Source organism: Pristis pectinata, chromosome 14 (assembly GCF_009764475.1).
Source record: "Pristis pectinata isolate sPriPec2 chromosome 14, sPriPec2.1.pri, whole genome shotgun sequence".
NCBI classification, from domain to species: Eukaryota; Metazoa; Chordata; class Chondrichthyes; order Rhinopristiformes; family Pristidae; genus Pristis; species Pristis pectinata.
This window is the reverse complement of record NC_067418.1, coordinates 25769502-25911797: the sequence shown is the minus strand read 5'-3', so window position 1 is coordinate 25911797 and position 142296 is coordinate 25769502. Positions and strand designations below refer to the sequence as shown.

Below are 142296 nucleotides of genomic sequence, written 5' to 3'. Positions count from 1 at the left end.
TTATCCTGGGCAAACAAAGTATCCAGTTGAGCTAGTCTCAGGGGGAGTCGTCTGTTCATGCCGCCATGAAAAGTATTCATTTTTCTTTGTATACATATGTGCTCGGCAAATCTCAGTATCATTCTGCCTGTATCAGGGCTGGACAAGCATGCTGGATGTCGTGGAGTTTGCAGTGGCAATTGACTGTTTGCAGCATGTTCAGAGACTGGAGAGTGGATTGGATAAGAGCTCAGCAGGAGGCAGGATTGAAGGGGCTGTTGGGACACAGATCAATGTATCAGAGGGTAGAGTGAGGACAGATGATCATAGGCGTGGGGAATGGGCAGGAGATTGGAGAGTGGAGGGGACTGTGAAGGGGAAAGGAATTTTTAGGCAGTGCATGGGAAAAGGGGAAGAACAGGGGACTGGAAGGGGAGAGAGAATGAGATCATGGAGGGAAAGATTTCCTGTGTGTAGAGAGAGGAAAGGTGATCAAAGGGGGGAGAAATTAGGGAATTGTGGTTGGGAGAAGAGATTGGAAGGCTGACAAGGAATCAGAGAGGAAGTAGGAGACCAGGAGTAAGAGAACAGGGGATCAGAGTGGAGAGAGAGGACTATAGGTGGAGAGCAGGGAACAGTGGTTTGAAGTAGAGAGAAGCCATTGCAAAGAGATGATGAAAAAATAGGAAGGCGGACAGGAGATTGGAGGACGGTGATGACAAGGGATCAGAGGAGAGAGAGGAGAGGGGATTAGAGAGGGGAGAGGCCAGAAGAACAAGGATTGGGGAGGAGGGTGAATTTGCAAAGGGGAGAGATTAAATTGAAGGGGAAGGTTTTCAAAGCAGGATGAAGATATCAGAGAAGATATCAAAGTATCGAGAATCAGAGGAAGGAGAGGACATGGGATTGTGTGGTGATTTGGACAGGCAATTGGATGATCAGAGTTGGGGAGACAAGATATAAGGTTCCTTAACTCACATGTCTGGCAAGCCCTCACACCATACATCCAGCACTCACTACGCAAGTGCACCCTGAAGGTTGTGCTCGTAATTCTGAACGGTGCAATTGTATTATTTATACTGTGTTGGTGCACTGCCATGTCATTACTTTTGCATTTGTAATGTATTGGTATTGGTTTATTATTGTCACTTGTACCAAGGTACAGCGAAAAACTTGTCTTGCATACTGTGCAATTCATTACACAGTGCATTGAGGTAGTACAGGGTAAAAACAATAACAGAATACAGAGTAAAATGTCACAGCTACAGGGAAGTGCATTGCAGGTAGACAATAAGGTGCAAGGTCAAACAAGGTAGATTGTGAGGTCAAGAGTCCATCTCATCATATAAGGGAACCGTTCAATAGTCTTATCACCAGGATAGAAGCTGTCCTTGAGCCTGGTGGTATGTGCCCTCAGGCCCCTGTATCATCTGCCTGGTGGGAGAGGAGAGAAGAGAGAATGACCTGTATGGGTGGGGTCTTTGATTATGCTGGCTGCTTCACCAAGGCAACAAGAGGTATAGACAGAGTCCATGGAGGGGAGGCTGGTTTCCATGATGCGCTGGGCTGTGTCCACAGCTCTCTGCAGTTTCTTGCAGTCCTGGGCAGAGCAGTTGCTGTACCATATATGTGAAGCTGTTGAAACAGAATTTACTGACAGTGGTTTCACAGTGTGATTCTGTTTTCCACCCTGGCTGTTCTACTCTATTCCCACTGTTAAATCCCTGGATTTGTTTTAGAAATTATGGTAATCTAAAGATCACTCGCCAGCGAGATTTCCCCTTACCATTCCTAATCCTGTTTCCCCTAGACAAAAAAATATTTCATTTCAATTACAATTGTATTTTCAAAATCTGACCTTTGGCACTGCATTTACAAGGACCTTCCTGGAGCCATTGATCTGCTCACTCTCATCTTGAGTCCCCATTAAAGCTATTATTCCCTTTCATCCTGACTGCTTCCCTAATATGATCACATCTCTGCTTCCTCGAGTCAAAGGAAAACAGACAACCGGTTGAGTAATTCACTTCCATATCAGGCTGTTTTATACTGAGCACAGTAGGGTCCTGTTCTCATCTGCCTAAGCTACTCACTATTCTAGGATTGGTTTTGAAATGCTCATCCTGGTTTACAAATCCCTCCATACCTCACTCACCTTTACATCTGTAATCTTCTCAAATATACAGCCAGGAAATTTGTGCCTCGGACACTCCAGCAGCAATTCCCAAACCTGCAATCTCCACTACCAAGTATGGCAAGGCCTTCAGCACATGCGAATACCACCTCTTAAATGTCCCCTTCCAAATAGTACGCCTCACTTGGAAATTTATTGCAGTCCATTCATGTTCACTGGGTGCAAATCTTGAAAATTCCCCGAACAGCATCATGAGAGCAACTTCTCCAGAACTGCAGTGGTTTCAGAAAGCAATACAAGAATGTAAGAAATAGAAGCAGGTACGGGCACTCAACTCTTTATTCCTGTTCTGCCATTCAATAAGTTCATGACTGATCTTTTATTTCAGCCCCTGTAATAACTTTATATCCCTTATTTTTCTTAGCATCTAAAAAGCAATTGATCAGCAACACTAATACCTTCTTTAAGGGCAATTATAAGTGGGTAATAATTGCTGGCCTTATCAGTGATGCTCAGATCCTGAAAAATGAATATATAAAAGTATAAGTTTGTGTACAGGGTTGTCTGACAGTTGTGTAAGAAGGTCTCAATGACTTGATGAGATTTGAAAGAAAGTTCACCAGAATCTCTGTTTGGAAATTGGGCAAGAATTAGTTAGCAGTAAAGTCCACCATAGAAAAGAGGTAGCTGATTCTGTGGACATCATTGTACTGCTCAAGAAGAGGAAGCTCATTCTTCCAGCACTTGGTTGGTTCAGACATTTTTATTTTTAATTTACCCTTGGGATCCGGGCATCAGTGTTTATTAACCATCTCAAATTGCCCTTTGTGGGGAGCCACCTTCTTGAACTGTTGCAATCCTTATGGAGAAGTTACTCCAAAATGCTATTGGGTCCAGTGTTCCAGGATTTAGACCTAATAATGGTGAAGTAATGGTATGAGTCTTGGAAGGGAACCTGCCTGCATGCAAAAGAACAGGCTGCCATGGTATCCAAGGTGTTCTACACTTTATGAGATATTTTCTGTAATTATTGCAAATGTGGGTTGTGAATTGCTCCCACTCCTCTGTTGTTTCAGTCAGGTGCACAAAAGCCATCTACACTAGATGCACATTAGATCTTGTGTTTTTTAAAACTTAGCATCTGAGATTTGGATCCTTCAGTTCATAAGGTCAGTTTTTCTGCTTTCTTGCCATCTTCCACTCACAATTCAGCATATGCAGTTAGACTTGGTTATTCATATGAACAGTTGGCGTCTAACTCCAAATCATTGCGTATGATTTCAAACAAGAACGTAAGAAGCAGTTACTGGAGTTGGCCAGCTGGTCTCTCGAGGCTAACTGGCCTGAAATCAAGATTGATCAGATCTTGGCTTCAACACTTATCCTCTCTCTCCTCCTAATCTTTACCTCTCTAATAGTTTACTCCACTGCTCCCTGGGACAGAGAATTCTAAAGATTCATGATACTCTGAGAGAAGAAATTCCTTTATTCTGAAACTATTCCTCCTTCTTCTTCTCAGCAATCATCCTGTCCTTCAAGTCCCTTCAGTCGAGTCATCAGTATGGATTATAAATACTTAAGGTCCCTGCACTAATCCCTGTGGAACTCTGCTATTTACTGATTGTCAATCCAAAAATGATCTATTTATCCCAACTCTGTTTTCTTCAAGTTAACCACTCCCAAAACCAAGCTAATATATTAACCTGAACCTCATGCACTTTTTGTGCGGTAATGTTTTATGACATGCCTTCTACAAATCCAAATACATTACATCTACTTTTTCCTTCTTCAGGATTGAGGGTGACTTGTTGCCATTCTAATTTTATAGGTTCTGAGGTGGCTGATGAATCAATGTCGGAACTATAGACTCTCCAGAGGTGGGTCAGGAGGTGCCTGACAGGGTGGGCAGGTGGGTAGTTTGTGAGGTGATGTTCACCTTCCGCTGTTTAGCTAGGATTTTTGTGTACTCCTGATGCATGGATTTGATATTCTCAATACTATCCTGAATGCTTCTTCTCCACAAGGAGCAGTCATAGGACAGAGATTCCTTGAATTCAGTGGAGATAAAATCATGGAGTCATAGAGTTGTACAACACAGAAATGGGGCCCAGATCCATGCCAACCATGATGCCTATCTACGCACATCCCATTTGCCCACATTTGGCTTGTATCACTCTACTCATTTCCTATCCAGGTACCTGTCCAAATACCTTTTAAACACTGTAATTATAATTGCCTCTACCACTTTCCCTGGCAGCTCATTCCACATAGTTATCACCCTCTGTGTGAAAAACTTGTCCTTGAATCTCTTTTAAATTTCTCCCCTCTTACCTTAAACCTGTGCTCTCTAGTTCTAGACTCCCTCACCCGAGGAAAAAGAACCCTATCTATGCCCCTCATAGTTTTATAAACCTCTATAAGGTCACTCCAAAGCCTCCTAAATTCTAATGAGAATAAATCCAGCCTATCCAGTTTCTCCTTATAAGTAAAGCCCTCCATTCCAGGCAACATCCTGGTGAATCTCTTCCGCATTCTTTCAAATACTACCACATCCTTCCTCTAATGTGGTGACCAGAACTGTACACAATACTTTAAGTGTGGTCTGGCCAATGTTTTGTACACTGCAACATGACATCCCAACACCTATACTCAATGCCTCAACCTATAAAGCAAACATGCTGAGTATCTTCTTTACTACTCTATCCAACTGTATCGTCATTTTCAGGAAGGTATGAACTTGCACCCCAAGGTCACTGTATACATCAACACTCCTGAGGTCCCTGCCATTTACTGTATATGTCCCATTTGCATTTGATGTCCCAAAATGCATTACCTCCACCCAACTTTCGGACAGATCCACGTCCCTCTGTATCCTTTCGCAACTCTCTTTGCTATCTACTACCATAGCAGTTTTTGGATTGTCAGCAAACTCCAATAAATTTGTCAAACATAATTTCCCTTTTATAAAACCAAGATGACTCAAGTTGATTGTCTTATGATTTTTAAAATGTTCTGCTATCACCACCTTAGTAACAGATTCCAACATTTTCCTGATAACAGATGGCCTGTGGCTTCCTCTATTCTGCCTCTCTCATTTCTTGAATTGTGACATTACATTTCATGGCTTTCCAGTCCTCTGGGACCTCTCCAGAATCCAGGGATTTTTGGTACAAACAATGCATTCATTAACTCTGCAGCCCGTTTCATTAAGACCCCAGGAAGCAAGCCATCAGTTCCAGGGGATTTATTGGACTTTAATCTCATTAATTTACCTGGTACTTTTCTTCTAGTAATAGAGATAATTTTAAATTAAACCCTCCAGATAGCCCCTTGTTTATTTATTATTATTGGGATGTTTTAATGTCTTCTACTGTGAATATCAATCCAAAATAATTATTTAGAATTTCTGCCATTTTTTTATTTCCCATTAATCCCCTAGTATCAGCCTCTAAGGCTGTGATTTTCATAGTGGGATTGCAAAACTCAGATAGATTATGGGATGTTAAAAAATGGGTTGCTGTCTCTGGTTCCTTAAATAAATGCTGGTCTGTATAATGGAGTACTTATTGTTATTATTGGGTCATTGGCTGACATGGGTCACCTGATAAAAAGTTTCAAAGCCATTACTCTAAGACAGTGGTTTTCAACCTTTTTCATGCTGCGGCCCCCCACAGAACATTTCCTTGTTAGATGGCGGACCTCCAAAACCCACAAAATCAAACAATCGATAATTCATGCATACAACACTTAAATTACTGCACATAGGCCCTATTGAAATAGTGACTATTTCAACCATCGATAATTACCAGTGGTGTCTTTCAGTGTTCGGTTCAATGTGAAGGTTGTGCCTGTTTTGCACTACAGAGTTTGTCCAAATGTGGAGGTATGTGCAACAAACATATGCGTATGTCATCCTCAATATTCAGTCTTGATCTGTATTTGGTATTCATGGCAGTGACTGCAGAAAATGCTATTTCGTACAAGTAGGTGGTTGCAAATGGTAACAGAACATTGATGGCTTTGCCAGACAGCAGTGGATACTCCTGGGAACATGCTATCCAGAACGACAACACTGACATTCGGTTGAACTGCAAGCGCAAAGTCCTGTCAGATGACAATTCAGCCAATTCTTCTTGTTCACGTCCAGTTAAATCAGTAAGCATGCATTCAAATGGATTTCGAATCCAATCAAACATGCTCATGTCATTGTTGCCGAAATTCTCTTTCGGTCACCCTTATCCCCTTCGTCATCAGAATCTTCCGGTTTCTGGTCAGCTTTTCTCTTCAGAAATTTCTCCACACCCAGCAATACACGCTGGGCAGTTTAATTATTATTACTGATAAAATTATCAAAACTAATCTAAAATTTACATGCTTGCGCACTTTTCATTTAACAGTGATGTCACTGTGGCGTAAATGCACGGTAAGTAAGCAATATTATTAAGGCACACCAACAACGTCGCTCAGTCTCGCTAACACTACACTGCACAACAGAATAGTAGTGAGTAGTGAACACTACTGACTACTCTGACTACACAAATCGAATATTAAGCGGCAGCTTACCAGAAGGGAACATCGTCTAGGTCTCTAAGATTATCGCCTATAACAGACAGAATAGATATGGCCGATTTTCTGAATAGTGGAAAACTGGAGCAAGCAAGTAAGCTACGTCTTTGTAACAGGTCGTTTTTCCATTTTTTTTCTTGGCTTGCTCGCGGACCCCCTGGCAACCCACCGAAAACCTCTGCTCTAAGAGACCAACAATTATTCCAGCTACTTTCTTCCTTCTTATACAATCATTGAAAATTTTCTTCAGTTATGCATGCATTTACATGACTTCTGAAAGAAGTAATAGTCGAGTAGATAGCCATTGATTTATTTTAACGATCTATGTAAAACTAAAGGGATAAGCAAGTCAGAGAACATTGGTGGAGGTCAGGCTGCACTTATGTTTCTTAAATGCATATGAAATAAGAGCAGGAGCAGTTTGTTCAGAAGATTCAAAATTCAGGGGGTATAGATTCAAAGTAATTGGTAGAAGGATTAGAGGAGAGATAGGAAATAATTTTTCACCCAGAAGGTGGTGGGGGTCTGAGACTCACTGTCTGAAAGCACGGTAGAGGCAGAAACCCTCATCATATCTAAACAGTGCAGGCATGTGTACTTGAAGAGCCTTGACTTGCAGAGCTGCAGTTCAAGTGCTGGGAAGTGAGGTTAGGTTGGGCAGTTCTTATTTGACTGGCAGAGGCACGGTAGATTGAATAGCCTCCTTCTGTGTAATAAATATAAACTGATTTGGAGACTCTTTTTGACCTCCTGAGGCTACGCTGTTAATCAAGGCATGGTGGCTGATCTAATGTCTGGCCTCAACTCCATTTCCCCACCTAATCCTCATTTGTTTAAAAATCTACCTATCTCAGGCCTGCATCTTCCCTGTCAAAGTCCCTGAGAATCTTAAATGTTTTAATAAGAACATCTCTCTCTCTTCTAACTTCCAGAGTCTAAAGGCCCACTCTTCTCAATTTTTCCTCATGATGACAACTGAATGGACAGAAAGAAATAATTTCGACTCACTGTAGTGCTGTAGATGAAGCAGCTTAATCTAAAAACCCAAGCAAGATCTTTCAGGGGTGCAGAGGAAATTACTCTTCAGCAAATGACTATTAATTCTAGGTCAGTTAGTAATTTTAAGATGAGATTAATTGGTTTTAGACTATTGCTGAGCAACATGATACAAAGACGAGTATATGGAGTTAGGTCAAGAGACAAAATGGACTGATTTTGTTCTTTTCTCACCAGGTCCCTAATTTCCTTCCTATTCTTGGAACAGGTTAATGAAGTGATTTGAGCAGCCAAGGAGTGATAACAGTGTTGAATTAGGAACCTAGAGATGGTTGGCTGGAAGTTGTGGAAAGTCTGGTGCAGGGTCTCAACTTGAAACGTTGAGTATCCCTTTGCCTCCATAGGTGCTGCCTGGCTTGCTGAGTTCCTCCAGAAGTTTGTCTTTTGCTCTGGATTCCAGTATCTGCAGTTTCTTGTGTCTCCCATGTATTATCCATCCTTACTTGCAATGCTATGCCATTTAACTACATGTGTAGGCCAGATCAGGATGTGTCCACAGTGGTATAGGCACCTGCCAGACATGCTAATGATAGGTATTACACTGATCCCACACACCATGGCAGGGTCAACATATCAATCTCAGCATTAACACAAGCTTCACAGTCTATACTCATGTACATTTGTCCAACTGTTCCTGAATTTGCTCTGCAATATATCTATGTGATTTATCTCTAGTGGCAGTTGTCATAACTCTGAGTAATTTCAAGTGCAAAACGGCTATTGGAATGAAGTGGCAGATGTCCATTACCAGATAATCATTGAAGTCAAGCAGCCCTTCCCTGTTCCAGTTATTTTTCAACTGAAAAGTTAGAATTTAAAGAAGTATGTTTTATACTGATGTTAATGAATTTAAAAAAAATAGCCAGAGTACTAACATCAGATTGCATAAGATCACTTGTGAAATAAATGTAGACTTCAGAATCTTTCAGCAACACCAGATGACAAGGCCACAACACAGAGGAATGTTGAGGCTTATAAAACATATTGGAAGTGAGAAACATAATTTGTTTAGTACAGTTAATAAACAGGAGGGAATTCATCATCATACAATGACTAAGCAGGCACCAGGGCGCCTCAGTAGATAGTGCTGCTACCTTACAACTCCAATGACCCAGGTTCGATCCTGACCTCCAGAAATGACCATGCCAAATTTGCTTGTTTTCCCTGTGAAAGCATGGGCTTTCCACAGGTGATCTGATTTCCTCCCATATCCCAAAGACAAACTGGTTGATAGCTTAATTAGTTACAGTAAATCACCTCTAGTATAGGTGGTGGTAGGAGAATCAGGGTAGAATCTATGGACACAGAGAGAGACTAGGTTATTGGGGAAATAAGTGGCGGAATGGGATAAATGGGATTGCTGCAAGTATCACCATGGACCCAATGGGCTGAATGGCCTCGTTGTATGTTGTAAAAAATATAAAAAATTAAAAATCTACTTCAGTATTCAAAGATGTTGAACAACAAATTGATTATTTATTTTAATTAATCATAATAGTCAATGGCACTATATGCAGAGCACCTTCTTAAGCAGATGAAGTAAACCAAAGACTGTGCTGCAGAATTCTACCTCATTCACCACTTGAGTAATACTGGAAGAAAATTTAAAGGGCTGATGAAGGCAGCGAAGGTGATTATGGTGCTGAACTCAGAACCTAGAAATGGTTAGCTGAAGGTTGCATAGAGGCTGGAGATGGAGGTCCAAACACAGAAAATCTCAGTGAAACCAGAAGTTTCAGGCCACTCATCCCTCAAGTAATGGCCTCTTTGTTTATTCAATTTTGGAGGATCTGAGCACAAGGCCAGCATGTATTGCCCATTCTTATTTGCTGTGCTATGCCATTTAAGATTTAACATTGGTAGTTCCAGAGTCACATATCAGCCAGACAAGCTGTGGGCAGAAAACTTCCTTCCCTGAAGGGCTTTAGTGAACCATTTGGGTTTTCCAATAATTCATTAGTTTGGTGGTCATCAAAAATCTGTAGGCAGATCTTTGAAATAGGTAAACCTTTCCAGCAGCAGTGATCTTTAAATAAGGTTCCTGTGACAAGTTTGTGTGCTGTTGTAAAAGCAGAAAATGCAGGAAACACTCAGTAGGTCAGGCAGCCTCTGTGAAAAGAGAAACAGCTAACATTTTCAGGACGAAGACCCTTCATCAGAAGAAATGTTAAATGTTAATTCTATTTCTCTCTCCACAAATGCTGCCTGACCCGCTGAGTGTTTCCAGAATCTTCTGTTTTCAGTTCAGCATTTTGTTCTGTTTGGTCACAAAATCCTCTAACATGCACTCTACCATTTTGGCTACATTATTAATTATATTATTAGCTTCATTGATTTTTGTTTTGTATTCATTGAAGACAGCAAGAATTGACTCCTTATTTTCTTCCACCTTCATGCTCAGCTATTTCAAGACTATCAACATAAATATTATTAAATCCTATTTGTTCTGGTGGTGCCCAATGACAGATGCATCTCAAAACAAAACCAGAAATACACATTTTCATTTGAATAGTGCTGATAAAACAGTTCAACGTGATTGAATATTTAGGCCAGGGTCTGAAGTTCCTCCTATCTGTTATATATGAAAACTGAATTATCCTGTTTCTAATCTACGGTATATCCCTAGTAGTCCAGTGACTCCATCATAATGAATAACAGTCCCTCACAAATCTACTCTTTTGTCTCTGACAACTGAGGAAAGTTATAATCTATTTGTTTATCTTGGATCCCTTTAACTTGACACTTGCTGTAAGTTGTGTGAAGACAAATCCAAAATTGCACTTATACTGCATTTGATGTATTTATACATTGTAAAATTTCTCAGAAGAATATTGACCATTTGAAGGAGGTATTATGTCGGTCAGTGTCTTAAGGACACAAGAAAAAATCAGCAGTGGAGCAAGGAAGATAAAAGCCCATGAGCTCATATAGTTTAAAAAATAAACCCACACAGTTTGAATTAAGTTGTTGGAAAGAAAGCTTATTAGTATCATCCTGATTTCTAGTGCTTAATTCGTAAAAGGGACTACCTTGTTAACACAGTTTAGTGACGCACAAGCTGTATTCTGCGTTTGATTTCCCTGTTAGCTATGCTGGATTTCTGATGCAATGGAAAACTGAAAGATAATATTCAGTGGCACAACCTCAGTCATGCCAGTACTATTTTGGAGGTGGCCAGATGGTAGATCAGCAAAAGTAGCTAAAGATAAAACGAATTGATTTACTAATGTAGACCTATAAATCCAGCCCATAGTGAACAGGCTGAATATGCCCCCAGTGCATTGGGGAGGAAGAATGTTCAGATCTCCACCTGGCTCTATGCCACCCACCATATTGGACCAGGGCATCACACTGCTTCTGCAGGCAGCATTCCAAGTGGAGAATAATTTATTTAAATTAAAGTCATGTGCTACTTGCAGGATCGGTTTTCTATCTTGGATTGTCCTGGAGCTTCAATCATACAACAAAATGTGCCATAACCAACAGGAAAGCCCTCCAAAGGTTTTCAGGTTCAATCACATTTCTAGACATCAGAATTTTCACTGCAATACGTTTGGTCTCAATCCTCAGTCATAATGTTACTGACCTTTGCATGAAAATGTGCCAACATTTCTGTAATTTGTGTTGTAGTTTATGCCTCTGTTAGAAATGAAATGAAGAATGTGGATCAAAACTATTTCTATAAATATGCACATTTCTATGTATGTGCATATTTATATTTTGTATGTATGGTTTGAATCCTTAAGTGCTAATGCTAGAAAAGAACCAGGTGAGCACTTTGCAGTCCAGCTGCCTTTTCAAACAATGCATTGAATTTTGTTTAATTTGACCTTTGGCATTGCCTTTATATTTTTGACAATATAAAGTGAAACAATTCATGATATGTGTAAAACAATAGACAATTAGTTATCCAGGATTTTGGACAAAGTTTGTGCTGTATTTATTGTTTATTTACAGAGTAATGAATAATCAGATATGAATTATAAGGTTTCCACTCATCAATGTTACAGGTGTTACTAATGTCACACAGGACCTGAATTTTTTGACATTCAAGGTTGAGTTGGATTCCACCAGACTGAGACAATGCTAGGAGTCATTGCCTGCAGTTCCCACATGTCCACATTCACCCAGTCCAGATATGGAAGACCAATCTCAATGTCCCTCCTTTCTACGGAGTTGGGTAATAAGATCTTGGGAGTGACTAGGCCTCCAGTCATATAGTGCATAGACCCCATCCCTGGAATACCACAACAAATTTTGATAGAATGCAAAGTTGGAGCCTTCTGTTGAAGCTCTATGGCTTCTGAACAGTTCTTAAACATCTCTGACTTCAACATTATTAAAGTTGAGGTAAAAGATTAAAAAAATTTAAAAGGTTAATGAAAAAGGCATTGAAATGTTTAGAAATAATTAAACATTGAACTAACATTTTTTTTTAAAGAATAATTACTTACTTTCCCATTTGCATCCTAGTTCACAGGCAAGAATCAGTGTGTCAGCAGGCACAGTTGTGTAACGTTTAGCGTAATACTACTACAGCGCCAGTGACCCGGGTTCAATTCCGGCCACTGTCTGTAAGGAGTTTCTACGTTCTCCCCATGACTGCATGGGTTTGCTCCGGTTTCCTCTCACATTCCAAAGACGTATGGGTTAGGAAGTTGTGGGCATGCTATGTTGGCACCGGAAGCGTAGCGACACTCGTGGGCTGCCCCCAGAACACTCTACGCAAAAGAAGCACTTCACTGTGTGTTTCGATGTACATGTGACTTATAAAGATATCTTTAAAAAAATCACTTTGTCCAAAATTCTGGATAACTAATTGTCTATTGTTTCACATATATCATGAATTGTTTCACTTTATATATACCAAAAATATAAAGGCAATGCCAAAGGTCAAATTAAACAACATTCAATGCATTGCTTGAAAAGTCAGCTGGACTGCAAGGTGCTCGCCTGTTTTTTTGATGGCTCTTGAGTGGAAAGAGGTATCCTATACAGAGCTGACTTCTGACTCAAATCAGGGTGTCAGGAACAAGAATGGATTACTCTTAGAAGTCATGCAGCAAAAGCAGATACAGTTTAAGGGCCATCACTAGGGTGCTGGACTGGTCTGGAGGTGCCCTCCAATATGTGCCAGAGACGGTCTCTCACTTCAGTGTGGCTTGCTGTGACCTGTAGAATTTGGTGATTATCGGAACACAGCCATTGCCCATAGCTGGACAGCAACAACAGGAGGAAGGATAAAACAATGGAGGAAGAAGGAGATGAAGAAAAGAAGAAGCTCTGGAAGAGACAATGATGAAAGACATTCTCTGGCCACTCTGCCCAGGACTGAGTAAATGCAAAGCAAATTCCCTTCAGTTCATTAAGGATCCTACTGGCATCACTGAGACTCAGGTAAAGTGAGAGTTTGGTTTTGCACACAGCAAGGTCTGGACAGCATTCAGGATTTGGCTGATAGGTTCATGATGCATTCGTGCAACACATGTGCCAGGCAATGATGATCTACATTAGTTGGAGTCTCACCATTTCCATTGTATTACCATTGCCGAATCCTCTGCCATCTATATCCTGGGGTTACATTTGACCAGAAACTTACCTGGACTGGCCACATATTAACTGTGGCAAGGGGCTCAATTTATTATTCCCAAAGCCCCTCCACAAGTTTCGAGTCAGGAGTGTAATGGAGTACTCTCTACTTGTCAATGAACACGGCTCCAATAACACTTAAGACCAAAGACAAAGCAAGCTGCTTGATTGGGATCCTATTCTCACCACAGAATACACACCACCTCCAGTATCAAACACTATGGTGGCAGTGAGTATCATCTGCAAATTCATCTACAGTAACTCACAACCCTTCTTCAATAGCCCTTTTCAGGCCAGCAATCTCTACCACCTAGAAGGACAATATAGCCATGGGAACAACCTGCAAGTAATACACTAACCTGGCATGAACATTTACTACCATTCCCTCATTGCTTTGGGGTCAAAATCCTGAAACCCTTTCACTTATACCTTGATGGGTAAGTCACCACCAACTTCTTAAGAGCAATTAAAGCGGAGCACTAAATGTTGGTTTTGCAGGCAATGTCCACACCCCAACAATAAACAAGCATTTTTTGGTATCGGGAATGTTCTATGAAGTGCCCCTTTTCAACTACACATCCTATTTCCTCCTTACTTCATGTTGAGGAATGGTAATCAATTTTATTCCAGAACATCATGTCCTTTTGTACTCATGCAAACTACAACATATTGAGCATTTTCATTTTTCTGCACAATGCAAGGTCCACAAACAGAATGATCTGGCATCAAACCTCAAGAATCTAACAAAAATACAGTAAATAAATATCTTTAAAATATTCTCTGAAGCCCTTGTACTTATGGTTAGGATGTGCCCCACCCTAGAGCGTCAGTTTACTTAACCAGCTGAGAGCAAACATTCAGCACCCAATGCAGGTACTCTGCCTATTTTACAAATTGGGTTTGTTGCAACATTATTGTTTGCAGCTCTTCAATTGTATAGAACACCACATTCATAGTAATTATTTTAAAAAGTAGAAAATAAACAACTAATGGCTTTTCAATTCCTTTCGAAAATCTGCATCTTTGATTCTGTGAAATAATCTCATGGTCACAATGACAGTGTGCTTACTACTTACTTACCCGACTAGAGTCAAGGTTCAACAAAGAAACATTTGTCACCTCCTTGGGTTTTTCAATTTTTTGGCCTTTTGTTCTCATATGCTGGTAACTCCCACCGCCTCTCACCAGCTACCCCATTCCTCCCATCTCTGAGTATAGGGATGGTCACGAAGCCTCCTCCTGCACTTAGCTGTTTAATTGTACACGATTATTCATGATTGGATATGGCAGACTGAAAAGCATTGACTAGATCAATCAATAGCTTTATCAATAGCTGCATCAGTAATATGATGCTTCCACTGTTTAACATGTATGCTGTAACTACACCAAGTTAATATCTCATTTTTAGGTACATGGCACTGTTTCTTCTTCTTCTGCACTCTGCATTCAAGCAGGGTTGGTTTCCTGCCACATATTTATGGAAGGCCATGTCATCATAAACCTGTTGCAGCTGGAGGCCCACAGGCCTCAAAAAATTCTCAGCTTTGAGCTGCTTAAAATCAAGAAAATTGCAGATGCTGGAAATCTGAAATAAAAACAAAGAAAACTGGAAATACTCAGCAGATTAGGCAGCTTCCATGGAAAGAGAAACAGAGTTAACATTTCAGGTTCTGATGAAGAACCATGAATCTGAAATATTAACGCTGTTTCTCTTTTCACAGATGTTGCCCAACCTGCAGTTTTGTCATGTCCCAGTTATATACTGTACGAGGACACTGTGCTGGGTATGACTGTCTAGCTTTTAATTAGAGTATCTTGGCTTCTGACCTGATACCATCAGTTGGTAATGTGACCAACAATACTTAATCTCCAATTAAACGATTACTGCACAACATAAAACATTGATTTCTTATAGCTGCCAGAACAAAAAAATAGAAGCAGCAATAACCTAAGTTAAATTACTGAAGTTAAAGTTTTGAATGAAATAACTTTTTCAGCTCATTGGAGATTACCGTGGTGAAAATACTTGTACCCTTCACCGACATCAGTGAAAGGAATGAGATTTCTGAGAATAGATCTTATTACAAAGTTACTTTAATGGAAAGAAAAATCATGAAGTATCAGAAAATGGTTTGGAAATGGCTTTATTTCATTAGAAGGATTTGTGTGTTGAAAGTAAATTTACTTCGTACCCCAAATATTAAGATTTATTGTTAACCACTTTTATCAGTTTATGAGCTCTTATTGTCTCCACTTGTTAAGTAACATGATTCAATTTCAGTAGCATGTGTGCACTGTTCTTTAAGACACACCCTGTGGGCATGAGCCAAAAGCCTTGTGATTTCATGGCTCATTGACATCAGAAGGGCCTTCTGTGCTACCTTCACCCGTTTTAAACATTGATTTAAGGCAGGTCTATCAGCTGTAGCTTTGTTATTTTTTCTCCAGCCCACTGGAATTATTTTTGTTTCTATTAATGTGTGTCACTGGAAGTAGGATTGTGGTTCTATAGTAGATCAGCATACCTCCCGGAGAAATGGCTTAAAGTACCTTAACATTGCACTTTACTCCTACTCACCATTTTTCCATCTATATGAAGTGAAAAGGTAGCCTTTTCTCTGGAAGGGGAAAACAGAAATACTTCTGCACACAGACAGTATTTAAAATCTAGAACTCTCAACTCTTGGAAAAATATATTGCAATTTAGAGTCAAAAGCCTTGATGCTACAAGTGAAAACAGAGAGAAAGTGCAGGTAGTAATTAACAGCTAGTAATCACATGATAAAACATAAAAGATCATAGGGAAAACTGCAACAGGAACAATAATTGAAATGTGCAACAACAAAAAGCTGCACAGACCATTCATTGCCAATGTAATATGGTCAAAATATTATCACATGTTAGTGATCTGCATTGTAATTGTGACTATTAGCTAACAAACTTTAAGTGAATGTAGGTAATCTTCAAAATCTTCAGTGCAAAAATCATTGCAGTAATGATATTCTGAATTCAAGTACGTTATATTCTTGGGACCACTGCCTCTTTACCCTCTGGCTCAAGTAGGTGAAGCAGGTAAAATTTAACTAAGTCTATAAATTTCTTAGGAGCTATTTCCACTCTGCTGCCATAACTTTGCCCCAAGTGCAGCAGAAATTCTATTTACATCAATAAAAATGCCTTTTGCCACACTACTACTAATCTTATAGTGACAATATATATCCAGCTCCATGGAAATTAGTACAGGAGATAGTACAGAGGACCCCAGAGGCTGTTCCCCTCAATAACAGGTTTTCCGCTTTGGAAGCCATTGAGGGGGATGACCTGCAGGGACCTAGCAGCAGTAGCCAGGTCTCTGGCACTGGGACCAGTCCTGCTGCTCAGAAGGGAAGGGAGGAGAAGAGGAAGGCAGTAGTGATAAGGGACTCGATAGTCAGGGAAACAGATAGGAGGTTCTGTGAAAGTGAGCATGAATCCCGGATGGTATGTTGCCTCCCAGGTGCCAGGGTCCGGGATGTCCACAGGATTCTTGAGCGGGAGGGAGAACAGCCAGAAGTCGTGGTTCATGTTGGTACCAACAACATAGATAGGAAGAGGGATGAGGTCCTGAAAAGTGAGTTTAGGGAGCTAGGCAGAAGGCTGAAGAACAGGACCTCAAGGGTAGCAATCTCGGGATTGCTGCCTGTGCCATGCGATAGTGAAGGTAGTGAAGGTAGATGGCAAATAAATGCGTGGCTGAGAAGTTGGTGAAGGAGGGAAGGTTTTAGATTTTTGGATCATTGGGATCTCTTCTGGGGAAGGTGGGACCTGTACAGAGAGGACAGGTTGCACCTGAACCCGAGGGGGACCAATATCCTTGCAGCCAGGTTTGCTAGGGTGATTCAGAAGGGTTTAAACTAGTTTGCCAGGGGGATGGGAACCAGAGGAGTAGGTCAGAGGAAGAAGGGGATGGGGAAAAGTCAGATCTACCAGGTAGAATGGCTTTGAGGAAGGAGAAGCAGAGTACAGCCTATAAAAGTAGTAAGATGGATGGGCTAAAGTGCATTTACTTGAATGTGAGAAGCATCAGGAATAAGGGAGATGAACTGAGAGCTTGGATAAGTACATGGGACTATGATATTGTGGCTATCACAGAGACATGGCTGACATCAGGGCAGGAATGGATATTGAATATTCCTGGTTTTCAGTGCTTTAAAAGGGATGGGGGGGGGAAGAAGAGGAGGAGGGGTGGCGATACTGGTCAGGGACACTATTACAGCTGCAGAAAGGGTGGATAATGTAGAAGGATCCTCTCTAGAGTCAATATGGGTGGAAGTTAGGAACAAGAAAGGGGCAGTTACTCTTAACAAACTCCGCTCCGTCTAAACCTTTGGCACTAAGCAGGTGCTTATAGGCCCCCCGGTAGTAGTAGGGATACTGAGGAGCAGATTGGGAGGCTGATTTTGGAAAGATGCAAAAATAACAGGGTTATTATAGTGGGAGACTTCAACTTCCCAAATATTGATTGGCACCTGCTTAGTGCCAAAGGTTTAGACGGGGCAGAGTTTGTTAAGTGTGTCCAGGACGGATTCCTGTCACAGTATGTTGACAGGCCGACTAGAGGGAATGCCATATTAGATCTAGTTTTGGGTAATGAACCGGGTCAGGTGACAGATCTATCGGTGGGTGAGCATTCGGGGGACAGCGACCACCGCTCCATAACCTTTAGCATTGTCATGGACAGGGATAGGGGCAAAGAGGATGGGAAGATATTTAATTGGGGAAAGGTGAATTATGAGGCTATAAGGCAAGAATTTGACAGTGTAAGTTAGGATGACATTTTTGAAGGGAAATGTACTATAGAGATGTGGTCGATGTTCAGGGATCTCTTGCAGGATGTTAGGGATAAATTTGTCCCGGTGAGGCAGAGAAGGAATGGCAGGGTGAAGGAACCATGGGTGACAAGAGAGGTGGAAAAACTAGTTAGGAAGAAGAAGGTAGCATACATAAGGTGTAAGCAGCAAGGACCAGACAGGGCTCGTGAGGAATATAGAGTAGCAAGGAAGGAACTTAAGAAGGGGCTGAGGAGAGCGAGAAGGGGACATGAAAAGGCTTTGGCGAGTAGGGTTAAGGAGAATCCCAAGGCTTTTTACTTGTATGTGAAGAACAGAAGGATGGCTAGAGTAAAGGTAGGTCCAATTAAAGACAAAGGTGGGAAGCTGTGTCTGGAAGCTGTGGAAGTGGGTAAGGTTCTCAATGAATACTTCTCTTCAGTATTCACCAAGGAGAGGGATCTTGATGATGCTGAGGACAGTGTTGGTAAGGTTAATGTTCTAGAGCATGTAGATATCAAGAGAGAGGATGTGTTGGAGCTTTTAGAAAATATTAGGACAGATAAGTCCCCGGGGCCTGACAGAATATTCCCCAGGCTGCTTCGTGAGGCGAGGGAGGAGATTGCTGAAACGTTGGCTAGGATCTTTGAGTCCTCGTTGTCAACGGGGATGGTACCGGAGGACAGGAGGGTGGCGAATGTTGTCCCCTTATTCAAAAAAGGTAGTAGGGATAGTCCAGGGAATTACAGACCGGTGAGCCTTACATCTGTGGTGGGTAAGCTGCAAGAAAGGATTATGAGATAGGATCTCTGATCATTTGGAGAATCATGGACTGTTTAGGGACAGCCAGTATGGATTTGTGAAGGGAAGATCTTGTCTCACAAGCCCAATAGGGTTCTTTGAGGAGGTGACCAGGAAGATTGATGAGGGTAGTGCAGTAGATGTGGTCTACATGGAATTTAGTAAGGCGTTTGACAAGGTTCCACATGGTAGCCTTCTTCAGAAGGTCAGAGGCCAAGGGATCCAGGGAGGCTTGGCCGTGTGGATTCAGAATTGGCTTGCCTGTAGAAAGCACAGGGTTGTGGTGGAGGGAGTGCATTCGGACTGGAGGGCTGTGACTAGTAGTGTTCCACAGTGATTGGTTCTGGGACCTCCACTTTTTGTGATATTTATTAATGATTTAGATGAGGGGGTGGAAGGGTGGGTTAGCAAGTTTGCAGATGACACAAAGATCGGTGGTGTTGTGGATAGTGTGGAGGGCTGTCGAAGTTTACAGAGGGATATTGATAGGATGCAGAGCTGGGCTGACAAGTGGCAGATGGAGTTCAATCCGGAGAAGTGTGAGGTGGTACACTTTGGAAAGACAAACTCCAAGGCGGAATACAAGGTAAATGGCAGGATTCTAGGCAGTGTAGAGGAGCAGAGGGATCTGGGGGTTCATATCCACAGATCACTGAAAGTTGCCACACAGGTGGGTAGGGTAGTTAAGAAAGCTTGTGGGATGTTAGCTTTCATAAGTCGTGGGATCAAGTTTAAGAGCTGCGAAGTAATGTTGCAGCTTTACAAAACTCTGGTTAGACCACAGTTAGAGTACTGTGTCCAGTTCTGGTTGCCTCATTATAGGAAGGATGTGGAGGCGTTGGAAAGGGTGCAGAGGAGATTTACCAGGATGCTGCCTGGATTAGAGAGTATGGATTATGAGGAGAGACTAAAGGAGCTACGGCTTTACGCATTGGAGAGAAGGAGGATGAGGGGAGACATGATAGAGGTATACAAAATATTAAGAGGAATAGATAGAGTGGACAGCCAGTGCCTCTTTCCCAGGGCACCAATGCTCAATACAAGAGGGCATGGCTTTAAGGTAATGGGTGGGAAGTTCAAGGGAGACGTCAGAGGGAGGTTTTTCACCCAGAGAGTGGTTGGTGCATTGAATGCACTGCCTGGGGTGGTGGTGGAGGCTGATACATTGTTCAAGTTCAAGAGATTGTTAGATAAGCATATGGAGGAATTTAAAATAGAAGGATATGTGGGAGGAAGGGGTTAGATAGTCTTAGGAGTGGTTTGATGGTTGGCACAACATGGTGGGCCGAAGGGCCTGTATTGTGCTGTATTGTTCTCTGGTTCTAAAACAAAATGATGTGATGACATAAGCTACAAATTAATGCATGGAGCACCAGCAGATAAATGGTTAAATATTTGTTGCATTTCTACTTTGGCTGACATGTATTTTATTTAATGACACACACTGGTGGCACTTTCTGTTAAGGTGATCAAATCAACAAAATGGTTTAAAGAGAGGGATCTGCAATTGTTATAGAATAAATTAGTGTGCAGTGATCAAATCTTTTAGCGTGAAAGGATTTACTTTTTTTCAGGTCAGCAGAATTCTACAGAAATTCCCTTCCTCTGCACTCCCCTCCCCAACTTCCCAGCCTCAAGTGTTCAAAACTAATTATTGCAGAAATTTGTTTTTCTCAGTTTAATAACAATGCAGTTTATGCTTTCATTTTCCATCTGATAAAGTTTAAAAGAGAATTTCCATGGAGCTGGATATATATTGTCACTATAAGATTAGTAGTAGTGTGGCAAAAGGCACTTTTATTTATGTAAATAGAATTTCTGCTGCACGTGGGGCAAAGTTATGGCAGCAGAGTGGAAATAGCTCCTAAGAAATTTATGGACTCAGTTAAATTTTACCTGCTTCACCTACTTGAGCCAGAGGGTAAGGAGGCTGTGGTCCCAAGAATATAACGTACTTGAATTCAGAATATCATTACTGCAATGATCTTTGCACTGAAGTGAATCACCCTATGTTTTATGTGGTGCTTTTAACCCCTTCCCTTTAACTCACCAAAATCTTTTGACAATTTCCTCAACAATTACTTCAATGTTAGGATAATTAATTTTTAATCACATGGATATTATCATAGACAATAATTGTTGTCCTCTGACTGAACAACTTTCTTCCAATGTGACATGTTCTACGTTCTGGTAAATGCTTTCGCATCATGTAATTCAGCAGCACTACTCCATAATTTTCTATCGCATACAGAGCAGAGCAGACTTACGCATATCATAATGGCCCAGGTAACTGCAGCAGTCCCTTTAAACTTTAACAAAATAATCCTGCTCTTTATTACTATAGAAACCTATGTATAAATCACACTGGTATTTCAGTCACTTCTCAGGGCTTCAATTTCAGAACAGCTTCATGGGTCTAAAATATACTTAACTTTTCCCATATAAGCTTTAGATAATGAAAGAAAAATTATATTCCATTAATATGTATTATTGTTCTGTTTTACAAATTCATTGCTTCAAATAACATTGAGTGAGTGTCAAATTATATCAATCTTAATTTTATTAGACAAACACCCTGGTGCACAAAGAGCAACAAATCCCTTCTTCCTCCTCTTTTTATCTTGATAGTCCCTCCCAAAAATATCCAGAAATTTGACTTGTATCGCAGTTTCCACTTGTATACCTGTGACATTCTGAATTATTTCACATTGAATCATGTTGTGCCCTTGTTGTACTAATTTATTCTTTAACAATTGCAGATCCATCTCTTTAAACCATTTTGCTGATCTGATCATCTTAACAGAAAGTGCCACCAGTCTGTGCCATTACATAAAATGTATGTTAGCCTAAGCAGAAATGTAGAAATGCAACAAATGTTTAACCATTTATCTGCTGGTGCTCCATGCATTAATTTGTAGCTTATGTCATCACACCATTTTGTTTTGAAGGAGGTTACCTATATTCACTAAAAGTTTGTCAGGTAATAGTCACAATTACAATGCAGATCACCAACATGTGATGATATTTTGATCATATTACATTGGCAATGAATGGTCTGTGCAGCTTTTTGTTGTTGCACATTTCAATTATTGTTCCTGTTACAGTTTTCCCTATGATGTTTTATGTTTTATCATGTGATTACTAGCTGTTAATTACCACCTGCACTATCTCTCTCTGTTTCCACTTGTAGCATCAAGGCTTTTGACTCTCAATTGCAATGTATTTTTCCCAGTTGGATACTGAAGCCCTGAACACAAGTAATTGTGTAAAATAGTTTTTATGGCAAATGTTTAGTTAAGCATAGTGGAATAAAAAGAAAACGGTACTAAAAATTTAGCCTTTACCTGTGAAAATTGCAGTGAAACCTGTAGGACAATCCAATTTGTTCCAGTGACTGGCCATTCCCACAGTTGCTCTACATCACTAAGCTGGAAATACAATTCGTTCTCAATCACTATTATGTCATTAAGTTCTCACCATTTTCACATTCAACTGTGAGCAAAAGAAGTAATGTAACTTTAATAGTTATCTGCTGATTAATAATGGATAGCTGTGCCTCAGACATAAAGATCTCTCAGTGGTAGCAGATATTTCATTTATAATTTTTTCATATGATTATTTTTCAATTGATGTCACCTCAGCATGCAACACGGTGATGCATTCGGTGAAAATTAATTGCTACAAAGGCTTCAAAAATGATATCAAATATTGTTTTATGTAAAATGAACAGTGTATTGCAGCAAACAAAATCTATCCCATCTCTTAAAAATGGAGAATTGTATTCTTTGGCAAAAACCTACTTATGTTAAGACCTCCAAGAGCATCATAAATAATCGAAAGTTCAATATCACCTGACTGTATGTGCTTTACAAAAACAAACTCTTTTTAATCTTCAAATATGAAGTCAATATCTAGATGCTGTTCCGAGGGAATACTGCCTTGCCTAAGGTGCTGTCTTTTGGAAGAAATATTAAACCCAGACTCAGTTTGCTCCCTGAAATTGATGGAATCCAGCTTTGGAAGTAAAGTGCATTGCACAACTGACAAATGACTGAGGATTATTTTTTTCTCCTCAAGACTATCTGGCGGCATCTTTTTAAAGCTAATGTATTTCACTTTGTTATTGATTTATTCTGGGATCCTTGAGGGGTCTAAAGGCATGTAAGTTTCCAGTGTAGAAAATCTTTGGCCCTTTGTCTCACTCCCTCCAACACCAAGACTCTTGTAAGACTTCACAGGAACTAAGTTCCTATCCCTGAAATGCATGCAGAGATTGTACTGAATGATTAACAAGTGCCCGTTGAGTGGAATACTATGATTGCATATGTCTGGTCATTGATAAACAAGCTTGTTATTAGCTGAATACATCAGCCTGGGGATAATAGCATGAAAGGTGAGTTAGAATTCATGCCAAGCAGTAAGCTCTGAGGAGCTGCATGAAGTGCTTCAAGAATTTCAGTGCCTTCACACAAGTGACTGCAGATGTCTTGTCTACCAACTGCATGCTCATTTCACCACACCCCCATCACTTACTTCCCAACAACCTCTCTGACCAGGATTTTTACCCAGCAATCAAATATCCTATGGCACCCTCACCCATTGAGCCCTGCTGCAAGCCTCACATCTCATGGCTCAAAAATACAATCTTCTTGAGCATGACAGTCGCAACATAAAACAAGTAGCTCAACACCTTATTAACAACCAGCTACTCTTGTAATTTAAAGTGGTATGCAACCTGGGGCAGCAGGAGCCAACCAGAGGCATGGCTGCATGTCTTAAATCTGCTGGGAAAATAGTCCAGCCCAGTATTGACGATGTGACCAGCACCAGGGCTGTAACAATGGAATTTGTCTCTCTCAATTGCTCTGCAGATTGCACTTCTACATTTATGCTGATTCTCCAATGGAAATGCCTGCTCCTCAGTGTCTCCTCCAGACTGAGGCCAGAATCATGTCCGTGTCTCATAAAGCAGCCAACATAATCAAAGACCTTACCCACGCCTTACATTGTCTCTTCTCCACCCTCCCATCGGGCAGAAGATACAAAAGCCTGAAAACACATACCACCAGGGTCAAGGACAGCTTCTATCCAGCTGTTAGTGAACAGTCCCCTAGTACGATAAGGTGGACTCTTGACTTCTACCTTGTTATGGCCTTGCACCTTATTGGTATTGGTTTATTATTGTCACTTGTACAGTGGTACAGTGAAAAGCTTGTCTTACAAACCGATCGTACAGGTCAATTCATTACATAGTGCAGTTACATTGAGTTAGTACAAAGTGCATTGATGTAGTACAGGTAAAAACAGTAACAGTAGAGTAAAGTGTCATAGTTACCGAGGAAGTGCAGTGCAATAAGGTGAAAGGTCACAACAAGGTAGATCGTGAGGTCATAGTCCATCTCATTGTAGAAGGGAACCGTTCAATAGTCTTATCACAGTGGGGTAGAAGCTGTCCGTAAATCTGGTGGTATGTGCCCTCAGGCTCCTGTATCTTCTACCCAATGGAAGAGGAGAGAAGAGAGAATGTCCTGGGTAGGTGGGGTCTTTGATTATGCTGGCTGCTTCACCAAGACAACGGGAGGTAAAGACAGAATCCAAGGAGGGGAGGCTGGTATCCATAATGCGCTGGGCTGTGTCCACAACTCTCTGCAGTTTCTTGCGGTCCTGGGCAGAGCAGTAGCCGTACCAAGCCGTGATACATCCAGGTAGGATGCTTTCTATGGTGCATCTGTAAAAGTTGGTGAGAGTCAAAGGGGACAAACCAAATTGTCTGCCTGCACTGCACTTTCTCTGTAACACTTTATTCCGTATTCTGTTATTGTTTTCCCTTGTACTACTTCAATGCACTGTTGTAATGAAATGATCTGTATGGATGGCAAGCAAAACAAGTTTTTATATTGTACCTCAGTACATGCAAAAATAATAAACCAATTTACCGATTTTAATTTTAGTTGGGCCTGGGACCAGCATCAATATAGAAGGGAGTGAGCATTCCCCTCATAATCTCGGGCGGCCATGTGCCCCAGGGCCTGACAGCGAGCAGCTAAATGGAAAGGGCAGCAGTGGAATTAAGCTATTGAAGGCTTTCAGTTGTGTTACTGAGCCAGGTGGTGCGGCAACAGTCTTGCACGCACTCCCCCCCCCCCTCACCTCACTCCCCCCCCCCCCTCACTCCCTTCACACAAAACCAATTCGCTGATCACTGGTCTCTCCTCACGCTTGCTCCACTTCCCACCCCCCATCATTTGCCTCCCTCCACATCGTTGCTGTGTATCCAGCTTCCTTAACGTGCTGCACTTTTCCCGGTAGCCGGTGACTGTTCTTAACTGTCCCCAGCTGTGAGCTCCTACCGGAAGCTTTCCCGCCCAGTGGCTGGCCAGCCCGTTGATCGAACCAGCACCCAGGCAGGAAAGACAGAAGGAAACCAGAACGAGGCCCTGTTATTAAATTCCGCAGGACTTTTCCGTCCTGGGGTTTCGGGTTTTTAATCCCGTCAACACGGCTCCTGCTCCTTCCGCACAACTCCACTGGTACTGAGGGTATTGAACTCCCAACATTCACCATATTCACATAAACAGCCAAATTCATTAAGAAAAGGCTTCAATCAAAAGCATTTGGGAAGAAGCTGCAAAGTTCTGTCTCCCCACAAACGTGACGGTAGGTCCCAGCGCTAATTATCGGAGTGGAAATTCTGGCTTTCACGAGCTGCTGCTTCTGGCTTCTCGGTCTCTGACCTTTGCGGCTTTGTTTAAGGATTCTGTAAACAGAAGTTGGTAATAATTACTTTGTTGGAAGCCAGTCTGTGGCCATTAAAATTAATCAAGCGTGTTTTAAAATTTGTGTAGTTTGTCTTCAAAATGAGATGATAAAATACAGTTTTGTATTTCCTGGGGGCTAAATTGTGCTCGTTTCCTGTGCCTTGACGGGTAGAAATAGACTTTAAATTATTATAATTATATTGTTTTATGGAGCAGAATCGAGTCCTGCGTTTTGTGTGTAAGTGGCAAAGGCGATTGGGTCTATATTCATTGGTAGATAAAGTTACACATACCTTATTTCAGAGATGTCATTTCTAAGCTACTTTGCTGCAAGCTATTGGCTGAGCAGTATCTGTAAACCCTGAGTCTAAACAGTAGGATTTGAATCCAACTCCAAACAATCCCAAGAATTGGAAAATCCAGATAATGAATCTTGTATTGGCAACTATTTGAATATTGGACCTAAAACCCATGGGTGAGTCCACCATCATGTGAACTTTGGCTGCCCATTGAAGTCCTTTTGGTTGGTAGAAAGATAGTTCTGCCCAGGGAATAAACATTAATGCCACATCTTGTGAAGCTGTTAATGGGCCTTCCAGTCCTTCACATTATTTTTGAAATGAAAATACATCAACTACAAATCCATACTTTTTGCTTTGGCACTAAAGGTATAGAAATCCGGTGGCTAAAGTATACAGCATTGCAACAAAATACACGTTTAGAACTCTGATCAAAACTTTCTTTGTAATGTGATTTTTATGTAGGTATATTATTTAGAGACCAATGTCAATATCAATTAACAACAAAACAGAAGAGATCCAAAAATAATGAACTGCATTATTTACTGGCATTTTAAACAATGCCAATGTATAACACACCAAACACTGATTAATAGATTAACAGTAACTAAGTAAAAATTCCATATTTAATGGTAGTTGTAACTCACACATATTTCTCATTTTAGATATGCATTTGAACTTCAGGATGGAAGATAAATATGAAGTGCTTAATTGCATTTTCTACAATACAATTTTAAAAATTAGAACTTCCAATTGATGTGAATTTCTTCCATTTAACATGCTTCTCATAATGCTTTAATATTATTAGACCTAATCAGTGTCTATAATTTACAGCTTGCAATACAGCAAGTCAGCAAGACTTTTTTGTCAGCACTTCCTAATCCTGAACTCTGCACAGAGAAGCACAAGCCTATTTGTTACATGGAAAAACTATCACTTCCAGGTTCCCTACCAAATCCTACACCATTTTGAATTAGACATTTATTACTTTTTGTTCATAGCCCTCTGATCAAAATCCTGAAGTTCTCTACTAAACAACATGATAGAAGAATATTTGCCATGCAGAATGCAGTGGTTCAAATTTTTTTATTTATGGTAGATGATTGTTGCTGGCAAGGCTAGCATTTATTCCTCATCTCTAATTCTTCTTAAGAAGGTGGTTTAGAGCCACTGCCTTGAATTGTTGCAATCCATCTGGTGAAGGTATTCCCAGAATGCTGTTAGATAGCAATTTCCAGGATTTTGACCCAGGGATGATGAAGGAATGATGACATATTTCCAAGTCCGGATAGTTTATCATTCTTATGCGTGTTCCTATGGCTCTACTGCCCTTGTCTTTCTAGGTAGCAGAGGTTACTGGTTGGGAGGTTGTGTTGTGCATTTTGTAGGAGGTACATGTGGCATCGGTGATGGAAGGAATAATATTTTATTGATGGATGGGGTATTTTTATTGTCTGCATTTTCCTGGATGGTGTCAAGCTTTTTGAGTGATGCTGAAGCAGCATTTTTCAAGACTAGTGGAGAGTTTCTATCATTCTCTTGACTTGTACCCTGTTGATGGTGGAATGATAGTCCATAAAGATACTAAGGATGGTGACACTTGGCACAGGATACCCAGCCTCTTACGGACACATGAATCACAATATTGGGGCTGATCCAGTTGAGTTTCTGGTAATTGCTGTCTCCCTGGATGTTAATGTAGAGACCAAGTGATGGTTGTGCTGTTGAAAATCAGGATTAAACCTGAGTCCCCAGAGCAGCAAAGAGGCAGCACTGACTGCTGCACCACTGTGCTGCAGATGAAGGTAGTGGAAAAAAGTGGTAGTTTCAGCCTTCTCCACTGCATTCATTTGGTGGGCCTGCCATCACTATGGATGAGGAAGCTCTTGGAGCCTACTCCACTTGTTTATTGCTTCCTTCCTTCCCCTTCTTTAGTGAAGAGGCCTTGCTTTCAGACTCTATTCTCCTCCTTCTGAATACTTGTTCTGGCTCAGCAGAACCATCACTAAAACAGCCACAATACAAAAAAGAATTATTAGCCTCAGTAATTCAAGTAAAGTTTTGCAATCCTTGCAGCTCCAAATTCCCATCTGGTGGATCTTCCCAACTCATTCACTAAAAAAAACCTGCAAGTAATTAAGGAAGACAGTTGTGGAGCCTCTCCTGATGGTAGACATAATCTTCTTACATGGTGTATATGGTATATTAGGTGAATGAATGTGACACATTGCAGAAGGGCAGGTAACCAAGTGAACATTGCATGATGATTGATGATACTGTTGTGTACTCTGTGTACTTTGAGAATGGGCATAATGTACAAGAACAAACAGGATGCTACAGCCGCATAGACAAATCACAAGGTTACTATCACCAATTGGAGTTGAAATTGTAAACAGATTGGGGATTAGAGTATTTTAAAAAAAAGCTCTATCTGATTAAATTCAAGGCCACAGTTCTGATGTGGTCCTAGAGGTGCTTTAGCTTTTTTGCTTAATGTGACTTTGTGTTTCAGTAGAGTAAAATGGTTGCTAAATTGGATCACCCTCAAAAACAAAATGAAACGGGGGATGATACTGTTCAACTCAATGCACAAGTATGGTGAGGTACAGGTACAACGAAAAACTTGCTTGCAGCAGCAGCACAGACACATAGATTCAGACAACACACGGAACATAAATTGTACAAGGTGAAGGGAAAATATAGACTGTGCAAAACAAGAGATGAATGCAAAACAAAAACAATCAGAAACAAGTCCATGGTAGTTCAAGAGGTGGCCCATAGTATTGTTGAGTTAGGATTAGGGTTGTGCAGGTAGGTTCACAAACCTGATGGTAGTAGGAAAGTAATTATTCCTGAAGTTGGTGGTGTGGGACTTCAGGCTTCTGTACCTCCTGTCCAACGGCAGAAGTGAGAAGAGGGCATGACCCAGATGGTGGAGATCATTGATGATAGATGCTGCTGCCTTGAGGCAGCGCCTTGTAGATGCTTTCAATGGTGGGGAGGACTGTGGCCATGGTGGACTGGGCTGTGTTCATTACTCTCATTTGCATCACAGGAAGCATGTTGCGTTTCTGGTACTGGCTACTTTAAATTTAATGCCCACTCTTCAATTGCTGTGCAAGTCAGCAGAGGCTCAATATCACCAATGATTATTGGTACTGAAATTAGCCTGCATCTCTGAGATGGGAGTCACAAGAATTGGTGGGTGTAGTGAGAATATTGAACTAATCATGGAATATTTTGACAAACGTTTGAATATGAAAGAGAGTATTCATCAAAGATTTTGACAATGCACTGGAGGCATTGGTGCAAAAGAGAATGCTGGCCCTTACTTCTGCAGGGGCTTTGAGACACTCCAGACACATACATAGGAGATAGTAAGATGAAGAGCAGCATGTTAATGGCATAAATCTAACTTGAAAAATGTGATTGCATGGTAGGAAGAAGTTCAACAAAGATATCTTGAGTGCATGTCTGCAGATCCCTGAAGGTAGCAGGACAAGCATGTAATGCAGTTAATAAGGCTTCTGGGATACTTGCTGTTATTTGGCATGGAACACAAGAATCGGGAGGTCATGCTGGAATTGGATCAGATGTTAGTTAGTCTACAGCTAGTGTACTGAGTACAGCTTTGGTCACCACATTGCAGGAAGGACATGATAGCACTAGAAAGGATGCAGAGGATATTTACGAAGATGTTTCCAAATTGGGGAATTATTGTTCTGAGAGAAGAGTAGCAAGGCTGGAATTGTTTTCTTTGGAACAAAAGTGACTGAGGGGAGATTTAAATAAAATGAATAAATCTGTGAGAGGCCTGGACAGGGTGAACAAATCTTTTTTCTTTAGTCAAGATGACAATAACCAGGAGGTATACATTTAAATTAATTGATAGATGGATTAGAAATGAGTTGAATTTTTTTTCAGTCAATGAGTAGAGGAAATCTGGAACAGACTGCCTGAACGGGTAGAGGAGTCAGAAACTTTTGTCCCATTTGAGACCTACTTGGATGGCCACTTGAAAAGCCATAACCTATAAGGTTGCAGGCCAAGAGATGAGAAGTGGTATTAATTTATGGTCCATTTTTATGTGGCATGGACTCAAGGGGCAGAAATAGCTGCCCTCTCCAATGCAAATTTCTATGATTCGACATTTGTTGCCTTGCCCTAATCTTTATATGCCTCATGTCCACACCCAATAGCTCCTATACACACCATTCAACAATGAATGTCATAATGCCATCCTTGCTGTGCTTTGGGTTGCAGTTGTGATCACAGCAATTGGCAGATTTCAGACCTGACCCATAGTGGAGGTGGTTTGCATGGCATTCAACTCCCTATCCTCCTCTTCCCTATTCCAGCAGCACACCATGCTCTGCCTGGCTTCTCTTCATTCTGTTTCAGTTATTTTTAATCTGGTTGTGATGTGGAGTTCAAGAATGGCAATTCTAGTATCAGATTAGCGTTGCACAACCATCTGTGGATCTCGTTCTACGTGCAAATGCTTCATGTGCATATTCCATTGCACCATATTTTCGATCCTTTATGGCTGTGTAGCTAACAAATTGGTGATATTCAGAGAAATTTAGCCTCCATGGAATTAGGAGGTGCACTTTCTGCTAGTATGAACACACTAACAGCAAATGTATGTGTGAATGGCTCTTTACCTTTACATAAATAAAACCTGCTGCATCATTTCTGTGGCGGTATTATAGATTGTCATTCACATGGAGTATAGCTAATGGAGGAATGCCAATGTAATCTGTAGTCAACTACTCTCCCATAATGTAAAGGTGCTTTAGAATTCAGATTGTGACAGTTAGAGGACAATACTACTTAAATCCTTTTTGTTTCTCTTCCCACAGTAAAGACCTGGAGATCAAGAAGCATTGATGGGCTATGTCATCACACCAAATTATCAGCTATTTTTATATTGGCAATAATGGTCTATTTATAATTTATTTGGCATCAAAGTGTGGAGCCCATAGATTTCCCCATAGTAGGAAATAAATATAGAAGACAAAGTTGTTCTCTGTCATTCTCATACTGTGTTGCCAGTCGTCTGGGAGTAAATTACCCAGAGGCTCAGATGGCTGAGTGAAACAGGAAGTGGAGAATAACTTGACGGCTTCTTAAAGATGTGGAAAATATGATTTCCATGATGCATGCTTTCACGTAAAACATTAATGTAGGAAAGGGGGTGGGGGGTGTTTCAACACACATCAAAGAGTGGCATGTAGTGTGAACAGGTGGAAGTTAAATACACAGTTTACACAACAACTTGCATTTATTTTGAGGGTTTAATGTAAGGCAACATTAAAAGACACTTCACAGGAACATTATCAAATAGAAGTTGCCAATGAGACTTCCTAACGAGGTTTTAGGACGGGTCATGAAAATATAGTCAAAGACCTAAGCTTAAGTGGGGGGTGGAGGGGGGAAGAGAGACAGAGAATGGATTTGGGCAGGGAATTGCAGAGTTTAGGATCTAGTGAGCTTGAAGGCATGGCTGCCAATTGGAGACAGATAAGATGTCAGAATTGAAGGGATACTGAGATTGCTAAAGGTTGAAAGGCTCAATGGGTCTGCAGAAATACAGAGAGATGAGCCTGAGGTGGGGTTTGAAAACAAGGAAGAGAATTTTAAAATCAGTATAGTTAGATTGGGAGTAAATGTAGCTCAACAACGAAAAAGTGATGAGTGAATGGAAGTTGCTGTGGGTTTGTATATGTACAATAAAGTTTTAGGCTGAGCTTGTATTTAAAGGCCAGGTGAGCATTGGAATAATCAAGTTAGAGATAACAAAGGTGTGATGAGAATTTCAATAGCAGATGAGTAGGGATAGGGGCGTATGGAGGTGGAGTTAGTAGAGGAATGGAGCAGAGATTTATTTCCTCTCATGGTCGAGTATCACTCTAAATTTTTGAACAGTCACTTTCTGGTTGAGACTATGACCAGGAAGAGACCTGAATTTTGACTGAATAACAGGAGTGAAACAGTTGGCATTCACTATTTTAATGGAGTAAATCAACAGCAACTTAAAATGTGAACACATATACAGTTAACTTTGGAAACTGAGAAGTTACTCTTCAAGTTACCTTGTGCTTCAGTAGGTTGCAGTGTAGTAAAGCCTTGATGACGCTTTCAACTTTGAAATGCGTGCAATGATGTGAAATTGTGACAGTTGCCAACCAACTCCCTACGAAACATACCAGAAAATGTTAGGCCTGATGCCTTCAGGAGTGAATTATTACTTTAAGACTGTCATTTCTTGAAGGAGGATGCTTTCACTGAGGACATCAGGAGAATCATGTTGTGTCACGGGTGTTCTTCCTAGCTTTCCAGAAATGGGTGATAGGCAAATGGAGTGTGAAAGAAACTTAGTGATGGGGGGCTGGGGGAGGGGGGTTCTGGGGTGGGTGTAGGGGGAACCGGATCTATCAGGAGGAGAGAGAAAAGGGACGGAGGGCAGGTTACCTGAAGTTGGAGAATCCAGTGTTCATTCAGATGGCATTCCACATGAGATTGTTAATAAAAGTGAGAGCAAATGAAATTGGAGACAGGCTATAGAATTAAGAATGAATTTGGAAGTAGGAAAGAGAAAATGAAGATCATGGAGGTTTGTACTCAAATTGGCATGCTAATGACAAGTGATATCCCCAGGAATAAAAACAATGTTCTGGAAATACTCTCCAGGTGAGGAAGCATCAGTAGAGAAATAAACAGTTAACATTTCAGGTTGATAACTTTTCACTGAGACTGGGAAAAGTTAGAAACAAGTTTTAAATTTGTTATGGACTCAGTGAAAGTCCCTTTAAGATAGAGAGTGTGTGTGTATGTGTGTGTGGGGCGTGCTTACGTCAATAGAAGATAAAGGACGTAATGACGTTGTTGAAGAAGTCAGAAGAAGAAGAAAGAGAGAGAGAGAAGGGAGAGAGACACCAGCCTGCTTGTTTTCTCTATCGATGGATGAGAAACAATAACTGTGTTTGCCATTGAAATCCATGTATGGAAGTTGGAAGTAATCCGGTGGAGTTCACTTTGTTGCTGACCTGTAGAAGGAAACAGGTATTTGTGTGTGGACGACCACGGTTCGGATGCTTTTCGGGGTGAGGAAGTCACTACCGAGTAAACACTGAAGTGTCGTTTGGGTTCCATCGTGGAACATTTGGATTTCGTATGTACTCTCTCTATGTTTTTCTACATCTACATCTTATCTTCAGACAACGGTGGTTGTTGAAGAAGCCCTTGCTCATGTTTCACCTTATGGCTTGCGGAACTGAACTTTAAGAACCATTCAGGAACTGGGAGTTTTGGACTTTGTCACACACACACACGAAGAGTTTAGTTTTGGGGTTAACGTTCGAGGTTTAACATTCTTGAATTCTAACATACTAACATTTTTACTTTTATTTTACGTATTATCAATAGTAGTGATTAATAAAATAGTTTTTAACACTAAATCATGCTCAGTGTGTTTCTTTTGTTGCTGGTTCGTGACAAAATTGGGGGCTCGTCCGGGATAGTTCCCAAGGTTAATGAGTGTCGTCTGGGATTGTACCCCAGATTGATGAGATTTGTTCGGGATTCAATCCAAAGATTTTTGAGGGAGCTCTGATAAATTCTTTTTTTAATTGGCTTGTGTGTGTGGAAACCAGCAGCAATGGATATTAAGGCATTTTTGGAGTCACCAACCCAAAAGGGATTGGAGGTGGCGAAAAAGGATGATTTGATAAAGATTGCTACAAGGCTAAACCTTACAGAAGTAAAGCAGTCTATGAGAAAGGCAGATATTCAGAGATTGATAGCTGGCCATTATGTGGAAAAGAAGGTGTTTGAGAAGGAAGTGTTAAAACAGTTTCCTGGCAGTGAAATAGCAATTTCTGAGGCACAGGTGCAGCTGGCAAAGATAGAAGCTGAACGACAGCAAACCCAGTTAAAGATAGAGGCCGAACAAAAGCTAACTCAGATGAAGATAGAGGCTGATCTAGCAATGAAGCGGATGGAGCTGGATAGTGAGGAGAAGGAGAAACAGAGGCAGCATGAGTTACAAATGAAGCGTAGGAGTTCGGAATCTGATTCTGATGATGGTTTTTCAGCCAGCAGGGAGGTTCGATTAGTCCCTCCGTTTGAAGAAGATCAGGTTGATCAGTATTTCCAACATTTTGAAAAGGTTGCTGTGAGTTCAAACTGGCCAAGGAAAGGATGGGCTCTTATGGTACAGAGTGTGATTAAAGGTAAAGCTCAAAAAGCTTATTCTGCTTTGTCTGTTGAGGATGCAGCTGATTATACCAAGGTAAAACAAGCTATTTTGAAGGCTTATGAATTGGTCCCTGAGGCTTATAGACAAAAATTCAGAGACTTGAGGAAATCTGCAGATCAAACTTATATGGAATTTGCCAATGGAAAGAGAATATGTTTTGAACGATGGTGCCTGGCTAAAAATGTAGATGGGGATTATGATAAATTGACAGAATTGATACTAGTGGAAGACTTTAAAAGATGTGTTCCAGCTGAATTAACAACATATTTAAATGAAAAGGCAGTGGAAACTTTACAAGAAACTGCTAGGTTGGCAGATGATTATACTTTAACCCATAAATCCAAATGGGGACAACCTAAAACCTTTCAAAGGAGTTACAAAGACAATCCAGGGAAACCAGAGATTAAATTGGGAGGTAATCAAAAAGGAAAAGATGAAAAGAAGCCAGGGCTGGAGAAACCTGTTGAGCGTACTTGTTATTACTGTAGGAAACCTGGCCACGTGATATCTAATTGTGCCCTTTTGAAGAAAAAGAAGGAAGCTGGGCCCAATGCTTGCTTTCAGGCAATTAAAAATCAAAAAGGTTTAGGAGATGCTGTTAAAGATCAGTCCTTGCAAGAGGGAAAAGCGGAAAAGTTGGAGGAGGTGAGAAAGGAATTCCGTTCGTATGTATCAGAGGGTTTTGTTTCACTGAATGATGAGTCACCCCAGGTGCCAGTGAAAATTCTTAGAGATACTGGGGCTAGTCAATCTCTCTTGCTGGACAGTGTTTTAAATTTTGGTGAAGAAAGTGACACTGGTGAAGTAAATCTAGTACGAGGCGTTACAGGTGAGACCATGTCTGTACCTTTTCACAGGGTGATTTTAAAGTCAAAGTTCGTAGAAGGACCAGTCGAGATAGGGATAAGACCTAGTTTGCCAGTGGAAGGAGTTTCTTTGTTATTGGGAAATGACCTTGCAAATGGAGAAAGTGATCCTGTGGTACGGTTAACAACCAAACCAAGGATTGATGAGTCTGAGGATGATTCAGATGTTTACCCATCATGTGCAGTGACTCGAGCTAGAGCTAAAGAATTAGCCAAGAAAGACAGTCCGGTGCAGTCTGATGTGGTTCCTTGTGACAGTCCTAAACAGGAAGAAAATTTTGATGCCTTATCTGAGACTTTTCTGTCTTCACTGGAGGATCAACATCCTTATAGTGAGCCTGAATTTAAAGATTTGTCTTTGTCAAGGAAGGATTTTATGGTGGAACAGACAAAGGACCCTGAGTTGACAGAATTGAAAGAAAAAGCTCTCTCATGTGAGGAGATTGAAAAAGTGCCAACTGGATACTATGTCAAAAATGGAGTGTTAATGAGGAAATGGAGACCTCCTCATGTTCCTGTTACTGAGGAATGGGAAGTTATTCATCAGGTTGTTGTTCCAAAAGTTTATAGGGATGAGATTTTAAACCTGGCCCATAGTATGCCTTTGGGTGGTCATTTTGGTGTGAATAAAACTGTAGGGAAGATCTTGAAACAATTCTATTGGCCTGGTTTGAGAAAAGATGTGGTGATGTTTTGTCGAACCTGCCACACATGTCAGATGGTAGGTAAACCAAATCAAAAACCCCCTGTGGCTCCTTTGAAGCCAATTCCTGCTTTTGGTGAACCCTTTTCGAAGGTGATTGTGGACTGTGTTGGCCCCTTACCAAAGTCTAAGACTGGAAATCAGTATTTGTTAACCATCATGTGTGCCACTTCTAGATTTCCAGAGGCAATACCCCTTAGAAATATTAAGGCCAAGACGGTGTCAAAGGCTCTTGTAAAATTTTTTACCTTGTTTGGTTTGCCAAAAGAAATCCAATCTGATCAAGGTAGTAATTTTATGTCAAAAATTTTTCAACAAATAGTCTATGAGCTGGGAGCAAAGCAGATTGTATCATCTGCATATCACCCAGAATCTCAAGGAGCTCTGGAGAGATTTCATTCTACTCTCAAAAATATGCTGAAGACTTATTGCTTTGAAAACACCAAGGATTGGGACGAAGGTATCCATTTACTTTTGTTTGCCGTTAGAGAATCGATCCAGGAGTCAATCGGATTTAGTCCGTTTGAGCTTGTGTTTGGACATAGGGTGAGAGGACCTTTGGAGTTGTTAAGAGAGCAATGGGTTAATGAGGAAGTTCACTTGAGTCTGTTGGACTATGTCCAAAAATTTAAAACTCGGTTGGAGAGAGTCTGCCAGCTAGCGAGAGAGAATCTGAAAACAAGCCAGATAAGAATGAAGACATATTTTGATAGACGTGCTCGGCCTAGGACATTCGCAGTGGGGCAAAAGGTGTTGGTATTTTTCCCTAGCCAAAATAATCCCTTGCAAGCTCGTTTTTCTGGACCCTATGTTATTGAATCTCGAGTGACTGATCTAACATATATAATCAAAACACCAGATAGACGCAAGAAAACACAACTCTGTCATGTAAACATGCTAAAACCTTATTATGAGAAGGATTCAGTTGTGGCCTTGGTGGATGGTGAAAAGGTTGTTTCTAGAATGCCTGATGTTGATGTTGAGGAAGGCCAATTTAGACCAAATATTGTTCCATCGAAACTGAAAAACCAAAATATCATGGAGAACCTTGAAACGAAGTTGGACCATTTACAAGTTTCACAAAAACAACAGATGAGAGAATTAATTTTAAAATTTAAAAATCTGTTCCCGGATGTTCCAAACAGAACATCGATAATTACCCATGATGTTGATGTTGGGGATGCAAAACCAATCAAACAACACCCATATCGAATGAATGTGGAAAAAAGTAAACTTGTTGATCAGGAACTAAAGTACATGTTGGAAAATGATATTATTAGACATTCTACTTCAAATTGGAGTTCGCCCTGTGTTATTGTACCTAAACCTGATGGAACTGTTAGATTTTGCACAGATTACAGGAAAGTGAATGCTGTAACAAAGTCAGATGCTTACCCTATTCCTAGGGTGGATGATTGCATAGACAGAGTGGGAAAGGCAAAATTTCTTACAAAGATTGACCTATTAAAAGGGTACTGGTGTGTTCCATTAACAGATAGAGGAAGGGAGATTTCAGCCTTTGTAACCCCTTCTGGATTGTATGAATACAATGTTTTGCCATTTGGAATGAAAAATGCTCCGGCAACATTTCAAAGAATGATTAATTCAGTGATTCATGGGTTAAAACATACAGATGCCTACATTGACGACTTAGTGACTGGGAATGATACTTGGGAAGATCACATCTCTGCGTTAGAAAGGTTGTTTGAAAGACTTTCCAAGGCTAACCTTACAGTTAACTTGGCTAAAAGTGAATTTGGCCATGCCACTGTGACGTATCTTGGTTATGTTGTAGGTCAAGGCAAGCAAGCTCCTGTTCAGGCAAAAGTTCAAGCAATATCTGAGTTCCCTATTCCCACAGGTACGAGGACTGTTAGAAGATTTTTGGGAATGGTTGGATATTATCGAAAATTTTGTAAAAATTTTGCTGATATTGCTCTTCCCCTAACTAATCTTCAGAAGAAGGGAGTAAAGTTTGTTTGGACAGATTCTTGTCAAGAAGCATTTGAGAAGCTGAAAGCCATTTTATGCTACCATCCTGTGCTCAGAACACCTGACTTTGAAAAGCCATTTTCATTAGCAGTAGATGCCAGTGATGAAGCTGCAGGAGCTGTGTTGTTGCAGAAGGGTGACCTTGATGATATTGACCATCCTGTAGCTTACTTTTCAAAGAAATTTAATGAGCATCAAAAGAATTATTCCACCATAGAGAAAGAATTACTGTCGCTTGTTTTAGCCTTGCAACATTTCAGTGTATATGTTTGCACTGCTCAGAAACCATTGACTGTGTATACAGATCATAACCCATTGGTGTTTCTGAGCCGAGTCAAAAACAAGAACAGAAGGCTGTTAAACTGGAGTTTAATTTTGCAAGAGTTTGATCTCATGATAACTCACATTAAAGGCAAAGATAATGTGATTGCTGACTGTCTTTCCCGATGTTAAATGGGAAACATGTATCTGTACTAATCTGATAGTCTGTAGTTGTGTAGAATGATAATTATTAACATTACTAACTGTATGCGCGGTTAAAATTTTCTTGGGAAAATTTTTTTTTTTAGGTGGGAGGTGTTATGGACTCAGTGAAAGTCCCTTTAAGATAGAGAGTGTGTGTGTATGTGTGTGTGGGGCGTGCTTACGTCAATAGAAGATAAAGGACGTAATGACGTTGTTGAAGAAGTCAGAAGAAGAAGAAAGAGAGAGAGAGAAGGGAGAGAGACACCAGCCTGCTTGTTTTCTCTATCGATGGATGAGAAACAATAACTGTGTTTGCCATTGAAATCCATGTATGGAAGTTGGAAGTAATCCGGTGGAGTTCACTTTGTTGCTGACCTGTAGAAGGAAACAGGTATTTGTGTGTGGACGACCACGGTTCGGATGCTTTTCGGGGTGAGGAAGTCACTACCGAGTAAACACTGAAGTGTCGTTTGGGTTCCATCGTGGAACATTTGGATTTCGTATGTACTCTCTCTATGTTTTTCTACATCTACATCTTATCTTCAGACAACGGTGGTTGTTGAAGAAGCCCTTGCTCATGTTTCACCTTATGGCTTGCGGAACTGAACTTTAAGAACCATTCAGGAACTGGGAGTTTTGGACTTTGTCACACACACACACGAAGAGTTTAGTTTTGGGGTTAACGTTCGAGGTTTAACATTTTTGAATTCTAACATACTAACATTTTTACTTTTATTTTACGTATTATCAATAGTAGTGATTAATAAAATAGTTTTTAACACTAAATCATGCTCAGTGTGTTTCTTTTGTTGCTGGTTCGTGACAAATTGCAGAGAAAGAAGAGAGAGGTAGAAAAAACTAAAGTGAAACTTTGTAAGTGAAAACCAGGAGAGATTTCATTCATTGAATTTATGCCAGCTCTTAGGCCATTCCCATCAGGCCCATTCCCTCACTTATTTCCCTGTAACTTGATCTTTAATGGCTTGTTGTGGTTGTACCAGTTATAAAAGAGCCATGAAAGTTAATAAATGACAAAAGGCATTTCTGGGGAAATGTAAATAGGAGGAGATGAATGAAATCTGAAAATATCAATAGGAGATTTTAAAAAATTGAATAACAAAAATGTTAGATACAAGGAGAGGATGGTTGATTATTTGAAAATGTCGAGTTCATTGTGGTGTCTGTAAGGCTATAAAGTGCATAGGGGTGGTGTTCCTCAAGCTTATGTTGAGTTTTGTTGGAACACTGCAGGAGTCCACAAAAACTGAAGTCCAGTTGGGAGTGTGCATAGAACACAGGTGTTCTGGTTTCCCAATATAGAGGAGACCACACTGTGGGTCCTGAATTCAGCATTCTAATTTGTTTAGATCCTTGGATGGCAGGAAGGGAGGAAGTAAAAGGTTCATTCTCCTGCAATCGCACAAGAAGGTGCCTACAGAAGGGAGTGAATATTGATGGATATTGAAGTGTGATCTGGGGTTTTTCCAAGGGAAGGATTGATTTGGAATACTAAAAGGAGTGGGTAAAGCAAAAATAATCTGGAGGTAGTATTACATTGGCAATGTCAGAATCTGCAGAGGATGGTCTGTTGAATGTGAAGGGTCCTGAGGTGGCAGATGACAATAAAGGAAACTCTGACTTGGCACTGGGTGGGAAGAGGGATGGTGAGAGCAGAAGTGAGGGAAATGGGACTGAGGTGGGTGAGAGCCTGTCAGCTTTGGTGGAGAGGAAACTATAGTTTGTGGAAAATGGCTTTGTCAGAACAGGTGTGACAAAGGGAGAAATGGAAGACTGGAATTGAGTCCTTACAGGAAGTAGGATTGGAGGAAGTGAAGTCAAGACAGCATAGAAAAGGTAGCTCCTCCAGGGCTGAAAAATCCATACTGGGGCTTCAGTTTTTCACTTTATTTATACATTTCTTGGATGAGGGAATCAAGGTCCGTGTATCCAGCTTTGCTAATGACACTGTTAGGTGGTACACTCAGTGTTGATGGGAACAGAAATTTGCAAAGGGATTTTGAAAGGTAAGTGATTGTTTAAAGCTGTAGCTGATAGATGTCAGTATGTATAGGCATGTGCAAGGTCATTTCATTTGGGCCTAAGAATGATAGATAATAGTACTTTCTAAATGGCTAGAAACTAAGAATTGTAAATGAATGGGATAATTTAAGGGCCTTCTTACATAAATAGGTGAAATCTAGTGGAGAGTTATTAGAAATAATTTGAGGCTAATAGAATATTTGTTTTTATTTCAAAGCCAGGGGAACAAAGAAGTGCTGTTATGTTATCAGCTCTACTATGTTCTAGTTGGACTCCTTATAAAGTTCTGAAATCGATTCTGAGCATCACACCTCCGGAAGAATGAAGTGAACTAGGAAGGGGTGCAGTGTGGATTCACTAGAATGTTTGTGGTTCTGTGAGGATTACATTACAAAGGCAGGTTGCATAGACTTGGCTCATTTTCATTTCAATAAATCAGATTAAGAATTGATAGAATTGAGGTGCAAATGAGTAAATGGTGTAACAAAAGAGAATCCAGATCTGGTGGGAATCCAGAATAAGGGGTTATAATTTTACAATTAAACCAGTAAAGTACAAGGGTAAAGTCAGACTGAACTTAGTTGCACAGAATGAAATCTGTAACTTTCTTTTTTTTCCCCCCAAAAATGTGGCTTCAAAACTGATATTACTGAATTTTTGTTAGTAAGGGTTATGGTACCAAAATGGATGCTGTTAAGAAAAAGATCATTTTGATCTAACTGAATGGTAGGACAAGGCTGAATGGTTACAATTTACTCTTGTTTTCCAATGACTCTCTAAGGTTAATATTGGCTTAGCCAGAAAAGTAGGTTAGAGTTTCCAAAAGTGGTCTTCTGTTTAATGAGACTTATTAAGAGGGAATGATACATTATTACAGAATTTCAAAATATACACCCAGGTAATGGACAGAAAAATGTATTCTGGATTGTAGGAGATGTGAGGCCTCTTCATGAAAGCAGCTGATGATGCTGATCTCAACAGACTGTTTCATGGAACTACCCTAAAACAGGAAAGATTGACATAAACAAGCTTTTTTTTCCAAAAAAAGATGTCAGACATGGACTTCCTAGTAAACATAAACAGAGTAGTTATATAAGAATGTTAACAGTCTTGCACTTTCCATTGAAAGGAAGCATTTATTTCATTATATATTGTAGTAAATCATGATATTTCATCAAATGGAAACTTTAAATACCTTGATCAAGCATCTAAAAGTCATAATTCTTTAACAATGTTGGATCTATAAAATGACTAAAACTATAAAAGAACAATATGATTTCTGTGTAAAATACAAAAAATTCCTATTATTAATTTAAGGAAACATGATCTAGTGTGATCCATGGTACAGGATGACAATTTATCTGCTCCCTTTCATATAATTTATTATGCTTCTGCAAAGCTTTCAGTTTTGCATCCTTGTCAGAAGCAGTATTCAGTGTAGATTTGGGTAGTCCTGCTGATTTTGGATAAATTCAGAGGATCATAATGGATTGGGAAAGTTATCTAAGTGATTGAGAAATTGAACTGAATTCTGTGTTTTCTGATTGAATTTGACCAATATAAAATGAATCTGAAGTAGTCATGGAGGCTGTATTTTATGTAGTAAATGGATTTTTTTAAATAAAATCACCCAGTTTCCTTACCAAAAATAATGAATGACATGTCCAAGACATTTTAATTCCATCCTGTAATTTAATATTTCAACAAGCATTCAGTTTCTTTCACAACCATTTTTACTGGTGGTATTTCAACAAGCTTTAATGACTGCTGGATGTCAGACCCCAAGGACTGTCCCTTAAATATCAATAAACCAATAGCCACTTTTAGCAAGCAAAAATCAGGTATTGCTGCAATAACTTATTCCCTCTGCCTTCCTATCAAATAGAATTTCAATTCAAAGGCTGCACCCAGAATCCATTACAGCAGAGACCAGAAGAGGCTGAGTCAGTTCTTTATCTTTAGTTTCCTCATGGACCAGAGGAGTAAGTGTGCTTCTGGATCTTGCATTGAAATCTTAAGCCTCCACTGCCTCAGGCTTCTCTCCACCAATCATGTTCTTTCAAGTTCTGTTGATGACAGGTTGTCCCCTGAAATCTCACAGCAATCCAGCAGCCAGTTAATACTACTTGTCATGTTTGGTGTGGGGAATCTCTTGAGATTAACTAATCCTTTCTGCCTTACTTATGTAAACTCTTACTCAAGAATTTAAAAATCAGTGCCGAAGTGCTGCTAGGTTTGTAACTCTGTATACTTAATATCTAGATGTATCCACATTTCAACTAGTACTGCTGAATTTAACCCAGACCAGTGTGAAGTGATGGATTTTGGGAAGTTAAATCTAGCCAGGACATACATACTGAATGGCAAGACCCTGAGAAGTGTTGTTGACCAGAGAGACCCAGGGGAATAAGTACATAGTTTCCCAGATATTGGGCACACAAAGGTAGAGTGGGGGTGGGTGCAGAAGGCATATGGTATGCTTGCCTTCATTGGTCTTGGCTTTGAGTACAGGAGTTGGGACAGCATGTTACAGTTGTACAAAACATTGGTTAAACCACATTTGAAGTATTGTGTGCAGTTAAGACAGTTCTGCCAATGCAGTACATTGGAAGAAGTGTAAGTTAATCACTGCTTCACCTGGAAAGACTGTTGGGGTCCCTGGATGGTGGGAAAGGAAGAGGTGAAAGAAAGGATGGCGTTGTACCCAACTCCTGTGGTTGGATGGGAAGGTGCCAGAAGATGAGTAGTGGGGGCGACTGGTAGCATTTTATATTTTCATTTCAGATTTCCAGCATCTACAGGTTTTATGATTTTCATGATTGAGATATTCTTTTATTAAAAGAAAATTACATGTTTACAAAAAAAAAGTGTCAAACTTGCTGCTTCCTAGTCTTGATTCACTTCCTTTCAAGATTAGTCTGGCGAGAAAGAGCTTTCTACTCGGAAGGAACATTTGCAGCCAAGTCCCAGTGAAATTCTGGCAGCAAGCTAAGATAGATCCTGCACTATTTGCACAACCCTGAGATTTTTGCCTCATTGTAACATCTAACTAGTACAGTTTTTGAGATATTTCCTCTATCATTTATTTCCTTATTTTCTTAGGTGCCTGTATTCTCTCTTATTTTTACTTTATCTGTAAGCTCCCTTTGTTTTTAAATTTAAATTTGTTTTTAATTATTTTATTTATCCACAGTATTAGGGGAAAAAGGTATTCATCTTTTTAATGATATTTATTTATTCTTTGATTGAACTTAAATAAAGTGTTGATTACAACCCCGTGTTACAACTTTTCTGATGTAAATGCAGATGAATCTCATTCTACGCATTTAGTAAACTGTTGAGTATTTTATGCCAACAATGACGTACAGAGGGGTGACAACGATGCTTACTGTGGCAAACATGAGGGGCTCCTGATCACTCAGTATCATGCATGAATGACAGCTGCATGTGATAGCAATGATGCTTTTCAGTCATCAGCAGATGCAACACTGAGAGACTAGCAACAAGTAAGATTAAAGATCTCCTCTGTTCCATGAGTTTTGTGATGCTGTTAATTTGCTAAAGTGTAGTAAAGTTATTTTTTTCCTGATGAAGGGTCTTGACCTGAAAGGTTGACTGTTTATTTCCCTCCATAGATACTGCCTGACCTGCTGAGTTCCTCCGGCATTTTGTGTGTGTTGCTCCATATTCCAGCATCTGCAAAATCTCTTGTGTCTAAAGTCATTTTTTTCTTCTTCTCCACTGAGTTGTTGATTTTGAGATCGTGGAAGTGGAACTAACTAGTTCAGCCACCACCTTCAACTCTGCTCTTACTGACACCCAAAATCATCTCTTTCCCATGTGCCAAAATCACACACATTTTGCCTTCTCTCCTTCTATCAAACTGATGAATGGAAGTTTGAAGGTACTCATGCCTGTAGGCCTATTTCCAGTCATAACTGTGAACCTCCTTAGGCAAAGATGTGCAGGTTGGTTGGCTAATTGGGCATTGTAAATTAGCCCTAGTATGCCCACAAGTGGTTGAATCTGGGTCGAGTTGATGAGAATGGTAGGAAAAGAAAACAAAATGTGATTAATGTAAATGGGTGGTTGATGTTTTGGCATGGACTCAGTGGGCCAAAGGGCCTGTTTTTGTGCTTTATATCCCTATGATTCCTAAGTTGTTATGGAATTTAAATCCAGTCAAAAGAACCTTAGCTTCTGCTTCTGCAGATAAATGACACAATTACAGGCAGGTCTTCAGAAGAAGCTTGCTAATAATTATTCAAATAACTTACCTGGGAAAATTTTCCAAAATGTTTAGTGGACTGAATGTGCAGACAAAATTACCTGTTCCTTGCTTGCTTTTGTATTTTCATTACATTAGAAAATCTAGTCCTTGGTCTGGATTCATTTGCTTTCATGATGCACCACAAATCAACTAATGAATTTTAAGTCAAAGCGAAGAAAGTCAGAGAACTTCATGTGTATAATCATATGGGTACAAAAACATAATAGCTGTACAAAAAGTTGCTGTGGTGAGTAGTACAAGTACGGGAATGCGAAGTCTCATTGCCGTGGGAAGTATTGCAAGAATCAGAGCGACAGCGAGGATGAGAGCAGGAAGCAGTTTACAAAGGTAGGCCCGTTGTTGTTCTTGTTGCTGCTGTGAATTGATAGGCCTGTTGATTAGCAAATTGGATAATCAGCCAGCAGCTGCCAATAAAAAGAAGTAGGGCTGAATCGGAGTGGCCATTGTGGAGTGGCCTTGGTGAGAGTGGGGAGCTGAGGCTTTGGCTTAAGAGGCTTTGGTGTGAAGAGGCAGAGTAGGTGAGCGGAGGCTTCTGACAGGTTCTCTTTCTTTGTTATTTGTAGTTTTCTTAGTATAGAACAATGGGAATGGCAGTCAGGGCAGAAGTATGCTCCTCCTGTAGGATGTGGGAAGTCAGGGAGACCACCAGTGTCCCTGATGACTACACCTGCAGGAAGTGTGTCCAGCTGCAGCTAACAGACTGCGTTAGGGAGCTGGAGCTGCAGCTGGATGAACTCCGGATCATTTGGGAAGCTGAGGAGATGATAGATATGAGTCACCAGGAGGCAGTTACACCTAGGGTGTGGGATGTAGGTAGTTGGGTGACTGTTAAGTGAGGGAAAAAGAATAGGCAGTTGGTACAGGATACCCCAGTGAGTGTTTACCTTGACAACAAATATCTCATTTTGGATGCTGTTGGGAGGGATGAATCACTAGTGGAGAGCTACAGCAACCAGGTCTCTGGCACTGAGTCTATCTCTGTGGCTCTGGAAGGAAGGGAGTGAAGAGGATTGCGATAGTGATTGGGGATTCATTGGTTGGGGGACAAACAGGAGATTCTGTGGAAAGAATGAGAGTCCCAGATGGTATGTTGTCTCCCAGGTGCCAGGGCCAAGGACATTTCGGATCAAGTTTACAGCATTCTTAGGGGGGATGAGCCAGAAGTCGTGGTGCACATTGGCACCAACAACATAGGTAAGATAAGGGATAAGGTCCTGAAGAGTGAGTACTGGGAGTTAGGAAGGAAGTTAAAAAGCAGGACCTCAAGGGTAGTAATCTCTAGATTGCTGCCTGTGCCACATGCCGGGGAGGGAAGGAATAGGAAGATACGGCAGACTAATGAGTGGCTGAATAGTTTGTGCAGGGGGCAGAGGTTCAGATTTGTGGATCTGGATCTCTTCTGGGGTAGGTATGACCTGTACAAAAAGGACAGGTTACACCTGAACTGGAGAGGGACCAAGGTCCTTGCAGGAAAGTGTGCTAGAGCTGTTGGGGTGGGCTTAAACTAGGTTGGTAGGGGGATGGGAACCAGAGTGGCTGCTTGAGGTTTCGGGGTTCAGATGTTTCAAAAGGGATAGGGAAGGGGGTAGAAGGGGTGGAGGGGTTGTCATTGCTAATCAGGGATGGTATCACAGCTGTAGGAAGGGAGGACATAGTAGAAGGATCGTCTGCTGAATCAGTATGGGTGGAAGTCAGAAACAGGAAGGTAGCGATCACTCTTTTGGGAGTATTGTAAAGGCCCCCAAATAACCATCGGGACACTGAGGAGCAGATAAGTAGGCAGAAAGGTGCAAAAATAACAGAGTTGTTGTCATGGGTGACTTCAACTTCCCTAGTATTGATTGGCACCTCCTTAGTGCAAAAGGTTTAGATGGGGCAGAATTTGTTGAGTGTGTACAGGAAGGATTCCTGACACGGTATGTAGACAGGCCAACTAGAGGAGAGGCCATTCTGGATCTAGTATTAGGCCATGAACCTGATCAGGTGAAAGACCTCTTGGTGGGCAAGCATTTCGGGGATAGTGACCACAACTCCCTGACCTTCAGCATAGCCATGGACAAAGATAAACAGACATTATGGGAAAGTATTTAATTGGGGGAGGGCAAATTACAATGGTATTAGGCAAGAACTTGGGAGCATAAACTGGGAACAGATGTTCTCTGGTAAATGCACCGCAGAAATGTGGAGGATGTTTAGGGACCACTTACATGGGGTTTTAGAAAGGTTTGCTCTGCTGAGACAAGGAAAGGATGGTAGGGGGAAGCAACCATGGTTAAGAGAGTTGGAAGGTTTAGTCAAGAAGAAGGAAGAATATTTAAGGTTTAGGAAGCAAAAATCAGACAGGGCTCTTGGGAGTTGTAAGGTAGCCAGGAAAGAGCTTAAGAAGGGACTTGGGAGAGCTAGAAGGGGACATGGAAGGCCTTGACACGTAGGATCAAGGAAAACCCTAAGGTGTTCATGTATGTGAGGAACAAGAGGATGACGAGGGTGAAGGTAGGACTGCTCAGGGATTGGGGGGTGGGGGGGGGGGGTGGTGGTGGAATGTGTCTGGAGGCAAAAGAGATTGGGGAGGTCCTAAATGAATATTTTGCTTCAGTGCTCACCAGGGAGAGGGACTTAAACAAATGTGAGGTTAATGTAGAACAGTCAAATGTGTTGGAGCATGTCAAAGTTGAGAAAGAAGCAGTGTTGGAGCTACTAAAAAGCATTAGGATAGATGTTCCTGGGGTTGGACAGGATCTACCCCAGGTTACTATGGGAAGCGAGGGAAGAGATTGCTGGAGTGTTAACGATGATCTTTGAGTCCTCCCTGACTACAGGAGTGGTATTGGAGGATGGCAAACGTTGTTCCATTCTCTAAGAAAGGTAAAAGGGATAATCCTGGGAATTATAGACCAGTGAGCCTTACATCAGTGGCAGACAAACTATTGGAGAGGATTCTGAGGGACAGGATTTATGAGCATTTGGAGAAACATATTCTTATTAGGGATAGTCAACATGGCTTTGTGAAGTGCAGGTCGTGCCTCATGAGCCTAATAGAGTTTTTTTGAGGAAGTGACAAGACAAATTGATGAAGGTGAGTGGTGGATGTGGTATATATGGATTTTAGCAAGGTGTTTGACAAGGTTCTTTATGGTAGGCTCATTTAGAAAGTCATGATGTATGTGATCCATGGAAAATTGGCTGTGTGGATTCGAAATTGGCTTGCCCACAGAAGGCAGAGGGTGGTTGTAGAAGGGGAGTATTCGACCTGGAGGTCGGTGACTACGCAGGGATCTGTTCTGGGACCCCTGCTCTTTGTGATGTTTATAAATGACTTGGATGAGGAAGTGGAAGGATGGGTTGGTATGTTTGCAGATGACACAAAGGTTGGTGGTATAGTAGATAGTGCAAAATGTTGTCGTAGGTTGCAACAGGATTTAGACAGGATGCAGAGCTGGGCATAGAAGTGGCAGATTGAGTTCAATCCAGAGAAGTGTGAAGTGATACACTTTGAAAGAATGAACTTGAAGGCAGAGTGCATGGCTAATAGCAGGATTCTTAGCAGTGTGGAGGAACAGAGAGATCTTGGGGTCCAAGTACATAGATCCCTCAGAGTGGATAGGGTGGTTAAGAAGGCATGTGGTGTGCTGGCCTTCATTAACCAGGGGATTGAGTTCAAGAGCCGAGAGGTAATGTTGCAGCTCTATAAGACTCTGGTTAGACCACACTTGGAATATTGTGTTCAGTTCTGGTTGCCACATTATGGGAAGGATGTGGAAGCTTTGGAGACGGTGCAGAGAAGATTGAAAAGGATGCTGCCTGGATTATAGAGCATGTCTTATGAGGCGAGGTTGAGAGAGTTCGGGCTCTTCTCTTTGGCGCAGTGGAGAATAAGAAGAGACATGATAGAGGTATATAGGATTATGAGAAGCATAGACAGAGTGGATAGCCAGCATCTTTTCCCCAGGGTGGCTACAGCCAATACTAGAGGTCACCCATTTAAGGTGCATGGAGAAAAGTTCAGGGGAGATGTCAGAGGTCGTTTTTTCACACACAGTGGTGGGTGCCTGGAATGCACTGCCAGGGGTGGTGGTAGGGGCTGATACGATAGGATCATTTAAGAGACTATTGGATAGGCACATGGATGAAAGAAAAATAGAGGGTTGTGGGGAGGGGGATAGATTGAATGTGGATAAGGTTAATATAGGTCGGCACAACATTGTGGGCTGAAGGGCCCATGCTGTGCTATACTGTTCTATGTTTAAAACACTGGTTAGACTGCACTTGGAGTACTGTGTGCAGTTCTGGTCACCACACAATAGGAAGGGTGTGATTAGACTGGAGAGATTGCAGAAGATGTTGCCCGGATTAGAGGACTTCAGTTATGGGGAGAGATTGGATAGGCTGGGCTTGTTTTCCCTGAGGGGTGACCTTGTAGAAGTATACAACATTAGATAGGGTGGACAGTTAAAATCTTTTTCCTTTTGCAGGGGTATCAAAAACGAGGGCATAAGTTTAATGGGATCTGAGGGTAAGTTTTTTTTAATGCAGCGAATGGATGATATCTGGAGCACTCTGCCAGCAGAGGTGGTAGAATCAGACACAACACTATATTTAAGAGGCATTTAGGCAGACACTTAAATAGGCAAGGTATGGAAGGATATGATCCAAATGTGGGCAAATGGGAATAGTTTAGATGGGCAATAATATTTGTTTGGATGTGGTGGGCTGAAGGGCCCCTCTCTGTGACTCTATTTACAAAGTTAATGAAAGTATTTTTAATGAGTGTTCCTTACTTGAATGTTATCCACAGATCTGAGCTGATCTTGACACTAAGAACTGTTACGAATGTGTCCTTAATAGTAAAAGGCCGTTTTGGATTGTTGTTACAGTGAGGGAATTATTATTGCTGTCAGAGGTGGATATTGAGGAGAGACATGTCAATGGTTGGTCATCAACCTAATTTGGCTGATACCTGGTGTAGCCTTGCATTCAGCTCCTTTATAGATTATAAAAAGAATTGGGTTTACTTGCATAAGCAATTATACCATAAAGGAAGAGCCCTTCTATACAAAAAGTTAATTTACTATACTGCAGTTCTTTGACTAGACCCGTTATGCACCCATTGGCAACTGGCAAACACCACTATTTATTCCCTTATTTAGCAGGCACTCTAAGTGCTTCATTTTACGACAGTCAAGGCATTATGATTACTTGAAGGCTGAGACAATTGCAGGAATTGCTTATGTGAGACCAATGATACAGTCTGCAATCATTGCTTATGATATTGAATGATGCAAAACAAATATCACGAGGGATATAATAGCCTACACTTTCTTCAGGGTTATCTTTACATATTCTTAAGCAGTGATATTACTGGGCCAGAACTTGCTGCTGGTGATGAGCCCATCTTGCTTGCCAATGATCAATGTGTTAAGTAGAAACTTACTCCGCACACCTGTCTTAATCCTAAATGGCAAGGCTGTCGGATCTTGTGTGGTGTTCGGATGGGTGAATTAGAATGAGTCTTGCTCATAAAATAATTGATAGCTCTTGAGTAAACTTGTCAAAACCTTTGGACGATTCTGAGTGTCATAAACAAAATTCATTGAAGCAATTGTAAACATATAAAAATAATTAAAATGCTGTAAACACCTTCAAACAATGAAAAGCTGTAATTTAAACTCAAAGAAGTATATTGCGTATTACTTGCCTTTTGTCTCTTGCATCCATTCCTCCCCATAGAAGTGAAAGGACTTTCTGTACCTAAGCCAGGTCTGCTGGGGCTGATTCAGCATGCACATTCCCCACAGTGAATACTGGGGAAATGGCAAGAAATTCATGCCGTACCACTGGACTCCATGAAGAGTTAAATCAGACTGCAGACAGCAAAACACAGGAGAGTAATTAGTAAATTTGTAATTTCTGCATTTAGTATGGGAATTTCAAATGTGGTGACACTACTGCAGAGCAGTGCTGACAATTCATTGCATAATTGGTACCCTATCCCAGTAAAATTAAGACACAATTTCAATATACTATCACTGAAATGTACTCACCTTGTACACTATCTCTGCAATTCATTGATTTATGCTAAATGTTACAAAAATTCACCCTAATGACCATTTAATATCAGTAAATGGCTGTGAACGCTCGATACAGCAAAGGTTATGACACAACAATATGACAACTGTTGTACTGAAAACTGTTTCTCCAGAACCAATTGTCCCTTTTATCCAAGCTGTTCCATTAGAGTTACAACACTGGCATCTATCTGATGACTAAGAAAATTGTTCCTATCCAGAGAAAACAAAACTAAGGTAATCCAGCTAAGCAATGGAAGGTGCGGTTGACAGTGATATTAAGAAAGATTTATTCTCCAATAACCTGCTGACTACATCCAGTTGGGTTTCACCAGGATTAGTCAGCTCATTAGTTCCTTGGTCCAAATATGGACAAAAGAACTGAATTTAGTGTAGTGACTACCCTTGACATCAAGGAAGATTTGACCAAATGTGGAATTAAATAGCCTTACTGAAACTGAAATCAATGGGAATAGAGGGGAAAGCTCTCCACTGGTTGGACTTGTACCCCAGCCAAAGGAAAATAGTAATGGTTGTTGGAGGTCAATGACCTCTGCCCTTGAGGGAAGTATCTAGCTGCTTCACCAATGGCATTCCCTCCATCATAAGATTAGAAATGGGATGTTTACTACTTATTGCATGATGTTCAATTTGATTTGAAACCCCTCAGAGAAAGAAACAGTCCATGCCTTCATACAGCAAGACCTAGAAAACATTCAGGCTAAGTAACATGAGTGTCATACTAGTGCCAGGCAGTGACCATTTCCAACAAGGAACAATCTAACCACTTATCCTTAACATGCATTGGCAAGTACCATTGTCAGGTCATCCACCCTTGTCATTCTGAGGATTGCCGGGCATCAGGTTAATTGGTAGATTAATTGATGACGATAAATTACTCAAGTGTAGTTGAATGGAAGAATCAAAGGGGAAATGATGGGTATTTTTGAGAGAGAATAAGTTGCAGGCATATAGGTGATTAAGGAGAGGGGGATTGGAAGTAATGGGATTGTCCTTGGAAGCTGTCATGATAATAAATGATGTCCTCCTGTAAATGTAGGAGAGTATGGTGGTGCAGCAGCTAGTACTACTGTCTCAGCTCTGATGCAGTCTGTGTAAAATTTGCATGTCCTCCCTGTGACCATGTGGGTTTCCCTAGGTGCTCCAGTTTTCTCCCATTTCCCAAATGTTGGTAGTTTAATTAGCTGTAAATTGTCCCTTGTGTAGGTGGGTAGAAGGAAAATTGGGAGGAGCTGATCACATGCTCATCAACAATGGGTTACAGGGAAATATACGAGGAATGGGATTGACAGCATTGTTCTGAGGCATAGGCTGAATGACCTTCTATGTTGTAAGAAAATACGAGAAATAAATAGTACATAAATAAGAAGCCCAAATAGATCAGCTATGTAAGTACCATGGTAAAGATCAGGTCAGAAATCGCATATCTTGTTGGGAACATGACACATGACTCCCTGAAGCATTACTATCATCTATTACAGCACATAAGTGTTGGAATACTTTCTGCTCCCATGGATAAGTGCAACTCCAAGAATGTTCAAGATGCTCAATACCACTGAGTCTACTTGGTTGGCACCCTATCCCTAAATATTCACTCTCTGCACCAACGGTGTACTGTGGTTGCAGACAAGCAACTGCAAGGCATTTGCTTGCCTCAGCTTCTTTGATAACTTGCATCAAAATTGTTATCTCTGCCCCTAAGGAGAGCAGACAGCAGAAACACTATCTCTTGTATATTCTCCAAGTGTCAAGCCATGCAAACATGGAAATATGTTGCCATTCCTTCATTTAAGTTGTGTCTAAATCCTGGAACTCCCAATCCAAAAACACCTGGTGTACCTTCAGAAGTACTGCAGCAGTTCAAGAAGCTGGTTTGCCATCTGCACCTTGTCGGTGCCAATAGGAATGGGCAATAAATAGTGAACAATACCCACATTCCACACATGTAAAAGTAAAATAATCTGCATAGTAGGCCTTCACAAATACTGTATTACAGTATATTTGCAGCATGGAAATTGCTGTATTCAAGGACACTCTTGTAACCTGATCGATATACTTTCCTTCTACTTTCTCCTTCATATGCTTATCTGGCTTCTTATTGAAGGCATCATTAACTCTCTGGGTAAAAACTCTCCTTACTCCCCCATTTGATTTATTCTTGACCTTGTCACGTTATTGGCTCCTGGTTCTGGTCCCGTCTGCAACTGGAATCATCTCCACAGCTTAAACCCTTTGATGAGAAGGCCACTATCAACTCGCCCCTCGGTCTTTTTTTTAGACAAAGAAACCTCAGCCTGTTGATCATTCTTGAGAGGCATAATCTCTGGTGTCATTCCAGTAAACTATTTTTGTACCCTCTTCAATGTCTTATCTTTTTGATAATAACAGAAATCACAACTATGCATAGTTTTCCATGTGGTCCAGTTTGATACAAATGCAAGATAACTTCATTCTTTTCAATTCCATCACTCAGTAACTCCAGTGCTTTGTTCTTTTACCACATAATATTTTAACCTGCATTTCCATTTTTAGAGATCTATTTTTCTCTGTACCCCAATCCCTCTTCCAATTTCCCACTTAAATGATTATTTTCCAGAGACCGTGACCTCCTTATTCATCGACTAAAAAATGTTGTATCTTGCATTTATCAGTATTGGTTTATTTTCCAATTATGTATCTGTTCCACAAATTTATTCATGTCAATCTTGCATTTTGTCACTGTATTTACTCCATTTGGTGTCATCTGCAATTTTTTTATATTTCTGATGCTTAAGTCTAAATCATGTATATAAGTGATGAACAAAAGTGCAAGCGGTAATTCTTGTGGAACACAACATCTCATCATTTGCTAATCTGAATAATTACCTTTAATTCCAAAGCTCTTCTTGCTTTGTAGATAACTTGTTATCCATTCTCGTATCAACTCTTCCCCCCCCCTTCCACTTGTTCTGACCATGCTTATGAATACATGGTGTGATACTTTATCAAAAACTTTTTTGGAAGTCCTGAAAAATGTAGTTATTCATCCTTTGGTCTGTTTAATTTATGTCATAGACTGGAAGAGCTGAAGTCCTAACAGTCTGACACTAAATGTCTAACTGGTGCAGGAATTAACAAGGCTTTTAGAATGTTGAACACCTATGCAAATAGAATGATACGTCAATGATAAAATACACCCTTTATTGTACTCCTGTGAAACCCTTTGATCAAGATCTGGTCACCAAAAAACAAGAACCACATTCTAGAGAGGATATTAAAAGTAATGATTCCAGATCTATTTCATATCCTTTCAGGAATGCTCAAGGACACCTAAGCTTGTTTTTGCATGTACTTAGCTTATAAGTAGCAATGAATTATACTTGGAAGCCTAACATCTAACTGCCATTTTGTCTTGTGAATGTTTTTCTAAAACAGAAAACATGTTTAAGAAATTATTTTGGTGCCTTAAATAATAACTTACTTTAAAAATATTTCCTGATGCTGAAGTCAGCACCTGAAAGTATAATACATTCAATATTTGGTCTTATTTCATTTTAAGTTAAAAATTTAATTCTTTATTAACACAAGGCATCAAGGATTATGGGGGAAGCACAAGAATATATTGAGATAGTAGATCAACCATGATCATATTGAATGGCAAAGCAGGCTCATGGGGAAAATGGTCTTTTCCTGCTCCTATTTTCTATGTCTCTAATCCCCGACAGTTATAATTTTAAAGCAATGTTTCTCATATCAGCATGTAATGAACACACCTCACCTAAGCCACCACATGTCTGCCTTAGCCAGATAAACCTTGGGTTCAATTTTCCAAAAATATTTTTATTTGTTGCTCATGGTCAACTTTTCCATCAATGTTGATTAAGTTCAGGACACCACCAGATCACTACATGGAAAATATAGCTGAGCTGTATTTTTGAAATGTGATAACAACTTAAATCCAAATGTAATCAAAATGTATATTTTAATAACGTCAAATAATCGTGAAGACTTAAACATTTCATTCCGTAAGATTGAGTAAACAGAGTAATGCCATCCTAAAACCCACCATAGTTCCCCTTATATGTGACAAGTAATTCTGATGACTATGTGTATAACCCACAGTAGTAGATTAAAAAGTGATTGTGAAATAGTTTATTTGAAATTTTCATACTTTTGATGGATACAGACACAGCTTGCCGTTTCTAATAGAATACAATATTTGTATTGCTTCGGTGACTGCTCTACATAATGCATCTTCCAAATGCTTAGGGGTTTAATTTACTTTGCAACAGTGCAAACCAGTAGTTGCTTCTGGGGAGGGGTGAAGAAGGAGGGGCAGGGTGGGGAATAAACCCACGAACAACCCTGAAAAAGAGATAATAATCGACACCTTATTGGCTTTCGGGCAGTGTGATGCAACTGAGAGAGGACGCTGCAAAGGTTTTTAAACGTTTCTAACTTGCTTTCAATTAATGCATCAGAGAAAAATTAAGAGGAGTTGGAGGGTGAAGCCCTGCTATCTTGTCATCGTCGGGCGATGTTAAAGGGAAATGAATTGTTTGCAGAGGTGGGGAGACGGAGGAACTTTTTTCTGTGTACATCCGCGGTTGGCAGAGGGGATTTAAACTAATCATCGTCTTTTGTGAAAAACGTGCCCTCGTTGAAAATATCAGCTGGTGAAAACCCTTTCCTATCCGGTGTTTTTGTCGAAGGGGAAGCGGGTTCTGGCGGGGAGCTGTGGCGTGGTTGTGGCGACGGGCCGGGCAGGCGGCGGCGGACTACTTGCCGTGTGCCGCGGGAGCCGCTGTCCGCCCGCCTGCCGCCATGTTGAATTTTAATTTTAATTTTCTAGAAATTGTCCCAGAAATTGGGACCGAGATCCCCGGCTCGCCCTGAGCAATCAAGCAAACAAACAAACAAAAAACAAGCGAGTTTAAATTAAAACAAAGGGAATAAAGGACGACTCTGCGTTTCTGTATTTATGATTCCACCCCTGCGGCCGCGGAAAGCAGAGAAGTTGGGTAAGGTGTGAGAAATGGTGGCCGGGCTCGTCTCTCTTTTATGGATAAAAGGCAATTGTTTTCGCTTCTTCGCGAACGAACGAGAATAGTTTCCACGGGCTGGCTGGACGGGTGGGAAGGAATGGAGAGCTGGCATCCAGTGTCACGGGGATGGGTTTGTGGCGAGGCTTTGCTTTCGGCCTGGAACATTTCTCTTTTTTTTCCTCTCTTAAGCGCACAAAATGGAACCGGCTTTAACTTCACTTTCTGTCGCCTGCCCCTACTGTAATTATTTTTACTCGGTAACTTCTTAAAAATCCGGTCTCTTTATTTTTTTGTTTGTTCCCTGGAAGGGTGTTTGATTACGTTTTGTTGACAGCTGTATGTTTGTATTTCTGCTATCTTTTTTATATATTGGTGATTTAAAGAGACGAGCCAGTTCTAAAATAATAGCCCGCGCCGCCAGGTGGAGGAGAAAGGAAACGTGTCTTTGGGGAGAATAGGATTAGTTAATACTAGCTGGCAACTCAGTGCTGCGAGCCTTTTCGCATTAAAATATCCCCCTTTTTTAATATTCGTTAGATATGTTGATTGCCTGTGAGCAGTGGTGATGCGGGTTTAATTCCCCCCTCCGTCCCAGTGTTTCTATCGACGAGCTGTGCGAAATCTAGCTTGTAGGTTTTGTGGCTGAGGTTTCCTTTCCGTTCAGTCGGAAGGGGGCAGTGAAAGATCGTAGGCGATAGAGAAAAAAGGCTGCAAACTCAGGCAGCCCTGACGTCTGCATTTCGTGGTTGAGGTCAAGGGTAAGAAATTATTCCAGTAACATGTAGCCAATTTGATTTGTTAATTTGTTTATTTATTCCAAAGGGTGATGTTTTACAAAGATTTTTTTCTTTGCAGTGGTTGGGCACATTTTTGTGAATGTAAGTGTTTTCTTAGAACTATTGCAATAACTGGATTTTGTTTGAGAAGTAGGATACGCTTTCCTATCCACAACTACAAGAGTTGGTATGTGGAAGATGTGACTAATTTTGAAGGAGAGTTTCCTTAATATTTACGCTTTAAATTTGTTTACCCTGTGTGATAGGTATTTAAGAGGTGTAACAGTATTACGTTGGCTTCACGTAATTGAGAGAGAATAATTTTTTGACAATGTAATTAAATTTTGTGTGTAGCATGTGTGTACTACTTCACTGTAATGTTTGCTATTTATGCCAATGAAACAAAACCTTTTCTTTTAAAAAAAACTTGTATATTTGAGCCCCGAGACCTATGCTCAAATCCAGTAATTGGTTAATTCATAATTTGGAAGTTGCCACTGGGAAAAACTCATCTTTATTCATTACTAATTTTCATTCTTAAAGGGTCGAGGGGTAGGGTTACTCCTTCAATCTAAACCCAAGCAGTACTACAGGTTACGAGGCATAAATTCACAGTGGTAAAATGGGAATTTTGGAATGCTGTAGGGAACAAATGTGACACTTTTTTGGATAGGGTTAAAATATGTTTTTAAAGAACACTGCTTATGATATATGGAGGAAATTATGATCTTTCTAGATCAATACTACTGTTATGGATCAAGTGACCTACTCGTCATCTTAGACCTGGGGAAAGATGTCAACTTGGTTTAATGGTAGCACACACTTTAGATTATCGAAGAAGCTTATAGATTGAAGACTCACTCCAGATGTTTGAACACTTGAACTGTGATGAAGCTGTAGTGCAGTCCAGAGGGACTGCTGTCTGTTGGTGGTTCCTTTTGGGTGAGATATCATGTCAAGTCTGCCCTGCACAGGTAAATGTCCTGTTCCTGTTTGAACAAAAGGAATTGGAGTGTCCTGGCTAGAACAATTTATTGGGTAATTGACTATCTTTCTGTGGTACTGTGAATACATTTCAGTGACCAGTTTTCCTCTGAGGGGTATTTTTCTGTTGGCTACAAAATTTGTGGAATATTTGCACAGTAATTGGCATCTTGGCTTGCCCTAATTTCTCAATTGCCAGCATTGAGATGGTTAATGATTCTGAACTGAAATCACTTCATATGAGAGTTCGATAGGGATGTACATCAGTCTGGTGGTTCAATTAGTATTCAAAATGATAGTTGTCCTAGCAAAGTAATGTATCAATTGAGCTAAATTCCCTGCACCTGCCAGTAAGTTTAAACTTGGTCATGCAATAGAGGATATTTGATGGAAGTATTAAAAGTGTGCTACATTATCTGTGTTGCTGACTTTAAAATAAAATGTTAAAATCAAGGGTTAAGATCTCTTCCTCTGCAGAAATGAATGACATTCAAAGTGCAAAATGATTCTCCCAGTGCCTTGGCAAACTTTTCTCCTTAATGCAGTGCCACAGAAATAGCATCTTGTTGGACCTTTGCACATTGATACATTTTGTACTATACACATCATTTAGTAAATTGGTATGTGAGATCAATTAGATTTTAGACGAGCAAGAACATGAAAGGGTAAAGAGTTAAGGCAAATGGATAGATTAAAGATACAGATCAACCATGGTCTGGTTAAATGGCAGACAATCCTGAGGGGTTGAATGGCCTTATCCTTTTATTGTTCATATTTTTAATAAGTTAAATGAGTTATGTAGCTTTGCCAGAACTAATGTTTATTCAGATTAATGTTTGTAAAATCTTGCCATTTGATTTTGCTTTACAATTTTGTTTAACAACAGAAACATCAACAGGTGTGTGTTTTTTAAAAAGTTTCTTTGAAAACTGATCAATTGTACAGTTAATCTTAAGATTTTTTCATGAATAGTGTGGAATAATTTTTCATAAACTCTTGAATAGGAAGATCTGCTTAATCAAATTGTTATCAAGGACCATTAACTGAAGAAATCGTGTTTGATTTGTTTTAAGAAACTGGTTCAGAACTTTACAGTAGCATAATGAAAATACACTAATCGAAGATTAATGACACGAAATTGTACACATTCAACTGCAGTATATTATGTTAAAGAAAATGCCCATTAATGACGGCTATTGATCTTAAAGATACCAGTGACATTTTTCACTTAAAATCTGTCACTTTGATCAATATGCTCTCCGAACTCCAAATCCTGACAAAATGTAAATTGTGTGTAACAACAAAAACAAAGGCACCAAACTTGCATGTAATAAGAAGTGTGTTCTTGCAACAAATGTATGATATATGGTTCTCTGGCTTGGCCAGCGCTGGCCATGACTCTGTTAGTACCACCCTTTTGCCTGAGTCAGATGGTTCTCATTCCATGTGTTGTTCCAGAAATGTGCAAACTAAAATCTCAATTAATACTTAAATGCAGTATTGTTGGAGTCCTTTGGATAAGACTTTAAACAAAGACCTGCTTGCTCTCCCCAGTGGGAATAAAAGATTCATAGAGAGCAGGGGAACTATTGAAAGTTTCCTGACCAATACTTCCCTCCGAAGTGGATCCCAAAACAGATACGGGGGCTCCCCAGGTTAGGAATGACCTGACTTGCAGAAATCCTGATTGTAGGCAAATTTTCCCATACATTTTTTAAAGCATTTTTAAGCAAATAATGTTTCATTGTATTCATTAATGACTATACAGTATCTATTCCATTTTGTTTAATTATGGGTAGTGTAAGAGTGCTTATTCAACGAAAGGAAATAATTATAGCAAGTGTGTACATATGTATGTGTATATGAGTATACAATATGCTTGCTATAGAAAATGAACTTTTCTGAATTATGGAGAAATATGCTTACAGATGGTTCCCAGGAATGGAACCCTTGTGTGAGCTGGGGACTACCTTATTCAGTAATTAGTATGACTGCATTTCATTGACCATAAAGCACTTCAGGGCTTTCTGAAATGATTGTGAAAAATGATATTGAAAACAATTATTTTGTGCATTCACTATTTATAGTTAGTGGGGAAAACATTAAAAAAAACATTCCCTTAGGTTTTTCATTCTTCTTTGGTCATCTGTGACTGCAGAGGGGAAAACATATTGTGACATCATAAGACTGCTCCCTGTCAAGATGTTTGGTATTATTAGATCGTTGAAATTTGGGCAGAGAAATGGCTGATGGAGTTTAATTCAGACAAGTGTGAAGTGTTGCATTTTGGGAGGTCAAATGCAAGAGGAAAGTATACAGTAAATGGCAGAACCCTTAGAAGCATTGGTCTACGGAGGGATTTTGGGGTGCAAGTCCATTGGTCCTTGAAAGTGGCTACACAATAGGGTGATAAAGAAAGGGTATGCCATACTTGCCTTCATCAGTTGGGGCTCTGAGTATAAAAGTTGGGAAGTCATGTTGCAGCTATATAAAACTTTTGGCCACATTTGGAGTATTATGCGCAGTTCTGGTTGCCACACTGCAGGAAGGATATGGAGGCTTTGGAGAGGGTGCAGAATAGGTTCACCAGGAAGTTGCCTGGATTGAAGAGTATTACCTACTAGGAGAGGTTGGACAAATTTGGATTGTTTCCTCTGGAGTGTCAGAGGCTCAGGGGCAACCTGATAGAAGTGTATAAAATTTATGAGAGGCATAGATTAGGGTAAACAGTCTTGTCTTTTTCCCAGGGTTTAAATGTCAAACACTAGAGGGCATAGCTTAAGGTGTGAAGGGGAAAGTTTAAAGGAAATTTGTGAGTCAAGTTTTTAAAACATTGTCATAAGTGTTTGGAACATGCTGCCAAGGGGAGGTGGTAGAAGCAGATACAATAGCAATGTTTAAGACATTTAGACAGCCACATGAACAGGCAGGTAATAGAGGGATGTGGACCATGTGCAAGCAGATGGGATTAGTTAGATTGGCATCGCGGTCAGCACAGACATGGTAGGCTGAAGGGCCTGTTCCTGTCCTGTACTATTCTATGTTGCAGTAAAGCAAAAAGAATGGTTGACAGAAAGAATATAGTCTCTGACAACAGATGAGTATATGATTTAACAAAACATTTTTGTTGAGGAATAATCAGGTTGATTAAGTTTTTCTAACCACCAGGGTACACTGGATTTTGCTTCATCACCCCAAGATTAATCGTCCTATTATCATTGTTTTCTCCTATAATGATTACAGTTGTTGTTTGCACATGTTTGCACAAGTTTATGTTTGCACAAGCAACAAATGTGCAGTTAATTACTTCAAATGTGATGATGTACTATATTGAAGTACATTTGTTCACTGTTCATAATAGTATAATAACTCCATTCAGGCTCCTTAACATCACTGTCAAGCGTGCTGCACGTTGATGAGCTGTGTGGAAAGTTTATTGGATGTTAGAAATATTGTTTGGGAGTATTGACTGGATATGTTGGTTCGGTCTTCATCTTTCACTCTTCATGCTAATCCTCTTGCCTTGCACATCAATCTCCTTTTTTTCAATTCCATGCACCCACTAATCTGTCTCCCAATTTCCCCCTTCAATCTTTCCTCATTAGGCTCTCTTCCATAGAGTCGCTTGGTATTTCTCTTCCTTCCCTCTTTATCCTTCTGATCTCACTTCACTCTATCCTTTGCCCTACTTCCCAAGTTTGCTTATATAAGAGTGGCTGCCAACAGGGAGCAAATTGCTTTGGGTGCAGGCTTCAGCAAGGATCCCATTCAAACATAACATTGGGTGCATCTTTCTGCCTGCAGTGATCTAGAATTCACTCTGGAATCCCTGTAATTTTTATAAGTTACTGAAGTGGACCCTGAAAAGCTTACTTTCACCTCTTTGCTGGCCTTCTGTCATCCATAGTTAACACATTGTACACAAGTCCTCTGTTCGAAATCTAATTTGTTTCCTCTTACGGACAGGCAATAACTTTTCTTCCCCGTGTCCCTCTAATTTATTACATTTAAAATCCATGTCCCACATCTGAATTGTGTGACTGTAATTGCTTTCCTTGACTTACAATAACTTGATTTCTTCCTCGATTATCCAACTAGATCCCCCTCCGTTCACCTGCCATTTGGTGATGTTTCTTACCTAGACTTTGTTCTTTCAAATTGCATCTCGACAACCATTCACCCCTTTTCTGTTGTGGAAATCTTTTCAAACCCAGGATTCCATTCTACCATCTATTCTGAAATACTTTGGGATGGTTTGTACATGAAATATACAAACCAGAGCTGTGGGCTTCAGTTAAGGTGGATATGCAACTAAAACATCAGTGGAAATGCTTGATCCTGTTGTTGCTGAAATTACAGCAGGAATTCTGTTAATTTTCATTATGGATTGTATGCTGAATATCCAGTACAAGGCAGTCCTAGCATTATGGGCATGATTGGGGGGCGCATCCCCCCCCCCCCCCCCCAAGTCTGAGGTGCAGAATTGATTGTTTACAGACAGACACTTCTAATGGGGTTCATAATTCCAAAATCATCTCTGAATACAAAGATAATTGTTGGCTTTCTCTAGTGCAAGCAATGTTCTTAACCCTTCCCCTGGATCTCCTCCACTTTCACTTTCTGTAATCAATGAAGGAGCTTTTGGGGCTACTTTTGTTTAAAACACTGATCATCTCATGAGCTGCATCTGCAGTCTCCCTTCCTCCTAGTCAGCTACATGCAAGAATACAAGTATTCGCAGCAGGCATCGCTGTCCTGATGTCCACTTGCAACATGATCCCGTGCCTCAGTGGTTTTGAGCAGGTATGACATGAAAATGCATGTATGGGAATGATTACAGAGGGGGGGAGAAGTGGGCTGAGGGGTGTAACCAGATAGTGTAAATATGTTTCTTCCCCCCCCCCCCCCACTGCCTCATACCTTTTGTATAGTTAATGCTGCTTTGGAGAGAATACTGAGAGCCACTTTCCATGTTTCTTAGTAACATTAAACCACTAAATGCAATTTCAGCAAGCAGCTGCCATTTGAAATTAAGCTAGTCACAGATGAACACACCAAAGTAGAAGAAAACTGCCCCAATGACTTCTTGAAGATAATCACTCATTTAGCAATTCATAGCAGGTTCCACTGCTCCCCCAGGTTGCCAAAGGATGTAGATCAGTTGCAGATGTGGGTGGAGAAATGGCATATGGAGTTTAATCTGGCCAAGTGTGAGGTATTGCACTTTGGGAGATCAAATGTAAAGGAACTGTACACTGTTAATGGTAAGACCCTTAACAGTGTTGATGTACAGAGGGATCTTAGGGTCCATGTCTATAGCTCCTTGAAAGTGGCTGTACAGGTTGATAGGGTGGTAAAGAAGGCATATGGCATGCTTGCCTTTATTAGTCGAGGCATTGAGTTCAAGAGTCAAAGTCAGTGTTGCAGCCTTATTAAACATTGGTTTGGCCACATCTGGAGTATTGCATTCAATTGTGGTCACCCCGTTATAAGGATGTTGAGGCTTTGGAGAGGGTGCAGAAGAGGTTTACTAGGATTTTGCCTGGAGTAGAGGGCATGTGCTTTAAGGAGAGGTTGGACAAACTTGGGTTGTTTTCTCTGGAGTGGCAGAGGTTGAGGGGAGACCTGATAAAAGTTTATAAGATTATGAGAAGCATAGATAGAATGGACAGCCGATGATGGCTGCTTGGAATGCACTGCCGGGGTGGTAGTGGAGGCAGAACAATAAAGGCATTTAAGAGTTTCTTAGGCACATGAATGTGCAGAGAATGGAGGGATATGGACATTGTGTAGGAAGAAGGGATTAGTTTAGTTTGGTGTTTAATTACTAGTGTAATTAGTTTGGCACATCATTGGCTGAAGGGCCTGTTCCTGTGCTGTGCTGTACTGTTCTATGTTCTAGGGATAGGCTCCCTGACCTCTTGAGCCTGCCACACCTTTCAGTATGATCGTGGCTGATGTACCCCAGGCCTCGATTCCCCTCCTGTGCCAATTCCATGCAACACTCAATTCCCAGATATATCAAAAATTTGTCCACCTCCTGTTTAAATACCTTCAAGGATCTAGCCTCCATAATTCACCAGAGTAGAGAATTTCAGTGATTTTTATCACACTAAGAAGAAATTCCTATGGTTCTCTATTTTAAAAGATTGTCCCCTCATTTGTGACTCTTCTACTGGTGGAAATGTTTTAACATTTAGCTTGTTATACCCCCTTTCAATAAGATCAGCACTCATTCTTCTAAATGTTAAAGATTAGATGTCCAGTGTTTTAGCTATTCATGCTAGGTCAACCCTCTCATCCCAGGAATTAGCTTAATGAATCTCTTAGACTAGTTCTAATACTAGTATATCCTTTCTTAAATGTAAGGGTACCATATGTGCAAACAGTACTCCAATTGCAGTCTCGCCCAGATCCTGAATATTTGTCGCAATACTTTATTGCTTAAGGATTGGGGTTTAAAAATAATGGCTAATCTGTCTTTCTTGCTGCATCTGCATGCTAACTATTTGTGCTTCATGCACAAAAACTCCGCAATCTATCTATAGTCCACTTATTCGTAGTCTCTCTCCATTGAGATAAGTCTGCCTCATAATTTCTCCTACTCATTGCAGCATGCTCTTCCACCTACTTTCATGTCATCACTTTCATTCTAACCCTCCACCAAGTAACTAATATAGATGTTAAATAATTGAGGCCAAGGGCTGTTTCTAGAGGTACTTGGTTAGGTATGACCTTATTTTGCAAAAGATTTAATACTTCTGACTCTATCTTCTATGTGATAACTGGTCTTTAATCCAAGTTAATAAAAACTGCAAATGCAGGAAATCAGAGTAGTTCAGGATAGCCAAATAGATTTTTGTTGTGGGATTTCACCATGTGTACACAGATAAAGACCAAAAAACAGGGACTATGTTGATACTTCAGGCAGTAGAATGAGATGTATTCCAAAGAATTGTAATGATGTCACTACAGGATAAGTTTGATAAGAAGGACAAATTTCCAATGAACATTGAAGATTCATGCAGCAGCAGCAAAGCTATTTCCAAAGATACTGGTAATCGTCAAATGTAATTGGAATCTCATGTAGCAGAGAATGGAAAGAAGTTGTATTGAATACTGTAGGGAAGTAAAGGATAAAAATTTGTGATTGGATTCAGAGAAGCTGGCATAGTATCAGGAATGACATTATCAAAATCTATGGGTATGATGCAGGTTGGCATGTAGGATTTTAAGATATAGATGTGGGAGAGACTGGAAAAAATGGAATGTCCTTTAAACAAGTAGTGTAGTTTTGAATTAGAGCAATGTGTTGGATATGGGTTTATAGATTACCAATAGAGAAGTGAATATGAAAAGAATAAACTAAAGTTAAAAGAATGAATTATTAACCATTGAGTTATTAGAAATTATTCAGGAGGGGTACTATAGGCACAAGAGGTAGGACAATACTGAGTTTATTTAAATAAAGTACTTTGGCTAGGTTTTGGGAGGTGCTGAAGTCATTAAAGAGTGACTTGCAGGCATTTTCTCTCTCAGGTTTTGGGGGTGGAGTGATAGAGTGTTGGATTTAGTTGGTGAAATCTTCAATGATGGAAAAGGTTATGGTATCTGGGGCAGTTTTCTTGAGGCTTTGTCTATGGATGTGCTGTAATGTTTTTGATAGGGTTTTGCATTATTCTTGGGAAAAGACTAAGTTGAAGTTACATGTGCTATAATCTTCCTTTGCAAAGTAGGACAATTGGATTTGTTTGTTATTGTGACTTGTACCGAGATACAGTGGAAAAACTTGTCTTGCATACCATTCATACAGATCAATTCATGACACAGTGCATTGAGGGAGTACAAGGAAGGTAAAACAATACAGAATGCAGAATAAAGTGTTACAGTTACAGAGAGAGTGCAGTGCGGGTAGACAGCAAGGTGCAAGGTCATAACGAGGTAGATTATGAGGTCAAGAGTCCATTTTATCGTTCTAGGAAACTGTTCAATAGTCTTATAACAGTGGGATGGAAGCTGTCCTTGAGCCTGGTGGTATGTGCTTTCAGGTTTTTGTATCTTCTGCCCAAAGGGAGAGGAAGAGAGAGAGAATGTCCCAGGTGGGTGGGGGTCTTTGATTATGCTGGCTGCTTAACTGAGGCAGTGAGGGGGGAAAAAAGGCCATGGAGGGGAGGCTGGTTTCTGTGATGTGCTGAGCTGTGTCCACAACTCTGTGCAGTTTCTTGCAGTCCCAGGCAGAGCAGTTGCCATACTAAGCTGTGGTGCATCCAGATAAGATGCTTTATATGGTGCATGGATTAAAAATTGGTGAGTGTCAAAGGGGACATGCCAAACTTTAGCCTTCGGAGGAAGTAGAGGTGCTGGTGAGCTTTCTTGGCCGTGGTGTCTACGTGGTTGGACCAGGACAGGCTATTAGTGATGTTCGCTCCTAGGAACTTGAAGCTCTCAACTCTCTCGACCTCCGCACTATTGATGAATACAGGAGCATGTACACTTCCCCCTTTCCTGAAGTCAATGACCAGCTCTTTTGTTTTGCTGACATTGAGGGAAAGGTTGTCATGACACCATGTTACTAAGCTCTCTATCTTAAAGAAAGGGATTGGTTATGAAGTACCAGAAAACCTTGGATGAGAAAGAATTTGTCAGCTAGCTAACCAACCTCAGATAACAATTTTGTGAAGGAGCGAGCCTACCCAGTAATAATCTTGCGTTGGGATTGAAACTTATTTCTACCTAACACTCTTAGGAGTGCCTTTATTGCAGTAATTTAGTCTGACTGGAAGAGTTTCAAACCGTAGTTCCTTGAAGTTGGACTAACAAAATGTAATGCTTGATGTTTGGAGCATTACTTCTAATTTAGTGTTTGCAGGTATTTAAGGGATATTTATATTTACCAACCTGTACTAATGCATTTTATAAAGTTGGAATATCTTCTTTGGTTATCCCTTAGTTGAGGATGACTTGCTTCCACCATAGTTTTGTGAATTTTGAGGTGACTGAGTACCATGTGGAATTTAGAGTCTGCTTCAGGTGGAACCTGAAGGGGCAGGTGTGAGTTGTTTGGATTATTATATGCTTCTTTGCTGTTGTGTTTTAGCTTTCATGTTATCACCTTGGAGAGAGTCTAAGTGCTTAATGCTTTTCTGGATGCTGTCTCACCAAGTTGTGCAGTCTTGGATCAGGGATTGCCATGTGTCTGTAGAGATGTTATTTTTTTTGAGGCTTTGCCCATAAGCCAATTTTGAGGGAATCCTTGGATTCATTTTCATTTCACTTCTCCTGCGAATTACTTGATGTAATTCTGAATGGAGTGTTAGAAACATAGAAAAACTATAGCACAATTCAGGTCCTTCGGCTCACAAAGCCGTGCCAAACATGTCCCTACCCTAGAAATTAGTAGGCTTACCCATAGCCCTCTATTTTACTCAGCTCCATATACCTGTCTAACAGTCTCTTGAAAGACCCTATCGTATCCTCCTCCACCACCGTTTCCGGCAGCCCATTCCACGCACTCACCACTCTCTGAGTAAGTTTGTTTCTGAAAGCCTGGAGTCAGACAAGCAGATGAAGTGGCCTGCCCTTTAGAGTTGATTGAGTGTGATCAAAACCTTGATGTTCAGCATGTTAGCCATTTGAAAATAGATTTGATGTTGGTTCACCTGTCCTGCCAGTAGATTTGAAGAACTTTGAAAAAGTGGTTTTATTGGTGCTTTTCCATTTCTTTGAGGTGAAGGATACAGAAGGGCAAGGATCACTGTTGCTGGGTGTTGTGTTTGTGCTGTTGTTCTTGAAACGCTCTCCCTTGAGTAGCTGAAGAATGTGCTCGGGTACTGGATGCCGTAATGGATTTCTTTGATGTCTGCCCTTGCTGAAAGATGATTCTGTAGATATGGGAAATGATTCATGTTGGCCAGGGTCTTGTCTTAGATCATAATTGATGATGTGTGGTGGGGACTGGTAGGTGAAGGAACTTTTTGTCTTCTGAATGTTTACTGCAAATCCTATCCTCTCTTGCGCTTCAGTGAAGGAGTCTAATGGTTTGGAACACTGCTTCTGAATATGCTCGCGTGCAAGCACCATTTGCATACTGTAGCTTGATGTCTTGAGTTTGGCGTGACCTTGATTTGGGAATGGAGGCAGTGAAGGTTGCAGAGTTTCACGTCAATCTTGTAGATTAACTCCACTCTATTTCCAACAAGTTCTCCATTAAGATGTAGTATTGAGATAGGGAAGATTTGAAAAGGTTGGTTTAGACTTTCTTGACCCAATCGGCACTGAGAAAGATCTTCCATTATCCTCATTTGATGGATTTGAAAGTTTTTGGGAGGTCAAAACAAAACGTTTCGTTCCTTATATTTTTCTTGGATTTGTTACACAATGAAGATCACATCCATTATGTCTCTTGATGGGTAGAATCTGCATTGCCACTCTAGGAAGTGCTCTTCTGCCATTGAGGCTGTAACTGAGGGATCTCTTGGATCATGACCCTTGAAGCAGACAGGGCATCTTCTCTACAGTTACTACAATCAGACTTCTCTTTTTGAAGATGGTATGGTGCTTCTGAGTTCCCCTGGCATTCTCTCTTCTTTCCATATGAAGTTGTGAATTTGCATCAAAAATACCTCTCCACTATGTTTTAATACTTAAAGGATTTTGTCTGCTCTAGTACCTAATTGGATAGACTTCCCAACCCTTGTCAAGCTGGGGTAGCTGTTGAGATTGTAGTGGAATGGTCAAAAGCTATGTCAAAGGTAAGATTTGATTGCGTTGAGGAGATCAAGGTGTTCTTTCCAGCAGGCACTGACCATCGTGCTGACCATGCTTGACTCTTGGGGTGACTCCTTCAGTGTTTGGGGCAGATGGTATTGATAGAGTTGGAGAATCTGTGCATATTGTGGTTGTCAGCTAACTTTGGGGTTTCCTGCACTTTTTCTTTTAAGTTGATAATGACCTTCAGATGGCTGTCGATCTATTCTTTTTCCTTGAGTCTTGATGGAGTCTTCAGTCCAAGAACACCTTTCATTTGTGATTTATACTCTTGGACCAATTGTTATCAAGCCAACCTAGCTGGATTCTTTTCATAGATGGTAATAATGGTGGACTTCAGGGAAGACCAGACATTAGAAACACTGCAGCTCTTGTTTGTTGGGAGTTGTCAGGTTGTTGACTGAGAGGAACTTTCTTAGCAGCGTCTTCAAATCCTTCAATGATTTTCCTGTGGCATTGTTACCTCCTTATTTTGGGCAAAGTTGCCAGCTTATCAATTGCTTTGTCTCCGTCAATTGGTCACCAGGTCCTGCCATGCAGCAGGCAGTGCTGTCATCCTTGCATTCCTAGCTTGGACACATGGCATTTCTTCTATCATTTGCCAATGCCTGGATCAAGACTATTGTCTCATGCCTTTGTACCCTTCACTCTGATTTTGACAAAGTAATGGTTTGTGTTTCACCACAAGGCATCATCCTTTGTGGTTAGCTTTCCCTATTCATTCCCTGCCATTTGTATCTTTTTCCAGAGGTTTATGTCCTTTCCAGTTCTGGCATTGAAATTACCAAGGAGGATCAGCTCATTTCCCCTTGGAACTTGGGTCATGGACTGCTCATGATTGGAGTCTCATTCCTCTTTGTCTTTATCTATTTCCTGAATGGTGCAGTGACTACTGTGCTGGTTCCCATGGTAGTTTGCTAGGGTGCCAGAGTAGTTCATTCCCATGAAAACACCTTATTTTAGTTTGGCCTATCAGAAGAAGGTGTAGCCACTTCCTTGATCTGGTTGCCTGCTGCCTGTCCCGTCTCGCATGGTGATGTCAATATTGAAGTATTAGTTGTCCAAGGTTATGATAGTGGTACAATATTCATGTCATTCACTGTTGGAGTTATCCAGAATGGCTTAATATCCAGCTCCTGAACGTCCTTCTGAAGAGTGGCATACGTGGCACTTGTACACTAATTGCTGCAAGTTGATGGAGTGAGGTAAAAGTCCAATGGCAAGCATGCCCACAACAATTGGAGACCAGCCTCTGTGGCATTGGCTTGACACATATGCAATACCTGCTCTCATAGATGCACTCCAACATGCACACTTTCCCACACCATCTTCAGCCCACACAACACTTCCCTTTTAAACAACCCCTTCATCAGTATCCTCCCTGCCCCTCTTCAACTGCTGGTTGCATCCACTCTCCTTGGGCTATGCCATCTCCTGACTTCTGCCACTTGGTCCAGGGCTGTTTCTTGTTTGCCGAATGTTGGGATGTAAGCTGCAGAAGCATGTTTAGTGGAATCATAGGCCAAAGTGAAACAGGTTATTGATCATCAGTCAGTGTAGTTTATGTTACAGGATCAGTGAAGTTGTCTTGGATGTTTGCAGTGGATTAGGTATTGCAGAAGAGAAGCAATTTAAAACCAGTGGAGCACTGTGGTTCAGGGAAAGTTTAAAATATGGGTACAGATCAGTAGTCCATTAATTTTGTGCCATATTGTCATGAAGCAGTTGAATACCATGATTCCCAACATCTACATCTGCCTTTTTGTTAACACAGTGTTTGCCATACTGCAACTTGCCTTGCTTCTGGAACGGCATTTACAACAAATTTGTGCTCGTGTACAGCTTATTTACATTGGTGAGAAAAAACTTGCACAACCCTCGTTCTATGCAACTATGTGATATCTTTTAAGTCTTTTCTTTGAAAAGCATGCATGTTGCACTTAATGTTCTCAATTTGCATTTTCAAGGTAGCAATGGTTAATAAGCAGATTTGCAGCCATTATTTATTTTACCATTGTTTTCATTCCTGATTATTAAGCTCTGCTCTCTTCCTATTGGTTCTTGACTCAATGACTGCTTGTTTAGGCTGAAATAGACTTTCTCAGATTTTGGCACCCTATTTAATATTCAGCCTGATTTCAAATTTTATCTTTTGTTTTTAATTTCTTCATTGCCCATTTGTTCTTTACAAAGGCAAATGTTCAAAACAAAATGGGAATCATTTGCAAGTACTTTACAGTAAATGTGGATTTGGCTGAACAATACAGCCCAAAGGGTATTGGTGTAGGGATTGTCATCATCTGGTAGAATATTACCAGTGGAATCTATTTTAATAACCTTTATTTAATATTTTAAATGATGTCAAACCAGGAGTCACAGCTTGGTGACTGAATTTGCAGGTAGCATAAAGCTGATTACATTAGACTCCGGAGTTTAACAGGGTGGACCACGTAGGATTTGAATAAACTTGGAATTGAGTAAGCTGACAACACAAAATTCTGGGTGGCATTTCTACTTAAAAGGGATACAACACATAGAAAATAAACAAGATCAGGGGTTCCTGATTGAAGATAAATTGGTGCTACCACTACAGTGCTTAGTGGAAGTGAGTAAAACAAGTCACGATTAAAAGGTTAATATTGTACTGAAATAGTGAGAACTTGTAAACTGTTTTTGCAACTCCCCTGAGATTTCTGACGTGGTTACCACATTTTGACATTACAATTATTGAAAGGGTAAAAAGAGTAATAAAAATTATAGGTGTTATGGAATATTTGGATGATGAGTGATTTATGTAAGTAAAGGTTATTCTCATTGGAAAGAACAAGGTACAGTGCTAATGGTATTGCTGTTTTTAGCATTCCAAATGAATGAGAAGGTTGACTAGGGCAAGCTATTTCACCTTGTCAAGGACAGTACCAGGAGAAATGGCCAGCAGCTGAACAGTATTTTGGTCCCTTAAGTTGATTACTAGGTCCCCTAACAGAGATACTGCAAGGAATTTGTTGATTAATTCAAAATTATGTTGGATGAATTTCTTTCATAAACATTTTGGGATGTACTTGGAACTAATTGAGATGTATTAAATGTGGCATACTTAACAGGACAGGTGACTCAAGTGATGTGTGCAAAGCCATCTCCACTTTGTGTCTTTATGATTTTTTTTGTTGCATTTGAATATGTTACGAAGTATCTCATGAAAACCAAATGCTGTAATTCATCAATAGCTTCATTATATTCTTCCAAGCTGCAGTCAGGAAGGCCAGAAACCAAATTAATTAGATGTACATTTTTTTTTGTCGATTCCTGGGGTTCTCTTTGATCAATTTTGTCTCTCTGCAGTTCCTTCTCGTCTTCTCCAACTGCCAATCCTATACAGTCTTGTTTTATCCCTGTAACACCATCCCCTGAGCCCTTGTTTTTCTGGTACTTAATAAAGCATTGCTACCTCAGCCCTGGAGAGGATATAAACCAGGTTTACCAGAGATAAAAGACCAGTTATGTGTAAAGGCTGGGAAAGCTAGGATTGTTCTAGTGGAGAAGCATAAGATTATATCTAATTTGGCTATTAAATGTCAATGATTAAACTCTGACATTATATCTGATCAATGTCATTGATGTGAAACATTTATCTCAGTTCTTCTCTCCAAAGAAGTTCCTAATCTGCTAATTATATTCAACTTTCTCTGCTTTCATTTCTGCTTTCCAGCATCTTTGGTATTTTGGTTTTATATGGAGGATCAAAATTGAAGCTTTAGTATACCAAATAGCGAGAAACTATTGTTCTTGGCAAATGGATTGATAATGAGAAATCACTGACATAAAATAATGTACAAAAAGTACTAGAGGGTAGTTGGGATATATAACTCACTGTATAAAAAGGTACTGGAATAAAGTTCTGTAGGATATGTATTTGTAAGAGTTTAATTTTGCAGAATTTATGGTTATGACAAAAGGAAGCTCTGGAACTGTACTGGACAGTTGTTTTTCAAAATGTTATCACAAGCATAGGTGTGGTGTGCATTTTTTTAGTCCAGAAACATTCACCCTTGAACTTTGAATGTGTCAAGGCCCTTTCTTTGGAGCTTGCTCCCTCCCTCCCTCTGTCTTGTTGAAGCAGCATGTTTTCACTGATCCACATCTTTTCCAATGATAGCATATCAACATTTTATTCCATTCATGAAGTTTTTAAAAAAGAAGGTACTGTGTAAATAAAAACAAGACTTGCATCTTTCACTACTTCGGAAAAAAAAAAAATCACTATGCTGTGGACAGTAAAATATTGGCATGATCACAAGGGAAAATTTTCCTATTTAAAATGCTTCAACTCTGGGACAAAATACAGGCCAGTATTTCCCAAAGTGATATTTAGCAGATGGTTCCCTGATCCTGGGAACAGGGCTGAAATTAGTTGGATCTGGCAGTAGAACTGCAGTAAGTTGGGTTGCTCAAGCTTTTTATCCCTCCTTTTTTGATAATATACGACTTCCATTCTGCTGATTGTGTTTTCCATACTGATTGTTTTCAATATTTTTTGCTGTCAGAGTTTGATGTAGCCCAGGTACTTGACCAAAAGGAAAGCCATCTTGAATTTACTATCATTATTTTCTAATGAGATGAATGGAACAAAGTCTAATTTGTCCATTTCTTAGTGGAGCTGAAACTTGCAATTCTTCAGAGTCTAGTCCTGTGCCATTGTTTTGAATGTGCCAATGTGCTGCTTTGATAGAAAAAGGGAGCTGGATGAGCATTAAATCTGGACATAGCTTTTTAAAAATAATTGTCTAATGAATATTCATAGACAAATTCTTCATTGCTCACGAATCTTTAGAGATTTCTGATCAGCTTTAATAAATTACTGCTTATCAAGCTAGTCTGGTTGATGTAGTAATCAATTATTTTCTTCGACAGGAAGAAGATCAGAATTTATTGTAAAGAAAGCTACCTTGTTCTGACATAGACTAAATGCAACTGCTTCAGGTTGTTTGTGGCTATGAAGTGGTTCGGAGAAACAAAGAATATGTTTGTAAATGGCAGCAGGAAAAATGGAGGAAGGTTGCCCAGTGAACATCATCAGAGTCAATCCAAGCTGCATCACTCTGGAAGGGGAAATACAAGGACCAACACAAGACTTGCACTTGGAAAACGCAGCACCCGTAAGTAACTTCTGTGACTGCTTTGGTTTTGTTGATTTTTGGAATTTAATCAGCCTCCATAATATGTATTTACAAATTGTTAGCTACATTATAAAAGTAGAATTTGAAGGTGAAACACCTTGGAAATGTTATTGAGACGTTATCAAGATACTCAGTTGTGGAAAACAAATTTCCTTTCTAATATACAATGAAATTTTGTAGGAATGACTTTAATATGTTTAATTCCATTTTTAACTTTGGTTCATAATTTACCTTTAAGTAAATTACCTCCCTGCCCAGACTATGTAACATTTACACCTACATGTGTAAAATTTGCCATTTGTTCAGTCTTTGTATGATCACATTGGCAATTATATATCTTAAAAAAACATTGCTGAGAGTGGATTCTAATCAGTAGGTACTGAAAGAACCTGAGACTGGGATAAATAGCAATTATTGCCCTTGTGTTATTGGTTCTTAGTTTTACAATGGTGTTATTGGGTACATTTTTACATCGAATTGTGGATACCACTCACTTAAAAATTGACCCAGAGAATAGGATTGATGATGAGAAATGACAATTATGTAATACTTTATTGTCTGATGACAAATCCTGATGACAAATGTAAATATTGCAAATAGCAGCAAGTTTGGCAGTATTTGATAAAGATTTTTGATCCAATGTAAATGTTTTTTTTCAATAAATGTGGAAAGAATTTAGACCTGGCATTAAGTGCTTACACTTCAACAATACTTCATTGGCTGTAGAACATCCTGAAGTCAAATAGTGTTTAAATAAATGCAAGTTCTTTTTCTTAATGCCATTTAAGGCCACAGCCAATATTATATTTTTGTTTTAGGCATGATGGGTTTTGAGGGTCACTGCTCTCGATATGTACCTTCCACTGGAATGACAGCGAAAGAGCTGTGTGAAAATGATGATCTAGCAACAAGCTTAGTCCTTGATCCTTACCTGGGGTTCCAGACACACAAAATGAACACCAGGTATGTCAGGCAAGTATCGACCACTCCAATTTTCAAATCTAAATAGATTGCTGAAGCATTAGAGGTAAACTATAATCTATTTGTGGATGCGATACAAAAATTATTTTTTTTTTTCTCCCATTTTTCTCCTGTTGTAGGTTGCTCACCACCTCACAACCTCCTCCAACCAGGAGGGTGAGATGGTCTGGGCCGCGGACTTCTCGATGACCGCCAACAGTAACGATCCGTGTTTGGCAGGCAGGTGTGACTGAAATGGGGTGAGCCTGACGCTGTCAGTTCCTCCTACCTCCCCCGAGATGGAACGCCTCGCTTCTGCGCGACGCTCTTGCAGCCTAGCCAAGAACTGACCAAACTGACCCGATTGAGGTAGGGGGATTCAAGTAGCAGGCAGTCCTGGGACTCGAACCCGCGACCTCCTAGTTTGGAGGCAAGCGCTGTATGGGGCTATGTGACTAAAAATGTTCACTATGTAGAATTGCTAAAAATGAGGTTCAGTCCACACTACTCCAAAATCCAAGTCATTCCCCCAACCCCCCCACCTTTTTGTTATTTTAAACATTTTTGCTTAATTTTTAAAGAAAAGCTGTTTAGAAAACGGCGGTTAATGGTACCTTTGGTATCAAAAGTCCAGTCCCACAATTTTTATTTTTTTTTATTCTTGCAATAGTTTTCTTAGTCTAAGTGTAATTTGTTCAAAATAGCAGAAAAATAAAATGTTGTGTCATGGTCAGGCATTTTTGACTAGTTTCTTACCGGTGCTTTTCAAAAAAAAAGTCTTTGAATAAGAAGTTATTGAGGTCTCTCTTCTATCAAATGTTTTACACTAATAAACGTCATAAAATTGGTACTGACAGAAAATTGGCAATTGACAACAACGTTATGGGAATAAAAAGCTGGTGAACACAAGAATAATCTGGCAACTTCAAATGTGTAGTTAACATCTGAAATATAAAAGTGTTTTTTTTAAAGAAAAAACAAGAAAATATTGAAGTCAAATATGCTTGACCATTTGATGCTAAAATGGGACACATTAGAATGAAGTGTCCCACAACATGGTGATGATCAGATAAGTAAAATGGAATGGTAAGTCAAAGATGTTATTGGACTGTACACCATCTTGATATCAAAATGTTGTGGTGTTTTCCATACGGTGAGTATATATTTTAAATGTGCAATTTGTATCCTTTGTGAAGACAAACAATTACGGTGAGTAATTGAAACTAGCACATATCTATTGAGATGTTATGGTTTCTTAGGAAGCTTATGGCTTCTGATGCTTGCCACCAGTTCATGTGAATGTCTAGTTGGATATTCTACTTCTCTCCAGACTTCATTTTCATTATTAGACACAGGTCTGTTTGTTTAAATTTTTTATTGTGTAATTGTACATCAAAGGTGGTTTTATTTCTACTGCTTCCAGATAATAGAAATTAGTCTTATCTAATTTTTAGGTCATCCATTTTAGAACTGAGATCAGTGTATCAGAATATCATTGAGATGATATTCTTGGAACTGGGTATTATCAAAAAGATTTGTTTATAGGTGGTGAAATGCTTGCGAATGAGTACAAAAAGAACTTAAAAGGCTAATGGAATGTTGATCTTGAGATCTGGGGCTGAAGGATAAAGGATGTCAGTTGTTGTACACTGAGAAAAACACTGGTCAGAGCCCATTGAAGTTCATTTCTAGGTACTGCACTTGAGGAAAGATTTATTGGTCTTGGATCAGGTTCCAAGTGATACCTGGACTAAAACAGATAAAATAGAATGACTAGTTGCATTGACCAGGCGTGTATTTTTCTTGCTGTGTATTCATTTACTGGATGTGGACATTATGGTCTATCCCTAATTACCCTAACTGTAGAAAACTGTGAATTGGTATGTGTTGTTGCCATTTGCTGGTATCTTTGTTCTTCCAGGTGGTAGGGAGTGATTTGTGAGATGTTCTGGAAGGAGCCATTGACAGTACAGTTCATACAGGATGTACACTGTAGTCATGGTGCTGATGAAGGGAGAAAATATTTAGAGAAATGGGTGCCAATTAAGCAGGCTCATTCAGCCTAGATGGGTTTGAACTTGTGTGCTATTGTAACAGAGCTCATACTGAAAAATGGGGAGCACCTCATCACACAGGAATCTTCTGGCTTGTAGGTGCTGGGAAGGTTGTGGGGATGAGGAATTGAGTCACATTGCAGAATACCTAACTAATCCCTATTTTTGTAGCCAGACTGTGGTTGCTCAGTTAAGTTTCTAGTTGATGTTGATGGAGGGTCTTGGTGATGGTAGTGCTGTTGAATGTTGGGGAAAGGTAGTTGGACTCTTGTGGGAGATGATCATTGCCTGTGGCCTGTCAACCTGTGCCTGAGCATTGCCCAAAATTTGCTGCACGTTGGTATGATGTTCTTCAATTTCTGAGGAGTTGAGAAGGAAATTGAACCTCGTGCAGTCATTGGCAAACATTGATACTTCTGACCTTAATGATGGCAGGCAGGATCATTGAACATGCTGAAGATGGTTGGGCCTTGGGCACTGTCCTGGGCAGCTCCTACAGTAATGGCTGATTGAACTAACAACCAATACCAGCCATCTTCTGCTACACAAAGCAGGTCTCTAATCAGTGGAGGAGTTAATTTTACAATGAATTCTTGATGCTTAGATGACTGCTGTCACTCTTATCTTGAGTTCAGCACTTTTGTCCAAGATTAGACCAAGGCTTTAATGAAGTATGGAGCTGAATTGTTCTGATTGTGACTTCTCTTTTCTACTTAACCCCAAGACTGGATGTTTGCTTCATCACAAAGGCAGTCTGTTCCACGAAATCATCTGACTCCACCCCTGCCTTGGCTCATCATCTTCTGAGAACTTTATATGCATCTTTGTTTCCTCCCTAAATCACTCTTCCAGTGCACTTCTGGCCAGTTTCCTTCATTCAACCTTTCACTTATCTGCCATTGAGAACTTTGCTATCTAACCCACTTACCATTATTCTTGTGCTTGGTGACTTCTGTTCCCAGTTTCTTGACATCTTGATTTTGAAACACTCATCCTTGATTTCCATGGCTTTACCTCCCCACCCCTTGCTCTCTCTTAATCCCTACCAGCTCTACGAGGTAGTTCGTTCTTCTGTTTTATCCTTTTATCACCAATTTTCATTCCTTCATTGTTGGTGGCCAAACCTTCGGCTGCCAAGGCCCTAAACTCTGGAAATCCCTCCCTAAACTCCTTTTCTAACATTCTAAGACTTCTTGTCCAACCTTTTGGTTATCTAACTAAATACCTCTTTGTGGCTTGGTGTCAACTTTTATTAATTCTCTTGTGAAGGGACTCTGAATTTGTTACGGCACTAGAAGAGCTCTGTAAATGTTGTTAAAAAGAGTGTGCATTGGAACAGTTATAAAAGGAGGACAAAGGCATGTTTTTGATCTTCCAACAGAGTTTCAGTGCTGTATGTACAACTTTAATAATATGAATGATAAAACTTACCATTCAATTTTCTTTTTTCTTTTCAGATTTCGACCTATAAAAGGAAGACAGGAAGACCTGAAAGAAGTAATAGAGGATTTCAAAAAGAGAGAAAATTTAGAAAAAGCTTTCAAAGCATTAACCACAGGAGAATGGGCACGACACTATTTCCTCAACAAAAACAAAAGCCAAGAGAAGTTATTTAAAGAACATGTATGTGGTGTTTTCTTTATTTAAAAACTATTTTTCTCTCTAACAGATTTTTCAGGAGTATGGTATTTGCTTAAGAGAATTAATGATCCCAGCAAAGTACTCCAGTTCTCCAAAACGTTTTGATACAGTTTGTTTAAAGTTTTTGATTAGAACATAAAAAAGCCTTTTAGATGCAAGGTTTTTACTTTGTTTCTTTTAATATATTCAACTGTTAAACTTCTCAAGGACACTTCTGTAAATCTAATGACTTCTGTGCAAAACATTTTAATGTGCTTTCATCTGTTATTGAATAATAAAACTCTGATTGTAAAGCATGCTGTTTTGCATTTTCCATATGGCCCTACTTATTCAAATTCCTCTAAATTTTTAGAGTAGAATTTTCTTCACTAAAGAGGAAGAAATTTTTTGGGCAAGTCAAATTGACTCAAAAGATTACTTTTAGAACAAACTTGTCACCGTCAGGGTAGTTTGTTGTCTTGAGTGTGTTTTGGGTGATAGGTACTCTGAAGGTATTACATGTAGACTGGGTGGCAAATTGGGTCACATCTTTTGCAGCAATAGATTTAGTAATGCAAGTGATTTCATTTTGTAGGTCACTTCACTTTCTCAGTTGCGGCTCTATGTATGCTCCTCCATTTACCTCTTTTAAGAAGTGCCCATCCTAGATTGGCAAAGTTTATGTTGTGGGTTTATATTTTTTACAACCAAGTGGAGTTCATAATCTTAGTTGGCTCCTCACCATCCTCTGAAATGAATCTTGCCTCATGACAATGTAGGTCAAAGAACATAAGAAATAGGAGCAGGAGAAGGCCATCTGGTGCTTTGAGCCTGCTTCACCTTAAGATCATAACCAAACTTCTACCTGTACTCATTTTCTACTACTATTTCCATACCCCTTGACTTCCTTAATGCCCAGAAATCTTTTGGTCATTTTTGAATGAATACAATGACTGAGCTACCAAAGGCCTCTGGGATAGGGAATTTCAAAGGTTCACTGCCCTTTAAGAGAAGAAATTTCTCATCCTCTGTCCTAAAAGCCTCATTCTGAAATAGTACCCTCAGTCCTCATCCAGGGAAATATCTTACTTGCCTCCAATCAGTCAAACCCTGGAAGAACTTTGTACGCTTAAATGAAATCTCTCATTTTTTCTAAACTCAAGAGAATACAGCCCCAGCTTAATTCCTCTCTGCTCATACACCAAACTTGCTATCCTTGGAGCCATTCTGGTGATTCTTTGTTGCACTCCTTTTATGGCAAGTATATTTTTTCCTAGAGTAAGGAGACCAAAACTGTACATGATGATAGTGCATGTGTGATCTTGCTAAGGCTGAATAAACTTGAAATACAACTCTTACTCCTGTATTCCAATCCTCTCAAAGGCTAACAGATGTATTGCCCTCTAAATTGCTTGCTGATCCTGAATGTTGGCTTTCAGTGAGTTGTGTGTAAGTGCACCTACGTCATTTTGAACATTAGCACTACCCAATCTCTCACCCAATTAACAAATATTCAGATTTTCTTTGTGAACCAGAATGGGTAACCTCATGTTTCCATTCTGCTACATTCTCACCCATTCAACTTGTCCACATTCCTTGAATTCTCATTATATCCTTCTTCACACTTTCAATCCCATGTATTATCAGCACACTTGGAAAAATGAGATTTGGTTCCCTCAACCATGAAAGGTGGGGCCCAAGCACCAATCCCATTTGTCACAGTCTGCTAACCAGAGAATGATCCACACATTTCTACTTGTTGCTTTATTTATAACTAATAATTTCATGTCAGTATATTACTTTCAGTTCTATGTGCTCTCATCTTGTTGAATAACTGCCCGTGTGGAATCTTACTGAATGCCTTCCAAAATTCCAAATGCAGCACATCCACTAGTTTTCTATTCTGTGTATCATATACACAAAGAATTCCAGTAGATTAGACAACTATGATTTTCTCTTCATAAATTCATTGAGGCTCTTCTCCATCCTATTATTTTCAAGATGTTCTGTTATTTTGTTCTTTATATTGATTCCAGTATTTTCCCTACCATTGATATTGGACCAGCAAGTCAAGTGTTTCCTCTTTCTCACCACCTACCCCCCCCACCCCCCCACCACCAACTGCCCCATCCCTGCCTTAAATAGTGAGATCACATTTTCTATCCTCCAATCCACAAGAACAATTCTGAATCCATCAAACCTTGGAAGATAATAACTAGCACATTCATTCTCTCTAAAACCACCTCTTTCAAAATTCTGTGATGCAAATCCTTAGGTAGTACTTTCAAAATAAGTCATAGTAGAAATTGTTGCATTTCCTACCATGACTACTTTTGTGGACTTTGGACATTGTGGCACTCATTAATTATGATTGGGGTGAGTTTGAGCAATGCTATCCTCCTGTTCTCCCTTGCGTTCCTAATCCCTAGATTGTACACGTTCCTTGATCACAAGATACATTGGGAATAACAAGGCAAAGGCTTCTGGATTCAACAAAAATATCATATGGGAGACGTAACCTGTGTTTTGCATGTGCAGTACTTTGCTGCAATTTGGGCCTGAGTCACATAGCTCAGAAGCAGGTCCTCTGTCTCACCATGCCTATGTTGACCATCAAGTACCTATCTATACTAATCTCTTTTACCAGCACTTGGTCTATAACCTAATATACCTTGGCGATTCGATTGCTCGTCAGTTGCTTCTTAAATGTTGTGAGAGTACCTGGCTCCACTATCTCCTCGGGTGTGTTCCAGATTGCAATTGCCCTCTGATCCCCTTTAAACCTTCCTACTCCTCACCTTTAACATGTACCCTTTAGTCTTAGACTCCGCTAGCATGGGAAAAATCTACTCTATGCCTCTCATAATTTTGTATACCTCTATCACATTGTCCCTTGGCATCCTCTGCAGCAAGGAAACAAACCCAACCTACTCCTTATTGAAACATTCCATCCCAGGCAACGCTGGTGAATCTCCTCTGCACCTCTCCAGCACAATCGCCGTCTTTCCTATATTATGGCAACCAGAACTGCACACAATATCCCAGCTGTGACTGAACCAATGTTTTGTAAGAGATCTTGTACCAAGACCTCCCAGCACTTGTATTCTATGCCCTAGCAAATGCAGGCAATAATTCTGTAAGGCACCTTTAGCACCCTATTTAGCATCACTTTTAGGGATCTTTGGACTTGTATGCCAAGATCCCTTTGTTCCTCAATACTTCCTAGGGCCCTACCATTCATTGTGTATGGCCTACACTTAGTTGACCCTCCAAATGCATCACCTCACATTTATTAGGATTAAGTTCCATCTGCCACTGCCATGTCCAATTTATCAGCTAATCAATTTCTTTCTGTAGCATAAGATTACCCACCATGCTATTGACAACACCACCAATTTTATGTCATCGGGTAATTATTAGGATATAGAGGCCAGTTATTTTTGGAGAATATATAATGAAATGGACAACTCCCTGTTGGGAGTGGGGGAATATAAATTTTTGATATACTCGTAAATCACTAAGTAAATTGTAGTGGTGGACGATAGGTCAAAAGATTTGTCAAATATTTGAGTTTATAGTTTATAGGATATTGTGATTCAGCGTAGTTAAAGTTTAGCTGTATAAAATTAACATACAAAAAGTTATACCCACAAAATGTTTAATATATTTTGGGCAGGTTTTTATTTATCTGAGAATGTTTGCAGCTGAGAGTGGATTTGAACTCTTGCCATGTAATCGGTATTCCTCAGAGAAAAATGGAGCCAAGATAGTTGCAACCAGGGAATGGTAAGACTTGAACTAATGTTAAATTATAGATTCACTTATGCATGTGGTTATTTCATTTTTAATGCTCATGATATTATGTTAGGTGTTACAGTTGTATTTTGTTTAATAACACCTGCAAAGCACTTTGGAACGTTTTACTGCACTGAAGATGATATTTAAAAATATTTTTAATGCTTCAAATACTGATTTATATTGTAAACAGATTGTCAACTTTATTACAAACAAAAGCAGGATATTGCTTCAAAATGGAAACAACTCTCTGGTAGAAAATTCAGGTCAATGGCCTTTCATCAGAACTGTGTTACGGATGAATGACATTTATTCAAGTTGAGTGCTAGAAAGGAGGATGGCTGATTGAAGAAAAGAGAAGAGTATAGGGCTGGAGGGTGACAGAAATGAGTGTGGCAATGGTAAAAGGAAGTGACAATGAGACCCATAGAACAAAATTTGGTCTAGAAGAGTCAGATGCATAGTTTCAACAGAGGACTTTTAAAATTTTCATTGACTTTCTGATTGACTCCCCAAAGCCTTACCATTATCTAAAAGGCTCAAGTGGAGAATGTGATGGAATGCTCTCCATTTGCTGTCCAGAACAATTTATCTGACTTCAACAGCAAAGCAGCCACCACTCTAAAATTCACTCCCTCCTTTTGACCTGTTGGTGATGGTTTGTACCTGTACAAGATGGATTGCATAACTGGCCATGGCTTCTTCAGCAATACTTCCTAAACTCTTGACTTTTACCACTTAGAAACCCAAGGACACCAAATGCATGAGAATTTCATTAACTGCAAGTTCTTTCAAAGCCACATAGCATCCTGCCTTGGAATTATCTCTTATTCTGTCATTATTGCCAGATTAAAATTCTGGAGATCCTTGCCCAACAGCGCTTGTAGAATGGCTCATTATCTTAAGGACAGTGAGAAACCTGTTTTAAATGCTGGCATGGCCACCAGTGCTCAAACCTTGTGGATAAATACCTAAAAAAAAAGGGGAAAAGGTATGGAAAGTCTGAAAGTGGTTTGAAGGTTTGATGCCAGGTGGCCATGCCATCTTTTCCCGGTAGATAGATCTAGCCTGTTTATAGATTGATTTCTCATATTTGTATCACAATTGATTAGTAAGTGTCCATAATTATGGAACATTGGTACACTTGAAATCTTCGAATTTGAAAGCTTTTTAAAAAAAACAAAACAAGCTTGAGTTCAGATAGTGCTTTTAAAGTCGGAAAATATCTTTAAGGCACTTAACGGGTGTAGCAAAAGAAGCTTTGTCATGGGCAGGTTTTAAAGGATGAGTGATTGGGGAATATAACTTGTGGATTTGAACTGCAACGTCCATTCATAAACTTGCAGAGCAAGGGTGTTGCTGAGTTATTGAAACATAAGTTTCAGAATAAGGTCTCAGAATAAGTAGGCCCATTTATGACTGAGATGGGGAAGAATTTCTGAGTGCAGTGACTCTTTGAATCTCCTTGCCACAGAGACCTGCAGTGGTGGAGACCTTGTATTTATTTAGGGCTGAGATGGATATGTTTCTAATCAGTAAGGAAATCATGGGTTATGGGAAAATGACAGGAAGGGAGAGGGTGGATAGACTTGGATTGTTTTCTCTGAAGCATCAAAGGCTGAGGGGCTACTTGATAGTATATAAAATCATGAGAGGCATAGATAGGATAGATAGTTGGCATGTTTTTCCCAGAATGGAAATGCCTAATACCAGAGGGAATAGATTTAAGGTGGGGTGGGGGGGGGGGGGGGTGGAGTTTAAAGGATATTTGTGAGACAACTTTTTTTTTACACAACGCACTACCACGGGAGGTAATGGAAGCAGATACACTGGTAACATTTAGGAGGCATTTAGATAGGCGCATGAACAGGTGGGGGATAGAAGGATAAAGACCAGTTTAAATTGGCATCATGGTTGGCACAGATGTCATGGTCCTAAGGGCCTATTTCTGTGCTGGACTGTTCTATGCTCCATGAAAATAGGCTTAGAATGTTAGATCAGGCATGATTCTATTGAACAACAAAGCAAGCTTGGGGCTGCATGGCTTACTCTTTTTCCTGTTGTTACAGGTACATCAAATCTGTATTTGTTCCTAAGCTCTTTTATAAACTGGGGATAATCTGAATATATACGAGGACCAGTAGGGGATAGGGAATCTATAATGTAATTGAAATGTGGTCATGGGATCTGGAAATAAGGCAGATGGGCAAGATAAGCTTGGAAGCAGAGCAAGATGGGGGTTCAGGTGGGAGCATGGTGAGCAAAGTAAAGGATGGAAGATCCAAAGGTAACTGAAGAGATGGTCAGAATGTGAGACAAGTTGTTGAACTCTGTGCATTTGGTGTAGCTTGGGCATGGAAGACACGGAAACCATGAATAAATGATCCATTTGTTGGTTAGTAGCCTGAAGTAACATTTTATCCATTCAAGAAGTTATGCTGGGTTTTAATTTTCAATGTAAATGAACTGCAAATATCTTACAGATCTTTCTTGTTAATTGACATGTTAGACAGGTCCTCATTCTCCATAATTTTTGTTTAGAGCCTTGAGTCCTTAATATTTTTTAGGAGGGTGTGCTCAAAATATGGTTTTGGTGTGAAATGGTTTTCATTTGGCTAAACCCAAAAGTTAAAAGCACCTTAACTCCAGTGAACCTTCCTTCAGGCAGTGTTCTCCTTGCATTACAGGCAACCCCCAGGTTATGGTGGGTTGCTTTCGTAGAAAACAGGTTGTATTGCAAACATGAAGCCATGTCATCTGTGCAGGCTACAAGAAACATGAGTTGAAAAAAATAAATTTTGTGTAGATTTACTTTTTCTTTACACAAATTCCGTGAGAGCAAATTTTATTCTGTATCTCAAATTTTTGGAAAGTGATTTGTGAATTCTGTAATGGCGAATTTCCATAACCTGAATGGCTCGAACATGGGGGTCGCCTGTACTTAAATACACTGTTTTAACTTTTTCATCTTTTGCGCATATGCCCCATATAATTTATGCTATATGTTAATGATGACTGCAGTAATTATCAATGCTCTTGTTCATGTTTGTCTCCCATCATTAGCACAAATAAACGAAACTGAACTACGTGTGTTAGCATTTTGCAATGAATGGTAACTTTGAGTGGAAGTGGAAAACACTTCCACTCAATTCAGAAGGAATTATGTCAGTAAATGATTATATTAGCATCATGTATTTCACAGACTAAAGATATTAATTGGATGCAATTTTTGACTTGTAAATAGGAAGAAGAATGACAAGATTGAATTATTGGTTGGCTGCATTGCAGAGCTGTCAGAAATGGAAGAAAACATGCTACTTCGGCATGGAGAAAATGATTTTAGTGTTATGTTTTCCACAAGAAAGAACTGTGCTCAGCTTTGGCTTGGACCTGCTGCATTTATCAACCATGGTATGGAACATTCTACGAGTTACTAAACATTACTCACATAATTGGATAGTTATTCATCATCTTATTTCATCAGCATCCTCCTGCCACAAATCTTTTTTTGCTTGAAAAGAATTCAAATACATCAAATTAGATTTTTATGAAACATCACACACAAATCTGAGAAGTTTTTTTAAGCACAGAAAAAGACTAAAATGCATAAAAGAAAGAACTGTATAAGTTACACAAGATACACTTCATGCCAAATAGTCAGTCGCTTGCTTCTTGTTGACATCATTTTCATTTATATGGCACCTTTTAATGAGGTAGAAGATCATATAAGAGGAGAAATTGTGAAAATTAAACAAAGGTACATGGGGCAGATAAACTGATGCTTGCTCAGATAGGTTTTAAGGAGTACTTTGGAGAAGAGAGATGTAGAGAAATGAAGTGAACACCGGTGTTCAGCAACTTAGGCAGCTGAATGTAGAGCTGCTTGTAGTGGACCAAAGAAATGTTGGGATAGATGTATGGCCAAAATTAGAGGATCATAGAAATCTTGGAAAGTTGTAGGAGGTTAGATATGGGCAAAGCCTTTAAGTTTGAAAACAAATGAAAATTTAAAAAGGCTTTACTGGAGTGGGAGGTAATATAGATCAACAAATATCAGTGAATGGTGTTTTGGTGTGAGTTGTGCCACATGCGGCAGATTAGCCCAGCTTTATGGATGTGTAAGGTGAGAGATTGTCCAGGAAAACTTTCAGAATATTCAGATCTGTGGGAACAATTGCATGGATAAAGTTTCATCAATAGATGTGCTTCACAGGGACAGATACTGGTAATTCACAAATATCACATTTTTCCATAACTATTAGCATGGAGTCAAGTTCAGTTGAGATATCCAGGAGGTGGTCAAGCACATCGTTGCAGTCATATAGAACTGGATGCTATTGGCTTTGTGAGGGCTGGTTCCTCTGTGTGCTCAATCCATTTGCTTGAGTCTACTCCCCATTCTTATAGGCAACGTCCCTTCCATAGGATCAAGTATTTTTCATTATAAGACTTCCTTCGCGTTGCTAACCTAGATGTAAATTCGGTGTCTATTTTCATTCATAATGGAAAATGTATTCAGGAAAACTGCTTCAGATTTATATTCTTTTTAGTATACTTAACTGCCAGATGCAGAGAGTTTCCTCTGGAGAGATGAATATGGAGTATGTTAATGGATTAATAATCAAGAGGTTTGGTATAATCAGTATTCATATTCCATCATGGCAGCTAGGAATGTTTAATTTCAGTTAATTTTGATGATCTATATAAACAGTGGTCACGAGACTGCTGGATTACTTGGGAAAAAGCCTTTTAATTCACTAATGTACTTCAAAGAAGAAAATGTGCTGCCCTGTGGTATGTTTGACAGTAATGTGGTTGAGTTTTAACTGAAAAGACTCAGTGAACTGCTTTGTTCAGGACAGTTGAAGGATGGCTGTAAATGTGGCCATGCCACTTGCTCCCACTTGTTGTGAATGCCAAATGAAGTTTATTGTACTGAGTAGCCAGCCAGAGACTCCAACTTCTGATGTTCCGCAGTTGTGAACCATTGAAGCAATTTTCCTTACTTAAAATACCAAAGTAGTATGACTATTCAGAAAAGTATAGCATTCTTGTCTTTGTTTCTGTATTTTGAGAAGTTCAAACACCATGAAAACATCAAGGGTTTTCATAGTTCTCAATCTGCAGAATGTTTTTCTTATTCCTGAATATTAACTTCTTAATACCTAACATTCACCATTTAACTTTTTTGACTGCTGAGTATTTTTCCATATTTCCTTATGGGAGAACAGCATTTTCAAGTCTGTGCTGGTCAGAGAGAAATCCTGTTCTCCAACTAACTTTCCTTGTAACCTATTCTCACCACATTTCCAACAATTCCCACCAGATTCTACCACTCACATATACCAGAGGCAGTAAATAATGGCATGTGTTTGAGATGTGGGAGGAAAATTGAGCAACTGGAGCAAACCCGCACAGTCACAGAGAGAATATGTGAACTCTACACAACATCAGATGGCAGCACTGAACACCGGTCACTGCAGTTGTGGTGCAGCATATCTTTTAGATGCATCACCATGCTAGTCAAGATGGATGGCCTTCTTCTTGGGTCTGGCAGGTTTTTATACAACAATGTAAATCCACAGGTAGTGTTTGTCCTGAGGTGTCAATTAATCAATTGGCATGCAGTTGTTATTGTCCTGAGGTGACTAATGAGGGAATTTTGGGAACCACAGACTCTTTTACAGATTAAGCAGGAAGAGTCTGACAAGGCAGGCAGATGTGTAGTTTGTTAAGGTGGTCTGCTGCTTACTGTGTGTTGTTGATGCATGGCTTCAACATTCTCAATACCATCCTGAATGTTCATTCTTCACTTTGAGTGGTCATCAGCCTGAGATTCCCAGGAGTCAGTGGGGATATTGCATTTTCTTTTAAGGGGGCTTTGAGCACATTCTTGGATTTTTTTCTGTGCCATTTGGTAATCTCTTCCCATGATAGAGGTTGGAAAAGATTGTTTCAGTGCCTGGTGTCAGGCATGCAGGCAACCTACCTGCCCAATGTAGGTAACTGAGTATACCTGGTGTACTAGGGCCTAAATGTTCAGGTTGTTGACCTGGGAGAGGACTCTGATATTGATCCTTTCTGTGAATTTGGAGGGCTTAGCAGAGATAGTATTGGTGGTAGTATCCTAATGCTTTGAGGTGCCTTGTGAGGTAATCCAGGTCTCAGAAACATACAGGGGGGCAGGGATCCTTGCTACCCATTAGACTGGGTTTTGTGCCAGGTCTGAGGTCTTGATCTTCAAACACTGGGCCATCATCATGTGTCCGCCTTCTCTGAGAGATGGGAACTGGTTAATGTTTTCCAGGGTCTCGCCATGAACTATTATTGTCAGTGGGCAGTGCAATACAGTGGAGGCATGTTGGTGGAGGATCCTTGACTTGTGGATGCTGGGTGTGAGGCCCATCCTCCCGCGTGCTCCATTGAATACATTGATAATGACTGAAGTTCAGCCTCTTAGTGCATGCAAATGCAAGTGTTATCTCCATAGTGCAGCTCAATAATTGAGGTTTGAGTGATGTTGGTTCTAGAGTGTACTCACCATAGTTTGGACAATTCCTATTAATTCTGAAGATTAGCCCAACTCCCATAAGAGGTTTGTTGGAGGTAATGTGCAATATTGCCATGAAAAAGATTAAGAAAAGTGTTGGGACAATGGCGCAGCTTTGTTTGTCACTGGTTTGTGCTGAGGTTGGCTCTGTTGTAGACCCATTCGTTTGTATCATGGCTTGTACGCCATTGTGGGTGCAAATATAAAATGGAGACAAATCTCTGCAGACAGCCGAATTAGAAGAGAGTGTTCCACAGTCTCTCCTGATTGATGGAGACAAAGCTTTATGGAGGTCAAGAAAAGCCATTTATAGCAGTGAGTGCTGCTCCCTGCATTTTTCTTGGAGTTTGATGAGAAGTGCAAATTACATCTACTGCCTCTAAACGGAAAGAATCCACACAATGATTTGAGAAGCAGCTGGTTGGCCACTGGGAAGTAGTAGTTCAGAAGGGCTCTTGTGATGACTTTCCCTGCAGATACAGCAGGGAGATCTCCCTGTATTTGCCACAGCAGGTCATGTGATCATCTTGAAGAAAGGAGATGACTACGGGATCTTTGAGATCTGTGGCATATTCTACTCTTCGAATCTATGGAAAATGAAATTGTGGATTTGTAACTAAAGCTCTTCACCATTTGAGTTTTAAGATTTTGACAAAGATAGTGTCAATTCCGGAGGCCTTATTATTTTTTAGTTGGACCTATTCAACAACATTTTTGGTCAGGCGGCAAGGTTGGCATGAACGTGTTGCTGTGTAGTGCTCACATCAAAGACAGAATCGTATTCCTTCCAGTGGCAGTTGACTGCCTCTCTGTATCTGATGAGTTCACCCCTGTGGTTGGCTCTCAGTGGGAGTACTCTGGGTGTTTGGGCAATAAAATGCTTTTACAGCATTGAAGAACGCTGCACATGTCATAGATGTTGGTGAGTTGCTGAGCCCACACTCTTTCTCCATCACCAGCTGTTCCTTAGGCCAAGGATTTTTTGTTGGACCAATGCATCCAAGTGCCTGTATAACTATCTCTTCCCCTGGAGAAGTGGTGCAGCTGCTGATCCAGGAATGCCTTAAGTGTGCAGTTAATTCACTGCTTGATCTCCCTAGTCATTTTCATCAATCCAGCCCAGGTTCTAATAGAGAAGCCAAGAGACTGTTCGCAGGTACCTTTTGTGACAGACTTCAGGGCATCCCATAAGCTGTGGATGCTTTGCAGACCTTGTGGAAATTTTCAGGTTTTCTGTGAGGGGCTGTCTGAGAAGAGCCACTATTATGAAGTTGTTGAGACCTTCGATGTTGATCCTGTGGTAACACTTCTGTTGATGCTCATTCTTTGGTGACAGGTTGGAGGATTAGGTGGTGGTCAATCCAGCAGTCATTGGTACCTGTCATGTCACAGGTGATGCAGACATTTTTCATCCCTTGCTTGGATGATGTATTTTTTAACAGTTACCGGCACTTGGACTGAGGGTGTTGCCATATTGTCTTGTACTTGTTCCTCTGATAAAAGTGTGTTCATTTTGACAAGCTGTGCTTCAGCCATTTGGTCAAAAATAGGAGTAAGCCTTTGCTGCTCCTTTCTTGTGTATCACGCCTTGCTTCTGGTCCCTTTCCACCCAGCGTTGAAGTTTGTCTTCCTTTGGATCCATCTGAAGCTTCCAAGTTTGGGGCATATGCACCGATGACCGTATTGTGTTGCTTCCATTTTGATGGCATCCGTTAGTCTTGTGAGACCATGGATCTGCGCATGGAGAGTCTTGCTTCAGTCGGTAGTGGTAGAGTAGCGTCTGATGTGACTGATGACAGTGGTGAGCTTGCTTGAGCTCGCTTCGAACCAGTCCTGTGTTTTGCCCCGTTTCTTCCTGAAAGCCTTGAGTGCAGTGCTGTGGATAGTGTCCCTGAGAGATTCCCATCTCTGCAGAGCATCCCCTTCTGGTGGGTCTGCAAAGAGAGCATCCTCCAGTGATTTGATGAACTCTGCCACTTTGTCTGGGTGTTGGGTCTTACTAGCACCAATGTGCTGCTTGCCTGGAGGCTTGGCGTAGTGCATCTTCTTTGGCTGAAGTCTGATCTTGCAGCAAACCAGAGAGTGGTCTGCGTCGCAGTTGGCACTCCAAAAGGAGCGAGTCATGAGCACGTTTCTCAGGTGGCAGCACCTTATGATTATCAGGTCTAGCTGATGCCAATGTTTCGAGCGGGTATGTCTCCAAGACAGTTTATGCTGAGCTTTGGTCTGGAAGTAGGTGTTAGTGATGCAATTCATGGAGCATGTAAAGCTCGAGCAGTCGTTGCCCATTATCGTTCATGTTGCCCAACCCACACCGCCCCAGGCAGCTTGGCCGGGAGTCGTGGTCAGTGCCTACTCTGGCATTGAAGTCGCCAAGTATCCTGACTTGGGATTTCCTGTATTGTCATTGAGAGCTGATCATAGAACTCGTCCTTCGTGTCTTGTGTAGAGGGTTGGGGCATAGACGCTGACAAGGTTGACAGGCCCGTCAGATGTGTGGAGTCGTAGTGAGAAAATCCGCTCTGTCCCTTTCTTGCTAGGCTCCACCATCTTCAGCAGCGAGTTCTTCACTGCAAAGCCGATACCATGCTTTCTGGTCTCATCTGAGCCCTTGCCCTGCCAGAAGAAGGTATAGTCTCTCTCACGTAGGGTTCCCGATCCTGCGAGACATGTCTCTTGGAGTGTTGCGATGTCCACTTGGAGTCTCAGCAGTTCATTGTTAATCACTGCTGTCTTGCGTGAGTCGCTGATCTCCCGAAGGTCATCTGATATACCAGTGGTCATGGTCCGTACATTCCAGCATCCTAGTCTGAATGCTGGCTTCTTTTTTTGTCTTCTTGTTGTGCCTGGTGCAGTGTTTGCAGTCTGCAGTTCGGGATACTTGTATTCCTAAGCCCCATGCACCCAGTGGAGTGGGCGGACTGTGGCAGGACAGCACCTAATTGGCTGGGGACTGCCTTGCTTAAGGTAGGCGGTAGCTGTCCAGTGAGACGCGATGGTCTCTCCCTCTGTCGAAAGCAACCCCTGGTGCCTTGCTCTACACCAATCGAGTGCAGGCTTATAACCGGTAGTCTGCTGCTTTCCGTGTTGTGCCGTCGCGGTGAGGCAACGCTGGAGTGTCCTCTCCAGGGTGCAGGCCTGGGCAAAGTTGTATGGAAGACCGGCAGTTGCCCATGCAGCAGGTCTCCCCTCTCCACGCCACCGATGTTGTCCAAGGGAAGGGCAAAAGCCAATACAGCTTGGCACCAGTGTCGTCGCAGGAGTTGCCAGAACGAGGTTGAAGACAATGTCGAACTGCCTTAGGGACTCCAGCTCCGGATTTGTCCTCCGGGTTTACTCCCATAGCCTTTCCTATGAGTGAGTATGACCGCAAGGCAGTGGAGGTTTGAAATCAGAGTTTTCCCTCTCTTAGATGGAGTGCCTTCCCAGGCTGACGAGTTTCATCTACCTGACAGGACATGTTTTCGCTCCGCGCCCATCCGCTGGAGTGAGAGCGCACCGACTGTCTCCCTGTAAGGTTTCTAGCCCTTGGGCTCCTGCATCTCTGTGGCTGTGGTGCGAGAGAGGCTGAGCCGGACCATCCCCGGGGCCAAGGCCAAGGCTCAGACCGCATCAGGACACCGGCCACACCGCCCCACCTGGACCTGGCGAACCGTGCCTGCGCATTGCTGGCCGGCCGGCTTCCATTTTAGAGTGAGCCAAAAGATCATAATGCAATTCACTACTACTGCAGGGTGAGTGACTGAAACCCTGGACTAGCTTATTCTTGATAGCAAAGCTCACTCTGTAAAAACAATATTCCCCTTCCAGTTTGAACCTTGAAAAGATGGTCTTTAGACTACCCTTTTCCTTCTCATAGTGTCTCACTCAGTGCAAAATCAAAGCGTCAGACAGTGTTCCTGAACTATGATAGCAGGATGGCATTCAGGTGTGCCATTGTTGCGAATAACCATGAGGGTCCTGAAATTCTAGGTCCCAAAGTTCATTTTGTTCAGTGGAAGTTGCCTGTGTGTTGCTGCTTTTAAGTTGGGAAAGTCATTGTATACCAGCTACTTTAGAGCTTCAATCAGCCAGCTCTTGATCCACTGGCAAAAGGGACCAAGATATTTGGAAATCAAACTCTGCTGCATGGGTATTAATGCTCACACATAGATGAGCAAACGCTAAGTGTCATTCTGCATATTCCAGTTTTCTCATGCGCACGTGTGAGTTTAAACAGGAGCCCTTGTCCCCTGCTTCCCCCTTCACTTCTCAACCTGCACACCTGACTACTCATCGACGCTTCGGTGTCCAGCTTCCCAGCCCAGCCCTGTAACCAACCCTCAGCTTCCTGATTTCTTCTTCTTCAGTTATACACATCATATTGTAGTCCATTTCTCTGACCACACAACCAACATCACCTCAGTTCCCCTGGCTCAGGCTGCGTACCTGACCACGTTCACACTCCTGAACCCCCAGCTCTGGCTGCCCACCCAACCACGTTCCCATTCCTCTGACTCTGACCGTGTCCCCAATTACATTCCCGTTCCCACAACTCTAGCCAGGGATCTGCTGTAACATAGGAAAGACTGCCAATTTTCATATCAACATGCTGGGAACAGAAGTAAGCCAGAAGTCCCCTAGTACTTGCACTGCCATTCAGTAAGATCATGTCCATAAGATCTTTGGCCTCAACTGTCTTTGTGCCTTGCCCTGTGACCTTCCGTTTCACCTATCGTCTCAGTCCTGTATACTTAAAGAACCAGCATCCAAAGCTGTTTGGAGCACAGAATTCCAATTATTCACAATCTTCTGAGAGAAAGAAAATGCTGCCTCCTCTCAATCTTAAGTGGTTGATCATTTTTCTTGATGATGACGCTGCCTAATTCTAGACTTGTCCAGATGAAGCATCTGACCTGTCAAGCCCCCATAGAATATTGCATGATTTGAGGATATCACCTTGTATTCTTCTAAATTCTAAAGTGTGTAGGCACAGTCTACTTAATCCTCATAAGACAATCCCAGGAATCCATTGAATGAACCTTTGCTGCACCGCCTCTAAGGCAACAATATCATTAAATGTGATCACAGTAACTATATTCTCAATGTGGTCTCAGGAAAAAATCCTGCATGGCAAGACCTTCTCTTGTAATTCATTCCCCTAGCTATAATGACCAAATTCCACTTGCCGTCTTAATTACTTGCTGACCTAAACAGTACTGTAATTAATACTCTGCTTTTCTATTCTCCTTGCCGAAGTGGATAATTTCACATTTCTCTTCCATGATCCTCTAATTGTCCACTCATTTAAACTGTTCATATCCCTCACTTAAGACAATATAAATCATAATGAGGTCCCAGCACTGATTCCTGATGCACCCCAGGCATGCAGCTGACTAATATGAAAATAATCCCAATAGGCAAATGGATAGGCAACATTCTTTTAAAACTATGTAAATACATATTATCTTCAAGCCCAGGAATCATCAGTCATTATTGGCAACATATTGAATGCTCTTTGGAAACTGCGAGCATTAGATCCATTGGCTCACCTTTGCTCCCTTAGTTGCAACATCCAAGAATTCTAGTGATTTTATTAAACAATCTCCCTGTCTTTCATTAAACCATATTGATTCTTAATTAAGTTATGCTTTTGTACATACTCTGTTATCACTTCCTTGATGATGGATTCCAACACTTTCCTAAAGACTGATATTAGGCTAGGCTAACAAGTTCTTTATCTCTCTCCCCTCTCCTCTACCCCCACCACACCCTTTTCTTAAATAGAAGTGTTATATTTACTTGTATCCGATCTACTTGAACCTTTCCAGAATATGAAGAACTTGGAATTTGGCAACCAATGCATGCTCCATCTTTGTAGCCACCTCTTTTTAGAGCCATCAGGTCAGGGGATTTGCTAGCCCTTTATTACATTTTTTTTTCCTCTAGTGATAATATCTGCTTTAGGCTCTGTTCCCTTCTCTTTTGCCCCTGGTTACCTACTATTTTCATTACTCTTTTTATTATTTTCTACTATGTAGAGAGAGATTAAAATATTTGTTCAACAATTCTGTCATTCCCTTACTTAAGTTATTCCCTTGTTTCAGCTTCTGAGGGATCAACAGTTACTTTTGCTACTGTGATCCTTTTCATGTATTTGTAGATTTTATAATCAATTTCTACATTAATTGCTAGTTTACCTTCATATTCTCTCTCATCTTTTTATCAACGTTTTTAGAAATTCTTTGTTGATTTCTAAAACTTCCCAGACCCCGGGGGTACTGTTATTTGCAATTTTAAGCCTTTTTGAATCTAATATCATCCTCAATTGGTTGTACAGAAGGATTGCATTGTCCCTGGAGTTCATTTATCATAGGAACTTATTTTTGTTAAGAATTGTGAAATACTTCTTAGATGTCTGGCACTGTCTTGTCCATCTTTTCACCTTATTTTTTAGATACCTTAGCCAATTCATTTCTCATACTAAGGCAATTACCTTTTCAAAGAATTGTAGAAAATTTGCAAGACAGGAGGTAGCTATTCAACCTACTGTGTCTGTATTCGTTGGAAAAGAGCTACCCAATCCTACCTCTTGGTTTTATGGCCATAACCCAACAGGACATTGTTTTCATGTCCCCATACTGTTTAAAGAAAATGACAGTTTCTGCTTTTACCAACCTTTGTGTCAGTGAGTTCCAGAACCTTACTTTTCTTAGGTTAAAAATTTTGTCCTAATCTCCTCTCTAATTCCTGGAGTGCCAAGGTAGATGTACAAAGAGAGATTGGGATGATTGAACTTATTTTTGCTAGAATATAGCAGAATAGAAGAAAACCTCATTGAAAGATAAAATCCTAATGGAACCACACAAACTGGATGCAAGAAAGATGGTAGGGAAGTCCAGAACTGAGGATCACAGCATAGGGATACCAGTAGGCCATTTAGGTCTGCGATGAGGGGAAACTTCTTGGCCTAAAGAGCAGTGAACTTGTGGAATTCTCTACCGTAGAAGGCAGGTGAGGGCAAATCATTAAAAAGCTCAAGGAGGGGGTTATTGGATTTATTACCAGTGGCTGAAGAGATCAAGGAATCTGGGAAGAAAACAGGTATAGGGTGTTAATTTGGATGATCAGCCATGATCATATTGAATGGCAAAATAGACTCAAAAGGCCAAATGGCCTACCGAGCTTCTGATTTCTATGTATGAGATCTGCAGTACACACCCAGCAGTGTGATTGTCCCTTCTTCTGATCTTCAACCCATGTAGCTTCATTTGATAATCCTTCTAACACATCATTCATTTTTACAGCTGTGATTATTTTTTCTTAGCCAGTATTGCCACCTCCCCAACCTCACTACCATCTGCCACATGTGAAACTCTGGAACTATTAACAGTGAGCTTTCAGTACTGCCCCTCTGTAAACTGTATTTCCTGAATAGCTATATTATCATAATCCATGTGTCTATCAGTGATCTTAAATACATCTACCTTTTACTTAAATACAAGGATTTTATTGAACATATCATTAAGTACCGCCAGACTTTTTCTATTTTCTAATTTTTGTTTGTTCTGTCATTACAACTAATTTTCTCTCTTCCATTTTCAAATCTGTTCTCCCTTCTGAATCTTTACTCAACTTTCTATCCCTTTGTCATACTAGTTTAAACCTTCCCTCTCAGCATCAGGAAACCATCTGACCTGCAACCTGTCTGGTCTGCACAAGTCCGACTTTCCCCAGAACTGTTTGCAAAGCCCTTCACCATCTCTTCAGGCATGCATTTATTGACACCATTCTACATTTTATTGAAGTTTAAGACTACTTTTGCACTTGTTTGTCACTCTCAAACTAAATATAATATCATGTCTCAAATTTGATTGTGAGTTTTTTGTGGAAGTGACCAAGAGGATTAACGAAGGCAGGATAGTTGATGTTGTCAACATGGACTTTAGGAAGGCCTTTGATAAGATCCAGCATGGTAGGCTGGTCCAGAAGGCCATAATTCGTGGGATCCAGGGTGAGCTAGCAAATTGAATGTAAAATTGGCTTGATGGAAGGAAGCAGAGCATGGTATTGGAGGGTTGCTTTTCAGATTGGAGACCTGTAAGCACTGATGTGCTGCAGGGATCTGTGCTGGGTCTTTGAGTGTTCATTATATACATTAATGATTTGGATCAGAATGTAGGTGGCACAATTAGTAAGTTTGCAGCTGGCACCAAAACTGGTGGCACAGTGAATAAGGTTGTCCTGGGATACAACAAGATCTAGATCAACTCGGAAAGTGGGCAAGGGAATGGCTGATGGAATTTAACTCAGGCAAGTGTGAAGTGATGCATTTTGGGAAGTTAAACCAGGCCTGGACATGCACAGTGAATGGCAAATCCCTGGAGAGTCTTTTTGAACAGTGAGATCTTAGGGTACAGTACATAGTTTCCTGAAAGCAGTGATATAAGTCAACAGAATGGTGAAGAAGGGTGTATGTTTCACCACCTGAGGCAGTGAGTGTAGGAGTTGGGATGTCACGTTACAGTTGGTTAGGCCACACTTAAAGTATTGTGTGCAGTTCTGGTCACCATAGTTTTGGAAAAATGTGATTTAGCTAGAGCGGGTAAAGAAAAGATTCATAGGAATGCTGCCTAGACTGGAGGTCTTAGTTATAAGGAGAGATAGGATAGGCTGGGACTAAAGTGAATAAGACTGAGGGGTGACCTTACAGAGGTTTATAAAATTATGAAGGGCATAGATAAGATGGATAATCAGTCTTTTTTTTCCCCCAGGGTAGGGTAGTCTCAAACTTGAAAGCATAGGCTTGTGAGAGGGAAAAGACTTAAAGCCAATCTGAGCTGAGAATTTTTCACATGGAAGGTACTGGGTATATAGAATGAGCTGCCAGAGGAAGTGGTAGAGGCAGATACAATTACAGCATTTAAAAGGCATTTAGACAGATACATGTATAGGAAAGGTTTAGAGGGATATGCGCCAAAGGCAGGCAAATGGAATTCATGTAGATAGGCATTTTGTTCGGCATGGACAAGTTGGGCAAAATGTCCTATTTCTGTGCTGTATAACTGTGAATCTATGAATGAATCCAAATTTCTGCATTTGATTTATGCCTCAGTTTAGCTCTCTAACATTCACAGAGCAAGACCCACAAACAGTATTGAGGTAATCAGCTGTCATGTTGCTGGCTTAGAACATAGAACAGTACAGCACAGAACAGGCCCTTCAGCCCACAATGTTGGCACAGCTATTCCCTCCTACCTACAGAATGCCTATTTACCTCTCATTCATATGCCCATCCAAGCCCCTCTTAAAACCCCCCAGTAAATTTGCCTCCACCACCACAGGCAACGCATTCCAGGCATCCACCACTCTCTCAGTAAAAAAAAGTACTCCTCACATCAGTTCTGAACCTACCCCCTCTCACCTTAAATGCATGCCCTCTGGTATTGGATCACTCAATAATGGGAAAAAGATATTGCTTGTCCATCCTATCTATGCCACTCAATTTTGTGCACTTCCAACAGATCACCCCTCAGCCTCTACAACTCCAGAGAAAAGAGCCCAAGTTTGTCCAGCCCCTCCTGATAACACATGCCCTCTAATCCAGGCAGCATCCTAGTAAGCCTCTTCTGCACCCTCTCCAAAGCCTCAACATCCTTCCTCTCGTGAGGTGCCCAGAATTGCACGCAATACTCAATGCGGCCCAACCAGAGTTCTGTAGAGATGCATCAAAACTTCTTGACTCTTGTACTCAATACCCCAATTAATAAATGCAAGCTTGGGGGATAAATATTAGCCAGGACACCACAAATACCGCTAAATGTGACTAAGAACAGTCATCTAACAAACAGATTACTTATCAGTGGGTTGGTGGGGCCATGGAGGCAAGGGAAAACAAAAAAAAATTAACTTTCTTTAGCCTCTTGCATGGAATACACATACAACATTGCTAACAAGATGCTAATTGTACACCGGGGCACAATACCAAACACAAACATTTGGAACTCTCACGTGCCTTTCCCATTTGCCAAGGTCATGGTTCCTGCTCTCCCTTCCCCCTTGCTGGAGCCTGGATGATGTACTACCTTCCAATTCGCTCCTCATCGGGGTCCAGTTCCCATAATTCCTTTAAACTTGGAGTTCACTGGGAAATTTATTATAATGTGCAACATCTTAAATAAATGAATTAAAAGTTGGGTTATTAATAGAATAACATCCAATAGTCTGGAATGTCTGCTTGTCCAGCTCCGCCATATTACTGAGCTTGCTGATTATCAGAGTTTTACTGTACCTGCATTTTCTAGCAAGGCTCACTAGATAACATTTGGCATTTAGAATTGGCTGACTTTATTTTCATCCCCTCTGACTTTTATATCCCAAATCCATACTAGTGAGTTGAACCACTCATTGGAACACTGAGTAATTCTAACAGAAATATTATTAGACTCTGGATGTTTTTGAACAGCAATGGGAATTTCATTCTGAGTGCTTCATAACCACATTAAACAAATGGGGAAAGCACAGCCTATTGGAAGGAAAGTATTTTAATCAACCCAGAAGTTTACTCAATATGCCTATGCATTTTACTCTGAATAAAGCTCTCACTTTTAAAATTTGTTTTAAATCTTATTTATGAAGTATTAATTGATTTTTTTCTTTCCCAATTTCATGTTCCTTTAAGACTGCAGGCCGAACTGTAAGGTAAGCTATGATTTTGCTTTTGTCAAATTAATTATTTTTATGAAAATCAAAATCTGATACTTTTTGAAAAAGGATTTATATTTTGTTATTTCTTTCTAATCTTAGTTTGTATCAACTGGTCGGGATACAGCTTGTGTAAAAGCGTTAAGAGACATTGAACCGGGTGAAGAAATTTCCTGTTACTATGGGGATGGTTTCTTTGGGGAAAACAATGAATTCTGTGAATGCTATACTTGTGAAAGGTAAGACTGATTCATAACTTAGTTATCAAGTATGAATCATTATCTCTTTGCAAATGAATAGGAGCTTTATATTTAAAAGTCCATATTTCAAAATTCCTTTCACAAATGTCCTCTTCATGTGGGTGACTTAATGGATTCTGCAGGCATCTATGACTTGCTTACATTTGCCAATGGCGTCTGGATGAAATTCTCACTTACTCGTACCACAGTTAGAACTTGCTGGGCAAAGACAATTTCGTCCTCAGAAACAAAGCCCTGTGCAAGGCAGTTTGCCCCCAAGTGTAAACCCTCCTCATGTTTATGAGGGGCAAGCCTCATCCACAAATCAAATGGAAGAAAAAATATTCTGACTTCTGGCCAAGATGCACCCCAATTTGGAGAGAGATCAAAGAATGAATGTTTCTGATGTTTAGAAACCCTGAAGACATTATGAAAAGTTTTAAAACAAAAAGCACTCAGGCCAACACAGTGGCACAGGAGTAAGTGCTGCTACCTCAGCTCCGGGAACCTGGATGGGTCCTGATCTTGGGTGCTTTAAGTGTGGAGTTTTCGTGTTTTCCCTGTGATCACATTGGTTTCTGCCAGGTGTTCTGGATTCCTCCCACATCCCAAAGATGTGCCGATAGGCTAATCGGCCACTGTGAATTACCCTTTTGTGCAGAGGAGTGGCAAAGAATCTAAGGGAAGTTGATGAGCACATGAGAGAAAGTTAAACTGCAGTAGTGCAGGAAAATAGAGGGAGGATGTGATTGATGAGACAGCTCTGCTGGGGGCTGGCATGGACCCAATGGGCTGAATTACTGCCTACGTTGCAACAAGTAATTAATTTAAAATAATTTTCTTTTAAAAATCATTAAAATATTTAAATGCAGACAATTGAACACCTAAAAATACTAATAATGCTTTAATGCCTCATTCTCCTTGTAATTGATGGAGTAGATTATTACTGCAGCTTCATGCTGCTGCTATTTATAACCACTACAGGGATGACATTACTTCTGTCTGCCACTGAAAGGAAGCAATTAGACTTTGGCCCAGCTAAATAGCAGTTACTGTTTCTGCATGAAATAGATTCAAAGTTTGATTTATCCAGACTGGCAGTATACAAAATAGAGTAGAGTACCTTGAGTTTTTATCTCTTTATATTTTAGATAAACTTGAAGGTTAAATTTTATTTTTCTCAATCTTTAAGATATTAGGTACTTCAGTAATATATCTAGTTAATATATACAATTGACTTTTGCTATAAGAAATCTTAAAGTGACTTGTTTGTATCCTAGGCGAGGCCAAGGTGCATTCAGATCAAAACCTGGACTTCCTGACCCTGTGCCAGTTATAAACAGCAAGTATGGACTCAGAGAAACAGATAAACGTTTAAACAGATTAAAAAAGTTGGGTGATAATGGAAAAAACTCTGATAACCAATCTGTGAGCTCAAACACTGATGCAGAGATTACTCAGGAAAAAGGTAGTGTGATATGTTTTGCTTTCATCCTCTACTGGTTTCTTTTAAGCTGACTTTACTGAAGTCATTGATTTCTGCTGACATTAATTTCTTTGGCCTACTCCCATTTCTATCTTCCTGCGCTGTTGTGTCTCTCAAGCTGGCCATTTTTCATATCTGGGAATGGGCCATATTAGGATCAGCTGCTAGAGGGAAAAACAAAATCTGATAGATGGGATGCGTTTAAGAGTGAAATAGTAAGAGTACAGAATCAGCATGTCCCTGTCAGGATAAGAGGCAAATATGGCATAGTTAGGGAACCTTGGTTAATAAAGGAAATTGAGGGTTTGATCAGAAAAAGGGAAGTGTATGTCAGGTGTAGGAAATTGTGATCAAGTGAGTCATTTGACTTTTATTGGGGAGATCTTAAAAAAAAAAAGCAATTAAGAAGGCAAAAACAGGACCTGAAATGACCCAGGTCAACTGTATTAAAAAGTATTCCAAAACCTTTTATAAATGTATAAATTTAAGAAATTCTTGTGCGGCACCAAAGGTAACATCAATGCAGTAAAAGTTATTGCAAGCAATTCTTCAGTGCTGACAGGATAGATATGACTGGAACTAGGCAAGCCTGGTCCCAACCAGTTGAAAAATAGTGGATTGTATTGAAGGAGGTCAGTGTGGTTAAGTGAATCAAAATCTACAGATATATCTGAATAGAGTGCAAGGTATAGGTGAAACTTGTCACACATATCGAATGTCATTCATGACTTCGAAAAGAACCTTTATAATACTTTGGGATGAAAGTTTTAGGATTCAACCAGGGAATCCTGAGGAAGATTGGGATATGCATTTGGGACACTGCAACATTTTAAAGAACCATATTACATATAAGAATTTTAAAAAATAGTAAATTGCTCATCTTCCCTTCCAAAGGTGTGATGAAATGGCACCAAAGAAACAGTATTTGGAATAGTGACATTTATTCAAAAAGAGACATCCCAATTCTGCTGTGGAAATAGACAAGCAGAAATTTCCAGGAAAAAAATCGAACAGAAGGAAACTAAAGTAAATCTACATTATCAATTTACTTGGCTTGTAGAAGAAAGAAAATAACAAATATTTGTGTTGAATAAAGTGCTAAATTAGCAGCTCAGAGAAGCAATTCTCATTACATTCTATTGTCATGAGTTGGTCAACTGGCTGGTAAATTGGTTTATTATTGTCACGTACTGAGGGACGGTGAAAGACTTGTCTTGCATATTGTTCAGACAGATTGAGGGGCATAGATAGGGTGGACAAGCAATATCTTTTTCCCATTATTGAGTGATCCAATACCAAAGGGCATGCATTTAAGGTGAGAGGGGTAGGTTCAGAACAGATGTGAGGGGTGTATTTTTTTTACTGAGAGAGTGGTGGATGCCTGGAATGCATTGCCTGATAGGGTGGTGGAGGCAAATTCATTGGGGGGTTTTAAGAGGGGCTTGGATGGGCACATGAATGAGAGGAAAATAGAGGGATACGGGCATCCTGTAGGTAGGAGGGAATAGCTATGCTGACACAACATTGTGGGCCGAAGGGCCTGTTCTGTGCTGTACTGATCTATGTTCTAGATCACTTCATTACACAGTGCATTGAGGTAGTACAAGGTACAGCAAAACAATGCAGAATAAAGTGTGACAGTTACAGACAAAGTGCAGTGAAGGTAGACAATAAGGTGCAAGATCATAACGAGGTAGATTGCGAGGTCAAGAGTCCATCTTATCATACTAGGGAACCATTCAATAGTCTTATAACAGCAGGATAGAAGCTGTCCTTGAGCTTGGTGGTACGTGCTTTCAGGCTTTTATATCTTCTATCGGATGGGAGAGAGCAGAAGAGAGAATGTCCAGGGTGGCTGGGGTCTTTGATTATGCTGACTGCTTTAGCAAGGCAGCGAGAAGTATGGACAGAGTACATGGAGGGGAGGCTGGTTTCCATGATGTGGACACAGCTCAGCACAACTCTCTGTAGTTCCTTGCAGTCACGGACTGTTGCCATACCAAGCTGTAATGCATCCAAATAGGATGCTTTCTATGCTGCATTGATAAAAATTGGTGAGGATCAAAGGGGAAGTGCCAAATTTCTTTAGCCTCCTGAGGAAGTAGAGGTGCTGGTGAACTTTCTCGGCATCTACGTGGTTGCACCAGGACAGACTATTGGTGATGTTCACTCCAAGGAACTTGAAGCTCTCAACCCTCTCGACCTCAGCACCATTGATGTAAACAGTAGCATGTGCACTGCCCCCCCCCCCCCACCCCCTTCCTGAAGTCAATGACAAGCTCTTTTGTTTTGCTGACATTAAGGGAAAGGTTGTTGTCATGACACCATGTTACTTGGCTCTCTATCTCCTTCCTGTACTCTGACATTGTTATTTGAGATGTGGCCCACTACAGTGGTATCATCTGCAAACTTGTAGGAGGAGTTAGAGCAAAATCTGGCCACGCAGTTGAGTGTACAGGGAGTAGAGTAGAGGGCTGAGGACGCAGCCTTGTGGGGCATCAGTGTTGAGAATAATCGTGGCAGAGGTGTTACTGTCCTTATTGATATCAGTTTGTTGGTCAGGAAGTCGAGGATCCAGTTGCAAAAGAGGGTGTTGAGTCCCAGATCTTGGAGTAGTGGCTCAGACTGAATGTGTGGCTTATGGAGTCTCTGACTTTAGTAACTGCACTTAATGCAATTATTGAACAAAACTAAAGCTTAAGTTTAGAATTTGTGTCTGAAGTGATAGATGGAGCAACACTGTCTGAAAGGGGCACAACAATATCTACTTTTTCAGTAATTTTGGCCCCCAATTCTCAATTGGGGGTACCTAAGTTAACATTTGGACAAAGCTAAAACTGTTTCACATCAAACCTATCCTTACAGCACAAAAGTGAGGGTGCTAAGTAAAGAAAATAATACTGGGGATATAAATAGACGTGTTAAAAAATTTAAGAGTCAGTGAGGAAGGATTTCTTTACTTGGCAACAATTGTTTGCAATAAACACCGGGATCTTTTAAGATATTGTTAGATGCTATAATGGGAGCACCAAGTGTTAGGCAGGTGTGAACTTCAATGGATTAAATGATCATCCAGTAAAGATGGACAATTACATTTAATTCATTTGTTTTCAACTTTATTTCACTCCTCTGATATTCCAGGAAATTGCAGTAAGGCAACACCTTATTTTGAAAAAGTGACCTCCCATTCTAGAATCTCCTATAAGTGGAAATCTCCACTTTGCATCCACCTTGTCGAGACCCTCAGGACTTCATATGTTTCAGTTACATCTCTGATCACTCTTCCAAGCTCCAGCAGATACCAACCATGCCTTCCAAATTTTTCTCATGAGACAACCCTTTCTCTCTGATGTGTTCCAATGCATTAACATCCATCTTTAAGTACAGAAACCAATGCTTTACACAGTACTGCAGATGTGGTCTCACCAATGGCCTTTTTAAACTGAAGTATAACCTCGCAACTTTTTCCTACAGCCCAATGGTATGAACATTGAATGTTTCCAGTTTCAGGTAACCCACACCCCATGTTCCTTCACTATTCCTACTACTCCATTTCAGTTCACTGTTGACCATTTCCATTGCCCCCCCCCCCCCCCCCCCCCCCCCATTTCCTAAATATGTCACCCTCCCCCACCTGGTTCCATCCACCCATTAGCCACACACTTAGAGTGGCATGCAAAAGTTAGGGCACCCCTGGTCAAAATTTCTGTTACTGTGAATAGTTAAGTGAGTAGAAGATGAACTGATCTCCAAAAGTCATAAAGTTAGAGATGAAACATTCTTTTCAACATTTTAAGCAAGATTAGTGTATTATTTTTGTTTTGTACAATTTTAGAGTGAAAAAGGAAAGGAGCACCATGCAAAAGTTTGGGTACCCCAAGAGATTTGAGCTCTCAGAGAACCTTTACCAAGGTCTCAGACCTTTATTAAGCTTGTTAGGGCTATGGCTTGTTCACAGTCATCGTTAGGAAAGGCCAGGTGATGCAAATTTCAAAGCTTTATAAATACCCTGACTCCTCAAACCTTGTCCCAACAATCAGCAGCCATGGGCTCCTCTAAGCAGCTGCCTAGCACTCTGAAAATTAAAATAAATGATGCCCACAAAGCAGGAGAAGGCTATAAGAAGATAGCAAAGTGTTTTCAGGTAGCCGTTTCCTCAGTTCGTAATGTAATTAAGAAATGGCAGTTAACAGGAACGGTTGAGGTCAGGAAGACCAAGAAAACTTTCCAAGAGAACTGCTCGTAGGATTGCTAGAAAGGCAAATCAAAACCCCCGTTTGACTGCAAAAGACCTTCAGGAAGGTTTAGCAGACTCTGGAGTGGTGGTGCACTGTTCTACTGTGCAGCAACACTGCACAAGTATGACCTTTGTGGAAGAGTCATCAGAAGAAAACCTTTTCCTGCATCCTCACCACAAAATTCTGTGTCAGAAGTTTGCAAAGGAACATCTAAACAAGCCTGATGCATTTCGGAGACAAGTCCTGTGGACTGATGAAGTTAAAATAGGACTTTTTGGCCGCAATGAGCAAAGGTAAGTTTGGAGAAAAAAGGGTGCAGAATTTCATGAAAAGAACACCTCTCCAGCTGTGAAGCACGGGGGTAGATCGATCATGCTTTGGGCTTGTGTTGCAGCCAGTGGCATGGGGAACATTTCACTGGTAGAGGGAAGAATGAATTCAATTAAATACCAGCAAATTCTGGAAGCAAACATCACACAGTCTGTAAAAAAAAAAGCTGAAGGTGAAAAGAGGATGGCTTCTACAACAGGATAATGATCCGAAACACACCTCAAAATCCACAATGGACTACCTCAAGAGGCACAAGCTGAAGGTTTTGCCATGGCCCTCAGTCCCCTGACCGAAACATCATCGAAAATCTGTGGATAGACCTCAAGAGCAGTGCATGCAAGACGGCCCAAGAATCTCACAGAACTAGAAGCCTTTTGCAAGGAAGAATGGGCGAAAATCCCCCAAACAAGAATTGAAAGATTCTTAGCTGGCTACAGAAAGTGTTTACAAGCTGTGATACTTGCCAAAGGGGGTGTTACTAAGTACTGACCATGCAGGGTGCCCAAACTTTTGCTTCGGGCCCTTTTCCTTTTTTGTTATTTTGAAACTGTAAAAGATGGAAATAAAAAAGTAATCTTGCTTAAAATATTAAAGAAATGTGTCATCTTTAACCTTATGCCTTTTGGAAATCAGGTCATCTTTTACTTGCTTAACTATTCACAGTAACAGAAATTTTGACCAGGGGTGCCCAAACTTTTGCATGCCATTGTACCCACTTGGGTTTCTTCTCCATTGGCTTACCCTTCCAATCCCCCTCCCATCTGATTTCATCTGCCCATTATACGTCCCTTCACTGTTTCCACCCATCCCCCACCAGCCTCTCTCTACAAACTCTCCCTTCCCCTCCCCCTCCTGGCTCTATCTGCCCATCATCGCCCACTTCACCCTGTTCCACCTGTCACCTACCAACCCTGTCTCACATCTCCTCACCTCTGTATACTGACTATTTTCCCTCTGCACTCTGTCCTTTTGCAGGGTCCCAACCCAAAATGTCAAGCATCCATTTGCCTCCACAGATTCTGCTTGACTTGTTGAGTTCCTTCAGCATTTTTATTTTGCTCCAGATTCCAGCATCTGCAGTCTTGTGTGCCTCCCAATTTTTGTATTGAATTCCTTTTGCAATTAGCTTTCTTAATTACCTGCTGCATTTGCATTCTGGCCTTTTGTGGGTAATGAATCAGGGCACCCAGATCCCTCTCCATCTTGGAATGTTGCAATCTATCATTTAGGTGATACATATTTATATTTTTCCTGCTAAGGTGAGCAATTACTCATTTCCCACATTATCCTCCAGATCCTGAAAAATGAATAATGAATCAAATTATAGTTTCTGCAGGCTCATCTTTTGTTTACTTCTCTTTACCTTCTTTTGTTGTCTTGCAGTATTGTCCTTTTAATAACTTAATCACTTTTATCTCAATACAATTACAGACCTTTCCTTTTCATATTTCTTTGTGAGTTAGCAGGCCATTCATCCCATCATGTCAAAGTAATCCCATAAATCCTATTCCCCACTCATTTCTCTAAACTATTTTCTCTTAAATGTTCATTAACAGCTCTCCGATTCTCCCTACACCAGGAGCAATTTACAATAACCAATTAAACTAACATCCAACACGTCTTTGGAATATGGGAAGAAATAAAAAGGGGGGAGGGGGGGATGGTTGAGCAGACCCATGTGGTTACAGTTTGTCTTTGGGTTACATAGGGATAAACTTTCCCCATTTAGAGCACTGAACTGGTGTCATGCTCTTCTGATTCCATAGTTCTTTTAAAAGTGTGGTGAGTGAATCTGTAATTCAATGCTTTGGTCACCAGGGATTGCTGGAGAACAAAGAATTCTAAACTTTCCATTGCCTCTGACCTGAAGATTTTTTTGTTGTTTTGGTAATTAAATTGTATTTTAACTTTGAATCTTAATGGACCAGTTCTTCCTGGAATGGAACTGGGAGCAATTTCCTATCTAAATAGGAGTGAGTCTGGGATAGCAGATCCATCTTACTGACAGATTTGGAATGTGGAATATGTCAGTTTGCACTTTTACTGGGTTCCATGGGCTTTTCTCTCCAACATTTGTGTTCAATTCTCCATTTATGCTGGGGAATTGCCACTCTGATCCTACGCTATTTTGGAGCAAAGCAGGATATGTGATCCTGTTGATTTTGATGGGGGTTGTGGGCATGCAGGTGTAAAGCAGAGGGGAGTTAAACTCCTTGTTAATTGGCTCGGTTTAATATTTTTGTGTTTTTGAGTTTTTATAAAGTCTCTAAGCTATTCTTTTTATATTTAAAAAGAATTACTTCATTTTAATCGTCTTTAAAAGTTCTTGGGTGTGAAGTGCATTTTAAAAACTGAATTGACTCTAGTAGTTTTGATATTTGGCAAAACTGGATGTAGGGCTTTGCTGGTTGCCAAAGCTATTGGAGACATTTTGGAGGTAGGTGTTCATCAGTGTACTACCAGAGGTCATGTCACTGTTCAGTCACTGCCCTTGGCCCCCAGAATACTTCTGGCCAACAAGGTAGGCCCTCTGCATCTGGATCTGTAAGTTCAGGCTTGGGGAGATGGCAGAGGGCATCTCTGGGCCTGTAAGATTGGTCCAATATCTTGCATGTTTGCACAAAGTGATACCCATGAGCTCACTAAAATTATCAGCTTCAGCAGAAATCTTGTTGTATTCGTAACTACTGAATGATTGCTCATGTCCTTTTGACTCATTCTAGACTACTGCTTTAATATTTCTTTTGCTCCTCTTTTGAGAAGAAGTTGCAATCCTAATGAAGAGTTGTCATCCATTTTGACCCTTTGAATACACCTATATGAATACCCTTTCAAAATCTACCTTGTGAATGATTTGTGATGCAAAATTTGTTGATTCTGATTAAGAGCTGATGGCCCAAGGTTAAAAGGAGCCAGTAAAAGTTAGAATAGATGGCTGACCTAGTAAACTGTTGAAGCAAACATTGTGAATTCTATAAAAGTATTCAAAAATGCTGATATGCATAACTACTTGACTTGGGGGTGGGGAAGGAGAGAGAAATGATACAAGCCCTAAGAGAGTCCTTTGTTTGTGCAAAATGAAAGCAAAATAATTTGTGCATAGTCACACTGTTGCAGGTTTATCTACGTTTCCTGCAATTGTAGCCTGTCAGTACTTGAATGATAAAATGCAAGTGTCATGAAGACATTGAATAAAGTTCTGTAGACGTCGGTGGTTCATTGTTGGCATAGATCTTCAGTATACATTTAGTGATCCAATATACTATATTATTGTGTTTCATCAGAAAATAAGCTTTGCAAATTATGGTATTTATTTCTCTTTTTCAGCTGCAACTAGAAAATCAATCAATATAAAAAAGGATAGTAAAAGCAGAACAAGGCAAACTTTGCCCAGAACATCAGCTGCCTCTAACTCTACCTCATCCTCTTCAAAAATGTGTTCTGTGGGTAATTCCAAGGTACCAAAGAAACTGAAAACCTCAAGGCCGGTAAGGTCTTTGCCCTCAAAATCTAGATTAAGAAACGAATCTAGAAGGTCAGAGCAAAAGACCACTTTTGGAAATCTTGAAATGGACAACTTAGTGCTGAAGGAGCCTAAAGTAGTTCTTTATAAGAATTTGCCGCTTGAGAAGGACAAAGATTTAGAGGGGCCAGCAAAAATTCAAGGTTCGGGTAGGTGCCTAACCAGACATGCTGTTGGAGAAGCAAACACCAGTTCTGTGAAAGAACTGCACAAAATTTCTCGCTTGCGTAATGGAACTATTCCTTGTGCCTACATGACCCGACGGGCAAAAAGAACAAGACTTGCCCTCAGAGAGTCCTGTGAGATTCCTTCACTGGATCTTGAACCAAATACAGTGGACAATGAAAATATTCATTGCACAGGAAAGAGTGAACTTGTGGACTCAATTCAACAGGCATGTGATGGCACCCGTGTAAATCCATTGATCCAAGAATCTGATGTAGGTACAAACTGCCAAAAGAGTGGGGTATGTTTGAGCAGGAGGAGGTCACAGGCAAAACTAGAAAAAATTGGTGCACAGTTGGATAAATGTGAGCGCACGTTGTCTTGCTCTGTAAAAGAGGATGTGAAGGGGGAATCTATACCAAAGTTGGTAAGTCCTCCAATTCGCAATCTTAATGGGGGTGAAAAAATTGATTTGGTGAACGTATCTGGTGTTTACAGAGACTGTGTTGGTTCATCAAAAGGTGGCACTTCAGATTCCTTCATGGTTTCTCACAAATCAAAAAGTTCACAATCTCATAAAATAAAGGGTGACTATTCCAGAGCAACAGGAGAAAGAAATAGAAAGAAACGACGAATCACAAGATATGATGCACAATTAATACTTGAAAACAGTACTGGGATTCCCAAGTTGACTCTGCGTAGAAGACGTGACAGCAGTAGCAGTAAGACTAATGACCAAGAAGTGGATGGAAAGAAATCCAAAATTAGTATCAAACTGAGCAAAGACTATGAAAATGACAAAAGTAACAATTATGTAGCAAAGCTCAGTAATGGGTTCACCACAGGCTCAGGAAGTAATTCTACAAAACTCAAGATACAGCTGAAACGTGAGGAACAGAATAAAGGAATTAAGCGATCACACTCCATCATGGAAGACCTCTGTGACAGTGGCATGTGTTGTGATAATGCTGTTTTTTTGAGGTCTAATGGGGAGTTGTGTGAGCGTAGACAACACAGAGATGACGAAGAGGAGGAGGATGATGATGATGATGACACTTCCTCGTCTCTGTCATCATCCTCCTCATCATCCTCATCTTCTTCCTCATCTGAGGATGATTATGATGATGAATTTGAAGATGACTTTATTCCACTTCCTCAGGCAAAAAGACTAAGACTGATTGTTGGTAAAGACTCCATAGATATTGACATCTCATCAAGGAGGAGAGAAGATCAGTCTTTAAGGCTTAATGCATAATTTTTGGTTCTATACTAACCACAATGTACAGTACTTTCCAATCAATTATTCCACATTTGAATGAATTTACTGTAAAATTTTGATGGCACTTCTGTATTCATTATCAACATAAATATTGTAGAAAGTGTACAGTATATTGACTCATTTGATTTGTTTTTTTGCAGATTTTTATTGTACTATTAATAGCCTTACCATGTGCAATTCTGAGTTTTGGAGGGAACTCGCTCTGTGGTAGAATTAAGGTATAAAGCAGAATTGTTGTACATAAAGACCAGGTTTCTTCTCATTTATTTCTCCTTTTGAGCCTCAATATTTTGAAACACAATTATGGTGGGTATTCTGTTTTTTTTAAACAAAGTTGAGCAGTAGCTTGCTGTGCTTTATGAATTAAGGTTGAAGAAAACAAAAACTAGAGGCAGCAAGTATAAACAAGCAACACATTTCTAATAGCTGTCCTTATCACCAGCAAAGGAATTGTAGCTTTTAGGCTCGTTTGCAAGGTGTTTTCCCCAGGTCTTGTCAGTTTTACACTGTATGCTGTCCCAGATGTACTGTCCGTGGCCTTTGTTAGTAGCCAGCTCTTGGTTGGAAGTTTAAATAAATGGAGTTGTTTCAATAAAATAAGTGTGAGCCATTTGCTGACCTTGGAATACAGAATGATATGTGCAGGGTATAGTTCTTTACAGCCTTAAGTATGGATATAGTTTGTATAGCACCAATATATGTAAATTATTTAGAATCCTTGTATTCATTTTTAACTGCTAATATAACTGCAAAACAATATTTGTAGGTTTCCTGGAAAACTGGTCCTGTGATAAGTTTTTAAAAAAAAATTCAACATCTTTTTATAATGATTTGGTATTAAACTCATAAAAATTGAATTTAAATTTGAACTTTTTATATGGACAAGAATTGTGTATATACCATAATGATAATGATCATCCAGCATCTTTTTCCATCTGCAGTTCCTGGCACTTCTCAAATTATTGGATGTCTGAATTAATATTTAAATTTCAGTATCAGGCTTATTCTGGCAATTGAATTTAGTCAATGATTGAAGAGTAATTCCCTGAAAATGATTCTTAGCTGAATTAATACCACTCATGACTTGTACATAATGTTTGTGCTTGCATTGAGCAACTGCTATTTTTTCATTTATTCTCATCAGGAAAACAGTGAGTTACTTTATAAGCCTCTTAACCTAATGTATAGCATTATATATTATCTGTCAAAATAATTTTGTCTAATATTTTTGTTCAGTTGAGTTTTGTTGTCAAAGCACACTGATGCCCAAATGAAAACCAATGTAAAACTAATCAAAATAAATGTAAATTGATTTTTAAATCCTCCATAAACTATAAATTTAATAAATAGGGACTCATTTGCACAACTTGTGTCCTGGTAACCAGCCAGCCCTCAAGATGCTCAAGAACTATACACTGGACAATTAGTTTATTCTGTAGAAGCTCTCAAGTTCTAAAACATGTTTTTTTTAAAAAATGCCTACCATATTATGGTGGGTAGAGATGGTACACTCACAAAATAGTTATCCTTCACTTACTTTGATCATGCAATCCATTCCCCAAATTTTATCTTGGTGTTCTGGTTGTCAGGTTTGTAATCCTGTTTGGAACCTAGTGTTTTTTATGATTCTCTTTATTGGATTTTTTTGCCCCTGTTGTGTGTTCTTCTATCACTGTTTCTCAAACATTATAATGTATAGATATTGTTCTGTGTGTGTGTCTCCCTTTGTAATTCTCCATTTCCATTTATTTGTGAATCCTTCAGTGTACTCTGTGGATAGTGTTTGTCATGCTTTACTTTTGCTATTACATTCTTCTCCATTTTCTTTCATTCATTTTTCAGTTACCTTTGTCTGTGTTCCTGATGTCCACTCCTAAGGCATCCCTCATTCAGTTGTTGGTTCTCTTCAGTTGTGTCTCTCATGTCTTACTTCTGCATTACCACTCCCTTGTTACCTCTTTGCGATTGTCCCATTTTTTCTCACTGTTCTATTATCTGTGGCCTTTTATTCTGTGTTATGTACGTCTCTTTTGTGCATAAACAATCAATCTGTTTTAACTTTTTTTTTCTTTCTCCAAAAACATTCTTCTTTGCAGACTCTTTCTCCATCATGTCTTTCTCCTTTTGAGCTTTCTGAACTGCTCCATCATTTTTAACAGGTTTGAACAAAAGAAAAATGAAAGCAGGAGAAGTATTTAGTCTCTGTATCTGCACTGCTATTCAATAAAATCAGTGCCATTTTCCTGTACTAACCTTATGTACCCTTTCTGCTTTGTGCAGGGACCACTCTCTCTGTAATATCCTGGTCTGCTCACCCCTCCCCATCTCCTCGCACCTTCCCCAACAATCATAGGAGGTATCACACCTGCCCCTACACCATCTCCCTCACCACCATCCAGGGACCTAACCAGCTCCTCCTGGTGAGGCAGAGATTGACATGCATCTCCTTCGACCTTGTCCATTGCATTAGGTGCTCTCATGATGCCTCCTCTACATTGGCGAGACCAAACATAGACTAGGCGACTGTTTTACAGAGCACCTGTGCTCTGTCCACAACGACCACCTTGAGCTTGCAGTCGCATGCCATTTCAACATTCCCACACCGACCTGTCTGTCCCTGGCCTTCTCCACTGACATTGTTAGGCTAAACACAAATGGCACCTCACGTTCTGCTTGGGTAGCCTACAACCCAATGGTATGAATGTTGAGTTTTCCAAATTCAGGTGACCCAGTCCACCTGTGTTTCTTTCCTAATCCTGGTCCACCTAGGTTCTCTCTGCCCTAGTTCACCATTCCCATTTCCATCTGCCCATCATCCACACACTTATCCACTTTGTTATCTTCTCCCTGGCTGATCCTACCTATTCCCTTCTATCTTCTGTCTTTTAACTACCCTTCCCCCACCCAGGTCCATCTGCCTATCATTCCCTATCTCACCTAGTTCCAGCACTCACTCTCAGCTCTTTGTACTGGTTTTCTTCCATCTACACTTCTGGTGTTGATGCAGGATCACAACCCAAAATGTCGACCATCCCTTTGCCTCCACAGATGCTGTTTGACCCACTGAGTTCCTCCAGCAATTTGTTTTTGCTCCAGATTCCAACATCTGCAGTCCCTTGTGTCTCCTGCTGTACCTTCTCTAAATATTTTTTAAACATCTTTTTCTGGAGTTTTGTTTGTTTCTTTTGGCCATCCTTTCATACTCTTGTTTTTGATGTTGATCCAGTCTTTTTATGCTGTAAGGTTGCGTTGGGTTTATAGACAGCTGAAATAACATTTTTGATTTTAAAAATTTCATTTGTTATCACTTTCTTCAGTCAAAGTTGGTGCTAATTATATTCTTTGCAGTTTGGAGGAGGAATTTGTTCATTAAGAACCCTTTTATTTGTGTGCATCTTTATGCATTTAAGGAAGCAGTCAGGGGACAGCAGGATAAGAGTAGTTTTGGGTAGAGTAGTTGCCTGAAGGAATGGGCAGGACTTTCAGATTGACTGTGATTTTATAGACTGTTGACCACTGAGGTTAAACTAGATGTGTTTGGTTTGGATCAGAGATGCAAAGAGAATGGGGTTGATGATGGATAAAATGGGATTAACTAAATGGGCTGAACTAGAACAAAGCTATAATCAATTAAGGAAGATGGATGCAAGATTGACACATTCAGGAATTTTGGCTAGGTGGGAAGAGTGGTCAACGGATGAAATAGAAGTGGCGTTTTCTAGTACTTCTGATCTTCATTTCTGTTATTTGGCTTGCTTTTGGACAGTGCTCGATATCTGAAATAAAAATAAAATTCTGGAAATGGTCTGGCCAGGCAATGTTTGTGATGAAAGCAACAACATTTCTGACCTTGTATCTGCACCACAAATTCTGCCTAACCTCCCAAGTATTTCCAAGTAATTTTTCTTTTCTATTTCAGTTATCCAATACCTGCTGTACTTTGCTTTTCAAGAAGATTTTTGTAGTCATCAACTTTCTCTCAAATAATATGCAATTAACCCACAGACAAATGATGTCAATGATATTCTCGTCATCTCTTGCTGTCTATGGAAGCAGCCAAATAAATTTTAATATGGATATTATTTTGCTGTCAGCCCTATAGAACATGAACACTAAGTCATAAACAGGAAGGTAAATAATACATTTTGCTGTCACCCTTTTGCTGTACTTTTATTTTGTCATTTATACTGGAGTAAAATATTTTTTGGCCAGTTAATTTAAATTGCTTATCATTTATTCAGTGTGGACTTTACTCTTAGTAACTTTTATTAAAATAGCCCATTTTAAATTGCTGAAGAGGATGCTCAGCCTGCGTTTTTAACCAACCAATTGAAGGTGATTGACACTCCTGTAACTTTTGAGTATCCTGCTGAGAAAATGTAAGTATAAAGAATGACTCAAAGGAAAATTATTGAAGAGCTCCTGTGGCTCATAGAGTTTGCTTCCAATAAAGATTGGCACTTTCAGAGGAAGGAAAGTCTTGGTGATTGCGATGTCACAAGATCAAAGTGATCCATGGTGTGCTCATTGAATCTATTTACAGAAATAGAAAATAGACTGGTAGAAAATTTTTTTAAAAAGCAGCCAAATGTCATGTGGATGAAATGTTTCCCAATGATTAACTTATACTGAAAAATATTAGTCCTGCACTTCTGACAGTTTTCTTAAAAGAACTTCTTGTTAAGTTTGTCAATGAAAGAAATTTTCATTCTAATTTATCATAGTTTTCTCAATTACGAGATATGCACACGTTAAACAGTGTGTGCAAACTCTGATAATTTCATTAATATTTTTCTTTACCACTCATCTATTAATGCAGATGTTTAAATGGTTTAAATTGATATCGTGTGGAATGGAATTAAATAAAATTCTAGTAGGGAGTTGCCTTGAAAATGGTGACGATTGAGTAAGCTCTATGATAATGTTACTGGAATTGAAATTAATTTAACAAAAATAAAATGAATTTTGTGTTGCTCGTTATATTAGCAGAGCACCTCAAAACTATTGAAAAGTACCATGAACATGGTTGGATAGAGTCATGGCGTTGTACAGGACATTTGGCCCACCATTTTCCTACTGACCGTTGTACTTAACTATACTAGTCCTGTTTACCCACATTCGGTCGGTAGCCTTCTATACCTTATCAATTCAAGCGCTTATCTAGATGCTTATTAAATGTTTTGAGAGTACCTACCTCCTCCACCACCACCTCAGGCGATTACAGCTACTCTGTGTGGGGTGGATAAAATCCTTCTCTGATCTCCTCTAAACCTCTTATCTCCCACCTATGCCCTTTTGTTTCAGACGAGAAACAAAGATTCTTATTATCTCCCCTACCCCATAATTTTGTGCTTCTCTGTCAGGTCACCCCACAACCTCCCCCACTTCAGGGAAAACAAACCCAGCTTATCTAATCTCCCTACATGTGAAATGCTCCAACCTAGGCAACATCCTCTGCACCCTCTCCAGTGTAATCACATCCTTCCTATAGTGTGGCGACTAGAACTACACACAATACTCCAGTGGGACCTAATCAGTGTTTTATAAAGTCGTAACATGATGTCCCAACTCTTATGGTCTCTTCCCTGCCTTCACCACCACTTTATCTACTTGTGCTGCCAATTTCAGGGATCCATAGACTTGTACCCCAAAGACCTTTTATTTATCAAAACTCCCCAGGCCCCTACTCTGTACTGTGTATGCTTTACCCTTATTTGACATTTCAAAATGTATCACTTCACACTTGCCAGGATTAAATCTCATCTACTATTCTCCACTGAACTTTTCTGCTGATCAATATCATGCTGTAACCAAAGATGAACATGCTCACTATTGACAAATTTTTAGTCAAATTTTTGTTTCATCTGCAAAACTACTAATCATACATTCACATCTAAGTCACTATATTGCAAACATTAAGTGTCCTACCACTGATCTTTGTGAAACACCATTAGTCACAGACTTCCAATCAGAAGAGCTGCCCTCCTTCGCCACTCTGCCTCCTATTACCAAGCCAATTTGGATTCAGTTTGCCAGCTTGCTTCAGTCCAAAGGTTCTAACATTATTTACATGTGTGTTTTTAAAAAATATCCAACAGCTCATTTTGTAATGAGAAATAATTTAGGGAATTTTTCCAATTTGTAATTTGCTGTGAAATTTTAAGCTCATTAATTTTTGAGAGGATGGTGAACTTAATATTCCTGACTACAAGGTTTTCAGGAAATATTGGGAAGGAGTAAAATGGTGTTTGGAAAAAATGATGGGAAATATTATTGCACGGGAAAGGAATACAGTGCTAAATCTTTCTGGCATTCCACCTGTCACATGGAAACATGTCCTGGATTTATGCTGGGTGCAGTTCCCTTGTTATGCTGGGGAATCAGAGACTCTTCATTTGAATGGTAGTTCTTGGCCATGGAATAGGAAAATTTATTTTTGGTTATTTTACTTAATGTTTTTAAATATCTGCGACTGTTTTTAAGGAAGTTTATTTTTAAATTCCAATGTTTAAATAAATTTTAATTTTTAATTTTCTGAATGTCAATCATTTAAAACTCTTTGTCAAAGAAATGAAGCTTTGTTAAACTGGAGACACAGCTCTGCCTCCAAATTTGTCTTCTGTCAGGAGCTGCCAGGGTGGTCTGGAAGTCACCTGAGGCCTCACCACCCAACTTCAGGGTGCAGAAGACTAGTAGGATCAGCCCTCATCCAGCCCAGGTAACTGTGGACAGATAGGGTTTGTGGGTAGTTATGCTGCTTGGTGGCCGTATCTAGTTAGATTCAGCACATTGGCTGCAGGGTCAAAGCCAAATTAAAATTTTGGACCAACAGAGAAACTTTTTCTCAACTGAGTTCATACTTCTGCTATCTTATAATGGAAACAAATAACAAATTTGCAGAAAATTACAAAGATTCAAGAATGACAGGATAGTGATGAAGGTAGGTAAATCTCTGGGCCCTGATCAGGTATATCCAAGAACACTATGGCAAGCTAGAGAAGAAATTGCATGAGCCCTAGCTAAGATGTGTGCATTGTCATTAGCCACAAATTAGGTGCCAGAGGACTGGAGAGTGGCTAATGTTGTGTCTTTATTTAAGAAGGCCTGCAAAGAAAAACCTGGGAACTATAAATCAATAAGCCTAGCATTGTGGTAGTTGTTACTGGAGGGAATTCTGAAGGATAAGGTATACGTGCACTTGGAAAGAAAGGGGTTGATTAGGGATAGTCAGCACAGCTTTGTGTGTGGGAGATTGTCTCATAAATTTGACTTTTTTTGAAGAAGTAACCAAGAAGGTCAATGAGGGTAGGGTGGTAGATGTAATATATATGGACTTCACGAAGGCTTTTGATAAGGTTTGGTACAGTAGGCTGCTATGGAAAGTTATGCATGGCATCCAGGCAGAACTAGCTAATTGGATACACAATTGGCTTGATGGTAAGAAGCAGAGAATGATGACGGAAAGTTTTTTGGACTTAGAGGCCTGTGACTAGTGGTGTGCTTCAGAGGTTGGTGCGAGGTCCATTGTTATTTGGATGAGAATGTACAAAGCAAGTTTAGAAAGTTTGCAGATGTCTCTAAAATTGGTGGTGGACAGTGAAGATGGTTATCAAAAACTACAGTGGGATCTTGATCATCTGGGTAACTGGGCTGAAGAATTTTGAGCTTAATCCAGTTACATGTGAGGTGTTACATTTTGGGAAGACAAATTAGGATAGGACTTTCACAGTGAAAGGTAGGGCCCTGGGGAGTGTTGTAGAACAGAGGGACCTAGGAGTACAAGTACATGGTTCCCTGAACATGGCATCACAGGTAGACAGGATACTGAAGAAGGCTTTTGGCACACTGGCCTTCAGGGCATTCAGTACAGAAGTTTGGATGTTATGTTTCAATTGTACAAAACATTGGTGAGGCCACATTTGGAATACTGTGTTCAGTTTTGGTTACCCTGCCATAGGAATGATGCCATTAAGCTGGAAAGAGTGCAAAAAAGATTTGCAAGGATGTTGCTAGACTCGAGAGGCAGAGTTACAGAGAGAGGTTGTGCAGGCTAGGACTCTATTTGGTGGAGCATAGGAGAATGAGGGGTGATCTTTTCAAGATGTATAAAATCGTGAGAGGCATAGATAGGGTGAATGCGCACAGTCTTCTCCAGGGCTGGGGAATAGAGAATTAAATGGCATAGGTTTAAGGTGAGAGGGGAGAGATTTAATAGAAACCTGAAGGGCAATATTTTCACTCAGAGGGTGGTTCCTTTTTGGAACGAGCTGTTAGAGGAAATCGTTGAGGCAGGTACGTTAACAAAATTTAAAAGGCACTTGGACATGAACATGGATCGGAAAGGTTTAGAGGGATATGGGCCAAACATAGGCAAATAGGACTATCTTAAATGGGCATCTTGGTTGGCGTGGACCAGTTGGACCTGTTTCCATGCTCTAAGATTCTATGATAATGGGAGAACAATTATCTGAGTACAGACAGTCCCCAGGTTATGACAGGGTTCTGTTCCTGAGAACCGTTTGTAACCCAAACTATTAGTAAGTTGGAAATGAACAAAACAGTTTGTGGCAGGAGGCTCACAGAAACAGCTGTGACAGGAGAGTGAGTAAGTGCAGTGACAGTGGCTGCTAGCTAGCCTCCCTGATTCAGTGCGTCTGCTCAGCTTGACCCCAGCCCCAATTGTTGCGGCTTGGGGTTAGTGGGAAGAAGGCATGCGCGAATGCCCCATTCCCTTTTTCAATCTTTTTATTAGTTTCCAAATTAATACAGATTAATATATAACATCGATGATTGTACATGTAATACAAAGATCAAGAGAACAATCATAGCATTGATAATCATAAAGAATATAAAATATTTTTAAAAACCTTTAGATCTCACGATCTCTTGGTAGATGAATGTAATATAAAAGAAAGGAAAGAAAAAGATTTATTGTGTATATAAAAGAAAAAAAATCCCCAAATCAATTTTTAAAAATTGTAAATAATATAAACCAAACTAAAAAAAAATTTCAAAAAAAGACAAAAAAAATGACTGAAATTTCTCAATAGAAACAGAGCAATATTATGTCATCAATTCCATTCCTCTAAATTGAAAAGTTATTGAAAAGGGATCTATATCATATGAAAGTATTGAATAAATGGACTCCAAATATCTTCAAATTTAAGCGAAGGATCAACAGTACCACTCCTAATTTTTTCCAAGTTTAGACATGATATAGTTTGAGCGAACCATTGAAAAGTAGTAGGGGGTATTGGATCCTTCCATTTAAGCAGAATGGATTGTTTGGCCATTAATGTGACAAAGGCAATCATACGGTAAACAGAAGCAGATAAATGGCCAGACTCTATCCTTGGTAATCCAAAAATTGCAGTGATAGGGTGAGGTTGTAAATCAATATTCAATGCAGTTGAGATAATGTTAAAAATGTCTTTCCAATATTTTTCCAGGACAGGACCAAAACATATGTGTCAGAGAAGCCACATTTGATTTACGTCTGTCATATATAGGATTTATATGGTGATTAAAAACGGGCTAACTTATCTTTTGACATGTGGGTCCTGTGAACTACCTTAAACTGTATCAAAGAGTGTCTGGCACACAATTAAGATGTATTAACTAAATGAAGAATTTTCTTCCATGTCTCTAGGTAAAGGTGTCTGGAGAATGCCCCATTCCCACCCAGCTGATTATGCTTGCAGCCCTGCAGCAGCTGGCATATCCATCACCATCCATCCTGTTGGTCTCCCAAACCCTCATTCATATGTACTGGGTGTCATAATTTGGGCATTTGTAACCTGGGGAGGGCCTCTGAAGGCAAGCATGTTAACAGTATGAAGGAGCATAGATTCCTCTTGATCAGTATTTCCAACTCGGAGGAAGGAGGTTTTTATTAGATGAGGTGAGGTGGGGAGTGGAGAGGCAACTTCATTGAGTTGAAAAGGAATGCAGCCCAGAGGGACTCAAATTTTGTTTGAACAATGCAGGCCCTCGGAGAATATTTTGGGTAAAAAAAGGGTACATTTTCCTCAGGGGGGTCGTGGAGGAATAAGGAACCTAAAACAATGTTAAATATGTACAGCAAAAGGGTGGTTAAAGGACTGAAACCAGCCAAGAACCTAGAAGACATTTTGTTGAGGTAGCAGGCATGGATAAGGTCTGAGAATCATTAGGTTATGGCACAGAACCAGTCCATTGAGCCGAGGCACACTTTGTCCGTGACCCTGCAAACTCCTCATCGCTGCAATTGTTCAATCTTCCCTCCTTTTATGTTCCCAGATATTAAGAACTGTATCTAAATATTTCTTTCTGTTCTGCTAACATTTTCAAATCTTCAATCTCCGTTTATCAATCCATTCCACAGAGAGATTTTTCAGTCCACTCTACCATAAACTTTCATTCAGTTACCTTTGATCTTCCACTGCTCCGAAAAGAACAGCAGGCACAGTAGTGTAGCAGTTAGCGTAACACTATTACAGCGCCAGTAACCCAGGTTCAATTCCAGCCACTGTTGGGAGTTTGTACATTTTCCCCATGATTGCGTGGGTTTCCTCCCACATTCCAAAGACGTACAGGTTAGGAAGTTGTGGGCATTCTATGTTGGCACCAGAAGCATAGCGACACTTGCGGGCTGTTCCCAGAACACTACGCAAAGATGCATTTCACTGTGTATTTCAATGTACATGTGACTTATAAAGATATCTTGTATCTTAGAGTCCTAATTCCAAACTCTGCTATCTCTGATAATGTCCTAGGAAATCTAAGGCCTTTTAAGGTTCCTGGATATGGTGCCCAGAATTGTTCCAATACTCAAACTGAAGACTAACTTGCGATTTATTAAAGCAGAAATGCTAAAAATTTATGTCCTATGGCTCTCTTTGTAAACTGAACTAAACTATGTCTAAAAAGGCTTTCTACTCCAATTAAGGACGTATATATGGACACTGAGATATCCTCATCTAAACTTGTCATAATTGTGACTATTATAGCGTAGTAAAATAGTGACCATCCCATACCAATCCTTCCCAAGTGTATCATGTCACACTTTTATATTGAACTCCATCTTCCATGCCTCCCATTTAACCTCCATGTTATATTGATATCTGCAGCTTCCCTCAAGTTTTGTTACTGAGTTTTTCAGCCTCTGCAAAGTTTAAAATGCTACTGGAAATGTCTGAGTGTAGCTATTTTATGGAAGAAAAAAATTAAATAGAAACCGGTCTAAAATTAACTGGACTTGGGCCTGTTGCACTGGAGACCCATTGATTTTGGTAATTCTCTGTGAATCAGAAATCTCTGTTCTTCCCTTGATTTTCCCATTTCAAAATTGGGTAACTCAACTGTCTTCTCATTAATCTGTACCAAAATTTCCTCATATACAACTCACTGTTGAAATGGCTGTAAATAGTCCAGGTTCTCAGAACTACATAGGAGGGTGGGAATGCTGCCAGCTGGTAGACCATGAGGTTTGTGCAAGGTCTGAGGTGTTGATTTTCAATACCATTTTTCTTAATCAACCAAAGTGTACACAGAGCTTGTAGAGTTGTACTGCATGGAAACAGGACCTTCAACTCACTGAATTCATACTGACCATCTTTTCATATATATGTATAATGCTATAATAACCCCTTTTGGCACCAATTCCATCAGCACTCTCATTCCAAGAAATGAATCTTGAGCTCTGTGAGGTACAGAAGAATCTAGGTATGTAAATAATAAAAGATGAGTGAAGGCAAATGAGGGCCCAAAGGAGAGTTTATAAACAGGGATTAAGGGAATAGCAGAGGGATTTAAAAAAATACATTGTGTCTGTCCTTGCATAAAATTTAAAAAACAGAAATGCTGAATAACCAAGGGTCCATTGCAAAAGTGGAAGTTTAAAAAAAACAAAGAAATAAGAGCAGAGAAATTAATGAACCTGGAAACAGTTAAATCTCAAGGACCTGATGTTCTCCATTCTTGAGCTTTGAAACAGGAGTTTATGGAAATAGCATGTGCTCTGATTATCATCTTCCACATAGGAGGTTGCTGAACAAAGTTGGAGTAGATAAACAAAAACAAAATGCTGGAAGCACTCAACGGGTCAAGCAGCATCTTCTGGGAGAGAAACAGTTGACGTTCTAGATCAAGAATCCTTCATCAGAATGGCAGAAGTAAGAAAACAAGCATGGTTTTAGTTGTGGAGTGAGGGAATAGTAAAGATAACAGGGAATGTCCATGAGGGGTGCAGACTAAGGTGGTTGAGGTAACAACTACTCAAATCTCATAGTTGGAGACAAATAATAAACCAACACCAATACAACCCCATCTGTGGAGAGAAACAAAGAGTAAGATTCCCCAAAATAGTTGAATCAATTGTTAGGTCCCAAGAGCTGCAATGTACCCAGGTGGAAGATGATCTTGCATCAGGAATCATTGGAACAATGGAGGAAACAGCTATGCCCTCTACAGGAGATCCGAAGTGTGTGTGAGCATTAAAACAATAGGTTTGTTTCATCATGAAGTGAGATTTAAAAAAACAGCATTATGACACACAAAGATTTAACCTGAAAATGCAAGTTAGATTTATTGTACCATTAAATACAACTACAGGAATAATAATAGAGGAAAAGAAAAGTTAGAAATTTAAGAGAAATTGTAAAATCGTATTTCTTTTTGCATTTCCAATACTAAAATTGTGTAGGAACAGATTCTACTTTTATGAAGTTAATTTTCAGGGACAAAAGTAGTTTGGTAGTGATTCTGATATTTTTTTGAAGTTTCACATTTCTGGATAAACCTCCCTGACTAATTCTGCTGTTTTTAATGGACAATTCACAGCTATTTTTGAGTTTATTGATGAAGCACCAACAGAGCATGGTCCATGGAAGATGAGGATGACTTAGAAATCAAGAATTGGAACAAAAGAAACTGCAGCTAGTGGAAATCCAAAAGAAAACTAAATGCTGGAAGCACTACAGGCAACATTAGTAAAGAGTGAAACAAAGTCGAGGTATTGTGGATATTCATAAGAACTGGGAAAAAAATGAGGAAACAAATGTGTTTCAAGTTGCAGAGAGGAGGGTGGTGAGAACAGAGTGTGTGTGATAGGGCGTGGCCCAAAGTTGGTAAGGTAACAATTGCTTTCAAAATTAAGAGTTAGGTAGAAGAAAACAAAACAGAAACAAATCCAAATAGAGACACCGTCACATCTGCAACCTGAAATTGTTAAATTCAGTATTAAGTCCCAAAGGTAGCAATGTATGTCCCTCTCAGTCATCTCTTGAACTTTCCTTGGGGTTTGTCAGAACAACATAGGAGGCCAAAGACAGAGTGCGAGTTGGATGGAAACTCAGAGACATGCAACTGGAAGCTGAGGGTTGCTCTTACAAACTAAACAAAGATGTTCTTCAAAGAGGTTATCCAATCTGCCTGTGGTTTCCCCTCTATAGAGGAGACCACATTGTGAACACTGAATGCATTACACCTCATAGGTAGAAGTTAAGTGGATCACCGCTTCAACTGGGGAGGGCTGTTTGAGTCCCTGGATGGTGGGAAGGAAAGAACGGTTGTTGCATCTCCTGTGGTTGCATGGGAAAGTGTTGTGAGAAGGGGAGTGTAGTAAGATGAAAAACTATCATTGATTTCCTTGTTGCAACAGCTACCAATGGCTGGATGTAACAAAAGGGTTAAAAGAAGCATCTTTCTCTGTTAGGACTATTTGCTTTTCCCAGGAATTACTGAAACCCTGTGAAACAGCAAGACATCAATGTGGAAGGTAGCCCCAAGCATTAAATTGGGTGCAGTTAAATGGACAGCTTTGCAAAACAATCAGGGTATACTTCAGCTAAGCGAGACAAAGGGATGTGTTAATTTGCCCCATCAGACAAGATCCCAGGGTTTTGAGTTTGTCACAAACCTTTCTCGGCTACAGACTCATGGAGCCACCTGCCCTCTAGAAGATCGGAATTTTCATCTGTTCATTAACAGTGGAATTTTTCTGCACTAATGACTGATGAGACTCGAAAACAACGGGAAGGTTTAGGGAAGGTTTAGCAAAGGTATGGAATCCTTTGTTATGCTAGGACCTTGCGGGCACAAAGCCCTCCATGACTATAAAGATGTGCCCTCCCCCGAGAGTCCTTCAGAGCTTCTCCACAGGTTGGTTCGTGGCCAATGCCTGGCGACTGTCAAGCCCCTTCACATCTTGCTGGGGCTCCCCTCCAGCGATAGACTGAGAGGCAGAGAACACAACGTTGCTAAGTACTGAATGCCAATAAGTATCACTGAGAACTGCATGCAAACGTGAGCTCGATTTAACCAGGGAAGTGTTAAGTGAGAGAGTTTGGGTTTTTGGTCTTGTTTCTTTAAATTTGGGTTAGATTAGATTTGTGGTTAGAGCTGTAGCTTCCTTTGCATTTAGTTGTGTTAAATAAAGTTACTCAAACTTTTTGTGAAATTGTGGTGCCTTTCATTACCAATTCTGTCGTTTGAAAAGAACCTGAGTCCTGTTTTAATACAGGGAGTGGTTGGCAGAGATAGTAAAATGGATCCAGAAGTTGCGGAAGGAATGGTCCCTTCAGAATCTGGAAGGGAAGGGAGGAGAAGATGAGTCTGGTTGTGGAATCCTGTTGGAGGTGGTGAAAATTATAGAGGATGCTCTGCTGAATTGTAATGGTTGGTGGGCTGGAAGGTGAGGACAAGAGGAACTCTAGTCTTGTTCTGGCAGGGTGAAGAGGGGTGGGAGCAGAAGTACAGGAAACCAATGTGATTGACATTCCTATCATCTATGGTGACGGACGGTAAAGGAAAAAGAAAGACATCTTAGAGGCACTGATATGGAAAGCTCTGTGATTGGAAGAGCAACAACAGAGATGGAGAAACTAGGAAAATGGAGTGTTTACAAGAAGCAGGGTGGAAGAAGGTGTAGTCAAGGTTGTTGTGGGATTTGGTGGTCTGATAATGTATATTGGTCACCAACCTGTCCCTTCAAATGGAGATGAGGATCTCAAGAAAGGAAAGGAAGTGTCATAAAAAGTCATACAGCACAAACATAGGCCTTTCAACCCTCCACATCCATGCCAATCATTGTACCCACCCATAATAATCCCATTTCCCAGCACTTTGTTCACAGCCTCCTATGCCTTGGCAATTCAAGTGCTGATCCGGATACCTTTTAAATGTTATGACAATACCTGCCGCTGCCTCCTTCAAGCAGTGCATTCCAGATTGCAACCATCCACTAGATGAAAATGGGGAAAAGAGGCAGGGTAAGTGATCAAAGTGTCAGTGGGGGAACATTTTGGAACCAGTGATCTTAATTCCATTGGTTTTAAATTAGTTATGGAAAAAGATGGGACTGGTCCCCAAGTTAAAGTCCTAACTTGAGGAAAGGCAGATTTTGAAGGCATTTGACAGGGACTTGCAAAAGTTGATTAAGAGAGGCTGTTTGAAAGTAAAGGGATGTTTGGCAAGTGGAGGCTTTTAAAAGTGAGATAGGGAGAGTTCAGGGACAGTGTGTTCCTGTTCGAATGAAGGGCAAGGCTGGCAGGAGTAGGGAACCCTGGGTGACAAGGGATATTGAGGCTCCAGTCAGGGAAAGGAAGGTGCTGTATGTCATTTACAGGCAGCTGAGAATATAAGAGATGTGGCAGTACACTCAAAGGGGAAATCAGGAGAGCAAAAAGAGGACATGAAATAGCCCTGGCGGAAAAAGTAAAGGAGAATCCTAAGAGATTCCACAGATAGATTAAGAACAAAGGGTAACTATGGAGAGGATAGTTCCCCTTAAAGGATCAATGTTGTCATCTGTGTGTGTGAGGAAGTGAAGGGTTAAGAATTGCAACCATACCTATAACTGGCAAACAAAATATATATATATATATGTGTGTGTGTGTGTATGTATATATATATGCATTTATATTTCTTTAGCAAGGACTAGCAAGCTGCTGACCCACTAGTTAGGTTGGAATGTTAAGTATGTTAACTGCCTTTGTTTCGGGTAACGAACCATTCCAATATGTCAGACAGTGGCGATACTGAGTGTAATTAACATCGAGGTGAAGACTTGGTCTGAACAATGAAGGGTGATACCTGCCTTTGAAAGCCTTGATTATAACTCAATTATACTAAGACAAAAGGTGTGATAGCTGTCTCGGGATCTCTATAGCTTGACCGAAACTCGCGGCGCCGTTTGCATGGGATGTGCGTGACAATTCCTGTATAAATGTCTATCTGCCCTTTGTTCGAGGAGGACTCGGGAAGCGACTCTTAGTGAGTGCTGAAGAGAATTCTCCTAGCGGTGCACTGCTAATAAAGGTAATTGTTCAGAACTTGAAGTGGGTGAAGGAAAGAGACCGATCTTATGGGTAATCGCAGCGATTCGTACTGTCCGATCGGGCAGAATACAAAAATGGGACAAACTCTCGATAAGTCTGGGTCCAATACCCCACTATCTAAGTTATGTAAAGACAATCCGAAGAACGAGAGTAACTTCCGTAAATTATCAGCATGCCTCAGTAAGAAATTGGGAAACGAAATATGGCCATTGGGGGGAACTTGGGACGTAGATAAATGCCTAAAGGCAGAAAAGGCAATTTGGGAGCGGAATACAGGGGAAAAATGGAAATTATTAATGTCCACTTGGAGAAAAACAGCCAAAGACCTAACAAATAAATCTAAGCAGGCTAGCTGGGAACATAATGCGCGCAGAAGGGGAATTAGTGTGTGTGATGAACAGGGAAATCCTAAGAGTTGGGAAGTCCTTAAGTCTCAGTGCGGAGACCACGATGCTGAAAAGAGCAGAAGGGAGAGAGAAGAGGTAAATGAGGTGTATAAGGAGAAGAGCAGAAATAAAAATAAAAGTAGTAAGGATAAAGTGGAGGTACCTCCCGACATGTCTGGTGTGCCCCTGTTGCTCCAAAGTAATGATACAGACTAAGAGGAGGAGGATTGGATGGTCCGACCCACAGCCCCTACCTACACCAACCCCCCCCCCCCCGGTTTCATTGCTGCCCCCATATAATGCGGCTAGCCCGCCAGCTGTTCCGCCCTTACCACCAGCGACTGCTAGCCAAGTCCCGCCCACAGGACAAGTCCATGGCCCTATTGCATCCCGAACCAGGATGCGGTTTAGTCAAAGGGAAAGCCCACAGAAAAGTGGCTCAAAGGCCACAGACAAACGACGAAGCTTTTTGGCAAGGGACGGTCCTTCAATAGATTCTCAGACGGACACCGACTCTGATTCTACCACTGATTATGGCGACCCTACAAATCCCAGCCTACCAACCATGTTGAACGGGGTTAAGGGAGCCAAGGTTAAGAAACAATTCCCCAACAGGAGTGTTCCCAATCCTGATCCAGCCCAAGCCAGCGCTAATCCTACAATCCAAATTTACACCCCTTGGAAGCCTCAGGAGATGTGCTTAATCATGAGTCAGGCACCCAACCGTAAAACCAACCTGGAGGATTTCATAGATTATGTGATTGGAACAATTCAGATGTATCAGGCCGCCCCACAAGACCTTTTCAGTCTTTGTTGCATGACCCTTACGACTAATGAAGTGGCACAGTGGAAAGAACACCTGGGGAACTATGCTGACTGGACAGCCTTTCAGGTGGCCGTTTGGTCTCAGGACCAGGTGGCCACTATTAGAACTGCCCTTCGTAAAACCCTCCAACAGCCTATTGACATAACTAAAGTTTTAGAATGCCGACCGAAACAAGGTGAGGACGGCCCAGACTTTTGGGACCGTTTCTGTTCACTTTACGGTACCTATGCAGGGGACGATGCCTACAACAGAGGCAATGCCTCCCCCCAGTTTAACGCCCTCCTATTACAATGCATCCCTGCGGGAGTGGCCTCAGCTATCCGCACTAATGACATGAACTGGCCTGACCACACACGACAAGCCATGAGGAGGGCGCTAGTCCACTTCTGGAGTAACGGGCGCGAGTCGAAAGCCACAAAGACAAAACAGGAAATGGTGCAGAGACCCCCTCGGCCCCAACCTTCCTACTCCGACAATACAGGCTATCAAATGGAGCGGCAATTTTGCGTTCCAGAAGGGGTTGACTGGTCCGGTAAAGGATACCCACTGTACCCCAATAACTTAAGAGCCCCAGTGTACGGGCCCCCTTGTGGGCCACCACCACCACCCTCAGGAAATTACCTAGGACGCAGGGGACCCCAACAACCCACACCGGCGAGCGCCAGGCCGACGGGATGCTACCTTTGTGGGTTACCTGACCATTGGCGGAGGGACTGCCCCCACTACCGTCATCGGCAGACCAGACCCCCTGGTAGACAACAACCTTGTTCAACCAACAACCCATTTTCTGCCTGACTAGATGTGGAGAGTAGCCTCTCCATGTACCCTGCCCTCACCGATAACCCGGACGTCAATTTCTTAGTTGAAGGAAAGCCGATTCCCTTTATGATAGACACGGGAGCAAATACTTTGACCCTTGAAGCCCCTTGTATTACCCAGCATGATTTTAAACTGTCCACTGCTTCAGTTCCATTGAGCGGACTGGAGGGACAGGAAAGATCCTACCCCTTAACTGAACCCTTACAAGTTAAATTTGAAGATCGGGAATGCCTGATCCAGTTTGCAGTAACCACAAGCCTGGGGGTTAACCTAGCCGGGAGGGACCTGCTCTGCTCCTTCCAACTCAAAATACAATGCCTGGATGACAGTATTACCATTACTGGTCCTAAAAACCATAGGATCCTCTGGATTCACTAGCCTCCTCAGTGGTGGACGGTGAACCTCACAAGCAGCGATTTTGACCCACCCTTGGAAACCACTGACCCGCATGTGACGCTAGCTTACGACCCCACTGGGGCCTCAAGGGAACTAGAAGGGTTGTATGCTCCTCTCCTGGGTAGCATGGTGACCGTCACTATTTTAGGGGAAGTAGTGGGAAAGGAAGGGGCAGCACTTCTAGTCCAAGTGCCTAATGAATTGTGGAATCAGTCAGGCTTGATGTCCCCTCACATTACCCTGTCAGTTAACGAGGGACATAGACCAAAGGAACTGGGATTCCTAGCCCACCGGCTTGAGGTACAGACAGACAAAGGCCTTTTCGGGGTTCCTCAGGCTCTGCCGGGGGGACCCTGACTTATTACCTCGTCCCTTTCTCGGTGACAGGCTGTTTACACCATCACTGGCCCCATCAACTCCCTTCGGATGAACCCACCCCCGATTAATGGGCCGCATCGAAGTCCGAGGTAGGATACACCCCAGTGACCCCAGTCCAGATCCGTGTAAGACCGGGAGCACAACTGCCTTCCGTCCCACAGTATCCCCTTCGGAGAGAGGCAGTCGATGAAATAACTCAGTTAATAGATTCGTTCTGCAAACAGGGCATCCTGGTTTGTTGCCAATCACCTTGTAACACCCCCATTTTACCCGTCCCCAAACCCAGACGAACAGAGTGGCGCCTTGTACAAGACCTACGTAAGGTCAACGAGGTGGTGGAGCCACTGCATCCCGTGGTCCCGAATCCAGCTACCATTCTCAGCAGTATCCCTGCCGACTCTTGCATTTTTACCATTGTGGATTTGCAGCATGCATTTTTCGCAATTGCTCTCTCTCCCGACTCGCAGTACCTGTTTGCTTTCACCTTCCAAGGTCAGCAATACACTTGGACGCGCCTCCCGCAAGGTTTTATACACTCCCCGACTATTTTTTCCCAAGTTTTACATAATCAACTCCAAGGGTTGCACCTTTCTGATAAATCCACCATTGTCCAGTATGTAGATGACCTTTTACTAGCAAGCCCCTTGGAGCCCGTCAACACCGCGGACACGAATAGACTACTTAACGCACTCCACTCTTGGGGATACATAATACCTCCACAGAAAGTAAAACGAACCCAGCACCAGGTAAAATTTCTGGGCACCCTCTTAAGTGCTACCGAGCGGCGGCTCACTCCCGAACGTATTACGCCCATCATTGCCACCCCATCGCCCACTACCCCAAAGGGTATGCGCGCCTTCTTAGGGTTAGTAAATTTCTGCAGACAGTGGCTACCTAACGTGGCGCTCCTTACTAAGCACCTCACACCCTTGGCCTCAAGCCAGTCTGTGGGACCCTTTGAACTTACCAAGGAACAAAGGGAGGCCTTTGATAGCCTCAAACAGGCCCTTGCCAGGGCCCCGGCCCTGGAACGCCCTTTGTATGATCGCCCATTTCAGCTCTTCGTGAATGTCCTAGAGGACTGCGCTACAGCCATCCTTACTCAAACCCATGGGGATAGGAAAAGACCAGTGGCATACTACTCCACTCGGCTGGACCCAGTTGCAAGGGGACTTCCACCATGCTCACAAATGCTTCCAGCCATTTATTCCCTAGTAACAGCAGCCTCCAATATAACCCTGCAACAGGCAGTGATGGTTTATTCTTCCCATACCATAACGGCACTCTTAACTTCTCACCAGACGCAACATCTTACCCAGGCCCGCTTAAACAGATACGAGGTAGCACTCCTGAATAACCCACTCCTCACTTTTGCCTACTGTACGACCGTTAATCCTGCCACCTTCCTTGAGGCCCCACCTGAGGATCTTGCGGACCCACCTCACGACTGTCTAATGCGTAACCACTTTTTAACTGCACCCCGCCCGGACCTTTGAGATAAGGCCATCCAGTCAGCCAACTTAAACCTGTACGTCGACGGTAGTTCCATTTCTGAACAGGGCATCCGCCTTAGCGGCTATGCGGTGGTTAATGACTCCCAGAGTGTGGAATCTGCATCTCTGCAGCCCCCAGTCTCTGCCCAAAAAGCAGAACTCTTTGCCATGACCCGAGCTTGCATTTTAGCCAAGGACAAAGTAGCTAATGTCTTCACTGACTCCCGCTATGCTTTTGGAGTTGCCCATGATTTTGGCCAACTCTGGGCACACGGGATTTCTGACCTCTACAGGTAGCCCCATACAGAATGCGGTTTATGTAAAGAACCTCCTCCAAGCCATCCTCCTCCCAAACAAATTGGCCATGATTAAATGCTCCGCTCACCTTTCAGATGCCTCCCTAATAACCCACAGCAATAACAGGGCAGATACAGAAGTGAAATTGGCAGCACGCCAGGGGTCTAAAACCGTTTCCACTATGGAAAAACAAGCAGTTGTTTGCAAGTCAAAGATAGCAACACCGGGCACCCCAGACATTGTCACTGTGCAGCACTTACAGGGGGACACCCCTGACTCAGAAAAACAAATGTGGAAGGCGCGCGGGTGTACACACTCTGCGCTACACGGCCTCTGGGTTACTCCAGTCGGTCAAGTATGTATACCTGATTCTTTGTTACCAATGCTTATTGACTGCCTACATTCTGACACCCACCTTGGCAAGGAGGGAATGAGTAACATTTTACGACGTACCTGGTGGCACCCCAGATTGGAGGAAGCAGCACAAGGCAAAATACGGTCGTGCTTGATATGCCAACAAACCAATGCTGGGAAAGGGGTGAAGTGCACCCCAGGCAAAACCCCCTTGCCAGGTGGTCCTTTTGAATGCATACAACTTGACTTTATTGAATTACCGCATGTACATTGTTACAAGTACTCTCTTATTATTGTTGATGTATTTAGTAGATGGATTGAAGCTTTTCCAACCACCAACAATAAGGCCTCAACAGTGGTAAAGTTATTGCTCACAGAGGTTATACCAAGGTTTGGGGTACCCCAACGGATAAGTTCTGACAATGGCCCCCACTTCATAGGGAAAATAAATAAGGAATTGTGCGAGGCATTGCATATCAAACAGCAGTTCCACTGCACCTACCACCCTCAGTCAGCAGGTGTAGTAGAGAGAGCTAACAGCACCCTTAAGAATAAACTAACCAAATTAGTGTCAGAGACAGGTCTAAACTGGTTGAAGGTTCTCCCCTTAGCATTATACCATATGAGAATCACCCCCCCCCCCCCCCCCCACTCAGCCACCGGGGTATCGGCTGCTGAAATCGTCTATGGGCGTCCAGGAAGAACCCCATGGGACGCCGCCACCCAATCCCCCACACAGGTTGACAATATCATGGGGGATGAACTGCAAAGGTATTTCAGACAACTTACGTCCTCTTTAAAGTTTCTTCATTTGCAGGTGGAGAGTGCCTTTAAACCACCTGAAGGGCAGAACACGGAATTGCCTGACCTGGAAATCGGAGACTCGGTACCGATACGGGATTGGGAGCGCCCTAAACTGGGACCTCGGTGGAAAGGCCCCTTCCAGATACTACTCCAAACACCGACAGCCGTGAAAGTAAAAGGCCAGGAACGTTGGATTCATCTGAGCGACTGCAAACAATGGCCACCGGAGGAAAGCTAATACCTTTTAAATTCGGACTCCTCACCATTACTAGTACTCTTGTGTGGGCGTTAGAGGATAATTTGTTTTACAAAATACATATGCAGCTACATGGGAATCGCACCGTTTGTTACCCCTTGGCAGAGTCAGTGGAAGGCCTTTTTATAGCCACACCAAGCTGGAGCCCCAGGGCCCTCTTAAAGTATGAATTTTCAAAAACAAAGTGTGTTGGACAGACAGGAACTTACAGGAGGGAGCTGCTGGGTAAATGCTTGCAAGGAACAGTAACAGGACCTAGTAGTACAGCCCACCACCAGTCCTCCCACTGTTTCACCGGCAGAGGGTGGGGTTGTGGGCCAGCAATTGTACAGCATACGATAGCATGTGCCGCCACTACCTGTACAGAGAGGAATTGCGGGTTTAAAGGGGATGGTTTAGCTGTGAGTGCGCTGCTACTAGGTGTGCTACGTTACTTGCAGGAGAGCGATGGGTTTGTGGAGAAGGGAACGGGACCAACGTGAGATTGTCTAATGTCTCTTTAGAATGGCTAACCAGGGAAAATTACCTGAGGGAGCATGGGAGAAATGTTGCTGGGATCTCTTGGTATTCTCAAATGCCCAGTCCACGGCAATCGGGTAATGTAACCTGCTACCGGGCTAAGGAAGGGTATGTGTTCCCCTTTAATGGCACTTACACCACAGCCACCCCCACTCTGCCAGTCTGGTTTGCAATAGGAATGATTGGGCCGGTCACGGTCCCCTGCCCCCAGAAGGCTCATGTCCGACAAAGACTTGTGGTGCGGTCAGTTAGTGAGGAGTTCTGTGAGGATTGGAGGGATCCTATGTCATTGGGATCTCCCTTAGCATCGTTAGGCTATGGATTCCTGTGTACTCTCTCTCTGGGGGGTTCTGCAGGAACTATAGCCGCAAAAAACCAGAACTACTTTATTTGTGGACTGGCTGCACTGGGAAACAGTACTATGGAGGGCCTGAAGGCAGTGAACCGGGAACTGGCAGAGCTTCGACTTTATGCCCAGCAGACCCGGTATGCTGTGGACTACCAGTTGGCTCAGCAAGGAGGAGTATGTACTATAGTTGGGGACAAATGTATCACCAACGTGAGAGACGAGTCCTACAACATCTCCCATGCCATTCAGGACATTCAGACGCAAGTAGATAGCTTTAGACAGGGATTTACAGGAGGGACAAGTTGGTTGGGGTGGCTGCTAGGAGGGTCGTGGGCATCATACCTGCTGCATGGAGCTGTGGGACTAATCGTGATTATAATAGTATGCTGTGTGGCGCTGGCCTGTCTAAATACCTGTTGCAAGGTCCTTATTAATAAGCTCTCGGCCCCGTTCTCAGTGCCGCTCTAGTTTATCATGAAATGATAAAAAGGGAGGGAATGAGGAAGTGAAGGGTTAAGAATTGCAACCATACCTATAACTGGCAAACAAAATATATATATATATGCATTTATATTTCTTTAGCAAGGACTAGCAAGCTGCTGACCCACTAGTTAGGTTGGAATGTTAAGTATGTTAACTGCCTTTGTTTCGGGTAACGAACCATTCCGATATGTCAGACAGTGGCGATACTGAGTGTAATTAACATCGAGGTGAAGACTTGGTCTGAACAATGAAGGGTGATACATGCCTTTGAAAGCCTTGATTATAACTCAATTATACTAAGACAAAAGGTGTGATAGCTGTCTCGGGATCTCTATAGCTTGACCGAAACTCGGGCACCATTTGCATAGGATGTGCGTGACAATTCCTGTATAAATGTCTATCTGCCCTTTGTTCAGGGAGAACTCGGGAAGCGACTCTTAGTGAGTGCTGAAGAGAATTCTCCTAGCGGTGCACTGCTAATAAAGGTATTTGTTCGAATCGACCTCGTGGCACTGTGTTATTTACAACGGACGGAAAGGGAAATTGATTTCGGGACGACATGTGGAGCCACAGGAGATGGGCTTGGTCTTAAATGAATATTTCTCATCTGTATTTACTGTGGAGAAGGTCATGGAAGCTAAGGAATTAAGGGAAATGAATAGTGATATCTTGGAACATATCCACATTACGAAAGAGGAGGCGCTGGCAATCTTAAAGCGCATAAAGGTGGATAAATCCCTGGGGCCTGACCAAGTGTAACCTAGGATGTTGTGGGAAGCCAGGGAAGAAATTGTGTGGACCCTGGCAGAGATATTTGCACAACCATTGGCCACAGGTAGGATACTGGAAAGTGGCAAATATTGTGCCTTTATTTAAGAAGGACAAGCCAAGGAACTACAAGCTGGTGAGCCTAACATTAGGGGTGGGAGAGTTACAGGAGGGGATTCTGAGGGACTGGATCTACCAGCATTTGGAAAGGCAAGGACTGATCGTCCCCAGGTATCCTTGAGGATAGTCAGCGTGGCTTTTTGTGTGGGAAATCATGTATCATGAATTTGTTTTTTGAAGTGGTGACGAAGTGAATTGATGAGGGCAGGATGGTGGATGTTGATTATGACAAGGTCCTGCATGGTAGGCTAGTCTAGAAGATTAGACTACATGGGATCTAGGGTGAGCCAACTGACTGCAAAATTGGCTTGTTGGAAGGAGTCAGAGGGTAGTCATGGAGGATTGGAGGCCTGTGACCAGTGGTGTGCCACAGGGATCAGTGCTGGGTCCACTGTTATTTGTCATCTATATTAACGATTTGGATGAGAATGTAGTTGGCATGGTTGATAAGTTTGTGGGTGACACCAAAGTTGGTGATACAGTGGACAGTGAAGAGGGTTATCTAAGATTCCAGTGGGATCTAGATCAACTGGGGAGGTGGGCCAAAAAGATGGCAGATGGAACTTAATTTGGACAAGTGTGAGAAGTTGCATTTTGGTATGTTAAACCAGGGCTGGACTTGCATGGTGAATGGTAGGGCCCTGGAGAGTGTTGCAGAACAGGGAGACCTAGGGGTACAGGTACAGAGTTCCCTGAAAGTGGAGGCATAGGTAGACAAGGTGGTGGAAAAAGTATTTGGTACGCTTGCTTTCATCGGTCAGGGCACTGAGTACAGGGGTTGGGATGTCGTGTTACAACTGTACAAGTCATTGGTGACACCACACTTGGAGTATTGTGTGCAGTTCTGGTTACCCAGCTATAGGAAAAGTGTCATTAAGCTGGAAAGGGTGCAGAAATGATTCACAAGGATGTTACTGGGACTGGAGGGCTTGAGTTATAAGGAGAGGTTGGATTGGCTGGGACTCTTTTATCCCCTGGAGCATAAGAGAATGATGGATGACCTTATTGAGGTATATAAAATCGTGAGGGGCATAGATAAGGTGAATGGTCACAGTCTTTTTCCCAGGATAGGAGAGTCTAAAACTAGAGGGCATGGGTTTAAGGTGAGAGGGGAAAGATTTGAAAGGGATTTGAGGGGCAGGTTTTTCCCCACAGAGAGGGTGGTAGATGTATGGAGCAAGCTGCCAGATGAAGCTGTAGAAGTGGATACAATTAGAACATTTTAAAAAAAACATTGAGACAGGTACATAAATAGGAAAAGGGTTAGAGGGTTGTGGGTCAAATGCGGTCAAATAGGACTAGCTCAGGTAGGCAATTTGGTCAGCACGGACAAGTTGGGTTGAACATTCCATGCTGTATAACTCTATGACACTATGACCCCCCCCCCAAAAAATTTCTTCAGATCCCTTCTAACCCTCTTACTCCTCACCTTAAACCTATCATAGAAATGTACAGCACAGAAATGGGTCTTTTGTATTTGTAGACAATACTTGCTATTTTGGAAAGTGATTCTATTAGTAAACGAAATTATTTGCTTTAAGAATATAATAGAATGGAGTTTTTTTTAAAAAAATGCAAGTTTAAATTACTGCCAGATATGGCCACATTTTTGTTGACAACTTCGTTGTAGTCCCTTCACTTTGGCTTATTCTTTGCTGACTGAACCTTAATATTGAACTGTTAGTGGCCAATGTTACCCTGTTCTAATTTTGCATTTTGTGCCATTAATGCAACATTTGTGGTATTCCTGCTCACTGTTGCTATGGGTCGTGGTCATGACCTTTTGATTATTGGTATTGGTATTACCACCTCGGTCTCAATATTTTACTGAACTCCTATTTAGAAGATATTTTACAACTTGACTTGAAAAAATCACCAGTTTATTAAATGGCATGTTATGATATCGTGCATTCTGGGTCTGTGTTTGTCAAGGGCATTGTATGATGGGAAAAATGTTGAATGAATTCTTGATTGCAGTTAAATAAAGTCCTGCCTGTTCAACTGGGTGAAATTCACTACTTTAAAAGTAGAGTTAATTTTGCAGTACCTGCAAATTTGATAATTAAAGTCTTTTCAAGACATACGAATACAACATTTTTATTTAATTTTTGGCTTATTGGAATGTGGGATAATGTACAGTGATCTTGTTTCTCTAAATGGAAGCCAAAATACTTCAGCTCTCAAAACAAATTTTTTATTTTTCCCATTTGTTTGGGTTATATTTAATACATATCATAGATTAAACACAAGAGTTGGATTGAAGTTAAAAACAACAAACCAGCCTTTAATTAGATGTGAATTATGATTTATTCTTTTTATTCACTGGTTTATGCAAACCAACTCCAATTGACAATGTACACGGACTGGTTCTTTAACTTCTTTAACCCAGTACAGTTTGCTAGATGAAGGTTTTGCAGGATTAACAATTAAACTTGTGAGCATTGAGGAAGATTAAAATGTCAGTAATATCCATTCCCAAGCTCCATGAGTAATCTGGTATCACTCTGAATTTACCTTTGCTGTAGAGGTGGTTCAATGGTGGGATTTTTCCACAATAGGAAAGTTGCAATTGGATGTCAAGCCATCCATTCAGTTGCTAAATGGAAAAAAGAGATAGCTCTGTATGTTAAAAGTAAGTCACAAGATCACAAGATCACAAGATAAGGGAGCAGAAGCAGGCCATTCGGCCCATCGAGTCTGCTCCAAGGAAAAGGGAAAAAGAAATGGGGTGGGAAAAAAAGAGAGAGAAAAAAAAAACTATTCTAATCCCATTTGCCAGCCTTATCCCCATATCCCTTGATACCCTGACTATTTAGATATCTGTCTATCTCCTCCTTGAACACCCCCACTGATCTGGCCTCCACTGCTGTGCGTGGCAAGGAGTTCCACAATTTCACCACCCTCTGGGTAAAGAAACTTCTCCTCATCTCTGTCTTGAAACTGTACCCTCTAATTCTAAGATTGTGCCCTCTGGTCCTGGACACGCCCACCAAGGGAAACAGCCTAGCCACATCTACTCTATCCTTACCTGTCAACATTTTAAATGTCGCTACGAGGTCCCCTCTCATCCTTCTGTACTCCAGCGAGTACAGTCCAAGAGCCGACAAACGCTCATCATACTTAAGCCCTTTCATTCCTGGAATCATTCTCGTAAATCTCCTCTGAACCCTCTCCAACGTCAGCACATCCTTCCTAAGATGCGGGGCCCAAAACTGCGCACAGTATTCCAAATGAGGCCTCACTAGCGCCCCGTAGAGCCTCATCAACACTTCCTTACTTTTATACACTATACCTCTCGAGATGAATGCCAACATAGCATTCGCTTTCTTAACCACCGATCCAACCTGGTGGTTAACTTTTAAGGTATCTTGTATAAGTACCCCCAAGTCCCTTTGTACTACCGCACTATCAATCTTCTCTCCTTCTAGATAATAATCTACCCGCTTATTTCTACTTCCAAAGTGTACAACTGCACATTTCTCAACATTGAATCTCATCTGCCATTTTCTTGCCCATTCTCCTAAACTGTCTAGGTCCCTCTGCATTCTTTCTATTTCCTCTATGCTCCCTACTCCTCCACCATAATCTCACTCAAGCTTGTTCCTCATCTTTCATTTGTGAAGCAGATGGCCAAAATGTCCATGCCCACTGGATTTGATTAAATACAGTGTACTGTGTTCATGGGAGGATCATGGACCGTTGCTATTGGGTGCATGAGGCACTGGTTTTTTGTGCCATGCAAAACTCAGGAGTGTCCATCCAGCTAGTGAGTTGACAGCAGTATAGTGAATATTGACAACTGATTCCCAGAGTTGGTGATATGATTTTTCTAAGCCTTCCAGAATGGGAAGTGTAGTGTTTCTTTGCCTATTTTTTTGCTACAAAGCCTTGTCAGACTCCAGCAAGTGGGCTTTTAATTCTTGGTAAATCAAAGCAGACTAAAAATTGACCAAAATCTATACCTCAACATGCTGTGAGGAATCAAGGAACTTTTAAAATAGGCTATGAGCTGAGAGAAAACACAGAACAAGCTGTTCGTACAACAGCAATCCAGATACAATTGGAATTTAACTATCTGTGTTCTTAGAACCCTAGAGTGTGGCTGTAAACAAGATTCACAAGTCACCACAAAAGTAACAATAATGGCCCTGGCAAATCTGGATCTGTCCCCAACAGCCTTTGAAAGTGGTGAATGTGAGGGTGATCCCCAAATAAAAACCCATCCACCAACTTTTCAAAATGCTGATATACTCGGATCTTTCCCATCAAGACATTTTTGTTGTGCTAATGGTTGACATGAAACATTTATTGTGTTTGCTCAATTCTAATAAACTTTTAAAATAGTTGTGGATTAGGCTGCTGGTGATCCTTGACTAGTTTTGTCCTATTTGGATAACATCACACCAAGCTCAGAAGATATGTGCATGAGACAACAATTTCTTATCAACACCCTTCCAGGGGTTGGAAAAAGTGCTTGTTCCATTGTGATTTGTTCCATTATGGGTTGCTTCCTAAAGTCAGAGTTATGAGGATATGTGCTAATGTTCTGAAATAAGGGTGCTGTTGCAGGAGTGAGGTCTAATGCTGTTTTCAAATGGGTGTTAATGAGTTTTGGTTTCTTTGCAAATGCCCAAAAATGTAATTTCCAAACTTTAACCATTATCTTCTCACTTTTCACTAATTCAGTTTGCCTCCTCCCCAGATATCTTTTGCACTTAGTAAGTACATGTGGTATCTGCTTTCTTTTATCCTTTACTTGTCTCCTCTGTCCTTCCTTGTTTAACATGCCTTTTATAAATGAATATATTTGTAAAAACACATCTGAGGTATTTCTACTTTCTTTGAGGTATATGAGGAAATGACACATTATGAAATCCATTATGTTTTACAATGTGTTTCATGGAACAAAGGAAAAAGGAGGACCAAGTGTTTCTCTGTATTGTATGAAATATTTAATTGCTCGTGAACATTAAACTTTCTCTTCATAAAGATTACCAAAAGTCTTGGTTCTGATACTGTTGACTGATCACCTGGTGTGAACCATTTTAAAATACTTTCTACATACATCAGTTCAACGTATTCAATACTCTGTGTGGGTGAATAAAACAGCAACTAAATAAGTCTTACACCCATTTTAGAAATTTCATTTCTTTTTCCTTGCTGGTACATCCCCACCATTATCAATGAGTATGCAATTAAAATTTCTGAAACGAATGTATCTTCTTATTCCAACTTCCCTCCCTGATCCCCCTACAGACTTTCTCTTCCATTTCTTCTGATGATTAGGAATTTGAGGTACAAGCCAAGAAATGCCATTTTATCTCCTTTTTATCTTGGATCTCCAAACTGTGCTGTGTGCACACCTGTTTGCTTCATTATTGTAACATTCCTTATTCATTTCCCACTTCGTTTTCTTAAGCTTGTATTTAATGCTAATTGTTTTGCCATGATTTAATTTTGTTCAAATGATCGCAGATATGAATTCAAATCCCATCAGGGCTGCTGGGGAATTCAATTAAATCTATTGGGAATTAAAAACTGGTGCTGTAAACACCTGCCAAGTTAACAGAAGACCTTCAGGGAAGAAAACCTTACCCTTTTTTACTTTACTTAATGCTCTATCCCAATAGCTTAAGCTTCCTTTTCCTCCAGTCCCTTTGCTCTCTACCTCCCTTGGCTTAATGCTTTCTTTCTCACACTTGCTTTGCTCCCCATTTCCCCCTTGACTCGACTCTCTATTGCCCATTTCCTTTGGTCTCTTTCTCATCTTTGTTTCATTCTCTTTTCTGCTTAGCTCTCTATTCTACTTTCATTCAGCTGTCTCACACACCTTCTCTTGGCTCCACAGTCTCCCTGTGTCGGCTCTCTTTCCCTGCTTTGTTTTGCTATTTTTCCCTTTTGAAGATATAAAAATAAGAGCAGGAGAAGGTCATCTGGTCTTTTGAGCTTGTTCCACTGTCCAACAAAATCATGGCTACTCTTCTACCTCAGGAGCAAGACATTAACCTCAGTTTTGAATGAACACAATAATTGAATTGCCACAGCTTTCTGGGCTAAATAATTCCAAAGATTCACTATCCGATGAGTGAAGAAATTTCTTGCAATCTCAGCCCCCAATGACTTAATTCTTATTCTCAGAATTGAGCTCCCAGTTCCAAGACACCTCAGCCAGGAGAAAATCTTCCCTGTCCTAACCTGTCAAGTCCTTTAGAACTTTGTAGCCTTCAGTGAGATCTCCTCTCATTCTCCTAAGCTCTCGAGAACACCTTTGCAATCTAATCAATCTCTCCTTGTATGGCAAACCTGCTGTCACTGGAACCAATCCAGTGAATCCTTGATGTATTCCCACTATGGAAAGGATATCCTTTCTTAGGCAAGCAGAAACACCAAGCTTGTCTGTATACTCAGGAAGGCAAAGCTGACAAAAAGTAAAAAAGTGCAGGTGCTGGACACTTGATGAAAATAAATAATGCTGGAAATGCTTAGCAGTTGGGGCTGCATCTGTGCAGGAAGAAACAGAATTAACTTTTCAGGCTGTTGACCTTTCAACAGACGTATTGCTTGCAATATTCTATAAGTGACTTTAAATTCCCATGAAACAGTTGCTATAATTTTCTTATCTCAGTAATATTGCAGTAAGTACATAAAATAAAGTAAAATTACTTCCCTGCTTACAGCTCCTGTGATTATTAAAAGTTTTTTTCCCCCCTCCAAACAGGTTGCAGAGTTCTTTCAGGCCATTAATGATAGATAGAGAGAATCTGTTCCTATGAGCAGAGAGATTAAGGTCCAGTGGCCCAGATTTAAAGTGAGGAAAAAAAACTATACAGTGAGTAACTAATTATAACCCAGAATACATATTGTGCATTTGCACATCAATTGTGCCTTTCTAAAGGAACTGGATAACCATGTGAATGTAAAATATTTGCAAGGCTATATGAAAAGGGATGGGAAATGGGAATGACTGTATTACCCTGCAAAGAGCCAGCACAAACTCCATGGGCCAAATGGCAAGCTTTGTGCTGGAATGCTCCTATGGTTTTCTTTGGGCTATTTTTGTCATTTACAACTTGGTGTTGTTTTTGATTCTTTAATGCTGGAAACAGCCCTGTTGTAATCAAGGGTGGCCTGACAGCTGTGCTTCTGAGGTTTCAGGATGTGGGGAAGCAGTGATGAGATGAGCAACAGGAATTGGGAGAAGACGAAGTACGAGGGCAAGGAGTAGGAGTGTCAACAGTGTGTTCTCGGGGAACAGAGTTTGAAATTGCATGTCAGGTGCCTTTGGCTGTCACTGAGTAACACTGCTTGTTGCACCCACAATTTGAGCCCCAAACCGGGGCCAGCCTGTGGCTATTAAGGTCACTATGGCCTTTAACTCTTATGGCATTG

At 40.8% G+C, this 142296-nt stretch overlaps 1 protein-coding gene across 11 annotated transcripts; it reads left to right on the top strand.

The window, feature by feature from the left end:
- Positions 1-25376: 25376 nt before the first annotated feature.
- kmt5b (lysine methyltransferase 5B) lies at positions 25377-114530 on the top strand. 11 transcript variants are annotated; one of them, XM_052028876.1, is made up of 10 exons: positions 25377-25590; positions 73156-73400; positions 74240-74393; positions 77893-78058; positions 81732-81841; positions 85095-85261; positions 99061-99080; positions 99186-99322; positions 100603-100790; positions 108704-114530. In XM_052028876.1, the coding sequence occupies exons 2-10, from the start codon at positions 73238-73240 to the stop codon at positions 110317-110319; spliced, it is 2721 nt and encodes a 906-aa protein (XP_051884836.1). In that variant the 5' UTR covers positions 25377-25590; positions 73156-73237; the 3' UTR covers positions 110320-114530. The 11 variants fall into 11 exon arrangements, with proteins under 11 accessions (XP_051884836.1, XP_051884841.1, XP_051884837.1 ...); XM_052028881.1 differs by lacking the exon at positions 25377-25590 and adding an exon at positions 55073-55112; XM_052028877.1 differs by lacking the exon at positions 25377-25590 and adding an exon at positions 55116-55239.
- Positions 114531-142296: the final 27766 nt, after the last annotated feature.

Coding starts and splice junctions, on each gene's coding strand:
- kmt5b (XM_052028876.1), top strand. CDS start 73,238: ATGAAGTGGTTCGGAGAAACAAAGAATATGTTTGTAAATGGCAGCAGG. Junction 81,842..85,094: donor ATAGTTGCAACCAGGGAATG/GTAAGACTTGAA, acceptor ACTTGTAAATAG/GAAGAAGAATGACAAGATTG. Junction 85,262..99,060: donor TGCTGCATTTATCAACCATG/GTATGGAACATT, acceptor TGTTCCTTTAAG/ACTGCAGGCCGAACTGTAAG.